This window comes from Polypterus senegalus, chromosome 13 (assembly GCF_016835505.1).
Source record: "Polypterus senegalus isolate Bchr_013 chromosome 13, ASM1683550v1, whole genome shotgun sequence".
Taxonomy (NCBI): Eukaryota; Metazoa; Chordata; class Cladistia; order Polypteriformes; family Polypteridae; genus Polypterus; species Polypterus senegalus.
In genome coordinates, this window is record NC_053166.1 from 18,168,746 (window position 1) to 18,312,924 (window position 144,179).

At 39.8% G+C, this 144,179-nt stretch overlaps 3 protein-coding genes across 7 annotated transcripts; 2 read left to right on the forward strand and 1 right to left on the reverse strand.

Moving 5' to 3' along the window:
• The first annotated feature begins 13,465 nt into the window (after positions 1-13,465).
• Positions 13,466-44,336, forward strand: kiaa1191 (KIAA1191 ortholog). Its single transcript, XM_039774754.1, has 9 exons — positions 13,466-13,623; positions 17,877-18,006; positions 25,482-25,568; positions 25,788-25,981; positions 27,825-27,951; positions 30,438-30,562; positions 36,267-36,370; positions 39,149-39,306; positions 43,571-44,336. The coding sequence occupies exons 3-9, from the start codon at positions 25,541-25,543 to the stop codon at positions 43,777-43,779; spliced, it is 945 nt and encodes a 314-aa protein (XP_039630688.1). The 5' UTR covers positions 13,466-13,623; positions 17,877-18,006; positions 25,482-25,540; the 3' UTR covers positions 43,780-44,336.
• A 4,906-nt stretch (positions 44,337-49,242) lies between these two features.
• On the reverse strand, positions 49,243-95,549 carry simc1 (SUMO interacting motifs containing 1). 4 transcript variants are annotated; one of them, XM_039774751.1, is made up of 11 exons: positions 95,205-95,548; positions 86,992-87,147; positions 75,943-76,998; positions 69,043-69,332; positions 68,869-68,938; positions 66,161-66,315; positions 64,770-64,889; positions 59,288-59,419; positions 53,384-53,540; positions 51,374-51,452; positions 49,243-49,727 (listed from the first exon to the last, which is right to left on the reverse strand). In XM_039774751.1, exons 1-11 carry the CDS (start codon positions 95,343-95,345, stop codon positions 49,513-49,515), a joined length of 2,571 nt encoding a protein of 856 aa, XP_039630685.1. In that variant the 5' UTR covers positions 95,346-95,548; the 3' UTR covers positions 49,243-49,512. The 4 variants fall into 4 exon arrangements, 3 of the variants coding, with proteins under 3 accessions (XP_039630685.1, XP_039630686.1, XP_039630687.1); XM_039774752.1 differs by lacking the exon at positions 95,205-95,548 and adding an exon at positions 78,519-78,728 and having other exon boundaries at positions 86,992-87,080; XR_005636178.1 differs by lacking the exon at positions 49,243-49,727 and adding an exon at positions 51,922-52,034 and having other exon boundaries at positions 95,205-95,549.
• A 28,553-nt stretch (positions 95,550-124,102) lies between these two features.
• LOC120542563 (ecto-ADP-ribosyltransferase 5-like) lies at positions 124,103-137,716 on the forward strand. Of its 2 annotated transcripts, XM_039775098.1 has the most exons (5): positions 124,103-124,460; positions 131,770-131,872; positions 133,095-133,178; positions 133,316-133,958; positions 137,597-137,716. In XM_039775098.1, the coding sequence occupies exons 3-5, from the start codon at positions 133,113-133,115 to the stop codon at positions 137,689-137,691; spliced, it is 804 nt and encodes a 267-aa protein (XP_039631032.1). In that variant the 5' UTR covers positions 124,103-124,460; positions 131,770-131,872; positions 133,095-133,112; the 3' UTR covers positions 137,692-137,716. The 2 variants fall into 2 exon arrangements, with proteins under 2 accessions (XP_039631032.1, XP_039631031.1); XM_039775097.1 differs by lacking the exon at positions 131,770-131,872.
• Positions 137,717-144,179: the final 6,463 nt, after the last annotated feature.

The window sequence follows — 144,179 nt, forward strand, 5'->3', positions numbered from 1 at the left end:
GCAGAGACGTTTTTTTTTTCCTTTGTAATATATGTAAGAATTGTTCATTAAGGTTTTTATATTAATTTTAATTTGTTGATCAGCAAATTATAGTCACAGACAGAATAATTTATGTAAAGTGTTTTAAAATTGTTTATACTTAAAAATAAAGTCTTTAAAACTGTGAACGTTTAATTTTATAAATGAATCTATATGTACAGTACGTAGACCAGCCTTTATGCAGCACGGTAAAATACTGTTGAAATTATAACACGTTTTATATTTCTAAAAAATTGAAATAAAAAAAAAAAAATAGAGAGTTCAATATTAAACGTTCTCTGGAAAAGACCAGCTGGTGTGTAGCAGGTGGTTTTCAGAATTATGAAATCATTTTATTTTTAAGATAAATCATGAACATTTTACCGTCCTTTTGAGAAAAGTATGAGAATTATTTAAACCGTGAATAAATAATACAGCCGAGGAAAACACTAGTGAGAAAAGCGGAACGGAACGCGCGCTGAAATCCGTGAACGTGCTTACGGAACGCGCGGTGAAATCCGTGAACGTGCTTACGGAACGCGCGCTGAAATCCGTGAACGCGCTTCTGTGAACAGCTTGACGTTCAAAGTTCCATTTTGCTTAAGTCTCTTACGAGGAGATTGCTTGTGTGAAAGATAACTTCGAAATATCCAGTCCAGTACGTTCTTTCCGTATGTATCAGAATAAAATCCACAAGCCTGCATTTCGAGAGATCGCGCCCTCCTGCGTGATTCTCAATGGGGCTCATTTCAATGTGTATTTTCCTGTAGTCGTCATATTTGGCTACCGAAACCAGTCAAGTCGTTGTGCTGGAAGACTTGTCAGTATTGGGGGAGGGCGGGGGTTAGAAAATGATCGAAATGTCGATGAATACGTTTTCAGTGTTTATGACAACAAAATGATCTTTTAGAAATTTGACGTGCTCATCTCGTTTTGTTTTGTTTTTTTTTTTTCTGCTTTCAAATGACCGTGCCTTCTTTAAGAAATCGTTGAGCACCAGAGGGCGCACTATCCTAATCGTAACTGACAGTGAAATTGCCACAGACCCACAACCCCCTGCGCTAATGCGAAACGATTAGAAACAGTGACGACGGTGATGCCCCGGGGGCGGTGAGGGTGGGGCACAACATTGTTGTGGGCAGCGACGCTCAGATGTGTGCGGATCTGCCATCGCAAGCCTGTCGTGGATGAGCCTAGTTAGCAATATCTCTTTGCTGGAGTTTGTCTGTAGATGGTGACGCTTTACATTGACTGCTTTTTCTTTTTTTATATAGATGATTGTCTAAGTGAAACGTAGGGCCACGTTTTTTAAATTTTTTTATTTTTTTGTGAATGCTGTATATTTTAGACCTGGGATTGTGTTATGAAGAAAAGCCTGAATTTTTTGATTAACGGAAACCAATGCTGCAAAAAAAAAAACAAAAAAAACCTTTGGACTTAGTGTTCCGTCTGAACGTCAGCTTGTTTTAATGTATTTATTTCTAATCCAAACTAAATTACCTTACGAAAACCCTCTTGAAGCCCCCGACGTCGAGAACTTGCTACAGAGACCCTCTTCTCATTCTGTATTTGCAGCGGGGAGCTGGTGGCATTTCAAACAAAGGAGCTTTATTCCAGAAAATTCCAACATGATCATCACCAAAGCGTTTTGTATTACTAGTCTACTTTAAAGTGCAAAGTAGTAATAAAAATTCATAAAAACTATGAATGAACTAGGCTCTGTTGAGAACATTTTTTGTTACGTCATAGCTGTCATCATTACTATTGCTTAATACTTTCTAAGCGAGAATTGTTTTAGAGTTGTGTGCAGGCCCTTTTGGATGCCTGAAGTATATTGATTAGATCTGTGCTTACCAAAACCTCATCAATGTGTTCTTATTTTTAAACTCATATGGGAAAAGAAACAAAGAAGCTATTTCAGTTTATGTCCACAAGTTGTGACGCATACCATTGTATCTACGAGTACACCACTTAGTGGGCTTCAACAACGGTAGTGCTGCCGTGAGGAAGACGAACAAACCAATATAGCACCATTCCAGCGGCCATTACGCTACATGTCGACCTTTTTGCGTTCTTCTTGTTTTCTTGATGTATGATATTTTCGGTGCATTCAGCGGTCATTCACGTGCTGACGGCACAGTACTGTGTATATAATCTCGAGTCGGTAGACGCCTCTGTGTTACGATGCTAAGCCTTTCGCTTCTCAGACAGCTTTTAGCCGCTGCACCTCTTCACCGTGCAGCCGCCGCAGTTTCATTTACTAGCTCAGTTCCAGTTTAGACTCTTTGTGCGGTTAATTCCATTTATTGTTTACAGTATTGTAACCTTTTGGATTTCAGAAAAAAAAACACGTAAAAGCACTTGTACAATGAACTCTCTTTGTATTTTTTTTATTATTTAATGTATAGTACAGTACTTTAATAAAAAATACAATGCATTACCCTCTTGACGGCTGATCTGTTTCTTCACATCCCTATGCTGTTTTACTCCCTGGCTTAGGCTGACGTTCTGTTTCATCATCATTTATATTTTGGTGTCATTTGTGTGGCAGCACGGTGGCGCAGTGGTAGCGTTGCTGCCTCGCAGTTAGGAGACCCGGGTTTGCATCTTCTCCCCATGTCCCACAGTCCAAAGACATGCAGGTTAGGTGGATTGGCAATTCTAAATTGTGCTTGGTGTGTGTGTGTGTGCCCTGCAGTGGACTGGCACCCTGCCCGGGGTTTGTTTCCTGCCTTATGCCCTGTGTTGGCTGGGATTGGCTCCAGTAGACCCCCGTGACCCAGTAGTTGGATGAGGAATGGATGTCATTTCCGTTATGTTTGTCTATGATTTCTGAATTATGGACTTCCACTTGAAAAGTTTGAGAAGATCCTTCTGGGGAAGAGGACCTCAGCAGGGGTGCATGGAGTTTGTGGAGGTCGGCGTAAGCTTTTGCTCTTTCTTTTCATTGTTCTGGTTTTGTGGATTTTTTTGCATGTGTTGCTGTTTTCTGCTTATTGGGACTTTTAGGCAACTCCTTTCAGTTTTTTTTAATCTTTTTTCTTGTTCTGTTATCAAACATTTTCCTTTTGTGAAGATTACTTTATGGAGAAACGTCTCTCTACAAGTCAGAATTAATGGGCTTCTCTTCCTTGTAAGGTATGCTTAATATATTTTAGATATTCCTAGCAGTGGCACTGGGATTGAGGGGCTTCAGACGCTTTAGCCACTGATTAATTAATTACTTTCATTTTTTACAGTTATATAGCACTTTACACAGTGAGTGGTGAGCCACTTCAGCCACCATTAATGTGTAGCATCCACCTGGGCAGCCATTTTTACGCCATTGGTGAAAGGGTGAGAGGTAATTAGCCAATTACAGACTGGGGATGGTTAGGGGGCCAGAATGACTAGGCCATGGTGGGTAACTTAGCCAAGACGTCGGGATACACCCTACTTTTACTGAGGACACCCAGGGATTTTACATGACCACAGAGAGTCATCTGAAGGACGGCGCCATTTTTACAGCACATGTCCCTGTCACAGCACTGGGGCATTGGGGTCCACACACACACAGCAAGGTAAGCGCCCCCTGCTGGCCTCACCAGCACCTCGTCCAGCAGCAACCCAAGCTTTTCCTAGGTGGCCTCCAATCCAAGGCATAGCTGCAGGTGGATGGCCTGCTCTGAAGTGCAGGTGGTATGGCTGGTATGGTGTGTATTGCGGCAAGCCCCCAATGTTTTTGTCAGTTTTAATTTTAATATTTTTTTATCTATCCAGCAAAATGTTAATCCCAAACAGGACCGCCCACCCACACATTTTGATATTAACAAGCTGGAAACCCCCAGCCCTTCAATGTTAACAACTTGAAACCCCTCCAGGGTGAGCCCTGTAACCCCAATTTGATTTTAGATTTGATAAACTTTATTAATCCCATGCAGAAATTCAATTGCATACAACAGTAGAAACATAAAAAATAAGAATATGGACTCACAGGACAAATTATACAGCCAACCAACAAATCAATAGATAGATAGATAGATAGATAGATGTGAAAGGCACTATATAATGGATAGATAGACAGATAGATAGATGTGAAAGGCACTATATGATAGATAGATAGATAGGAAAGGCACTATATGATAGATAGACAGATAGATGTGAAAGACACTATAAGACAGATAGATAGATAGATAGACAGACAGATAGATGCGAAAGGCACTATATGGATGCGAAAGGCACTATATGATAGATAGATAGATGTGAAAGGCACTATATAATAGATAGATAGATAGATGTGAAAGGCACTATATGATAGATAGACAGATAGATAGATAGATGTGAAAGGCACTATATAATAGATAGATAGATAGATGTGAAAGGCACTATATAATAGATAGATAGATAGACAGATAAATAACAACAAGTACATTGGGTGGATGCATTGAATTGCCTGATAGCAGTGGGCAGAACAGCCCCCCCACCAGCAATTCTTAGCACGCTGTGCTTGACGGAGCCTGAGACTCAAACTGCTCCAAGAGAGAGCGCCACCTGTAGGGGAGTTTTCACGATGGCATCCCATTTTGCCACCATCCTCTTTTTCACAACATCTTCCAGTGTGCCCAGGGTTAGCAGGCTCTCCTTTTATGTTTGTGCTTCTTCTGAGCTCAGGTTTCTTCCCCAGTAGGCCACAGCATTGAACTCCACACTGGCTACTCTGGACTGGTAGGACATTTCCAGCAGCTTACTGCACAAATCTTGGGGCAGAGTGGTGGCTCTGAGGCTAAGGATCTGTGCTGGTATCCAGAAGGTTGCTGGTTCAAATCCCCGTCACTGCCAAAAGAGATCCTACTCTGCTGGGCCCTTGAACAAGACCCTTAACCTGTAATTGCTCCAGGGGCACCGTACAGTGGCTGACCCTGCGCTCTGACCCCAAGGGGTATGCGAAAACTAACAACTAACTAATACAGGAAATTGTATAAGGCGAAATAAAGAACAAAAAAAAACCTAAAGACCTGACAGTCTCCTTAGCCAGTCCAGTCTGCCCTGGTCCTTCTTGTCCAGTGCCACTGTGTTGTCAGACCAGTTCAGTATGTTGTTCATGTTGCTCTTTGTAACTCGGCACCACTTCCATGTCCGCCTCCTGAATGGTGATACACTCATGTCAAAGCCCCAAGGCAGATCTTTGACCCCTTTTTCGATGTTATATATTTGTATCAACAAACTCAAAACTCATGAAAGTATATAAGACCCTATTAAGATCAAATCCTACAAACACCCCTGATTTCCTGTATTTTTATAATCCGAAACTCCTTTTAGGCCAAATTTGGTCAGTATAGTATTAGGATCAGGCTGCCTTAGGTGGCATCTTTTCTGGGCAGGTTAGCCTGACTTTTGGGGCTCATTTTGATGGCCTCACATCCTTTCTGCCATATTGTGGACTCACTGGTCACTCTTACAGACATTCAGAAGGTGGGAGAACCAGTCGGAAGGACGGCCATCTTAGCTGCACTCCATCAATCAAGCGCTTGAGGTAGGCCGGCTGGTGGGACACCACTCTTGAACAAAAGACACAGGACAGTTTAAGAGGCACTGAGCATGTGAGGGAACGACGCTCTGGTCTGATGAGTGGCTGCAGGTTTTCATTCTAACCCTCTTCCGAATCAGTTAGAGTGACCAGTGGGTTCACTTCCCTGATCAAGGCCTTTCTTGCTCAGTTAATCTGTTTCAATAATCTTTATTGTCATTTTAACATCCACATACAACAAAACGAAATTCGGTACTCAGGTTCCAGTAATTAAACAGTGCCCATGATAACCCCATAAAGAAACTTCATAACTAAAAGTATCCCATAAGTAGCCCCTCAACCCCCAAATCTTTGTGATAAAATTATTAGAGATAAACACAATAAAATAGAACGAAATACCATTAGACACATACAAAACAAAGACCTCTGTGTGTGTCTGTGTGTGTGTGGAGCAGTCCGCTCTGCTCACGCTTAACCACAGCCACTAGATGGCGCATGCATGCACTTTTACATTTTATCATCACTTGCATGCTCCTGACTTCTCTCTACGATAGACGACATCACGCAATGATGATGTCAGGCTAATGAGACAGAGGAAGAGACACAACGTCAAAACGAAGCAAAGGCCGCGGCTCAACAACGTGCAAGTGAAACACCTCAGCACCCGAGGGCAAGGCTTGAAGTTTTCACTAAAAACGTTGTCTATCTGCAGGGATTTTCTGGACAATGATTAATAGGACTCATAAGCCACTGATACAGCTAAGATATGGCATCGCCAGGGTCTTCTTATGAAAGTCAGTGGGGCAGCAAGCACAGGCAGGTCCACGTCCTCTGCATGGAGTCATTCTTAAGAGTCAGCTGACGCCTCTTCAAGTTCACAAATAGAGTAAAACTAATAGGGGGTCTCCTCCCTGTGTAGAGTTTTCATGTTCTCCCCGTGTCTGTGTGGGTTTCCTCCGGGTACTCCGGCTTGCTCCCACAGTCCAAAGACATGCAGGTTAGGTGCGTTGGCGATTCTAAATAGTCCCTAGTATGTGCTTGGTGTGTGGATGCCCTGTGGTGGGCTGGTGTCCTGCCCAGGGTTTGTTTCCTGCCTTGTGCCCTGTGTTGGCTGGGATTGACACCAGCAGACCCCCGTGACCCTGTAGTTAGGATATAGCGGGTTGGATAATGGATGGATAATAGGGGGTCTTCGGGGTGTTTTTTGTTCTAAAGGCCACACACAGCTAGTGATTATATAAGTAAAGTAAGCTGATCCTCCACTTAGCTGGGAACCCCCCCAGTCTTACTGAGATTGCACAGGCTGAGGGTAGGGAAGGCTGCAGGGATCTAAGGTATCGGGGTGAACGTCTCCAGGCTGGTGGTAAGGCTGTCCTCCTGGCATTGCAAGTCATCTTGGCTTCCATTTGGGAGACTGGAATCATTCCAACTGACTGGAAAACGGAAATTGTCATCCCTATCTGGTAAGGGAAGGGAGATCACCTACAGGGGGATAACACTGCTCTCAGTGCCGGGTAAGGTCCTTGCTAGGGTCGTCCTCAATAGGCTTCGTGATCACTTTTCACCTACCACCGACCGGAGCAGTCTGGTTTTACACCTAAGAAGTCTACCATCGACCACATCCTGGCACTGAGGGTTCTCATGGAGTGCAAATGCAAATATCGTCAGAGTTTCTTTGCAGCCTTTGTCAATTTACATAAAGCTTTTCATACTGAGACTTTGTGGGATCCCCTAAAGTTGCTGGATATCATGGCTGGGATGTACACTGGTACTGTGAGTCCTGCACAGAGTGGAGGCAGAATGATTGTATTTTTCCCAGTTGATTCTGGGGTTCATCAGCGAGGTGTTTTTGCTCCTACTTTCTTCAATGCTTGTATGGACTGGGTGTCGGGCAGGTCGTAAGGTCCAGCGGCTGTGGGGCATCTGCTGATGAAGAAGACTCACTGATCTTGACTTTGCTGACGATGCTGTGATCTTCGCGGAGTCCATGGAGGCTCTGATCGGGGCGCACGAGAGACTGAGTGAGGAGTCTGAGTGTCTGGGCTTGCGAGGGTCCTGATAAAAACCAACATCCAGGCCATTAATGACCTCTTGGGCACGGCCATCAGCAGTGTGTCTGTCTGCGGAGAGACTGTTGACCTCGTCGAGAGGTTTATTTACCTCGGCAGCAACATTCATGTCTCTGGTGACTCTTCTTATGAAGTCAGTAGACAGATTGGGAGAGCATGGGGGGTCATAAGGTCACTGGAAAGGGGTATGTGGCACTCCCAATATCTCAGCAAAAGGACGAAGATCCAAGTCTTTAGAGTCCTGGTTGGTTGCTATATGGTTGCGAGACATGGCCGCTATCCAGTGACCTGAGATATAGACTGGACTCCTTCATACTGTGTCTCTCGCTGGCTTGACTTTGTGTTGCTCATGGAGTCCCGAATGAGGTACATTACCTGCATTGTGAGGGAGCATCAGTTACGGCACTACGGCCATGTGGTGTGATTCCCCGAGGGTGATCCATCTGACAGGACCTTCATTGTTGAGGACCCGAGTGGCTGGACCAGGCCGAGGGGACATCCACGTAACACCTGACTGCAGCAGATAGAGGGTCATTTCCGGGGGGTAGGACTGGACTCTGTGTCTGCCTGGGGATTGTGGGCTCCTCAACTGTTTTGTCATTTGGTGGGTGTGGTGACGCTCTGTACCAGTGCTGCTCCTCATCCAGACCTGAATGTAACATACAGTAAGTACAGCTAAAAGTAATATTATTGCAGTACGCCCCGTAATTAACAGCAAAGAGTTTAGGACCTCAGACCACTGAAACAAACAGCCAGGTGTAGTCCAAGTCACACAGAGTGTGCGGTCAGATTTAGTGACGTTGTGTCCATTAGTAAGAAGCTGTTCAGTTCACGTGCGAGATGAGTGGTATCTTCCGTAATGGAGGAGCTTTTACTTTTGCACCTACTGGTATCAAAGTCCTCAATGGTGGGCCGGCTGCCACCAATGGTCCGCCATGCAGACTTAAGCACCGACCTGTACTGTAGTGCTCTTCTATCTGTGGCCTTAGTTTTTTTTTGACATTGCTGCTCAGGTTGTTATCCAATAATAACAATAATAATAATTCATTTTATTTATATAGCGCCTTTCCCATCCTTCCACCAAGCCTCCAGTTTAACCACTTCAATCCTGGATGCTGACTCCTCATTATGAGTGACATGTCCTCCCACCACGGTGTCATCTGCAAATTCCACTATGTGATTGTGCAAATTGTGAAATATGCTGTCAGACATCAGCAGGGGGCTTAAAACACCCCTCGGGGGGCCGGTGTTAAGAATGATGGTAGAAGATGACTGAATGAGGACTGTTTGTTAGAAAACCCAAATCCAGTTGCCCCTAGGATTAACCCTGGTGGTTCCAAACGTTTTCCGTTTCACAATTATTGAGACATCTGTGCTCCTGGGAACACTGAAGGCTTTAGAAATGGCTTGAACTCCTAGCCCTGGTCTTCGTCCCCCCCATAGTTTGACTGTGGAGGTGTACAGGGGGCCCCCTGGACTTCACGGCCCGATGTTTGTCCCGACATGCAGTGTGTGTTCTGTGATCTTCGTTACACAAGTGTGTGCCTCTCTCCGTTCAATTCAGTTTGTCACAGGTGGGCTCCAGTCAAGTTCTTGTAGAATTAAAGCAAACAGGGGGCTCCTGGGCACAATTTTGGACAACTCAATAAAGTGTGCAGAAAGTGGAGGGGTCTCAATTCTTTCTGAATCCACTGTACACAGTCATATGTACTGCAGCAGACTCTGAGCCCGGACCTCAGGGGGACACGCTGCTCAGATGGTGGCAGACTGTCGAGGGGGCAGAGATACCCGGAGAAGCTGCTTATAAAGCTGCAGGTAAGGGGGTGGTGGGGGGCAGCACTTAGAAGAACACTTTGATAACTCGCGTCACCCGGCTGCTGAAGCCCATCGGTTTGGAGTTGTCGCTGCTACCAAGCCACAGATAGGACCCTGGACTTTGGTGGGCTCACAGAGAGCCAGGACAAATAGTAAGGCATCTGGGTTACCTCTGACCCCAGGTGAGGTGGAACTGGGTGGCATGCAGAAAGGGACAAGCAGCTGGGAGCGCATGAAGACCTTAGCGGTGGGTTGGAAACACTGATGCCAAGGGTCCTTTTTAGGGCCACTCACCATTGGTCAGCGTGAAGAGGCCAAGTCCATTCCTCCGTCTCCTGCACCCCGAGTCATTACAATGCTTTACCAGAATATTTAAAAAATCTCACAATCGCACAGATGGATTGTCCATGTAATTTCTGACCTGATTTGTTTCCTCCTCTCATCTCTGTATCTCGTTGCTTTCTCTGCATCTATCATGGTATGGCAGTGTGTCAGTGCCCACATCATGGGTAACTGGCACAACCCATGAGGGCACCATTAATGCTGACAGATACCTGCACATTTTGGAGCAACATATGCTGCCCTCCAGACGCCGTCTTTCGCAGGAACGTCCCTTTGTTTTCCAGTAGGACAACGCCACACCAGGTTCAAGTGCATGACAGCGGAATCAGAGTGTGAGTTTGAGACTGGCCTGCCTGGCACATTATGACATGTAGAATACGGCAATGAAAGTACATTTGCACAGTTGAAGACCTGCTTGATTGATGAATGGGGGGTAATTGTGTTTGCTAAGTCTAACCAACGTGGGTCTTCAATGCCCAAACCTTTACAAAGCGTAATTTAAAGAAATGGTGATGTGATACAGTGGGAGCCACTCCACTGCCCATCTTTTTTGGAGCTTCCAATTTGACATGAGTGCATATTTTCAAAACAATTACGTTCACCTGATAAAACATCAAATACTATGTTGTGTTGTTTTCAGTATAGCACAAGAGAAGACATTTTACAAATCACTTTAGTGTTGTATATGCTGTTACACCTTTTCTGGAATTGGGATTGTTTGTTCCGTTGGGTTAACCGATATTTGTGGGACCTGGATTAGCGTTTTTCATCCATGTTAACATCTAGAAGTCCGTTGTTCCAGGATGTCCAGGCTCTGCCGCAGAAGCTCATCGGCTTAAAGCAGGAAGTTGCAGGTTCCCGGTGCAGTACTGGCACTGTGTGACCGTGAGCAAGCCACATCACCGGCCTGTGTACCAAATGGAAAAACAAAAGAAATGTAAACTGTTGCATCTCAACTGCTGTTTAAGTCGCCTTGGAAAAAAACGTCAGCCAAATTAAAAAAATGTTCACTTTTGATGTGCGTAAGCAGTGTCGGGGTTAAAGGGGTCTGCTTCAGCGCTGGTGCTAGATCTCTGATATACAAACTAATAAACAGTGTGGAACGCGTGCTGCTGCACTTTCTCAACATACGACTCTGATGGATAAACTTTGTCTTCTGCTGTCCGTCTTTACAATGCGCTGGTTTTCTGGCAGCGATATGCTCTCCGCCCCTTTCTTAAACACGCCTCCACTACATATTTTCTACCTGCCGTCTCTAAAAGATGGTCACCGCCCCCTTCTTAGACACGCCCCCGTAGCGTATTTTCTCTCGGTCGTCATCAGCATAGACATACAGTGGGTACGGAAAGTATTCAGACCCCCTTAATTTTTCACTCTTTGTTATATTGCAGCCATTTGCTAAAATCATTTAAATTAATTTTTTCCTCATTAATGTACACACAGCACCCCATATTGACAGACAAAAAAAAATAATTTTTGGAATTGTTGCAGATTTATTAAAAAAGAAAATCTTAAATATCACAGGGTCCTAAGTATTCAGACCCTTTGCTCAGTATTTGGTAGAAGCAGCCTTTTGAGCTCATACAGCCATGAGTCTTCTTGGGAAAGATGCAACAAGTTTTTCACACCTGGATTTGGGGATCCTCTGCCATTCCTCCTTGCAGATCCTCTCCAGTTCTCTCAGGTTGGATGGTAAACGTTGGTGGACAGCCATTTTTAGGTCTCTCCAGAGATGCTCAATTGGGTTTAAGTCAGGGCTCTGGCTGGGCCATTCAAGAACAGTCACAGAGTTGTTGTGAAGCCACTCCTTTGTTATTTTAGCTGTGTGCTTAGGGTCATTGTCTTGTTGGAAGGTAAACCAACAGTCTGAGGTCCTTAGCACTCTGGAGAAGGTTTTTGTCCAGGATATCCCTGTACTTGGCCGCATTCATCTTTCCCTCGATTGCAATCAGTCGTCCTGTCCCTGCAGCTGAAAAACACCCCCACAGCATGATGCTGCCACCGCCATGCTTCACTGTGGGGACTGTATTGGACAAGTGATGAGCAGTGCCTGGTTGTCTCCACACACTGAGGAGAAGCAAGACACATGGAGTTTGCTAAAAGACACCTGAAGGACTATGAGATGGTGAGAAATAAGATTCTCTGGTCTGATGAGACCAAGATAGAACTTTTTGGCCTTAATTCTAAGCGGTATGTGTGGAGACAAAAAGGTGCTTCTACCAAATACTGAGCAAAGGGTCTGAATACTTAGAAACATGTGATATTTCAGTTTTTCTTTTTTAATAAATCTGCAACAACTTAAAAAATTCTTTTTTTCATCTGTCAATATGGGGTGCTGTGTGTACATTAATGAGGAAAAAAAAGAATTTAAATGATTTTAGCAAATGGCTGCAATATAACAAAGAGTGAAAAATTGAAGGGGGTCTGAATACTTTCCGTACCCACTGTATATAGGTAGATGCCGCAATCACTGTTTTGCCCAGTCGACACGATACGTCAGCGCGTCCGCCCTATTGTGAGTGGCAAAAGTGCCATTTTAAACTAATACAGGTAAACATGGAAACCTGGTTTTCTGATGAAAAAACAATAACGTGTAAAACAGTATCGTTTACATACAGCAGATTTTGGCGAATCATTTAAATACAATTATTTATATCCATTTATATACTAATAATGGCAATTATTAAATAATAATAATATTATTAAATAATTCCTCCCATATAAGTAACATTTCTCAGACTGCCTTCTTCCATCTCCGAAACATTTCTAGACTTCGTCCTGTTCTTACTCAACACAGTACTGAAGTATTGATTAATGCCCGAGTTCCCTCACGTATAGATTACTGTAATGCTATTCTATCTGTCATCCCACAAAAACGTATCCATCGCTTACAACTTCTTCCAAATTCTGCTGCCAGGATAATAACCTGCTGTTCTAAATCCACTGAACATATCACACCTATTCCCTCTCAACTTCACTGGCTCCCTGTTAACTACAGAATACAATACAAAATACCGCTCTGAACATTTAAAGCTCTCCACAACCCCACTGATCTCCTCCAGACTTGCACTCCTCTCGCTCACTCAGATATTCATCTGCAGCTCGACTTTCTGTACCACACGTCAGAGTCAGTGCTATGGGAGTTCGAGCGTCTCTCCTGGTGCTCCTGAACTCGGGAATTCTCTTCCCTCTCATATACGTCAGCTCGATTCAATAACACATTTTAAAACTGCGCTCAAAACTTATCTTTTCAAACAGGCATACCAATTGTGAATTTTGCACTGTTACTGCCAGCTATCTTTGTTTGTTTGCTAATTATTGCTTTTTGATTTATCATTCTCATGTTTTAGTTTTATTGTAAGGCGACCTTGAGTGCTAAGATTATAAAACAGGATTTTCTAATGACCAAATATAACCAAAACAATTGTTCAGCCTTACCTATGAAATGTAATCCCCCGGGATCTGGTTTGGAGCGTACAGCGGTTTGTACAATCCCAAGCAGCACATGCATGAGGCATCTTTATCCATTACTTCACTCCACATCAGTGCCACTCGCAATATGGCGGCGACGTTGACGTACGATGCTACTGGTCATGCGGCGTCTAGTAATTTTATGTCTATGGTCTTCAGACCTCAAAATGGTCACAGCCACACCTCCTCTGCTTATTTTTCTTTGCAGGCTCGCGACGGCGTCAGCGCTCTCGCGAGAAGTGGCATTGGTTGGGCTTCTGTTTGTTAGCTACTGCTCGCGGAGTCATGGCTGCTGTTAGATTTAATTACTTTTCAGTCTGTCAAGGTTGCCCGCTTATCGGGCCAAGTAGGAGGACAGCGGTGTTAAATTGTTAATGCGTCCGACCTGTTCGTCTTTACGAGGTATGTATCTTTTAAAAGTAAACGTATTCTATACACAGTCCTTATCCGTTAATGAATTAAATCAAAGTCGATGGTCTTTTCAGATTTAGCGGCTTAAATACGTCGTTTCAAATTATCGACTGCATCTTCTGCCGATGTAGTTCATCGTTTTTGGACTCTTATTTACTTACTGTGTTAAGAAGAAAAAGAAGATTAAATTGTACAGGGCTGTACTTTTTATAACGTGTTGTGATTTGTGACAGGTGCCTAGTCTCCAGTTCCGCTATTTATTTACACCATCTACCTTGACGGTAGTGGATATCCCTAAAATTGGGGAAAGGTGGAAGAAAGAAATAAACAGACGTACACCAAAGAGGAGGCAGCGTCTGTTATCGGGAAATTCTGACTAACATGTCCTCCATGGCTTTTTGACGAATCATCTCTGTATTCAGTTACACGGAAATGACCGGTTTGCTGCGCTCACTTTAAAGGCACAGATCCAATTCTAAAGGGCGTGTTATGTAAGGACAGAGACCACTCACCTTCTGAACGACCCACCCACCGCAGCCGAGCGCCACATCAGCCCAGTGCTGTCAGCTCATCTGCAGGGGGGTGGGGGACCGTCAGCCCATCAGAGGCTGCTTCAGGATTGGTGCCCTCACGGGAATGCAGAAAGTTAATTTTTCTAATTTTTTCTCGGCTTAGAAAGTTTAATACTCTAGATACATTTTTACATTTACCATTACATATTTTATGCTAGTTCCGGACTGAAACAGAGAAATTTGTTTTGAACTCCAGTACTACTAGAATTTCATGGCAGTGTTATCCATGTATATATTTTTTGCCTACATTTGATTATTGACACTCAAACAGAGCATTTAATTTGCAAAACCAATATGTAAATACAAAATTCCAGAACCATCCATCTCTTTCATTTCTGCCGTGCCTTGGTGTATTTACTGGTATTTTTAGGGTCTCTGTCATGTTGCAAGGTCCACTTTTGGTTGGGCTTCCACCTTCTGACAGGTGGTCTCACCATATCCTCAAGCACCTTCTGGTAAAATGCAAAATTCATAGCGGATTCTGTGATGGTGAGCTGCTGAGACCCTGATGCAACAAAACCACCCCAAACCAAAACATTTCCGCCACTGATATCGGGTTCTTCCAGTCAAAGGCTGTCTTTGGTTTTTGCCAAACATGTCTTGTGGTTCAGTGGCTAAATCACTCTCTCTAATATTCAATTAGAAGTCTTTGCCTAGGTGTTCATGGGCAAACTTTAGTCTTGTCCTGTTGTTCTATCTGGACAGCAAAGTTTTCCTCCTGGCACACCTCCCGTGTAGATCCTACTTGTGGGGCCTTTTTCTAATGGTCGACTTCTGCAGTTTGACCTCAGCAGTGCCAGGAGGTCCCATGATGAAATTCTGAGGTTTTTTAGAGATTTCTTTCAACATCTTGTGTTCTGTTGTTGAGCTGAACTTGCTGGCTCAGTCTGATCTGAACAAGTGGGCAGTTGCTTTGAAATCTTCCCCACTTGTAGTTGATGTTCTGGTAAATGGTTGATTTACAGTTGGATAGAGATCTCTTTAAATCCCTTCCTAGACTCGCAGACATTTAAAACCTTCTTTCTGAAGGCCTCCGAGAGATCTTTTGATCAAGGCACTGTGATAACACACGAGTCGGCAGCTAAGGGCAAACCAGATTAACGCCTGAAGGTTAAATAAGACCACTTCAGACAAGATCGTCCCTGAGGATCCACCTGATCAAATGGTGAATCACATTCTAATCTGAGGTATCTAAGGTAGTGATAAATGGTAGGGTGGATTTACTTTTCCATATGTGAAATTTGCATTTATAATGATTTAAAATTATGCAATGAGCTGCAAAATGTATATGGTGTTTGTTATATCGCCTTTATCTACAGTTCTCTCCCAAGAAGACCGGTGCTTTCAGATGTATTATCCAAGCTCTTTTACAGAAGCACAAAGAGGAGTTTAGAGGAGAGGGTTAGGAGCACACGCTGATACAGCGCCCACCACATGACAAACCACCTGAGGATCCCAGATTAGGACCCAAGTGCAGCCATGCGACGGGTGACACCTCAGCACCACGCTAGTTCAAATGGAGTGGAACAGTGGAAGGTTTTTTATGGTGGCTGGAGTGCCAGTTGTGCCACAAACCCCCAGGTTTTTCCCTGCAGGTTGGAGGGCCTACATGCAGATTGACATCATACCCAGGACGGAACGATTGCAGGTTAAGGGCCTTGCTCAAGGGCTCAACGAAGTAGAGACACTTTTGGCATTTACGGGATTTGAACTAGCAGATCCCTAGTCTTCAGGCCACCACTCCGCCCCAATACAGTTTAAATGAAGATCAAATCTTGACATGTCCACATATATTTAAAAAGAACAAAAATGTCGGGCGGCAAGGTGGCGCAGTGGTAGGGGTGGCAGTGGGGTGTCTGATTAGTCCCAAGCTAATTCTATAGCATGACAATGACCTCAGACACAACAGGGAGTCCTGCAGCTCCCTGTAAGGTAAGGTCACTGCAGAGTCCTGAGCTCCACATCATCAAGCCATTCTAGGATTACAGCTTTACTTGCCAGGGTGTAGATTTTGCAAAAAAGAAAAATGCTTTATTAGTACTATACACGTAAAATAAAACGGGAAGTTTTTCTTTGTCAGTGTGTTCGTGTTTTAAAGGTAATGCGTTTGTCATTAGACTTGCATGTGAACAGTTGAGAACAAGTGAGCCTACCCTTTAAAGAATATTAGCAGAGTGAGGTGTGGCTTGGCCTGATTGATTAGCTGACCCCCCCAAACTCCACTTTGGATTCAGTGGGCTTGACACTGTATGTATGCTTAAAGGCAACAATCTGAAATGAGAAGTGAGGAAAAGAGAAGCCACGTCTTGCTCTGCGGTGGACAGCATAAGCGAGTCCGTATGAGGCTGCACTGTCGAATACAAGTGAGTGGCAGAGGACTTCAGTGGTAAAAAGGTGCCCCTGTATTCACAATTAATCATGAATACATTTACTGTTTATTTTCAAAAAATACACAATTATCAGAAAAGTTTATACCGATATATTAGTATCTAACAAAACTGTTAGAATCTGTAATTATAACTTGATATGAATTTTTTGGTTGTTGTAGCCGCCGGAGTGTAAGCCGAGATCAAGCACGGGTAAAACGTGTGCCAAAAGAAAACTATCAGTCCAAAAGTTTGTTTTAAAAATATTTAGTGAAAATTAAAAACAAACAATCCACACAAGAATAAAGAAAAAAGTTGTTACACACGTAGAATAAAATGCAAAAAAAAAGAAAAATGTATCTTCTCTAAACTTAGCTTTTCTTGTAAAACTTTAGTTGTTTCTGTACTTAAAAGATTCTTAACTTCTTCTTCCGTATGCTTTAAACGTATGGCGCAGCACTTTCAGTTAACTGCTTTGTCTTGCATGTTTCTTAGTACACAATGCTCAAAAGGCACGGTTTAAAACCATATGCCCGCTACACCTTACACATGGCAAGGCTGAACACTGAGTATAATGTTTAGTCAGAGCAGTTAGAAATAGCTAGAATATACCAATTCTATTCAACTGATGGGGGATATAGGTGCCTCCCATAGATGATGCACTATCATTTAGTAAAACATTTATGATCCTTCTGTCGTTCTTGCCACTCCTCTGCTGTGTGATACAGTTTTGTCATGTTGTTTCCTAACTCACTTAATCCAGACCAGGATCCCAGGGGTGCTGGAGCCCATCCCAGGTAGCACAGGGAGCAAGGCAGGAACAAACCCTGGACAGAGACCACCCTTCCAAAGGGTGTCAGTACGGTTTGTTTGGTCCACACCAGGGTGCGATTAGAATCTTCACAACTACCTAAACGAACTGGCCGATTGTGGAAATAGCATCAGCGTTCTTAACAACTGATCCAAACGAACCAGTTGTAAAAACGCCTATATTCTCAAAGACCCTTGTGGTGCTGCACTCCCAAACAACAATCCACACAAACACACAGGCGATGGATCCCAGGGATGCTGGAGCCCATCCCAGGTAGCACAGGGAGCAAGGCAGGAACAAACCCTGGACAGGGCATGCCTGGGCATCACAGGGTCATGCAGCAAACACACACACACACACACACACACGCGCACACTTGGGCCAATTCAGCCTCGCCAATTCACCTAACCTGCATGGGAGGAAACCGGAGCATATGGTACAGGTTGTGTTATTAAAACAAATTGTTCTGGCAATAATTTGTACTTTGCTCTGCAGGGTAGCAGCAGCATTAACAACTTCTGAGACTGCCTGCTGAAAGCCTCCAGGATGGATTTCACTCGACATGCTCTTTTTGTTGCTGTGTCCAAAATTGAACACCAGGATTAAAAACAACATCTTCAAGTTGGTGAGCATTGAACTTTAAAAAAACTGCATGTTAGGTAAAATATCCTGTTGGGGGAAGAGGTTGATATAATGTGTTCATATTATCATATTCATATTTCATTTTTTATGTTGCATTATCTTTTTATACCTCTTAATTTAGTGTTTCCGTTTTTTTTTTTTTCTTCAGATGAATTTTGATTTATAGGTTATAGGAGATTTTATAGGGTCTCTAGATTTATTTGCCCCAATTCCCTGCTTTTCTTAATAATATCTGTCGACTTCAAAAGCTTTGCATGCATAAGAAGAATATCTTATACATAAACGTCTACACGTGGAAGTGTGAGTGTTTGTCTGTCCAGCCCAGAAGTGAGATGTGGAGTCGGGGTGAGGACTTCACCTCCGAGGAAACAGAAAACTTGGTTAGCCGCTAATAACACAAGTGGGGCGAACACATCAGCAAAACGAAACCTCCGAAGAAAGACAAAGTCGCTTAGCCGCTAACATCTGCAAACTGGTATCCCTTTTACTTTTCCTCCCGCTGCTAATGCACAAGCGAGGTGAGCACGTCGGCAAAATGAATCCTCCTAGGAGGGAGACCCCCAGAGTTGTTCCTTTCCATTACCTGACATCTCTACATTTTTTTTTTCCTGATGATTTCAATAGTTTCTAGGACCCCGGGCTTTTTACAGCATGGGCTTACACAGCTGGTATATGATAATAATAACACATTTTATTTATATAGCACATTTCCCATGCTCAAGGAACTTCACTGCTCATTTCTTTAATAATCTCATCATCACTCCTTCATCTTTTCCCCACAGATGATCATCTTTGAGAGCCCCAAAGTGATGGAAATACATTTTGTAACTGTCTATGCACAGTGTATTCATTTGTAATGATTTCTCTAGCACAAGAAATGAAATAAAAGTCCATTGTTTAAAATGCACATTACTGCAGTATGCCATTTTGAGAAACAGTTGCTTTATCAGACAGAGTCTTCCATGGCACAGAAGTAGCAAACAAGATATTTCAAATTCTGATTGTTCTAATGTTCTAAATTAGTATTTTGAGAAGTTGCAGACATTTCCTGTTAATTTTGACTGAAGATACGTTTCAAATAGCTGAGTGCACAAAAGAAAGTCGGCTCTGCTGAGAGCATATGCTTTAGTTTTGTGACGGTAGGCGTAGCAAATACCTTTTCATTTAAATGTATGATGTTCCATATTTTTACTTTCCAGTAGCCACCATATGAATGGAATCTCAATTTACTTTGTCTCAAAGCACACGTCTACTGTCTTACATCTTGTACACCAGTCTAAAGTTTTAGAACCCTTTAGTTTTTCCAGTTTTTTTCTTAAAGTTTAATCAGTTGAAATGCAATGAATGACCTAAAATGGTGAAAAGGTATGCAGTCAACTGCCAGAGGTTTAAATTTAAGGTTTAGTTTAGCAGAAACTGAAAAAAGGGACATTTCAGAGTATTAAAATGGGTCATCTTCAGGGAACAACTATAAGGTTACAACCTACAGATGTTCTGCAGCAATTTAAGTAAACTAAGCCTCGCAAGTTGAAGCAAACAATTTGTGCAGGTGTCCCAAATTCAGTTGATTATTTAAAAACCCTCTTGTCTTAAAGCAGAATGTGTAAAATTGAAGATTTAAGATTACATTTTAAGAAAAACTGAGGTGTTCTGAAACTTTTGACCAGTAGCGTATATATACTGCTCAAAAAAATTAAAGGAACACTTTTTAATCAGAGTATAGCATAAAGTCAATGAAACTTATGGGATATTAATCTGGTCAGTTAAGTAGCAGAGGGGGTTGTTAATCAGTTTCAGCTGCTGTGGTGTTAATGAAATTAACAACAGATGCACTAGAGGGGCAACAATGAGATGACCCCCAAACCAGGAATGGTTTAACAGGTGGAGGCCACTGACATTTTTCCCTCCTCATCTTTTCTGACTGTTTCTTCACTAGTTTTGCATTTGGCTACAGTCAGTGTCACTACTGGTAGCACGAGGCGATACCTGGACCCTACAGAGGTTGCACAGGTAGTCCAACTTCTCCAGGATGGCACATCAATACGTGTCATTGCCAGAAGGTTTGCTGTGTCTCCCTGCACAGTCTCAAGGGCATGGAGGAGATTCTAGGAGACAAGCAGTTACTCTAGGAGAGCTGGAGAGGGCCATAGAAGGTCCATAACCCATCAGCAGGACCAGTATCTGCTCCTTTGGGCAAGGAGGAACAGGATGAGCACTGCCAGAGCCCTACAAAATGACCTCCAGCAGGCCACTGGTGTGAATGTCTCTGACCAAACAATCAGAAACAGACTTCATGAGGGTTGCCTGAGGGCCCAAATGTCTACTGCCCTGTGCTCACTGCACAGCACCGGGAGCTCAATTGGCATTTGCCATAGAATACCAGAATTGGCAGGTCCACCACTGGCGTCCTGTGCTTTTCACAGATGAGAGCAGGTTCACCCTGAGTATATGTGAAAGACGTGAAAGGGTCAGGAGAAGCCGTGGAGAATATTATGCTGCCTGTAACATCGTTTAGCATGACTGGTTTGGTGGTGGGTCAGTGATGATCTTGGAGGCATATCCATGGAGCGACTCACAGACCTCTACAGGCTAGACAACGGCATCTTGACTGCCATTAGGTATCAGGATGAAATCCTTGGACCCATTGTCAGACCCTACGCTGGTGCAGTAGGTCCTGGTTTCCTGCTAATGCACGACAATGCCCGGCCTCATGTGGCAAGAGTATGCAGGCAGTACCTGGAGGATGAAGGAATTGAAACAATTGAATGGCCTTCACGATCCCCTGACTTAAACCCAATAGAACATCTGTGGGACATTATGTTTCGGTCCATTAGGCGCCGCCAGGTTGCTCCTCAGACTGTACAACAGCTCAGGGATGCCCTCATACAGATCTGGGAGGAAATGCCACAAGACACCATCCGTCGTCTCATTAGGAGCATGCCCGACGTTGTCAAGCATGCATACAAGCTCGTGGGGGCCACACAAGATACTGAAAAGCATTTTGAGTAGCAGAAATTAAGTTTTTGAAAAAATGGACTAGCCTGCCACATCTTCATTTCACTCTGATTTTAGGGTGTCTACACAATTGAGCCCTCTGTAGGCAGAAAACTTTTATTTCCATTAAAAGACTTGGCATCCTTTTGTTCCTAAGACATTGCCCTGTCGTTATTTGTATAGATATCCAACTTCATATTGAGATCTGATGTATCTAATGTGTTTCTTTAAAGTGTTACTTTAATTTTTGTGAGTAGTGTATTTTTAATAGTATTCATTTTGGAATGTCTAAGTAACATTGACTACATATGTCCAAGTTAGTGTGTGCATTGAGAGGACGCCCCATCTACCTGCGTGCATCACTTTCCTAGTGTATGATTAGGGGGTTTGTTCGTCAGTCTCGCAGGGCACTGCTGTTTGTTCCTCGCCACTTCTATATGTGCTTTGATTGACCCGATCACACGTGAATCTGCAACTGCTGTCTGATCTTATATGTGAGAGAAACAGTGACAGGTGATTGGCTTTCTCTGAATGACTAGCAATCGTGTGAGTTGTTTTATATGAATTCTGTTGTATTTGTGCCTTTTTATGTCTTCCTTTTGTATTGCTTTTAGAGCTCCATGTTAACCCTCGACTCATTATACTGTGAATGTGATTCCCTATTACTGAAAGCAGTCATTTAATGCAACTGCCACAACATGCGGCATTTCACCCATAATGCTCAGTATTTCATGCAGTTAGATCGGTCCCATGTCGGATCACATTCATATCTCGAGCGAACCACTCCAGTGTTCACTTGGTACTACTGCACATAGACCACCCTTCCAAAGGGCGTCAGTACAGTTTGTTTGGTCCACACCAGGGTGCGATTAGAATCTTCACAACTACCTAAACGAACTGGCCGATTGTGGAAATAGCATCAGCGTTCTTAACAACTGATCCAAACGAACCAGTGTGTGGTGCTACACTCCCAAACAACAATCCACACAAACACACAGGCGATGGTATCTTATATGGTCAGTGTTTTGAAATGACGATGTGAAATTTTAAAAGACGTCACAAAGCCCCACCTTCAGATCTTTTTTTTAAAATGAAAACATTTAAACGTATTATTGTAGTGGCTATTTAAATAACACTTTATCTAGTACAGGTCAAATTCCGTTATAACGAATATCTTTATAACGAAATTTTCATTACAATGAAGTATTTTTATGGTCCCGACTGTTTTCCCCATATAACGCGAGTATATAGAAATTTCGTTATTACGAAGTACATTCAGCAGATACTTTAATTATAACGAAATGCCCAAAAGACCTTGAAATGCCTGAGTGAATCATCCACAGAGCAGATAGTTCTGCAGTCGCAGCTCAGTTGTGAACAATGATCCCCAAATGGAAACACTGCAAATTTTTTTTTCTTTCTTCGAACTTTCCTCATACTGTTTTTTTTTTTTAAAACCCTTTTTGTTTCTTGCGGTTATCAGTGCTACCTTTTGCTTATTGCTCGTCAACGTTTAAAAAAAACATCCATTGGAATTTAACTCATAGTCACCCTCCTATAGAAACAGCAGACACAAAAAAATGATAACGGTTCGTATTAGGAAAAAACAAACTTTACATTTTTGCAGCTCTCGATTGCGGCAAAAAAAAAAAACCCGTTGCCAGTGAATTCGGAATTTCACCATCGATGCTGTCAACTTTCTTGAAAGGCCGAGCAAAAAAAGTAAAAAAAATCTCAGGTTGCAAACGCATGTGAACTGCTGCATTTGAAGACGTCAAAAAAGCTGCTTTTATGTGGTTCAGAGATGCTCGCTTAAGAAACATTCCTATTAATGCGGCACTCCTTCTAGGTAAATGTGAGATTTATAAACTCTGTTGGGACCTCCCCTAACTGGACGACACCCCGAAGAGCATTACGAAGTCCAATCTCCACGTCTGTGGAGTTGACTGTTTATCTGTTGCCGGGGCAACAGCTGGCTCAAAGATATTCTGCGTATCTCCACCAAAGCAAACAGAAAAGATACTGATGGGTGATGCAGCCTGACTGCTGTGTCTGTGTATAGCAGAGTAGCAGATCACGCTACGATAAATAAGTGTGCCAAGCTGAATAAAGTACTGAGACTCTGCCTCGTGTTTTGGGGTGCAAGACAGGGACTTTCTTTTATGATTTGCTTCTGTGTCACTTCACTGCAGCGCTATGAGCTTGTTTTTGCCTTGCCCCTGCAAACGGACAAACAATCTTCCACAGACACTTCAATCACATTTCGGGAAAGTGCATTATCGCAAGGAAATGCTGAGATAAATTCTCGTCGGCATAACATGTAGACAGGAGGAGATTAAAATGAACACAAAAGAAGCTATTGAAATGATTGCAAATGCCTGGGCGTAAGTTAAAAAAAAAAGCACTATAGTAACAAATACAGAATCTCATTGCAACAAAATTTTTGTTATAACGAAATATTTTTTAGGTCCCTGGGAGTTCGTAACGGAATTTGACCTGTATAGTGAATACCAATATTGTAAAAATGCTACTTGCATCATTTATCCCTTTATTAATAGCTTTACAGAAAATTCTACAGTTTCTACATTTCCGCATTAATATGACCTAAAATATAATCAGATTTTTCTGTTGTCCTAAAACTAGACAAAGGGAATCCAATTGAACAAATTTATACAGCAACATTGATACTTGTTCATGTATTTATTGTGGAAAATGTTAGATATTTCTGTGTGGAATAACATGTGAATCTTTACTTTTGGTAACTGGTGGGACCACCTTGTGCAGCACTAACTTCAGCAAAACATTTCTACTAACAGTCGCTCAGCCGTAAGTTTCAGCTCATTCCTCCTTTGAGAACTTCTTCTAAATGGGGATGTTGGTGGGCTTGCTTGCATGAACTGCTTTCTTCTGGTCGTTCTACAAGAATTGTGTATGGTTAAAGTCAGGACTTCTGAATTGGCCATTCCAAAACATTGAATTTCTTCAACTTTAACCGATTTTTTGGTAGGCATTACCCACGTTCTCTTCATTTCGGTGATTATTCTATCGATTACTTAAAAACCCTCTGTCTGTCTTAAAGCAGAGTTGGAATGGACTCTGTAAAATTAAGATATGTGTAAAATTAAGTTGTATGTAAGATTACATTTTAAGAAAAACTGAGGTGTTCTGAAACTGTTGACCAGTAGTGTATATATTTAATAGTATTCATTTCACTGATGGATACCCTGACATTTCCCTTCAGAACATGCGGATACAATTCTGAATTCATAGTTCCATCAATGATGGCAAGACAGCCTGGTCCAGAGGTAGTCAAACAGGCCCAAGCCATGATACAACCATGTTTCACAGATTCATTGTTTGCTTTTGGCTTAACATAACCCTTCTCGTTCGAGCCAAAAAGTTATATTTTGCAGTCCTCCGTCCACAAAATATTCTTCCTGTAGCCTGGCTTATCCCCATTGTCTTTTGCAAACTATTGTCGGCAGCAGCGTTCTTCTTGGAGAGTAGTGGCGTTCTCCTTGCAACCCTGCCATGCACACCATGTTTTGTTCAAGGTTTTCCTAGTGAAGGACCCCTGCACAATGACATTTAGCCAATGATGAGAGGCCTTAGATATTTAGACTTCACTCTGGGATTCTTTGTGACCTAATGGATTATTGCACACCTTGTTCTTGGAATGATCTTTGTTGGCCAAACGCTTCTGGGGCAGGGCTGTCTTAACGCATGGGCATGCTGGGCAGTTGGCGGGGGGCCACATGCTAGTCTGTGTATGTTATGACTTGCTGAGTGGTTGTGTAGGTAGGGGCCCCAGTGCTCTGCTTTGCCTGTGGGCCAATAATGCTGTTAAGATGGCCCTGTTCTGGGGAGGATAACAATGGTGTTGAATTTCCTTATTTTGTACACAATCTGCATGACAATAGACTGGTGGAGTTCAAACTCTTTAGAAATGGTTTTGTAACATATTCTAGCTTTCCAATGCACCCGAGGTTCTCATAAATTTCCTTTCATCGAGGCATGAGTGTGGTGAAGATCAGACTTTGAGAGTAAAGACCAAGATTGATGTTTTTTAAATATACCGATTTGTCATCCTATTGACTGAAACACCTGACTTCAGATGAACTGATTATCTGGTTCACATACCTTTTCTCACACAAATCTGTAACACTGGATCATTTTCCTCAATAAACAAATGAATTGGTATCATGTATTTGTCATTTGTTTGAGTTCTCTTTTACTACTTTTAGAACTTAATGTAAAAAAAAAAAAATCTGATCATGTTTTAGGTCTTATTTATGCTGAAATAGAGAAAATTCCAAAGGATTCACAAATCACCATGGTATATTTGGGTAGAGTAATTAAGAAAATGAAACATTACAAAATTTTAAACTATTTTTTCTTTCTTAGAGTATCACTCCAGTTCAGGTTTGACTTTATGACCATTTTCTTTCTTTTTCATGAATGAAGACTGAAAGAGGTCCACACAGATTTCCTTATTTATTTGTGTGTATCGGCAAGACATACCCATGTCTGGAAGACCATCTGAATTGCCAGGTAACATTTAAAAGAAAAGACTTGAGGGTAAAGCATTGATTTAAACTTGATTATCAGGTTGTTTGATTTTTTTTCCCTGATACTACAGAGTGGTGAAGCTTTCCTCAAATTTTCTAAATGCATGTCTTTTTAAACTGTTTTTCATAACTGGTTTGACTTTAGATTTTGATTCTAATGTATCAGTTTAGGTTTTTTAAATAATTCTAATGCTATCTCCAGCCCTAGAGTCCAGTGCCTCTGAGGGGCTCTTGGGGCAGATGTCTCTTCCAGTTGGGATAGTGCGTCGTGCGTTTAGCTATGATGATGCCCTTGATGATCTTGCACCAATGACCCCTCCTCCATCTGACATTGGAAGCAACATATTGTGGAAAAATCCTGTTATCCCTGAGAGAAAGTACCAGCACCTCTCTGAGGTAAAAGCGTCTCTTCAGCTTGGCTTGGTTTAACAAATGAAATGCTATAACACCTCATGCTACACTGTATAATCACATGTGCAAAGTTAACACATTTATTTTACCCTCTAATAAATATCATCACTCTTTTGGAAATGTATACTCTGTGGCTGGGTGTGGGAATGATGGCTCAGGACTGCAGCAAGACGTTTTGGGGGTACCCACCTTTTATTGTCTACAGCCAAGGAAAAAATTTTTATATTTGGTCCCAATTACTTCCTTACAATTTAATGCAATGTTTAAAACGCTCCCTCTGATTTATATTTTCAGCTTGCTAGCTTGGATAATTCTTTTTTTCTAATTTTATTGATTTTATTGTAATCATTCCATACAAATACAAATCAATTTTTACATAAAATAGGATTGAAAACAAATCAACCCAACCCCCACCCCTGAGAAAGAGAGCATGGCCAACGGAGTAGAACTTAAAGCTGGTCAAAATACTTAAATTGATGAGTTTAATAGACGGATAAAGAAAAAAAAAAGAAATGTGAAGAGAATTATTTCCTCAGTGCTTTAAAGAGCTTATTCTAAAATATTATTGATTAGATCCTGCCAGGTTTTGAAAAAGTTCTGCACAGATCCTCTGAGAATTAATTTTTTTCCAATTTCAAATAGTATAAAACATCAGTTACCCACTGACTCCAAAGAGGAGAGTTAGGATTCTTCCAGTTTAGCAAAATAAGCCTGCGTGCCAATAGTGTAGTGTGTTTGTTTGTCCTCCTGCGCTTTAAGCCCATCTGAAAGAACACCAAACACAGCTGTTAATGGGTTAGGAGGGATTGGGACACCAAGGCTGTCTGAAAGGCACTTAAAGATTTTTGTCCAGAATGATGTTAATTTGGTGCAGGCCCAAAACATGTGACCCAGTGAGGCTGGGACTTGACTGCAGTGTCCGCAGGTTGGATCTTGCCCTAGAAACATTTTGGACAGTTTTAAGTGCTCAGATATATCATTTTAAGTTGAATAATTGTATGCTTTTTGCAAATGGAGCTTGAGTGAATTCTCTGCATTGCTACCTTCCACTCCTTTTCTGATATGTTGAGTGATGTTGATCTCATCACCGGACCGCCCCCATTTATGTGACTGAAGATCCCTGGCCATGTTAAATTTAACAACAGTGCAACGACTTTCCAGCACAGTTTTGCTCACCCCATTTTCTCACAGTCAGTATTGTGCTGCCTGATGGAGCCAAAAACCCCCACTCCCCCCCATTCTGTTGTTGTACATAAAACGTGAGACAACAGACTGATGAGCTTACCAAAACACCCGCGTTTCTTATTCCTCTTTGCCACATTTTATGCATTGTACTTCTGGAAGAGCGTTTATGTATTGTCCGCTGTCATGCACACAGAGTCTGCCCTTACAACTAAAGACAAAATCTGTCCTGCTTGATTTTTGTTGGCGTGAGTTACTGGGTATGTCAGACTACACAAATGGCCTTCGCAGGAGTGTACTGTTGACTGCCTCTGACTCTCTTAAAATGAAATCTATGAAGATTATGCCTGAAAATTGCTGGAAATGTCATCTAATGCAACATGGCCTTAAGGTCTCCTTTTCAAAATACTTGCAGTTGACAGATTTTCACATTTTAAATATTGACTACAGACATGTTTATTCCTCTGATTTTTGTGGAAATTTCATTTGTATTCAGAAGTCTGTTTGCTTCTGTTGTCTTATTCTAAACACAAAACCGTATTCGGCAGTGAAAGATCAACTTGTCTCCATGCTCATTGTTTCTTGCTTTTTAAAAAAAAAATCTCTTTATTTTTTGGTCTTATTTTCTCACTGCATTGTTCCACAGGTTGATGAAAGTAGTGGGGTCATTGCACCTCCCACATCCTCCTCCTCCATGGAGGTCATCGACAAACCCCCTGTTCCTGTTGTAAAGGCAAAGGCTACATCTATTATTATGAACTCTCTAATCACAAGTAAGTAATGAAATTGCACTCCACATAAATGTAATTGTGAGAAATTTGGCAATAAAATGTTGAATCGATTAATCGCTTTAGACAGGTGGTATGGTGGCACAACAAGCAGTACTGCATCTTCACAGAACCAATCTCTCCGGTGCAGCCAATCATAGTGGAGTTTTCATGTTCTCCCCATGTCTGTGGAAGCTCCAATTTTCCTCTTACAGTACATATCCAAAAGTGTCATTCAAGCAAACCTGCACAATGTCAAATTGACTGTGTATGTGTGTGCAGGCGCATGACTGATTAATGGTGCTGGGGATGGGCTCTGGACCCCTGCAACTGTTCTCAGTTCTGCACCTTCTCCCCAGTCAAACCCTTTTCCTTCAGATCTTTCTGCTTTGTCCTCACTCACTTTCTCTTCCCCTGTACTTCCATTTCCATCACTCTTTTGGCCACATATTCACTGTCACTGCTTATCACATGTTCATACCACCACTTACTTTCCTATACTTATTTTAGATTTTTCTACCTCAGATTGTCTCATTTCTCATTCTGTCCTTTTTTGTAACTCCACACATCCATCTGTATTATTTCTACCACATCCAACTCCTTCTTCTCCTGTGGTTCTTTTACTGTCCAGGTCTCGGTTCCATTGCTGGTGTTAACCAGTGTCTTAATTCTTCAGTCATACAATATTCCTGCTACCTTCTTCAAATTATTCCATCCACACTGCACTCCATGGGTTATCTCCGCATCTGATACTCCATCTTGAGCTACCACTGCTCCTAGATAATTAAAACTTCTCCACCCTTTTCTATAGCTGTCCCTGCAGGCTAATGTTTGAATCCTGATCAGCATTAAACCTCAGATATTCTGTCATCTTCCTATTTATCTTCAATCCTCTGTCTTCCAAAGCTCATCTTCATCCTTCCAACTTTTTCTACACTTCCATTCTAGCGCCACAAAACACAGTGCCATCTGCAAAAATCTTGCATCAGAAGATCAGTCTTTTAAACCCCGAGTTCAATCACATCTATAACTAGTACAAGGAGGTATGGAATTTAAGAAAATCCCTGGTGCAGACCCCCTGTAACTGGGATCTTGTCTTTATCCTACAGGCACTACTTTTAACTCGAATCCTCGCTCCCCTATACAGATCTTGGACAATCCTCACATACTCCTGGACTATTGCAACTCTGAATTGGAGTAGTTGGGTTTAAGAATGTTGTTACATTAAATAAAGTGTATTGACAATCAAAGTACAGTGGAACCTCGGTTTGGGAGCATAATTCGTTTCGGAAATGTGCTCGCAGTCCAAAGCACTCGTATATCAAAGTGAATTTTCCCCATAAGAAATAATGGAAACTCAGATGATTCATTCCACAACCAAAAACTATTCATATAAAAATGATTAATACAAAATATAATGTAAAAATACATAAAACAAATTAACCTGCACTTTACCTTTGAAAAGAATCATGGCTGGTGTGAGTGAGTTTCAAAATTCTTGTGGGATTCCACCCAACGGGACGACATGCGGAAGAACGTCCCAAAGCAATTGCAGTCTCCCAGCGCTGTAGCAGTTCGCTGTAAAAAGCGAATCCAGAAAGATCGCAGACATGCTATAAGCGCCTGCTGTCAGTGGGTGATACAAAGAACATTATAAACGTGCAGGGCCTAGTACTACTTGGCCACGACCCTGCCTGACTGCTATGTCTGTGTATAGGAGACTGGCAGATCCTGCTACAATAAATAACTGCGCTGTTGCTGTTTCAAGCTGAACAAAGCTGGTGGTGCAAGACGGGGACTCTGACGTCACAGCACAAACACACATGCACGCACACATACAGTCACAATGCTGTAGTAAACCGTATACGCTTGTACGGATGTTGACTATATGAGTGAGGCACGCTGACTCGATTGCCCGCAATCCCGCAGCGAGAGAGAGAAGAACCTTCAGCTCAGTTGTAGTTACATGACGCTCAGCAGACAAAGCATATACATACATACTACTCGTATTGCAAGACATCGCTCGTTTATCAAGTCAAAATTAATGACAAATTTTAGCTTGTCTTGCAAAGTACTCGCAAACCAAGTTACTTGCAAACCGAGGTTCCACTGTATAGGCTTTTATGTACCAATTTATTTTATCTAATTTAATTTTAGTAGCATCCATCCCTCCACTTTCAAACCTTTCCATTCATCTGACAAGCTTTATCCAATTTATTTTAACTTGGGGGGGACCTTTCCTGGCAGAGGTACTTGCAGGACAGAAACCATCCCAAGATTGGTCACCAGCTCATTGCATTCTTAAGGAATAAGAAAAATCCAAACCTTATCAGACCCACTGCTTGGTTCGTGAACACATTTCCACTATAATGCTATGTTATATATTAATAAATTAAAAAGTGGATTAATGATAATTTATTATCAAAAAAGCAATGTTGTAAATTGTTGATTTCTTTCATATTGATGTTACTGTTGTGTGTTTATCTTTAAAGAGCAAACCCAGGAGAGCATGCAGAGGTTTGAACGGCAGGCAGGACTCACGGACACTGGCTACACCCCACATAAAGGTCTTACAGCAGAAGACACTCGCTACCATAGAGTGGCCGAGGCAATGCACGTATGTAGAGGCACATCATTTTTTAACCTTGAAATGATCAATGTGATATGGGGACATTACTAACTAGTTAAAAACAACGAAATGGGTTTCAGTTCATATTATCAACTAGGCTCACCCGCCTTTTAAGGTGACCCGACTTTTAAGTTGACCACTTCTTAAGGCAATTCAATATGTAGATCAATTTGATATTTTATACAAACTCATTCATTTGGTTATATTGCATTTGAGCGGTATTACTTTAATACTCGTAGTTTCTGTTATTTTTGTGATGAAATTTTAACTTTTTTTCTATATCGAGGTCGCCCTTTTGAACCCTCCTGATATTTACTATGCGGTGAGGCATTTGTACTCCATCAACATTAATTATTTCCAGAGACATAATTTTGTCTATTTTTCCAGCGCATTGCGCACAAAAGCAAGGGAACGGTGGGAGTACCAGAACTCTGCTAACATCATGTCGCTTCATACCACAAGCTGCAAGTAGTAAGTCTGTGATAAGCGGAATACCGCTACGCTTTCCATTTACGGGACGGAAGGACAATCCCGACCGCTTTTATATAGTAAGAAAGAAGAAGAAGATATCGCAGAGTCTGGAGTAGAAAATCATCTTTTACCTGGAAAAACGAAACTACAAATCCCATCGTGCATTGCAAAATGGACGGGGGCGTGTGTGAAACTCTGCACCTGCGTAGCATTCACGGGACGGAAGGACAATCCCGACTGCTTTTATATAGAAGGATAGCAGTACCTTTTTGTTTTCTACTGTCTTGATAGCATACAATGTGCGAGTCTGAAAAACATTTGAAGTCTCTTTATCCATTTGTGCCCATTGCCACTAGAGGTCATTAATTTAGAATCTAGAATTCATGTAATGTTGTCTTACCCATCCTGACACACTGTATTTCATACACATTTATAACGGAGATGTTTGTAATTTACCTACTTTGGTACGTTGGGCAAAATCTGGATGGGATTTCACTGGGCAGGACTTGCACACACTCCTATTCTCATCCATGCTGGACCCGTAGTGTTCATTTGGTTGGGGTGTCAGGGAAAACCTATGCGGAGGCATGAAGAAGGTACATACTCTACACAGGCAGTGCAATGGCCCTAGAACTGAAAGGTAGGAATTAGTTTTTTTTTTTAATTCTGTTTACCCCCCCCTTTTTTTTTTTTGAGGCAATGTCACATTACAACTTTTCCATTGTTCTTCAGTCATAAACTTCATTTAACTAATCTTAGTAAATTGGGGTCAGCCTGCTACTGAGCGTTCAGTCTTTGATTCACCCTGGCATATTGAAGGAGGTTTGATTTTTGTCGTATTCCTCTCAAAGGGCCAGTACACAAGGAAAAAAGCACAACCTTATGTAAAATTATTATAATGTTAAGCTCAATTAGATCGAAATGAGTGTTGCTGTCATTACAGTCATCATCATTCATTTTCCAACCTGCTATATCCTAACACAGGGTCACGGGGGTCTGCTGGAGCCAATCCCAGCCAACAGGGTGCACACACACTAGGGACAATTTAGGATCGTCAATGCATCTAACCCACATGTCTTTGGACTGTGGCAGGAAACCCACGCAGACACGGGGAGAACATGCAAACTCCACGTAGGTCTCCTTACTGCAAGGCAGCAGCGTTACCACTGCACCACCGTGTTAATACTCTAAACATTATTCTCTTTGAGGTTATGAAAAGGAAATTACCATGTGGAATAGGGAAAGAATATAGGAAATTCCTTTATGGAAAGTAATGAGGACAAGTGGTACACGTTGGTAGAATCATATCTTAAGTGTACTTGTCTCTCTGTGACTCGTGTCCTAATCAAGACAATAATACAGAAGAGTTAATACTTGGCATTCATAATGTGCCCAGCTTTTACTAATAACCACATTAATACAATAATCACCAAAGCCTATAAAATGAGTATTCAAAATGTCTTATTGCAACACATAGTTCTTAGTAGAATACAAGCTCTCTATAATGCATGTTGTGAAGGATTGTATATCGGATGTTTAGATCACCCGCAAAGACGCCTCCATGACACTCCGAAGAAATGCAGCATCTCTCATTGTGCAAACTCGGAACTGGCGGCTTAGTGATTTCTTAATTAGGGGCACCTACTCTGTGTATGTTTACTGAACATTAATGGTTAAATGCATGTTGTTCCTTATTTTTCAGTTTTCTTTTTAAATTATGCAGTACTGTATAAACATTTCTATGCATCACTTGTTTTTTTGTATGGCATTGAGTTAAATATATTTGATTCAGTATCACGTCATGCTTTAATCTAAATGTGAAATATTTCCATATTTTTATGTCCATAACAGTCTGTCTGATGTGCACAGAATTAATTTTTTAACATTACCCACCCTACTGAATTTATTAAACCTGCTCACGAGGTGGTCTAAGTTAGTACATAACTTTGTTCCCCTTCCCCGACTCCCAGAAGCCCAAAGCAACTGCACTTAGTCTGAGTTTCTGTGCATTGCTGGTCTGCAGCTCTTAGGCACACTGCAAAAGCACTAAGCCCCAAAGTTAGTCTTGTTACCCTAAATACATACCAAGATGGGATCATCCTCAGCTCACAGCACATTGTAACTGACCCAGAGTGGTGAGACAGCTGTGCTAAACTCTGTGCTGCACTTTATTGCGCATGTTTTTATATAATATTTTTTTTTCTTTTACAGTTGCCATTTAGACAGAAGAATAAATTTATTGAGTGACCTGAAGGTGGAGATTTGTATAGCAACCCAGTGATTATTATTATTTGAATTCGAATTGTTTTATATTAGGATATATTTTTATATCCCAGATGTTTTAAAATATGTTCAGTAAATTCCATTATTTCATTTTATATAATACAATATGGTAAATGGATAGCTGTAGCGCTCATGACTCTCTGCTATTCTTCCATTCTAGTCTTTCTCTTAAAATCTGTAAGCCGCAGACGATGGTGTAATTATTCAAATTGACCAGTAGATGTCACTCAAACCCCATATACTGAATATTAAACCGCTATACACGAGTGAAACGTTTTCGGATTTAATGTATTCTGTTTGTTATTTGGTTTTTTTATTTTTGTTTATTGTTCTAATTTCGTTAAGTTACCTTTCGTCCAAGGTATGTGATTACGAGACTTCATTTCTCCCTTCTACGTCCGCGTAAGGTGTCACCTCGAGTTACTGCGAGAGTGCGTTTTTCGAAGGTGTGGCGTTCTTTCCTCCAATCGCGACGCAAAATGTGAGCACGTGGCTTCCAGACTGGCGGATGTAAGGTGGAACGTAAACATGGCGGCTGGATGGAGAGCAGTGGTGAAGAAGATGAGACAGAAAGTTGTGAATGCGAGGTATCGACGGGACGGATTTTATGTTCTACTTAAAAAACAAAACAAAAATGCGTCGTATATGTCAGAGATGGAGTAGTACATTTTATATTTATTACAAGTTTAGTAAGCGGAACAGCCTGCCTTTAGTTCGACGCTGGTGTGAAGTCAATGTTTATTAGCTGCGGGCGTTGTAGTCTTTGAGTGTTTTACTGTTTAAGTAGTTTGACGTTGTGTGGGTGTATTGCTGATTTCTAACGCATTTGCTTTAATTCATTTGTAATGCGGTTTTATTTAAAGTTCTGTGTAGGCCATGCAGTTAACGGCAGTCTGGCCGCGAAAAGAACTCGAACTGTGCTGGCAAACGGAACAGCTGCGGTATTGTGCTGCCCCAACAGAAAGTTCACAAACACAAGCAGATGCGTTTTGTTGGCTAGAAGATAAGTAAACAACACATTTGGCTTAGCTATCGGTTAGATAAGGCCCACCAACCGCCCCCATCACCTGTGGATAAAAACTCCTTTTATAATCCTGGTGGTTTTGTCGAAGAGTCAATCTCGAGCCTTTTTGATTGTCTGCTGAAGGTTTTTTTTTTTCTTTTTAAATGTCCGTGTAAAAACAACTGTGGCTTATAGGTTTTTGTTAGAAAGCTCCAGGACCAACTTAATGGGCATCTTTGGCAGTATAGTAAGTTGGCTGGTGGTCTCGCAAAAACCGATTAGCCGTGCGCGTATAGGGAGAACTCTGTAGGGTTCTTAAATGGCTGCGAGATTTTGTTTCTAGATGATTGTTGTCCATCAAAGGCAAGATGAGATCAGAAGTGCAATAAGATATAAATTGGTAAGATATATCAGGAGAAGATTAAAAATAGAAGCAAATTTGCACCGTATTGAAAAGAGATGGAATTGTTAATTAAGACCTTATGATTTTCATTGGTTGATTGATGGTGTTGCCATACATTTTTGGTCGGGGATCTTTTAATCGGGCTTCATATTTAGGAAGTTTTGTTATAAATATTTAGACTTTGAAAATTTGTCTTAGAGGACCCTGTAGTGTAACTTTTTTTTGTTCCAGTCGTTTTCTTTTTAAAAGGACTCCCCTTTATTTAGACATGCTGGCAATCGTTTCTGCTGCAGGCTTTGTCAATCAGGAAATTTCCTGGCAATGATTGTTAGCATTGTTAGTTGTAATTTAAAAAGTATTTTAAGTGGAAATGCTTTCCTGATCTTTTTTAATGTTCTATATACTTAGTGATTTGGTTAATTTTATTTCTTGCTAATGTACATGTAGGTAGAGAGAACTGAAAAAGTCACCTCTCAGTAGAATTATTTTTAGAATTCATACCTTCTATGGATCTTATTTGCATTTTATTAAGGGAGTAAACTACAGGGGGGAAGAAGATTTAACGCTTAAAGCAGTGATAATGAGCACATTCAGTTAGTTCACCACTAATGTAAAATTACATGATGTAGTGTGTGTGATACACACATTAAAATATATAAATATATATATACCTTGCATTGATCGCAGAAAAAAGGCCAACTAATTAAATGAACGTTAATTATTTACGTATGTGTTAAAAAATTTTTCTTTACAACCATTATAGGGAAAAGGCCAAGTAATTAAATCAGCTAAGTTAAAACCACCATGTATTAATTATGTAAAGGAATACTTCACTTAAAAAAAAAAAAAAAAAAAACTTGTCTGGATGCATGCTCAATAATCCAAGTAAGGAAATTCTAGAATGTTTATTCTGTTAATCTGGACATAGTGTTTTTACACTGCCCATGTACTTTGTGTAGTGGCCAAGAGAAAGGTTACAAAAGTTCTTTCCATTCTGCATGAAAACATGAGATTAAAACCTAACACAAGGCATTACTGGCCAGTGATGAACAATGAAAAATGATGTGAAAACATCCACAGGAAAAAAGAAAAAGATGCCTTGCATTACTTGTGCCACATAACCCACATGTCTTGAGCATATGACTAGATAACGGACATGCAAAATGTATGATTTAGTTGCAACAATATTGTTATATAGTTACTTCCTGGAATACTCGAGACACACGCATCCTGAATAGTAAGCTAAAGTCTCATGGGAATCACTTTTTGAATTGAAGACCTCACTTTTGACCATCAAGGAGGGGTGGTGGCAAGTCTTCAGTTAAAAAAATTAATTCAAGAAACAGCTGATGAACTACATTATTTAGAAGCAGTTCTACGGACAGCAGTTTTATGTGTTAGTTAAAAGCATCAGTATGTTCAACTTCTTTCTATGTTTGAGTATCTGTTAACTTTGATTAATTTGTGGTTTGTGCTTTTTATACTTCATTTCATCTGTAATTTTTTAATTTTTTTTTTTTTTTTACAAGTAGAAGCTGAAAATGCAGAGTGCGGATAGCAAAGATGAAAAACAGTCAACATCAACACAGTCTACCCCTAGTGGAACCCCTCAGTCTTCCCCTAAGCAGAAACGCAGGTACAGTTGATCATACTACGTTAGGCTCTCTTTCTGATTGTAAAAGATGTTTTGTTTTAGTATTGGGGGGGGTGGGGGGGTTAGGCTTTTAAAGACCAGAAGTGCTGAAGCATCTTTACATACCTGAAATAAGGAATCAGTTCCTATTTCAGAGTTTTGTATTTGTTTGAAAGCCTTGTTATGGTGCAGTAGAACTAAAACTGAATTTAAAAATAGTTTCAGTGCTAAATTCTCCTTTAACCCCAAAAAATATTTTTACATACTAAAATTTTTAAGTCAACCTTTTAAAGAACCATTAATAGTGTCCATTGTCACAAAACACTTTATAGGATGATACTGTGCCTTGCCATAATATTTAGTTCCCTTCAAAGTCATCACAATTCTCTGGGTTTCAAACGATACCTACCAATATTCTTCCAATATGTATTTTAATGTACAGCTAAGTTGTATCTTTTAATTTGCCTCAAAACAAAAGTCAAATATATAAGAAAAAATTAAATAACTGGATAAACTTTGGTGGTATTGAAAGATTTTGCAAGCCACTGTAATTCAGTACATTGCAGTAAAAATGTAAAATGCCATATACACATTTTAAAAAATCAGCACTAACAGATATCAGGAGGTGAGCTAGAAATATGCCTGACACATTGGTCAAAGCACCTTGAGAACTCTAAATTCATTGTACTGTGAAGAAGTAAAATGTGAATTATAAAAAAAAAATTCAGTTTAGACCTGAGGATGGGAGATGGAACTGCAATAGATAAATAGTAAAAATTAGTTAGAAATACATAAATAAATGCTTGCATACATATATCTGTTCTCAGACCTGCACAGTTCAACTTATGGTTAGGAGAATTTAAACCTGTCAAAGCAGCACAGGGTGCAAGGACAGCAAAACCTCTGGACAGAGTGTCAGAACATCTTTGTGCGCAGACACTCGCAGTGGATTTTAGGAGTATCTAGTACATTTTACAGTGAGCCTTCTCAGCCAGTTACTAATGGCACACATTCTGTAAGAGGGACTGTGGAGACTTCAGAATGAAGATATTGTAGTTTAAAAATCTAATGATAACAGATTGAACTTCGTTCTCAGCTGGAATATCAAAACAGAAGAAGCCTTACATCTAGACCTAGAAAGAAAGATTCAGGATTCTGTACTGAATGAGCTGCTGCTAAGCAGTTTGGAACATTTTAAGAATCAGCTGGATCACATCCCTCATTTGCTGCTAACCTTATTAAAGGTTTAATAAGGTGTGTCTTTGGCAGTTTTTTATTTTTAGAATTGCATAAGTATCCGCCTAAAGAGACTGAAGTCTAAAAGTGTCTTAAAATTCAGACACAGTATCTGTTGCAAATGTTCTGAAAACTTTACTAGTCCTCTTTAATTAAACCCCAGTGTGCGTCCAGGTGTCAGTGTGTGTGTCTTCTAGTGAAGTGAGCATGCGCGGGGCCGCACCGCGTATCGCATAGTGCCCCACCCATGCGCACGGCACCATGGCCACACACACACACTGGAAGCTGGGCACACAGTGAATGCCTAGCCCCAGCCGTGCATGATAAGCAAATAAAGGACATCATTGCTGGGGAGAGTGCTGATTAGGTAGTCTCGACTGCGCACATGAAATCCGTTGCTGGGGAGACGCCACACATACAGTAATCAGCTGCACGCGACCACGGATTAAAGTACTTGCTGGGGAGACGTCACAGGCACGATTATCAACTGCATGCCACCCATTACATCAGTTGCTAGGGACACTCTGCTGATTGCCCACTGTTGTGACAGAAAATTAAAGTCATATTAAGGACATCAAGGCCAGAATTACTGTCACAGAAAATTACAGGCAGTTTATGGAAATACAAACCAGTATTACTGCCAGAGAAAATTAAAGGCACACAATACAGTGACACATATTACAGCCACATACAAGCCAGTATTACTGTAAGAGAAAATATTACGGACGTATCGACTAACAACATGCCACCCAAAAAAAAAGACATGTCAAGTACGACAAAAGACACAGACAATCAAATCCTATGTAAGCAACATCTCCTGGAAGAACTGTCAGCTCAACAAGTAAACATCAACAAAAGAGAGGCTGAAAGACAAAGAAAAATACGAGCAAATAGATCGATTGAAGAAAAAGAAAATGACTGTCAGAAAAACGCTAAGAGAGAGACTCAGAAGAGCGAACCTTACAAAAAGTTGGCATTTACTTGCCAGAACCAGTATTCAGCCATGGTCAGTTATATGTTGCATTATCAAGAGTTAGAAGTTTTCCAGATGTTGTTGTCAAGGTTGTAGAGGGTCCTGAACAAGGCAAACTCTTGCCAAACTCAGACAGAATATTTACAAATGTTGTCTATAATGAAATTTTATAGAAACATTTCAAGAGGTAAAAAAATAGAAAATGTTTCCTAAGTATCTTCTTCAGATATTGTGTATTACAGACTGTTACAAAGGCAATATTAATTATCTTACTGTATTGTCGTACACGTTTCTATTTTATTTTTATTATTTCACTTTAGGCTTCTTGCAAAAATATTTTTGACAAAATAAATTAAGACAACAAATAAAATGAGGTCAAGGTCCCTTGCCATTTAATATAGACTGTTCCAACTAATGTTTATGCACTACTGTTCTAGCGCCCGTTATTGTGACGGGCTTAATGTCTAGTTTTATATAATACAGTATGGTAAATGGATAGCAGTAGCGCTCATGACACCCTGCTATTCTTCCATTCTAGTGTTGTACAAAACGTATATTTTGAATATTTACAGGGGTTGGTTCAGTCAGAGTTCTTCGGCCTCTCTAACAAGCTCGGATTTCAGCAGTAGTAATTCCAGTGTGGACCTGGGGACGGGAGAAGGAACAGCAATGGATAAATGGAGCATCTTTGGTCCTCGCCCGGCATCGCAGAAGTCTTCCTCTGATCCCAGTACGTGAGCAATGTGCTACCATATGACGTTTCCTGTCGTCTCTCCTTATGTGATATTCATTTGAGAGCTTATATGGTCACTTGGACTGCTGCAGGGCTTCAGAGTATTTCTTGAGATTTATAGTTCCATTACAGTCACCCGATGTTATGTTTACCGGTTCTTTTATTTTAGTTGGGCACAATTACTAAGATTGAGTAAAAATGACACACATCACTTCCTGAACTACTGTTGTACTATTGTGGTGGGGAAATGATTGCCCAGAAAGTTTTGCAATGCAATTTAATTGTTTGAACCTAATCCTAGAAAAACATTTATTTGCTGTGCTTTTAATTTTTTTATTAATTAGTGAGAAATGAGCTCACATTCCCTTGCAAATGTCTGAATCCAGTTTCAGTCACATCTTGTTCATTAGACTTGTCTTCACTCACAAATCTTACTTATGGATGGCTTGTTCCACGGCTCCAAAAACGGGGAAATCTAAGGGGAGAATGATCTAGTTGATGTGGTGAATGGGAAAGGAGGTTCTCCTTAACGCCTCTGCTACATTTTAAGAGTATGAATGTGCAGATCTTTGCTAAAGGTTTGTTCATGTGTCTGCCAGAATCATGGCTTCTGTTTCACACAGAACGGTGGCCAAGATTTTCTATGCTTAAGTGGCAACTTAAATTGTTTCTTACTTACCAAGATGCTTGATGCCATACTGAAGAATGTCTTTATTTCTCCAGCCCGAAGTCATGGGTGTATGTTTTATCCCCAGTGGCAATCCTTAGGAAGAAAAAGGCTCTCACTTTCAGCTTTGTAAAGAGATATTCTTTATGTACAGTGTTGTAAGCATCGGCTCAGTGATGTTGAACCCAACTTGCACAGATCTTTAAATATCTTAAGGTATCACTGCACATCTGTTGGGTTATACAAACTCTGCTGCAAGCTTTTTGACCATTATCTGTCAGGCCTGTAAGGTGAGGTCGCCACTGAGGAATATTTCTCAGTAGTACGTACCTTTTGTCATCTCACATGACCTGGTTAAATAAGAACAAACAGATATGTATAAAAAGGCAGTAATGGATGAGCTATTCATAAATAGCCTCTGGTTTGAAATTATATATTTTTCACAATAATATTGCTATTTTCTCACTACGCATAGCACTTAAGTGAGTGGGGAGCCACTAGCATCCACCTTGCTGATGTGACTGCAGCCATTTTTTTTACAGCACAATGCCACCATCACTTAAAGCAGGGTAATTGGCAAAGTGTAATATGGCAGTAGTGTTGGTAAGAAAGTTACAAAGGTATATACTTTTCTGTACAATGCTGCACTGCTAAGTTGTGTGAAACTGCCTTGCGCCCATTGTCGTGCATTTATCCTGTAAGCCATTGTAGTAAGCTGAGTTTTTTTAATTTAGTGATGACTTAGAATAATGTTCATCTGTTTTCTATGAATATATGAGATTAAAGTTTGATAGAAATGCTGGACTACAGCAAACGATGTAAACATCCATTAGAAAAGAAAAAAAAATCTCACAATAGTCATTGCATAATCCACATATCCGTTATCTAGTTGTATGTGCATAATGTGCAAAATATTTATCTATATTACTAAACGAAGGTTGTATATATGCATGGATGCCAGAAGCAAGCCGTGCACAATACAACCGCTACCCAAACGCGAATGCGCACACCGCCGTATATACAACATTCGTTTAGTAATGTAGATCTCCAAGCCGGGATCCGCCGCCATGGTCACTTCAGCAAACGAATCCGCTGCCGTCACCATCGGGGAACTAGGTGGCGCCGAAAAGTAACAGCACCTCCACGCCCCAGAGTCGAGTCAAACCCAGCGGCTTCCCAGAGTCAGTAGGTGGCGCCCAAACAACACAACACAGCCTGTAGGGATTTACCTATCCGAGCCTGTATTTGGACATGGACAAGTTTATATTGCCTTTTCAAGAGTCCGGCGTTCATGTGACGTTAAAGTGAAGGTTTTAACTACTCCATACCAGGCAGAACTGATTCAAGGACAGGAAGCCATCTTTACCAAAAATGTTGTTTATAAGGAAATTTTTGACTAATTATGTCGAATTTACCATTTTATGATTTTTTTTTTTTTTTTTTTTGTTTCTAATTTACTTCATTTAAACCTTTGACTCCGATATTTTTTTTTACTTATGAGTGCAGCAACTCGGACATTTTGGACTTAAATGATATAACAATTAAATTTCAGTTTTACTTTTAATTAACTGGTTAATTTTAGTACAAATATATTTATTTAATTAAATGAAAACTTTCCCAGGACACTCGCACCCTCCATGATTTGTCATCCCTCCAAAGATTGGATGGAACAGAAAGTGATTGCTTCTGGAAAAATCTATGCTGGGATCTAAACAGGAAATGGAATTCACTCTGGATTGGTCTTTTTTAATTGAAGATCTGCCTCTCCTTCCTCATTCACTAGTCAATAGTTTTAGTTGTAACAGTTTAAAGTGGTAAAAACAAAAAGAAAAAAGTCTTCTTCCTGATGCTGCAAAGTTGAGGGTTTGGAAGAAATGCTGGACTGAAATAGACAAATTCAGCACACACATTTACTGTATAATTACAGTTTCAGTATCTCCTCATGACTCGTAAATTAAAACACGAGTTCCCCAACTTTACTTTTGATCCTTTCGATTTTCCTTTTCACTCATTTGTTCACAGTGGTATTGTGATATTAGTGCTGTTGCTGACATCGTCAAAGACCTAATGGAACTGGCCATTAAAGTTGGCTCCGTGTGTGTGAGATTCGGGTTTCTGTGGGCCCTGTGGGTAGGCTGTGCTCCGCTTTGTACCTGCTGCAGAATGTTTTGTGGTATTTTATTAATCAAGTAAGCTCTTTCTCAAAACCAAACTGTTTAATTTGAAAATGTTGCTTTGTGTGTTCTGAATATAATTTCTCAATAACAATTTTTTTTTCCAAGTTTAACTTGCAACACATTTAGTATTTTCATTCACAGAAACAATACATTTTTGTGAAGCTTCATATGCATGTGGTTATATTGGCTGCCATCGATGTACTCTTCTAACAGACACTGTTTTGACGTTTTTTTTTTGTTTTTTTTTTTTTCTTTTTTCTTAGTATATATGTCTGCTGCTTAAACACAATTTTATATGATACCAAAAATAATGAAAAAAAAGAGTCAGTAGCATATTGTCCATTTTATGTAGTTTTTTTTTACTTTTCAGGACATTCCCACATTTCTCACTGTTGTGTTGAATACGAACAGAATTGAGGGATTATGGGCTGAATTGTAAACTGGTTTGAGAAAGTTTTTGAGTTCAGCTCTTAACTTTCAGACTGGGGTTTTCTTTAATGAATTTCACAGAAAGACACATTTTTACAACCTTCTGAGAGACTGTTTAAGGACAGATACTGCAACGGTACGAGACTACAAGTCCAATATCTCTACCACTGCTACTTATGGTGTTTTATTCTTTCCAAGCAGCTTTTAAAATGACATGCTGTTCTTTGTTAGATCACATCTTGTTTTGCTTCCCCCCACAAACCACGCTTCAGCATTAAACTGGTCTGATCTGAGGTTGAGACGTATGTTATTGTTACTTTTTAAATACAATTGCCTAATAAAGGAAAATTTACAGAAATTTTACAAGAGCCAGTGAAGACATAACACTCTGTTCCTCCGCGTATATTTTTCAGTCTCAGTACCAGCTGGTATTTAAAATCCTTTGCAAATTCTTGAGCTCACCTCAAATGTGGATTCCAAAGACCACCCCCTACCCCGCATATTGTGACTCAGCGGCTTGTTCCTAATTCAGGGTCTACACTACTAGCCTTGTCTCCCTTCTAAATGGAAGCAGTCTACCACAGGAAGAGTCTGATAACGTGATATATCCTTTATTGGCTTTGATCTTCAACTTTTCAGCTCCTTTCACTTCCAGCCCAGTTTTTAAAAGTCCGTCTCCATCTCACCTAGACAATGTCTGCCTCACGTCTGGTCAACGAATATGGCCAGTCGCTCATGAAGTGCATCTGTGAAGGTCATCGTGCAGAATGTAAAATGTTTTCAAGTTCAGATAACATTACTGAGTTTACATTCACCGAGTCAAAAGGGCATTTGTGTATACGAGGGCCTGCTGCCTACATTGAAGAGGATTTCAATTTGTGAATGTTTGGCGACATTAAGTGAGCGCACTGTACGGGTACAGCTTAGCTAACGTCCATCTCTGGGTAGAGTCTTGCAGACTTTTAATTCTTTTACTGTCTTCCCACAGGAGGATTTGCACTGCAGTCTTATCGTGGGGCTCAAAAACCTTCCCCAATGGAGATCATGCGAGCACAGGCCACACTTGTTCCGGAAGAACCTGCTAACTTTAAACCACCAAAAATGGACATTCCGGTCATTGAGGAGAAAAAGCACGCGCCCCGATCACACAACCTGAAACCCAGGGACATGAACGTTCTCACTCCTTCGGGGTTTTAGACTCTGCTCATTGTGGGCAGGCTGTTTTTCTGCTTAAAATCCTGTAAAATGTTTTTTTTTTTTCTTTTCATTTTTGCAGTGTATCTGCAGGACTTGAAACTTTTTTTGTTTGTGTAGAATCCAAGATGAGTCTAAACTACCACTTTATCTGTAAACATTAAGACCAGACGTTTTCTTATTAATTGGCAAGTTGTATTGCTCGTCACAAAATAATCCAAGCTTTGTATCTACACTTTTTTTTTTTTTTTTTTTTTTTTTTTGATAGCAATGAAACTTGCATTAATGACGGTAAGTTTTTATATATAATTTACATGACTATTTATTTTTTTTAATGTATGTTTTCCTGTGGTCAACACCACCTATTCTAGGTTCACACACAAAGATTCATTGTGTGTTTGTTTTTTCTTTATGCCAACGTATTCTTACATTATCATTAACAAAGAATAGCGCTGGTAAGAATTTCAGTTTTCTTTTAAAGTGATGTGGTTGTGAATAGCGACAGTTTACATTGACCATTACTGAAACACAATTAAACCAAGTCAGATGTTAAACATTAATGTGTGTTTAATGTTTTTGTGAAGGTAACGTAGGACTGGGTGCTCACATTACTAAGGGACTTTGTTTAACTGAGGATCAAATCGCTGATCACTGCATTGCATTCACGAGTCACAATTTGAAGTGACAAATGTCAGAGCGGGACGTATCGTGTTCTTTTAAAATGTGTTGCTGTTACCAGGCAGGTTACTGGGTTCTGAAAAGTGCCACCTGCCATGTCAGGTCCCCAACCCAACAAAATTTACATTATCTAACCTCCAAAAGGAGAGACGCGTTTAGATTTATTTATTTATAAAGCAAGTGCTGTACAATTTAAAAAGAAAAAGAAAACCCAACATATCAGACACACAAACCAAAGGGTAAATGAAACAAACACATAAAAACTGAAAAGATTATTAATAAAAAATATACAGATAGCCAACATCTCACGCTGGGTTGAAAGTCAGAGTAAAAATGTGTTTTTAAATAGGATTTAAAGACAGCTAGCGAAGGAGCCTGCCTAACGTGCAACGGCAAATCGTTTCAGAGTTTTGGGGCCCCAACTGAAAAAGCTCGATCACCTCTGAGATTTAAAAAAAAAAAAAAAAATTGATGGCAGTATAGCAGAAGTACGCAAACAGAGAGAAGACGTGTAATATCGTTAGTTTTTTAAATGGCCTCCTTGAGATAACAGACTCATTTTATTGCGATCTCAAGAAAACAAAACTTAACCGTTGCTCCTGGCGTCAGGCTCGCTTAGACTGCAACGCCTATACAGGTGAAGCCTTGCTAACCGTCTTCTTAAACGGCGGACACTGGCGTTATTATTTTCGAAACTAAGGCATAAACATTATTCAACCTGCGTCAGCCCATAATTGAACAAAAATGTGACGCGCTGATCAATACAGTTCTGCACATCTGCCATTTCAAACAGGATGTGGCTTTGTAGCTAAACATTAAACTTTAGATAGTTAGTTATTTCATAATTTCGAGAAAACAAGATTTCGTTTTATCGAGATCTTGATCAAATTAGTCCGCTATATCAAGGAAACCATTTTTAAAAAATAACGATATTGCAAGTCCTCTCACGGCTTCTGTACAAAAGACCAGTTCTGTTTTTTTTTTTATTTTATAAAACTTTCATCTGTTCTGGAAAGTGAGGTTGTAGAGGTGGTAGGTTTAGTGTGAATGAGTCGCACACAAACGCCCGTTGTGTTAAAGCTCAGTCACTACACAGTATTGCCCAGTGTTTTTTTTTTTTTTTGGTCAAAGACTTCCTGGATTGTGGGAGGAAACCGGAGCACCCGGGGGAGAACATGCAGACTCCACGCAGGGAGGACCCGGGAAGCGAACCCGGGTCCCCTAACTGTGAGGCAGCAGCGCTACCACTGCGCCACCGTGCCGCCCCAGATTAAGACAACCACATGAAAACATTTCAGAGGGCTTTGGCCAAGTGCCCATTCAAAAGCCCACAGTAGTTTAATATTAGGAGGGCAAACTGTGAGCAGCAAAGCTCAAGTCAGATAAAGTGGGGTGAGCATTTAGTGCCCCCGCACAGCTAAGTGTTGTTCTGCCATTTTAATGCTAAATCACAACACTCCTAACCTGTTTGAAGATGGCGTTTTATATTATTTATGATGAGAGCACTCGCACCTGATTGTGGCTTTCAGGTAAACTCGCTGGTAAAAGAACACCAGTGACGGGCTGGACTAGTCGGCTAACACAGAGGGGCCATAAAAGAAACGTCCGGGCCAGCGAGGTGGGAAGTGACAGCCTGCAGGGACAAGTCTGTGATGGCCACTGAGCTGTGCTGGGCTAGGCTGGTGTCCTCACTTCGGGAGAGGCCCACCGAATCAACAGGTTAATTAAAAGGGTGGGATTAGTTATGGGGCGGCACGGTGGCGCAGTGGTATCGCTGCTGCCTCGCAGTTAGGAGCCCCGGGTTCCCTTCCATGTTTGTATGTTCTCCCCGTGGCTGCGTGGGTTTCCTCCCACAGTACAAAGACATGCAGGTTAGGTGGATTGGCGATCCTAAATTGTCCCTAATGTGTGTGCCCTGTGGTGGGCTGGCACCCTACCCAGGGTTTGTTTCTTGCCTTGTGCTGGCTGGGATTGGCTCCAGCAGACCCCCATGACCCTGCAGGTCATAGATGAGGAGAGGAGTAAAACGAAACGAGTGCCATTATGAACTAAGCTGCACATCCTGTCAGTGACACAACAGCATGGAGGACCTCCAGAGAGCAAAACAGTCCGCAGAAGTGTGTGAAGTAACACGATTGGGGGACATTCATGCCAACGACAACACGCCTGTATAGTGCCTCACTGGGACTGGCACTGCTACGTCAGGAGGTTGTTGTTTTTTTAATTTTCTCTTTTCAGTCATTCTGGTGTGTGTGTACACATATTCACTTATCTGTTTTATGTAGATATTTTTTTAAAGAGCTTCTATGAAAAGCCAAATTTCCCGTAGGGACAAAGAAAGTCAAATATACAAAAGGAAGAACAAATGATTTAATAGGTAGTGTCAAAGTCAGTTGTAGAGATTATATATATCTATATATAATATATATCTATATATGATCCTCCTTTTTTTTTTTTTTTTTTTTCCAAAAAAAAAAAGCTGAAGATTTTCCAGCATTCTTTTTTTTTTCAGGATCTTTTTGGAAGCTCACTTGCCGACTGACTTTGACACTACCTATTAAATCATTTGTTCTTCCTTTTGTATATTTTAGTGTTTCATGCCCCGGTGATGTTTGAATTGACTTCTACTGACTTTGACCCACAACCGCACTGCCCTGCTTCACCACTTGTTACACTGAGGGAGGTTTAGTCGTCTGTGACCTGCCTGATCATATTCAGGACCCCAGACTCCAACCAGCGCACGTTCACGGATTGGCTATGGCTTAACAGTATGTTGTTCTTTTCAATGTACGTCCTAAAACTCACAACATTATGAGAACTGAACTTGGTATAATTGTAGCGGCCATTGGTAGTCAAAAATATCACACAAATGCCCTGTGCCTTACTGTATTATTTATCTTGATTTTCAGAAGGCTTTTGATGAGGTGTCACTGGAGAGGTCAGTAAGAGTTCAGGGCACTGTCTACAGGTGGGTACAAAACTGGTCCAAACACTGAAAGCAAAGGGTTATGGTGATGGGAACCTTTACAGAATTAAGTGCTGTTTTTAATATCCATACAGTAACTGGTCTGACACGAGTATAATCAGCAAGCTGGTGCGGTCTGCTGATGATACCAAACTCGGTGGAAGGGCATATAATGGAGAATCCACTAAATTGTTACAGAGGGATAAGGACAGCACACAGACCTGGACAGATTTGTGGAAAGCAAAATTCAATGTCAGTAAATATAAAGTATTACATTTAAGGAGCAGAAATACTAGGTCTGAACACACAATGGAAGATCTGAAACTTGAAGATACCCCTTCTGAAAAATACCAAGGAGTCATAGTGGACAGCTCACCGTCTCCATCCAGACAGTGTGCAGAGGAAAACTAACAAGATGTCAAGTCATACAGCACAATGCATGCAGTACAAGTCAAGGAAGGCTACTGTATGCTCAAGTTATATAAGAACTCACCTGGGTGTAGTTTACAGAAAATAAACTCTTATAAAATTGATGATTTACATATAGTCAAAGAGAATCAGAAGCATATATGAAAATAAGTATTATATCCTAATGCACAATAGTATAGTAAGGGTTAAACCATAAAAAGCTTATTGTTTTCCTCTTTGCAACTACAATCCTCCACTATCTCGCTGCTATCTTCTGCCCAGGACACTGTGTACTTTGAGAGGGCTAAACAGGCCATTGCGTTAAGAAATGCAGCTACTGAGACTTCAGCCATGAGAGAAAGTCAGATAGGCTGCTTGCTTTCACTTTCAGCAGCTGGGCCTCTGCCTCCTTGTCTGCCTCCCTGGACACTAACATGAGGTGATGGCAAGCCAAGAAAAGTGTCTTTTATAAGAAACAGTGCCATTGTCTTAGAGATGCAGCTGCCTCGACCTCTAGCCTTGAGGAATGTGTGTAAAACAAAGAATTATTCATCGGAGTAGCCCAGTATCTTATGTGTGGGTCTGACGGTCTCAGATGCCTGCACAGGGTAAGGAGTAATGTTGGAAAGTTTCAGTCAGATGGTGGACATTATGTAGTGGTGAAGACCTGCCAAGTGGGTGTGATGAGCAGGACGAAGCACTATTCTAATTAGGCTGGGAAATACTGATGGACCTACTGATTGGCTGCAAGATAACTGGGAGTCACAAGAGGATGAGGAATGGGTTCTAGGAGAAGAATTGTAATAAAAGTATAGTCCGCTGAATTCATCGAAACTGGGACTGCGTGTGCATCACGTAATAAAGTTGATTCTGCTGTCTGTCCCGAGTTTCTGAGTGACTTCTTTGGGACTGAGGGTTCCCCTGCCTGATCTGCTTCAAGAAGTTTTGGTCTCCATATTATAAAAAAAAAACAAGGTAGCAGCACTAGACATGGTCCTGAGAAGAGTGGCTATGCTGATTCAGGAGTGAGAGCTATGAGGAGAGATTAAAGCTTTTCAGTTTAAGCCAGGGATGTCCAACTCCATTCCTGGAGTGTCGCAGTGGCTTCAGGTTTTCGTTCTGCCACTTTTGCCCTTATTAAATCAATTACTAATGAAAATGGAGCATACCAGGGTGCCTTGATTTTAAGTGAGTTGCATTTTAGTTATTTCATGTTCTCTGAAAAAAAAAAAAACTGGTATGCCTAGGAACAGGGGAATCAAAGGTGGCTGCTGAAATAAAACTTCTGTTTCTGTTAGTAAAATGAACAGAAGCCATGAACTGCCCAAACAAGCCTAGCAGCCTTAGCCATTCAAATTATACATAATAATTATAACACAACATTTCGGATCACTCATCTGTATACATCACCACAATTTAACATAAAACATTTTTAGTTTTATTAAAAAAACTGAAAATCTAAAATACATCTTCTGGTTGTCCCATAAAACAATTGTTCTCCATGCAAACATATTTTACAAAATGCTACAGATAACAAATATAAATTAGAAAACCATCTGAAGCTCCATAGGATTACTGCTAAAAAAAAAGTGGTGGTTGGCTATAGTAAAATGAGAAATAGCCATTTTGCATACAGTTGTTTACCCCTTAATAAATATATTCTAATAAAAACAATTCAAATGTGATTATCTTTGTATAAAACCTATGAAAAGCATCTGCAGCAGGTTGCATTTCGTTTCCAACTGCACATTCATCGGCTGACCCAGGTCTTCAGATACTCTCCTCTTAAAAGCTTTAAAATCCGCCTCTATTTCTTGTTCTGTGAGCTTGTCCCCATTTCCCAGGACAGGTGGTTCACCAAAGTGCTTCTCACGGTCCAGAATGGAACGCCTCAAATTCTCTAGAAAAGGAAGGTAACATAAAGAGAGTTTGCTTATTTTGTCAGTTTAAGCTCATTTTTCCTAGGCAATGATCAATTTTACTCTATTAAAGCTTTTTTTTTCTGAATGCTTACGCACAATTTTTCAAAATTCAACACACAATCCCCTAAAACACTCCCACAACATTAAAAATGTTACACATCTTCTGCAAAAGCATACATTTTATTCAAAACTATATGAGCTCTTCTAAAAATGATATTTTTGCATCAAAACTCTACACACAAACCATCAAGTGAACCCGTTTATCCTAATTGCCAACTACACACAGATGAGCTGAATGCAAAACACTGTCTAACCTTTTGCATTTTCAGTGTTCTGTTAAGTCTACCATAAAATGCATTCAAATGTATTTGAACATACCCAAAAATATTTGGTCTGGTTCCAAATATTTTAAAACATTTCTTTAAATGTAGTAAATACAAGTCGACAATCAACTTCATTTGTCTAAAAACAAGACATTTTAACCCATACTTGAGAATGAACATTAGGCTTATAGCAAAACAAATTACAGGAGGAAAAAAAAAAGTAAAAACTAGAAAGGATAAAAATATATATATATATGCTGCCTCCTGTGTCCTGTTTGGGTATGACCACAGCACCCCATCTGTATAACAAGTGATGTTCTCTCTGCCAATACAACAAGAGAAGTGTCTTCTGGAGTAGTACATCCACCCGGTATTCTCCCTTCATCTATAACCCCATAGTCCTCCTCCATTGCCTGGTGAAGGGGGTATGCGTCTGTAGGGTTGGTGGTCACATGACTTTCACCTCCATGATGCCTATTTAAGGTGATCATGCTAGCCAAGTGTAGGCAATTTTCTACCGAGTGCACCATTTTGAATACCAGTGCATTCCAAATTAAAACAAAGGGGTTTTATGAGTTGCAGCTTTAGTTTTAGGATTTAGTAGTCATAGTGGACTCAGCCCTATCAGCTGCCAGACAGTGTTCAGAAGCCATTAAGAAAGCAAACACAGTATTAGGTTATATAGCACGATGTGCAGAGTACAAGTCCAAGGAGGTTCTGCTGTAGCTTTATAACGCACTGGTAAGGCTTCATCTGGAGTACTGGGTGCAGTTTTGGTCTCCAGATTAGAAAAGAGCTGAGCCTTTACAGTTTATGCAAAAGACGATTAAGAGGAGACCTGACTGAAGTGTTTAAAATAATGAATGGAATTAGTCCAGTGGATCGAGATGGTGACTTTAAAATTAGTTCATCAAGAACACAAGACACAGTTGGCAACTTGTTAAGGGTAAATTTCGCACAAACATTAGGAAGTTTTCCTTTACACAGAGAACCACAGACAGTTGGAATAAGTGACCAAGTAGTGTGGTAGACAGGAGGACTTTAGGGACTTTTGAAACTCGACTTGATGTTATTTTAGAAGAATTAAGTGGACAGGACTGGCGAGCTTTGTTGGAATGAATGGCCTCTTCTCCTTTTTTTTGATTGTTCTAATGAAACTTTTCTGTTTTTCTTACAAGAAAAAACTTTGTACAAAGCTGTTATTAAAGTAATACATAATACACATGAACTCACCTTTTAGTTTTGAATCTCATTTAGAAACAAGCAATTGATTGGTTGAATAGGTGACATTCTTTACTTACCATGTACAACTTCCTGATAACTTTGAATCATCAGTTGTAGCAGGAAAAAAAGCTCATCCCACTGCTCTATTTTATTATCCTAAAAAATATGCAAAAAATTAAAAGGAGAGTTGGAAGAAAAACAATTTAGGTATAAAAGTAATCTAACAAAGCAGGTTAAGTTTAAAAAAAAAATGAAAGCAGCCATCACTTTAATGTTTTAGGGGACTAATAATTGCAGATTTCAGTTCAAAGGGACATTTTGCCTTTGCAACCTGAGGAACTGAAATGACTGACACAAGTCAAGATGACAGCCTGTTATACACCATATGCTTCAAGTTCCTCAGATGCCCCATAGCATCACCTACTCTGAACTCTGCCAATTCTGTATCGTCCTCACAAGATTCAGCCCGAAAACCTAAACCAGACAGGAAAGTTAGATTTTCTGAGGTACAGACTTTCTTTTCAGCACCTGCTGTTTTGTGTCATCTGCAGTATGGTACTGCCAAAAGAGATTCTGAAGGCTTCCCAACTATAAAGACATTTAGAAACAAAAGCATGCTACTTACAGTTCAGTTACAGTAAATTGTTCCAACTTCTTGAAATGAGAATCTTGAGGCTCCACAAAAATATTCTAGTGTGTTTGTGCAATGATCCAGCAGGCATTCTGGTCATCATCTTGCTGCACATTGAATTTCCAAATATAAGAAAGGGCACACCACTGCATAACAGATCACCTTGCAATAAACAAGTGCACCCTAATCCTACGTGAGTCAACCACCTGCATACTAAAACATATTGGTCTCTGCACTCTCATTACTTACCTCCGATTTTGACAAACTTGTGGGTCCCAAGACCAAAAAAAATTGAGAACCACTGTTCTACAATTCAGGTTGTGATGAAAATATTGTTTTGAATTCTGTCGATGACTACTTTTTAAACCATTTTACCTTTTTTAAACATATACCTGTACTTAATAGACTTAATAATAGTACTGTCAATCATAGTTATAAAAGTGTAGTGTTTAGTTATAGCTTAGCTTAATCTGCATATTCAGTGTGTGCTAGGTCTATAGCAATGTCTACCATGACAAGAGTTAGTATCTTGATATCCTGCTCTGTGAATCAGTTTGAACAAAGCTATGTTCCGACTCTCCGAAACTGCTAACCAAACACTGAAGCTGTTGATTCCACATAATGCACAGAATGGTAAGCATTTTGAAATAAAGAGATTTGCAGTGATGCTTTTGTCCTAAACAATCATGTAAATGCATCTAGGGTCACGGTAACAACACACCAAACTGGACAATTCTGTCTATCAGTAGTGCATACTTGGTAAACTCTTCTATTAGGGCACCTGTGGTGCATCCTGACTACATGTCCAAAGCACTTTAAAACTCGTTCCCCTAGATCAGGAGAAGATACATATCAATTCCAAAGTCTTCCTGTTTTGCTGAGCTCAGAAGAACCTAATTTCAGCTGCTTTTACTTGTAATCTAATTTTCCTTGTTCACTGTCTAATGTTTACGACTATAGGTGAAAATAAGGATGGGGATGCAGACTGACCCGGAAACTGAAAGCTTTGTGAAGGACTGCTTCACCACCACGTTTTAGTATAATGTCCATTGAACTATTGATGTTGCACCAGTTCCTGTGTCAGTCTCATAAACACCTCTACCTTGACTTGTGAACAAGATAGGGAGCTCCACTACTCTGGGGAGATGTTCACCTCTTACCTTTAGACAAATAATTTAAGGGGTGCCAGCAGTTTGCTTTTTGGAGGAGCCAAGTCCTAGAGGAACTGGTTTTCCCTCTCCTCTGTTGCAAATAAGATTTGAGGATATGCTATACAGTGCTAATTTTTCATGCATCTTGACTCATATTTCCAAATAGATATTGGAGGTCTATTCCTTATTCTTGAGCAATATAATAAAATTCAAAGCATCAACTAAAAATAAAGTAAAAATATGGGATGTCTGAAATGTGCATAATTGCATTATGTAGTCTGAAAAATGTTTATATGGAAACATACCTCACTGTCCAGTGGAAGTCTGGCATGATGAAGAAAGTGCAAAATAAGGTTCAGGGACAGAGGCTGAGTTGTTTTGCAAAGGCAAAGGCTGTTCAAGTACAGTTCAAGAACTTTGCAGCAAAGCAGTGGGCTATCCAAAGATGTCAAAAAAAGTGCTCTGTAATGGACAAAGACAGAAACTATTTTACAGTCAGCAGGGATATAGTATATGAGGTGTGACAATTTAATTTCTGGAATGAACCTGCAGAGAAAATGTGTGCATTAACAGCTACTGTCACCTTCGAAGTGATCTTATGCATGTATGTATTGAGTTAAACAATGTTGTCACTGCTGAAACCATACCTGAAACTCTGTTTCTGGAATATCTTTGAGCTCCTTTGTCATGTTATACGCTGGATTGCAGAAATGTCAGAAACTCTCTCTCCTTTCATGATAGTTTTTATTTTTTGTGAAGAGCCAGAAACCACAAGGGGCTATTCACAAGTCAGGTAAACAGAGTTGATGACCCATGCAGGTAATTGATTTGTTAGCCGAGAAGTCACAAACATAAGTGCATCATGGCTTGTGGCATTGCCATGATGGACAATCCACTTATCGGGACAAGCTCATTGAACAGAATACCATAACATTTCCAGCACTTCTAAATGACATTGTAGGTTGACGGTTTGTTTTTGTTCAATAAATTTATGATGGACTATTCCTTTGTGATCAAAAAAAAAAACAAATTAAAACATGATTTTTACCCACACAGGTGACACTACATGGCTGCTCCACAAACTAAATTGTCACACCTTGTATATTGTATACACAGTTCAATTACCATTAAATAAGAAGTAGTACATGCTATGGTAATTTGATCAAACCTGGTTAAGTTAAATGTCTCGCTCAGGGTCACACAACAAGCCCCTATCTAATGATATCTATCTATCTAGTGATATCTAATTGCATGGCTCGTACATTTTTTTTTCAATTATATCTCCTCTGGTTATGTTAATTATTGAAGAAAAGGAGGTAGAGTATAATTAATCATAGTGAGTGAGAAACTTAAGTTTACAGTAGCACTATGCAGGAGTTAACCTACAGTAAATATGCAGTTTGTGCTGCCACTTTTTAGACTTTCAGGATAAGCTATTAAACATATATTACAATCATGTAAAACAGTAAGTACACCCAATGAAATGTTCTCTCTTTTTACATCTGCCAATATATCAAGATTTGACCTTCATTTAAACAGTATTTATAGATAACTGTGATATAACAAACATCCTGCCACATTTACATTTTGTAGCCCATTGTATGATTTAATTAAACATTAATGCAAATTTCACATTTGATTAAAGTAAGTACACCCCTCTATGTCTCACTACCTCGAATACTTCAAATGAGAATCCGGTGCAAATGATTAAAACATCATTAGAAAGGATCTTGGAAGAAACTTATATAAACCTCAGACATTTAGTCTGGTTTGCTCATTGATGGTCAAGTGTCTGTTATCACCATGTCGAGATCAAAACAGCTCTTCAAGAATCAGAATCTTCAGAAATGAGTCTGGGAACGAGTAATAAAAAGATTTCCAAATAACAGAAAAATCAACCATTTCATTGTCTGGAACATCATCTAAAAGTGGCGAGGATTTCACGCAACTGCCAGCTTATCCAGGCCAGCAGGCACAGCATTTTCAGCAAAAGATAAGGATGCAATATACTGAACGAAGAGTCTAAGAAGCCCAGAATTTCTTCAAGGGAACCGACTGGTAGCTCTTGTTACTGTTTATTTCAAAGTGCACAAGTCTGCTATTAGAAAGATGGTGCACAAATTAGATCTACATGGGAGGTCTGCCAGGAGGAAACTCTGCTGTCCAAAAAGAACATCAGGGCAACACATGTAGGCAAGGATCCGGACTTCTGAAAAAATGTGTTGGGGACAGATGAGGCAGAGAGAGAGAGAGAAAAGGAGCTATTTGGCCGCCACAATACCAGAAGACACTTTTAGCAAAAACCAAAGACAGCATTTGACCAGAAGAACCTGATATCAAATGTAAAGCATGGTGGTGCAGATATTTTGGTCTTGGGGTGAATCAGGGTCTGGACAGCTCAGCATAGAATTCACTATGAATTCTTCATTGTACCAAATGATACTTGAGGATAATGTAAGTCCATCTGAGAGAAGACTGAAGCTCACCCATATGTGGACCTTTCAGAATGACAATGAATCTAAACATACCAATAAATCAATCAAGCAATAGCTGAAAAGAAAGAAATGGAGGGTTCTGGAATGGCCAAGTGCATGACTGGATCTGTATACCATCAAGATGCTAGGTGGGTAGGTGTGTGTGGGGAGGGGGGTGCTGGGGGCTAGGGAGGATTTAAAACAGGCTGTGTACACAAGACAATACCCAAACACTGCACAACAAAAATAATTCTAACATGCAGGAGTAGGAAAAACTTTCTCTCAGTGTCAGGAACTGATAAAACAGTTCGGCATAGGAGACACCTGCTTGAGTGGACAGCACCATCTATTAGAGCCAAGGGTGGACTTACTTTTTCCACAATTGGAGATGGCACATTTGCTAGTTTCTTGTTGGATAAATGATTGCAAAGTCAAGTTTTCGTTTTTTTCTAGTTACATCACTTTTATCTAAAGATACCATTTAAATGAAATGTCTACATTTTGTTAAAAAAGAAACAAACAAAAACATTACATGGAGTGTAATTACTTTTTCTATAATTACTTTTGATGCATGTGTAAAATAGTTAGAACATTTTTAGATAACAACAGACAGGTGGTGCTTGTTGTATAACACAAGCTGACACAAACGGTTTCAAATAAAAAGCATAATTTTTAAAAAAATTCTCAACAAAATACTTCAAGAATATACTACCTGCAATTAATTTTTGGTGTTTTTGTTAAGTGAAAAGATAAAAATATAATTTTAAAGAAAATGTTAAGGATTACCTCAGTATTTGAGAAAAGAAATAAAAGAATAAATATGTGAAGTCTGTCCCAAATCTGTGGTCACATTACACAAAACAAAACAAAAAAAAAACAATACTTACAAGTATACCAATTTTGAATGTAACATAACATAAAATGCCATAAACTGTATCTATTGCTGTTTTGGTGGTACACTGGCATCTGTTCTCAATTATTTTCAGCACCCACATACCTACTACTACTACATTTTTTACAGGTCAAAAAGCTGTTCACTTTAGACAACTACTGTGGTTTTAAAATTGCGGCCCCCAGATTCACTGTTAAATGATCTTGTATGTTAATGGACTGTGTGTAAATGGTTCTTCACTACACTTTGTATTGATTCAAAATAAATGACCATAACAAAATAGCAATGCCCAACAGGTACGAGCTATGAAGAGAGACTGAAAAATGAAAGAGCTGAACACTTTCAGTTTAAGCAAATGGTCATCAAGAGAGGACATGATTAAGTGTTTGAAATTATGAAAAGGAATAAGTACAGTTAGGTCCATAAATATTTGGACAGAGACAACTTTCTTCTAATTTTTGTTCTGTACATGACCACAATGAATTTTAAATGAAACAACTCAGATGCAGTTGAAGTGCAAACTTTCAGCTTTAATTCAGTGGGTTGAACAAAATGATTGCATAAAAATGTGAGGTAACTAAAGTATTTTTTTAACACAATCCCTTTATTTCAGGGGTTCAAAAGTAATTGGACAAATTAAATAACTGGAAATAAAATGTTTATTTCTAATACTTGGTTGAAAACCCTTTGCGGGCGGCACGGTGGCGCAGTGGTAGCGCTGCTGCCTCGCAGTTAGGAGACCCGGGTTCGCTTCCGGGTCCTCCCTGCGTGGAGTTTGCATGTTCTCCCTGTGTCTGCGTGGGTTTCCTCCGGGCGCTCCGGTTTCCTCCCACAATCCAAAGACATGCAGGTTAGGTGGATTGGTGATTCTAAATTGGCCCTAGTGTGTGCTTGGTGTGTTGTGTGTGTGTGTCCTGCGGTGGGTTGGCACCCTGCCCAGGATTGGTTCCTGCCTTGTGCCCTGTGTTGGCTGGGATTGGCTCCAGCAGACCCCCGTGACCCTGTATTCGGATTCAGCGGGTTAGAAAATGGATGGATGGATGGAAACCCTTTGCTGGCAATGCCAGCCTGAAGTCTTGAGCTCATGGACATCACCAGATGCTGGGTTTCCTCCTTTTTAATGCTCTGCCAGGCCTTTACTGCAGCTTTACTCTCAGTTGCTGTTTGTTTGTGGGTCTTTCTGTCTGAAGTTTAGTCTTCAACAAGTGAAATGCCTGCTCAGTTGAGTTAAGATCAGGTGACTGGCTTGGCCATTCAAGAATTTTTCACTTCTTTGCTTTAATAAACTCCTGGTTTGCTTTGGCTCTATGTTTTGGGTCATTGTCCATCTGTATCATGAAACGCCCACCGCCCAATCAATTTGACTCATTTAGCTGGATTTGAGCAGTCTGTCTCTGAACACCTCAGAATTCATTCGGCATCTTCTGTCCTGTGTCACATCATCAATAGACACTAGTGTCCCAGTGCCACTGGCAGCCATCACACTGCCTGACTCCACCGTGTTTTACAGATGATGTAGTATGCTTTGGATGATGAGCTGTTCCACGCCTTCTCCATACTTTTTTCTTGCCATCATTCTGGTAGAGGTTGATCTTGGTTTCATCTGTCCAAAGAATGTTTTTCCAGAACTGTGCTGGCTTTTTTAGATGTTCTTTAGCAAAGTCCAATCCAGCCTTTTTATTCTTGAGGCTTATGAGTGGCTGGCACCTTGCAGTGCACCCTCTGTATTTACTTTAATGCAGTCTTCTCTTTATGGTAGACTTGGATATCGATATGCCGACCCCCTGGAGAGTGTTGTTCACTTGGTTGGCTGTTGTGAAGTGGTTTCTCTTCACCATGGAAATGATTCTGTGATCATCCACCACTGTTGTCTTCCGTGGACGTCCAGGTCTTTTTGTGTTGCCGAGTTCACCAGTGCTGGCTTTCTTTCTCAGGATGTACCAAATTGTAGATTTTGCCACTCGTAATATTGTAGCAATTTCTCGGCTGGGTTTTTTCTGTTTTCACAGCTTAAGGACGGCTTCTTTCACCTGCATGGAGAGCTCCTTTGACCGCATGTTGTCTGTTCACAGCAAAATCTTCCACATGCGAGCACCACACCTCAAATCAACTCCAGGCCATTTATCTGCTTAACTGATAATGACATAACGACGGACTTGAACACACCTACCCATGAAATAGCCTTTGAGTCAAATGTCCAATTACTTTTGAGCCCCTGAAATGAAGGGATTGTGTTACAAAAATGCCTTAGTTGCCTCACATTTTTATGCAATCTTTTTGTTCACCCACTGAATTAAAGCTGAAAGTTTGCACTTCAACTGCATCTGAGTTGTTTCATTTAAAATTCATTGTGGTGATGTACAGAACCAAAATTAGAAAAAAGTTGTCTCTGTCCAAATATTTATGGACCTAACTGTATTGTAAATCCCAGTCATTATTTTAAAATACATTCTGCAACAAGAACATGGGACATGGTGGAAAACTTGTTAAGGACAGCTTTTACACAAAGAAACATAGACACATGGAATAAACTACCAAGCTGTGGTGGAGAACAGGAATAGGAGTTTATGGAACTTCAAATCGCGACTAGATGTTATTTTGGACAATCTAGTTGAATAGGATGGAGAAGCTTGTTGTGCAGAATGGCCTGTTCTTGTCATGGTTTTCCTAATGTTCAAATATACAAGTATATCACAATTACTTTCCAGACTAAGAGCTCATTTTCAAAATTGCTTAACACTACAGAATATGCAAGTAATTAATAATGCTGAAGTTAAACAAATGATATGTTAAACTGAAACATACATGCCAACCACTCCTATGAATTAAGCATATATACCAACCTTTGTTGGCGACTGGTAACAATGTTGGCCATACTCTGAAAAAGTTCCTGTGACAGCTTGCTGGAGCTGCATGTAGGGGAGCGGTCCACTTCCATTGCCAATTTTAACATCTTTTGAAGAAGGCATATCATGCTGTAGGTACAAGACAACCAAAATTGTTCATACTTAAAAAACACTTTCATGAGCAATTATAAACATCTAAGTGTAATATTTAAATACCCAAATACCCGGAGGTCAAAAATAAAATCTTAAAATGAAAATAACATTAAAAGCGATGGATTAGTAAACACTCCTTGTTTATGTTCTTTTCAGGTAAATATAACAGAACATATCATGTAACATTTTTGAAAAATTTCTAGGGAATAAGCTCACATCAAAAATCAAAAACTTTTAACTATATATACAGTACAATCCCTCTTAACTGGCCTCGCATTAACCGGCCGATGGATTAACCAGCCTGTTAAAATAATTTTTTTTTTTTTTTTTTAAATCCTGAGTTCTTCTTTATATTATATGTATGCACTTCCTTCTTTCCTGGAAGGTGAGAGGTATTTTAAAACCAGCAAACAACAAAACAGTGTTCAGATTAAATAAAGTGCAGTGTATCAAAAGTCTTCTTTAAATAAATAATCTATTAAAACAAGTCCTTTAAAAACAATGCAGACGAGGTTAAAACAATGGCTGGAAGCAATCCCTTAAAATCCAAAGCACGATGCCTTCTTCTTTCTACCTGGCGGCTCCCCTGCATCTCCCATCAGGCTTTGCAACAGGGGAGTCCGCCCAACCTGCAGGTGCAGCTGCCTTCCACACTGGTATGGTAGCCCTCCAAGCCCTGGCTACGTGGGGCTCCATCCGGACTGAGACTTGGGTTCTTTCCCCAGCGGCCAGAGCGCTCACAATGGGGCTAAACCAGCCCAAAGCCTCCATGACTGCCGCTGCCTTTCGACAGCCAGTTGTCTTCAATACCGGTCACTCCAGCTCCATGATTGCTCAGCCGGAGTGACCACTTTCTTCAGCCCCACCGAGTATCAGCCAAACACTCCTCTGCAGGGGTTCTCCTCCCAGCTGCCTACCTTTGCTCCATCGAATCTGCTCTCTCTCGCTCTCCTGCACCAACTTTCCTCTACCTGCTTCCTTCTCCATTAACCTCCCGTTCTTTCCTGTTCTCCCACTAGCCACCTCGCGCTTCTATTTATCATGGGGATGTGGATCAGATGTGGCAATTAGCAGTTCCCTGGAACAATTACTGATGCAGACGACTCCTCACCTGTGCACTTAAGCTAGGATCGCCTACATCACAAATTCCCCGAGAACCAATCAGCCATACATACCACACCCCCTCGCTAAGCCACGAGTGATTATTTATTTAAAAAGTGGTCTTTTTGACTTGAGCTGTGGACCCACTACACCACACTGTCCAGTCGTTCTATGAGAAAAAAACCTGTGTGCAAAATCGTGGATGAAGCCTTGTGGATATGGTTTCTTCAGGAAAATCAAAGAGGTACAGTACATACCTTAGAAATATTTTTGTACATGAAAATAGGTATGCGCGGATTAACCGGCCAAGGGTCCAGTCCCGAGGTGGCCGGTTAAGAGAGATTGTACTGTAACTCAAAAATATGGATTTTTAAACAATGGAAATATAACATTTACTTTGGTGTATTCTTCTAGATGCATATGTTACAGCATACATTAACTTTCATGTAAATGGAAGTTTGTTGATAGGGTCAAAATTCACTATTGAGTTAAGTTCAGATTCTATTTCTATAATGTTCAAAACATCGAGAAATGTTGATTTTTAAGCAGGGGGTCAGTGTGTGTGGAAACCTATGTAGAACGATTAACTTCTGAAAAAATGGACTGTCTTTTTCATACACAGTGCATTATGTTTGTCTAATTACAGGCTCCAGACCTATTGTTTTGGGTTTGGTACTTATCTCCATATTCTTCAAAACAAGCTTTAACTATGTCCAACAATAACTGCCATAGAAATGGTTTAACTGGGATTTATGCTCTGTTTTGTCATGAGAATAGGCCAATCGATGAGCAAAATTTTTGCAAGAGTAGTTTTTGAGATATATCATTTATTTAAATATACATATATGCATACACAGAGGCACATGCACATGTACTTACAGACTATAAGAAATTTATTAAATGAAGATTGCTGACATGGGGAACCTGTATCAAAAGTGTGACCAAAATGTATGTAAATACCCTTAAACTAAAGTCTGCACTGTGCATTTTAATCGTGTCTCAAGTGTTTCAATTATAATTTTAAACTGTTGAGCAGAGAGGTAAATCAAGGAAAAAATGTGTCTTTGTCCAAAACATTATGGAAGGCAATGTACTATGAGCATTCACAGGGAGAAGACAAATGAAAATCATTAATAGAATTCAACAAAATGTGAATAACTGATTACATGTGGAGGAGATTTATCCCTTTTAATCTTTAGAATATGAAGGAAATAAGAATCAATACAGTACAGACTGTTTAAAGAGAGGTAGGACCGCTAACATGGAATTACTGTGTGGAAACTAAATTCAATTTATTTATAGATGTGTAGGGTCTTTACTGTCACATGTGCAGGGTACAGTGAAATGTTTACTTTCTGTTCTTAATCAACATGCAACACATCACCACTCAATTAAGAGCCAGTCAGGTCTGAACCTTAATACATTCCTTATAAAGCTATATTTGGATACCATCAGCATACCCATGCTTTGAGTGGGTAAACTCCACAGAAATTTCAGCTTTCATTTAAAAACTTTTATTAGAAGACATGACTGTAATCTTAAAATACATATGAATTTCTTATGTGTGTGTTTATTGTTGGAACTGAAGTGAGTGAATATAATTAAATAGATGAAATTAAATAAAATTTTAAGTTTCATTTTGGAATTTTCTGTTTTCTACTATATTGTGTATTTTTTATTTTATACTCCTAGGTTACTATTATATATTTTTGTCATGAATTTCTTATTTAATTAACAGGTTTAACTTAACTGTCATAACTTAATCTGTGAACCTGACATTTGCCTGGGTTAGGGAGGATGAAAAGATTTGTTTAGATACTGTGTAGAGAAATCAGCACACTCTTGATTGAAATATATTTTATGACAATCTCATTTTAAAGGTAGGCATAGTGGTAAACAATGAAGAATGGCTTAGAAGTAACAGACAGTGAGAAAGACAACAGTCGGTGACAAAACATGAAGAAGAAAGCACACCTTCACATACTTTATTAGGATGCGTTGAACAATGATCTAGCCCTCACAAGTTACCCTGTTTGCTAAACTGTTTATTAAAGTGGTCCCTAGCCAATATATTGAATCTTAAAAATGTGTTGACTTAAGTGGGAGTAGAAATGTATAATACTGTATATAATGTTTTTGAAAATGATATGAATATACTTTTCTACAACCTGAGTGCATTCTCAAGATATGGATCAATACTTGTAAACATTCTTGGCTTCAACATGGATGTATTGGGCAAGTTTTAAAGCTTTTGTCTTTACATTTGGACTAGTGCTCCTAAGGCAACATTTTAAACTACAAAAGCAGCATTTGTTTGGTTAAAAAATACTTCACTTAAGAGCACAATTTCCCAAAGCACATACAAACATTGACAAAAAAGAAAAAAAAAAAACAAGCAAAGACAAGTAAAATGTAAAGCTAGGTAAGCTCAGTACCACGTGTCCCTTTACGTGGAAATTTAAATGAACGTGACTGCAAGATGACCAGTGATGTCATGTAGCAGTACTTAGAAGCACTGCATTGAAAGGTCATACTGAAGCAGGAGCCCTCGAACAGAGCATTTGAATTATCAGTGAATCTATGTTTCCACCTACACCTTTGGTCAAAAGCTTTGTGTAGCAATAAGATGAATGAGGTCATGCATGCAAGCTCCTGAAATGAGATTCCTGAATAGGTTAGGCCCCTCACTCTGTGGCAGGTACAACCCTGAACTGACAAGACCCAGATGAAGGGGTTTGGGCATGCAATGACAGTAGATACAGTGCATGCTAGAGGAAACACAACTTATCCGTTATCTTTGACACTAGCATGTCTTTTAAAACACACATTATAAAACTGCATAAAACATGCTTCTTCTATCTTAAAAATGCTGGAAAATTGAAGATGTTTTCTAAATATGGAGGATACTTTAATTAATTAATCACTTCAGGCATTTACTTTTTGCAGGTTTGACTACTGCAATGCATTATTCACTGCATGTTTAAATCATCCTATATGCAGCTTTCAGGTAATTCAAAATACTACTCCATTACAAAAACTAGAAATTACAAACACATTAACTTTAGTTCTTAAATCTTTACACTGGCTTCAAATTAAGCTTAGTGCGGATTTCAAATTCGTCCTTCTTACATAAAAAACCTTAAATGGCCAAGATTCTGCTTACACATCTGAATTTACCATTACTTACAAACCACAGCACGTCTTAAGATCTCAAGATGTATAAATAATGGCAGGAGTTCGAGCTTTTAGTTACAGTGTTCTGTCTATTATATAAGAGATGCCCCTTTGGGCTCAGTTTTTAAATACAGCTTTAAAGATTCACTACTTTCGTATACTGCTACTAAATCTCCTCCATTCTGTTTTGCTTCTCAGTATTCTGCACTGGGACTTGGTGGCACTACCCTACTTTCCTGCCCTTGGTTGAAGTCTTCAGTACTGTAACTATGACTGACTTTGTTCTAACTGATTGTGAAGCTCCCAGTGGTTTATTTTTGTTTTCTTCTTCTCCATTGTCAACTGGCCATAGTTCAAATTGTTGGCTTCCATTTATGTTAATCTTTCCAACTATTTTGTTTTCCTCTCTATTTAAACAAATGTGTGTCTTAATGTGTACTCGTCATGTAATTGGTAATTAATAAAGTTTCTATGTGTATTTTACCTGGGAACCTATCACCAGGGACGGTGCTGTGCCTACTCTTAGTGAAGAGTGCAATACAAAAATGAACTAAATTGTATTTGTCAGGTATTCTGGAAGCCCCTGGGATTTCTCCAGAAGAAGCTAGAGATAGTTGCTGGGGCTACGGAGGTCTGGTCTGACAAACTTGGTCTGTTTCCAACTAAACACTGCATTAGAAATGTGGATCAAAACTTTGAAGAAAAGGAATGAATAGCAAGACAGAAGGTGTAAATATGACTGGAAAAGACTGTCATCTGGAAAGCCTACACAATTACTTTACACAAATTCAACAAATAAAGCATGCTTTTGTTAAATATATAGTGTTTGTGATTAAATTAAAACCTACTTTATGTAGCAATATAATTGTTACAATTATTTCTAAGAACACAATTATACATTTCAGATGGCCAAAATACATTTTTTTCATTACTATTACTCTGCTCATTTTCAAGTCCTGACATTATATATGCACTGTCACTTTTTATGGTTTTGGTACTTTTAATTTAAATGTTTCAAAAGATGTAATGAAACAAATCCACTGTCACATACCTCAGCCTTTCTTGTGCATCTTTTCTTTTGAACGTCTCATTTTTATTCTCAGTTTGTTTTTTACTTTCTTCACTGCTTGTAGAGCTTATCACAAAAGTAAATAACCAGTCCACCACATTCCTAGTATGAATATATTAAAAAAGTAAGAAGCCAATTAGAAATCCACTTCACAAAACACAACTCAAAAATCCTGCTTTGAAAACTACTGTACATTGAGTAGGCACACATAAAATGTTGACTTCAAAGTTATAATTGCGTACAAAGCACACAAAAAGCATTACCTAAGGTGCAAAAGTATACCACATCTATAGTGCACTGCCTCAGGATAAATACACTAAATATTACTTTTGTGTAACAGATTTCACAGAGGAATACAATTTTGTTTTGTAAAGCACTCTATGATATTGTATCAAAATCAATGTGAACATTAGATAAAGAACAGCTGTACTGAACAGTTCAAAGCAAAATTAATACTTTTAGAATGGCAGATTTATACATTAAGGGTAACACTATAATATGCTGCACTTGCCCTGCAACCCTGCCCTGGATAAGCGGGTTAGGAAAATGGATGAATGATCAGTTAAAATTCTAAAATAGAATACTAAGTTCTATGTTTAGGATTATTAGAATATCCAATTTTCAACATAAAGATCAATTAAAATAATTATTGATTAAACCATAACTTGAAAATACTTAAAGGGCACATAATCTATAGGGAAAGGATCAAAATGCATGAATCAGTACAGCTGTCTCAGAGCCCAAGGAAACTGAAAATTAGTCTCAAGACAGCCCGCTGTCTATTTGGAGTATACATGTCCCTATAAATTTTCCCCATACACTATGGATTCCTCCTGCATCTAAAGACATTTATTTTAGTTAACGGTTCTTTTCTAAAACGCCACGGTGTAAAGGAGAATGTGTGCCCTGTGATCCCCTGGAGTCTTGTACAGGTTGGACTTGGCCAGTCCAAGCCTGTAGAGACGTGAAATTAACACATTCAGAGACAGCAAAGTTTTAACCACATGATCCTGCCCACCATAACTGGCGTGCACATAAATTCTTTGTTTGCAGGTAGTTCACCTCCATACAGAATTCTGTCTAATTTGAAGGAGAGGTGAAATCTCCCCTAAAAAAAAACAATGCTGTTTCATAGACAAATGTGAAACAATCAATTGTATTTTTCCTCATCACAGAAAAAGAAAACAATAGCAAGGACAAGCAACAAATTATGAATACATGAAATGAAAAAACTTTATTGATGATGCAGTTAAATAAAAAGGTTTCTGTAGATTTTGTGCACTGCTTAGAAAGTACTCAGCAGATTCAACTAAACAAGTTAGAAGCCTTTTAGAAGGCGAAAAGTACACAGTGTGTCTCGGCGGTCCTGTTACCTGACATTCACAAACTTCTTATCACAGGAGAGAGTGGACTTGACAATTGAAAGCTGAAGTGACTGGAGAATGACATTCATTTGAAAATCATCACTCAAAGTCTGAACAACATACTGTAGAAACATACGTTGAGTGGCAAGAGACAGCTGACGTTCCTGCATACAAAAAAGAGAAATTATGATTAAGCAAAACAACTGCACACTAAAACTTGCTACAAATAACGCAGTTTATTGACAATGGGATCTTTTTATGCTAATGCCACAAGTCCTATCACACACTCAATTAGGTACAATACTTTCCCATAGCTGTTGCAATCAGTGTATTTGTTTCTCGTAAGTTTTTTGAAAAAACATTTTGATGTTTTTTATTTACAGTGTGATGAAAAAAGACTAATATGGTTAAAGATCTTTTAGACTTGTCAAGGGTTATTTGAACATTATAGCATTAGAAAGTTGATCAATATAACCTTATTGCAGTTCACAAATAAATCCTTAGGTAGTCAAGAAATCAAAAACTTGCATCCTGTTCAGATTTCAAAGGTCCTAATCCTGATAAAGAGGCTTTACAGTTTCATAAGTACTACTACTACACTACTACTACACCACCTTGGCACTGCACCTGTCAAGAAGTACAACTCAAACAGAAAACAGTTATCAGAATTAGTTTTCTTTTCTCAGCTCCCACCAGGTTAACACTGTTGAGCTAATGCCCTTTACAGAAGAATATGTGCAGTATATTCCACCTGCTGCTTTATTACCTGCCAGCAGTGTTGTTGCTACTGTAGTCTAGTGTTAAAAAAGTTCAAAATTAAGTGGATGAAAGTTTTCTGCTGCACTGTACAAAGTAATAAAGGGATTGTGCACTTAAAAATTTTGATGTTTGATCTGATGTGGTTGGATGCCTCAGCACTTACGACTACTGCTAAACAGCACCAGAGTCCTGGTTTCAAATGTCAGCCCCAGCACTATCCATGTGCAATTTGAGTACATAAGTCAATCTGAAGTTGTAAGATGATTTTTTCAGGGCACTGTGGTTTCCTACCCCAATCTGGCCGGTTAGGCCTATTACCAGCTCTAAAATAGGCCCAACACAAATGAGTGCAGAACAAAAAAACAAAAAAAAAAAAACAACAAGAATTATTGCCAAAAATGGACGACAGAAGTAGAGGACAATATTTGGAAGTGAACTGAGAAGAGTGGAGAGTAATGATCTTAGTTTCAAATGAAGAGGACACCTTTCTTGGAAGTCTGGAACCAAGACTCAAGAATTTACTTATTACTCACTGAGAAATACATTACTCTGTATTGTCTCAAGTAAGGAAAGTACATTAAATCTGAGGAATTCAATTTCTTCTGTGACTGGAGGCACATCGCTGCCAAACTAGGTGACAAAATCTAAGACTGGGCATTATGAAAAGTGTCATCTCCTAACATAACAAATTGCCAAACTACACTCGATCGCCATTAAAGTCTACAATTACCTTGTAGCATTTAACCAGAAGACACCAGTATTGGTGCTGTCATTTAAGAAATCCTGTGTTGAAACTGGCCTGCCTGAGATACTCGTAAATCAAGCGGTAATGGTCAGGTAGGAAGAATCAGAGATTATATTATATTGACCAAAAACATAAGGAATACTGGATGAATTATTTAATAACTAGTAAAGACAGATTTTCCCATTGATGTTTTATAATAAATATTTAGAAAAAAAGTATGACCACAGGCTTCTCAAAATGTCAAGAAAGAAACAAGGGCTGGCTTGTCCTTGCTGTATTGTGCCCTGAAATGTACCAAGAAAAGAAAAAAGTGTATCTGGATACATAGATGGTTGAGAAGGTGTGGACAGTATGGTTGGACTAGTTTACAGAGAGAACTGAAGGTACATAACCTATGTAATTTTCAGTTCTGTGTGTTTATTTTTGGTTTCTTACAGTAACTGTTTCTGAAGATACTTTTGTCATTGGCCATTTAGTTATTATGTGTGTTGCTATATGATAGCGTATTATTTTGTTGTTATTATTGTTGCCACACACACACACACACACACACTCACTGTGGTTGCTGCACAATGAATTCCAGGAAATTTGATAGGGACATAAAAAAAATTGGCTCATGAAACTGCTCAGTATAAGACAGCTGATTAAAAGTTTTAATCTAGCAGAATGTCTTCTGATTATATGACAGACCAATCATAAATGCAATCGGGCATTGTAACCGCTCTCATACTGTATGTGGATCACGGCCAATGAAGCTAAAATTTGACTCATAAAATCATTCAGTGTCTGTGAATTTGGCTTAAACTTGGGCTAAAATCATAGTGTATGCCTGACTTAGAAGTTAAATATGATTATGCCAAGTGCAAAAAAAAATCTTAAGCAATACATTGTTTTTTTCCCACACAATTTATTGTGAACTAAGAAAGCAGCAATGGGACAAATGAAGAATCATTTGAATAGCTTGTATCTTTTTAGTTGCTACAGCTTTATATGTATATAATTAAAAACAGCAGTTCAGCTTATAACATTAACATGGAAAGTTATGGGACTGTGTTATTACTGTGAATTTGTTTTTTTATTTTAAATTAAAATATGCAGCTCACTCATCACACACATTTAGAAGAGAACTGCAGAGCTATTTTATCAAATCTAATGTCTCCAGTTGACTTTAAGAGTAGGAGCAAAACTATAAAGTAACAGACTCCTACAATACCTTATCCATCATTATTGTAGACAGAAGCTCCCAGTCCCACTGCACTGTAGACACACCTGCAGGATGAAGCCTAAAAGAGGGAGATATCTTAAATCAGCATGGCAGTGGTTTGAAAGCAAGAATTATAAAACCATTCTTAAAATACAATCTTCTTCAACCTTTAACAGTACTCACTGCTGGATTTTCATGAGGAGACTGTATGCTTCAGTAACCAGCTCTTCTGAATTAGGATCTAACAGAATTCCACGTAGAACATGAGAGATAATTGAATTTGGTGGAAAGTATTCAGGGCTCACAAAATCAAAAAGAAACTCCAATGTCCCCTTGGGATATTTTTCTTCAATTGTGCTTTCAACCAAACGCAGTCTACATGAGCTAATTGGCTCAGGCTTCAAACTTCTATGCCTTGAACTCCAGCAGCGATTTTCCTCATCACCTTCACTTCCATGCACTTCTTCTGGATTCTAAAAATATAATGGAGAAACTTGTCATTTTATTCCTCCCATCAACAATAGATCATTAAACTCCAAAGTTGTTTTTCTTGGTCTTCTCTGCCAAAAATGACTTCTGGTTTGTCATGCTTACTTGCTCTGCTCTTTATCAATGATCAAAACCCCTAACTGCTATATGTAAAACAATAATGACAACAAATACACTCAGTCCTCTGTATCCAGAGGAGAAACTCAAACACAGAAGACTCAACAATACTAACAAAAATGTTAAACAAAATTGGACTTTCTTAAACCATTGATCCCCCAAAAAAGTGAGTCCTTCAGACACTCAGACAGGGCACCAGATTTAAACTTATGTAAGGTTATCTATAAAAAGCTGTGCAGGCTACAAATGGCTGGGACACACACAGACTCCATGTTGGTAATCAGTACACTGTAAATTAAATACTAAAGTTTCAACTGATTAAATTATTATTATTGACACAGTCAAACATGCACAAAGCGGTGAGTACTGCCCGATATTTCTTTAAAGAAAAGCCATTAAGTCGGCAATCCCTAATGTAAGGCATAGTGAAGCTCTTGGCAAAAAACACTGTGTGCACCTTTTGCTTCTGTAAAAAAAAGGCTCCTAAAAATCAAGTAAATGGTCAAAGTGATCCTTCAAAGGTTAAGAGGGGGACAAAAAGTGCTCTCTCTCCATGAGAAAATAAAAATCTTAAAATCTTTTGAAAAGAGGCATGTTGCTTGTCTTAGTCATTATTACCTAAAACACAGTATCAGGACTATTTACAAAGCACTTAAATTTTATTAGGTATTATAAGTAATCTACAGATTATTTAAATGGCACAGAAGGATGTGTGTAGGTTGCTGGATATGCAAATACTATACCATTTTATATTAAGGAACTTGAGTATCTGCAGTGGGCACTGAAGCCAATCACCCGTGGATATGGAGGGCCAAATGTAATACATTTTATTGATATAGCAACTGTTCCCATGTTCAAATTTGATTCACAGAAATTCAAAAAGAACAACAGAGAAAATATAGTACAATACTGAATACAAATCTTTGAATTAGAATAAGCAGCAATAAACCAGAATAAAAATGCAAAAAATACAAAATACTACAAGAAAACGTTGAACAAATAACATAATTTGTGATACAAATGCTAATCATCCTGAGAACCTGGACAGAGAGGGTAAGTTAAATGTCTTCCTGAACAAATGCATTTTTAGTTACCTTTTAAAAGAATGAATGGAGGCAGCTGATCTAATTCATTTAAGAAAGTCGTTCCAAAGTCTGAGCACAATAGAACTGAAGTCTCTGTCACCCACAGAGAACAGGTTAGTCTGAGGCATTAGATTGCCAGAATTGGTAGGTGGATGAACAGGAACATAGTAATGGAGGAGGTTAATGATGTAGACTGACGATTCAAGGGCATTTAAAGCTGTATAGGTTTAGCAATAGAATTTTAAATTGAATCCTACAATGCCTTGGGAGCCAGTGAATGCAGGGCAGAACTGCTGTTATGTGTTTGCTGTTGTGGACCTGTGTAAATTTTGAACTTGTCGGACTTGTGATAAAAGATTAGAAGGAGGACCTGCCAGTAGGAAGTTAAAGGAGTCCATGGAGGATGTCATACACATTTTAAAAACACGGGCAAGTTTGGGCAAATGATAAGGACTACAGGTAAGCCTGTATTTGAAAAAGTTAACAAGCACTGATGTAGACTCCTTAGGTAAGTAGATGTAGACTAATTATTTTAGAACACCTTTTGACGAACAGTTCTATTTTTGTAAACTCCTAAAAGCTTTCCCATCAAAAAAATTGCATCTGTATGTAGCCCAACTTTGAATGAACATTCAGAAGTTAATGAATGGTTTTATTTAAAGACAGAGGAATAGAGCAAGCAGGTGCATGAGACAAAGTGGAGGAATGAATTAGAAAGAGACCGAGCAAGGCTTACCAATTGTTTTCAGAATTGCCCCCCACTAGCTCACATTAACAATTAATCATAAAACAATAGCTAATTAAAAATCAGCCAGCTAAACAGGCTGTAAGAATGAAGGGTGGTCAGTAATGAACCCTGGTGGATGATCTGTTGCATCTATGACTGCCACGGGTATATATACAGTAGTAATGCTAAAATAAATAAATACAATGTAATTTTTTTTATCACTGCAGGAATTGGCTCTTTTGTGTTGTGTCTAAGAGCTGCTAGGTAGTTATGAGCACAGGACCTCCATGTTAAAAAGATGCAGTTCTATCTTAGTGAGTAACAAAGGAAGGACCCCCTATGTTTAGGGGATGGGGCTGCTTCTGAACTGCAACAGCACTTTTTTCTATGCAATGTCAGTCTGACTCCGTTCCAAGTAGATTTACAATATTTGAAAATTTCCTTCAGTAGAACATGAAATAAGAAAATAAGATGAATGTTTATATATATATATATATATATATATATAATATACATACACACACACACACAAACACACACACACACACAGTGCAATATAAAATGTATGTATATACAATGTATGTAATTTTTTCATTTAACGTGGGAGCCGCTGCTTGTGGAACCTGGTTCAGCGGCAACATCTGCAGTTTTGCACCATATGGTCCATGGTAAATTGGGACATGGAACATTTCTGTGGCACCCTCGTTCCCTGGATGCCCTAAGCACCTACTTATTTTACTTAATGATTAATCTAGCCCTGAGTGCAAATTACAAAACAATGCATCTTTCTAAATATATTATAGGTATCATCATTCAAACCTAAAGTGTTAACAGTACACTCGAGCATTAATAAAAAAAAATACATTTGTCAATAAAAATATTAATAGGAAATGACAGTAGTTTATATTATTACAATACATGTTTAACATACTTGATGCTCATGTTAACATCAGCTGGAAGGTAAAATGTACAGTAGCTAAAAACCTAGTTAATAAATTTCCCCTTGGGATTCTATCTATCTAATACTAGGTTTTAGGCCTTGCTAGTGTCATTTTTCTGTTTTCACTTTTTCTTTTAATAATTGCACAGAATATTTTGACAACACTAAATACACCATTCAGAGTGGCGGAAGATTGTACAATAAATAAATAATAAATGACTCTTCTGTAGCTTAGCCTAACACTGCATGCAGCTATGAAAGCCTACTAAAATAACTAGTAAATGACTAACTTATTAGCTTAAAAAGGGAAAATAAAACTTCACAAAGGCTAATATGTGATATTGTAAAGTTAAAACACACAAACTATATACAAAAGCAGATTTTAAGTCATTGAACTCATCATTAGTAGTGATCTGACAAATTTAGGAACTGAATTTCTGAAGCAATCAGTAACAAAATCGCACTGACAATATTAATTCAATTATGTTAAGCACAAGTATTAAAAAAAAACACATGCACACATTATATATATATATATATATATATACACACAACACACATATACATATATATATATATACATATATATATACTTGCCGCTTGGTTTGGGACACACACACACACACATATATATAGGGCTGTCCGAGGAGGGATCGATCCCTCTCCTTCCACGGTTTCAGCAGGTTTACATGATATATTCGCCAGCTGGTCGGCATTGGGCTGTTTCACCAAATAGTCGACCAATCCCTTCCTCTCCTTAATTTCAGAGGGGCCTAGCCAATGTGCGAGCAGTTTAGAGTGTGAAGTAGGAACCAATACCATGACGCGATCCCCGGTTGGAACTCCGGAGAGTCGTACACGGTCATACAGGCGGGCCTGTGCTGATTGTGCCTCCTCGATATGACTTTTAGTATAGGTCTTATTACATCAAATCTATCGCGAACTGGGCGATATACTCCAAAATGTTAGTGGAGGGCTGTGCCTCCCCTTCCCAGCCCTCTTTTAAAATATCTAATAAGCCCCGGGGCTGTCTTCCGTATAGTAATTCAAAGGGAGAGAACCCCGTAGAGGCTTGAGGGACTTCCCGGTAGGCAAAGAGGACAAGGGGGAGGAGTTGGTCCCAATTCCTCCCATCCTTGCTGACTACCTTACGTAGCATTTGCTTGAGAGTTTGATTGAATCTCTCCACTAGCCCATCGGTTTGAGGATGATACACCGAGGTTTTAAATGCTTTATTTTCAGTAACTTGGCAGTCTCCTTGAACGCTTCCGAGGTGAAAGGCGTTCCTTGGTCCGTCAGGACTTCTAGGAATGCCCACGCGTGAAAAGACTCCTACTAGTTCCCGTGCAATATTTTTAGTGGTAGCCGAAAGCAATGGAACGGCTTCAGGGAATCGGGTTGCATAATCCACGAGGACGAGTATATATTTATATCCTCGGCTGAGGGCTCCAGGGTCCTACTATATCCACCCCAATCCTGTCAAAGGGAACGCCAATAAGGGGAAGGGGAATCAGAGGAGCACGGTCCTTCCTAGGAATTTGCCGCAGTTGACACTCCGGCAGGAAATGCAAAAGCGCGAACCTCCTCATTAATCCCCGGCCAAAAAAAACGGAGCTTAATGCGCTCTAATGTTTTATCGGAGCCGAGATGGCCTCCAAGAAGGTGAGAGTGGGCTAACTCGCAAACCTGCCGCCGGTAGGTCCGCTGGACTAGCAACAACTTCGGACCTTCCCCTCATGTTCAGCAACCCGATATACATATATATATATATATATATATATATATATATATATATATATATATATATATATATATATATATATATATATATATATATACATATATATATATATATATATATATATATATATATATATATACATACATACATACACACAAACAGTATATACATGTGTGTGTGTTGAGAATTCAAATTAAAGAGCAAACTTGTCTAGACATTGTGGCCAGGAATCTGCAGCTAATTAAATTACTCCCCACTTCCCTGCCACAACATCTCTCTGTGGCTCCAACTATGCATGAAGTTATGCTTTGCAGTGTTTTAAGTATGAGCGCCCCAACTTATGAGATACAGAAGTCTGTTCAACAAGTCTGTGGCAACTACTTCAAGTAGGATTCAATACAACTATTTGCAGACTAAATGAAAAAAACAATTTTACTGAAGCCTGCTATAATTCCAAATGTATTCCAATTGAGTCACTGCACTGCAACTGAAAGTAAAGCAGTTATGAAAAATAAAACTAGAGTTTTAGAAATGAAAGGGTAGCTCACTAGCAAACTGAAAATCATATAGAGTGACGCCTCTCATTTTGGGCAGCACAGCCGCACAGTAGATAGTCCTGCTGCTCACATATCATGGGTTTGAATCTCAGGCTATCTTTTTGTCTCCGTGGAGTTTGCACATTCTCCCTGTGCTAGGGTAGGTTTTCCTTCCACATCCCCAAAGACACATAGGTAAGATGAATTGTGTATTACATATTAGTGGGAGTGGACATGTGGCTTGTGTGTGTGCTTCTCGTTATTACGTTACAGCTTATTTATTTGTTATTTATTTAACAAATCATGAAAACAATCGCATCATAAGCACTCAGTTCACTTGCAAAATAGCAACAGCCTTCATGAAACAAGCTGGTGCAAAATGTGCTTCCTTTTGAGGGGCTGAATGTTGACAGCCAATGAGGTGATGGACTTTTTAATATGGCAGAAATATCACAAACACACAAAGAACATGGATATGCTGTTTTCCATTACAGTACAGTATGTGCACAATCTTAAGAAAGGCATTTTCGGTTAATTTTAATGCTTTGTTTTCACTTTTGCACTAATGCCACACATACCCCATTATAAACAGCAAGAGCAAGCATGTTTTTTTTTTATTTTACAAAAAAATGCTTTACTTAAGAACATAACTTCTCATGACAATGTAAAGTATACTGCTATAACATAATTATAGCATAATAGCAAGCAGACTCTGCATTAAGGAATCAAACTGGTGTCTAAACATAAGACAGACCACCATTGAGGGCTTTGAACCTTTGCACTCTCACCACCTAATTTTATGACACCAACCTTTTTCCTTTTTATCAAGAGTAGCTTTTTAGGTTTCATAACAAACGAAATTATTTTACCCATAAGATGGAAATGAAAACCCAAACTCTGTTTAAATGGACACACTGCAAAATACAAGTTTTATGTTACTTTGATTAGAGCTGTCTGTTACACAAGAAATACTTACTTTTCTCCAGTTATAAAACACTGTAACCTTTGACAAATTATTTATTTCTGTTCATCTTCTTCCATAAACTGAGTGATTTTATATCACAATTTTAATAGTGAGACATGGTATGAAAAATGAATTCTCCTTCCCCAAGAAACAAATTTAAATTATTCTTGGGAGTTTAACAGACAGCCTCCAGGAACCCTGAAACTATATTGTCAAGGGACTGTATTCCTGTTATGCTCACTCTTGACAAACCTGTGGCCAAACAAACATCATTCCACATTTTGCAATCCTGAAACTTTCAGTATTAAATGCAAAAATCTCACAAACTACATGGATGTCACCTCAAGAGGCAGGTCTAGCTGTAGTGTTGCAGCTCTAACTGTATGTTGTGGAGGTAGACAAGCCTCCAGGCATTTGCTCAAAAACACTCTAAATAATTAATACTCTCTCAGATGGAAGTGTAAAAGAAGAAAAAGACTGCTACCTCATTGTCAGCAGTTAACCTGGGGAAAATGTGCTGTACTGGATTTCCCGTATTGAGCCTGTGCCATTGTAGTTGTTTTTGGTCCACGTACCAAATCCCAGAATCACTGTCCGACTGCTCGATTAGAGGAGAGGAAGAAGAAGACATGTTCTCAAAACAGCTGCTCTTCATGGATGATGAATTTTGTACTTTGAGCCAGGGTGTATTACTCCGGTTTTTGGATTCCAGCAGATGTGTACAGTTGCTATTGAGAGGGTCTGTGGATGGTGCATTACTATGTGCACTTATACAAGAAACACCTGGAGAAATTCCACCAAAAGTTAATTTTTCTTGGTTGAAGGTAGAAGGTTTATCCAAACATTCAGAAGATGCCATATTTGACAAACTACTGTGAAGTAATTTATTAAGGATGAACTCAGTACACAACTGTGCATTAGTACTGGCTGTTAAAACATCAGAAAGACAGTCATTGTCAAAATTGCATTGTACTGAATTGCCATACCTTTCCAACTCTGGCATTTGTGTCTGCTCATTAGACATCTGTATAGAGCAGGCAGTCTGTGAAAAGATTTTTTCACTCTGATTGCAGCCTTCTTTCTGTTTTTCAATTTCTTCATTACAGATGTATGCAGGTGCATACATGTTTTCAGGTGGGCTGCTAATTTCCCCCAAAGCATTTAGGCTAGAACTGTTGCCACCTTCCCCAAGGGCATTCAAATTATAGTTTGTCTCTTTCTTTTTATCATGTTGTTCTAAAAATTCTAATCTGGAGTCATTCAAGTAGTAGGCAGTAGGCAGAAGAAATGAACAATCAGAGTCTGAAGACAAGCTAAGTGAAGAAGTGGAAAACATGTCATCTCCTTGAAACATTTTGCTACCTTTAAAAATTTCCCCAGAAACCCATGGATTGTCTTTAAAACTGAGAAAATGTTTGCTGTCCTCGCTGTGTGTACTGCACAACTCTTCATCCTCAAGTTCTACAACATCCACAGAATGTGAGCTGCTGTGTCTTCTTTGATTTTCGGTGGCAGTATTTTCTGTAAGGTCAATCAAAGTCTAAAAGAGAAAGTGAAAAATAAAAATAAATAGGAAAGTCCAGTAAGACATATCTGCTTGTCAGTACAGTTTCCTCTGTTATTCCAAATTGCCACTTTTGGATCCTTCCTTGCTCTTTCGGTATTTGCAAGTCCCCTTGGTAATTTCCATGAAAACTTGGCATTCCCTCACAAATGATTTGCAAAGGAGAGTTTACTTACCGACATCAGTTTTTCCATGATTATTATCTAAGCAATAAGAGCTAGCATGTTAGTATTAGCAAGGTTATAAAAAATGTTCTTTATTACCCATAAAGATGTTTTATCCAGCTTGAATGAACCTTGCACCAATTTGCACTTTATGGGCCTTAGACACCCAGAGATGATAATATGTGTGTGGTGAAGCGAGTCTGGGTGGGTATTTTACCAAATTCATTTCAGAACAGGTCATCCACCAGAAGCTAAGAATGTTCAGGCCTGGCTAGTACTTGGATGAAAGACCACCAGCTTGGGATGCAGCTGAGAAGAGATGTTGATGAGGCCAGCAAAGGGTGCTTACCCTGTGGTCTGTGTATGGACCCAAATACCCCACTGCAGTGATGTGAACACTATGCTGTAAAAATGGCGCCGTCCTTCAAAAGAGACATAAAATTGAGGTCCTGACTCTCTGTGGTCATAAATGATCCCTGGGCATCCTTCATAAAGAGTAGGGTGTATCCCGATGTCTATGCTGAATTGCCCACCTTGGCTTAGTCATTCTGGCCCCCTAACCGTCCCCTTTCTCTGACTATCCCTCTCTCACTAATTCACCACCTAACAGCTAATGTGTGGTTAGCATACAGACGGAAAAATGGCTGCTGTTGCATCATCCAGGTGAATATTGCACATTAGTGGTGGCTGAAGTGGCTCCCCACTTACTGAACCGCTTCGAGTAGTGTGAGGATTGTGCACTGGAAAGAGATCATTTTTGACAGAGACATTGTTTAGAGAAATCAATGAAAGGACAATAGTGATCGCTTGAGGAAGAGGCTTCTGAGTGAGTGTACGGGATGGGCAGCATTTGCCTTACTAATGAGTTAAAAGAGGACAAGACCGACGGCTAGGAGGAGGTTCTGTGTCATGGGTGTGAGCAGCAGAACAGACTGGATAGAGATAGACCATAGGAACGAAAAGAAGTTGGGAGGATCAAGACACATCGGCATCCGTGAATGGGCAAGGCAGTCTGGGGGCTGTGGATGTCTGATTATGGTGACGGTTCAGTTCTGCATAGTGGACTGGCAATGTGACAGGTTGCGGTCTTGAGATCCCACTGTCCTGACAAGAATAGGGGCAGAATGAAACGGCAAAAACACCTTTACCTCCATCTCTGTGATTTTAACTTATTTATTGGATTATTTTTTTGCACCCCAAGGCACTGTCTGCTTTTAATGGCAGAGAATTTATTGACGTATTTACTTACTGCACTGTTTGCACATTATAGAGCACCTAAATTCTCATTGTTTTAATAAACTGCTATTCTTTTGATGTTAAAGTCTCACTTGCCTGCACACTCGCTTTGCTCCATCTCAGTTTATGACTATCAATGTCCTGGAAAAGAGAAGGAGCCCATGGATGTGGGCACTGGGACATCACAATGTGGAATACAGCGACATCCTCCTTCCATGATTTATTCCACTTTATATGTTTCTCCTGTTCTGTTACTGACTTGATGCGGAGTAGAAAGTTGCGATGATGATGTAAAGTTCATCTAAGCTGGAAAGAAAAATTCTTCACAGATTAGTAAGACAGCTTTTCTAAGCTTCTCTTTATTTGTACAGCACGCTAAAATAACTCAAAGTAGAAAACCATGGCTTGTTGTTACAGACAAGACCATTTTACAAATGTCTGAAATTACATTACTGTTACTGTACGACAATTCCTATGCCATTCACTAAGTTAATCCGAACAGCATCCACAGCCTAGACTTAACATGCACTTGCTCAGTGGCGTAGTTTCTCCTTCAGGATCACTTAAAGATTTATGTAGAGGTGCTGGCAATGGATAAGAATTGTATTCTTGATGACCATAGTTATGTGATTTTACCATTGTAGCATGCCTGTAGGAGGCGGAGGAGGTTAGGAGCATGCAGTGATACAACGCATTGCCGCACCCACCACATGACAAACCAACTCAGGATCCCAGATTAGGACCCAAGTGCAGGCATGCGACAGGTGACACCTCAGCATAACACTAGTTCAGATGGAATGGAACCAGTGTTAAGGTTTTTTTTTATATGGTGGCTGGAATGCCAATTCTGACACCAACCCCCAGGTTTTTCCCTGTAGTTTGGAGGGTATTCAGACTGCATTAAATTTACCAAATATTTATTTATCTTTTATTTAACTCTTGAAGTGGTGAAAACTGTGATGAAAATGCAAGTGTGTAAGGGATGAAAGTGCTTTGTACAATCTTGAGTTTCATTCTGTAAATAACATTGTCTTTGAAGACTGATTTATATTCAGGTTTTAACACTGCAAATGTAGTTGAATTATTCTTTATAAGGGGTAAATTCATCTAAGAAAAGTGTCTGGAGTCTCAAGCTTTCATGGATGCAATTGCCATAGTTCTTGAACTATTTTCTGTAGCAGCCCGATTTGAATTATAAATCTTTATGTTACTGAATGTGTTTCCATGTCAAATCTATCTTTCATGTGATGCAAAAATTACTGATTTGAGTGATCAATAGGTCTTCATTAAAATAGTACATCTGGGATCTGGGTTTGCAGAAAGTACTTATAAATGGCTTGATAAGCACCAGATATTACATTTCCACTTCCAACTGTAGCATCTTTGCGTGGAGAGTTTTGTACATACACAGATAGCACTTCCTAACATTTTTATCTATTTACAAACACTGCCATCACTTTGCAGGGTTGTATAGTATGTTCTCTTTTTCTTGTGAGAAAATAACATTTTTTAAGATTATTTGTATTGGTTATGTTAAGGTCATAACAGTGCTGGAAAAATCCAGAGTAAAGCAACTATGCTGATTCCAGGACAATAGGGGATGAATTATGAGGAAAAATTAAAAGAGCTGAGCCTTTCAGATTAAGACTTTTTGCTGTGGACTAGGTCAAATCTACCGATCACAGTCGCTGAATTATGTTAAATTAGCCGACTGAAAATAACAGCCCATGTCACATTTACTGACCGAGCACCAATCTTCCACCGCAGCTGTGTTCACCCTTTTATGAATGGTTAACAGCCGGAGTGACTTCAGCAGCAATCTCTGCCCTTTAGTTCTTTTTCAAATTCTATTATGGTATGTAAAATACAAAGTATCAGGCAGACACATTTCTCTTCTATTTGCGAGGTTCACAACAGACATGTTCTTTATTCCTTGTTGTTGCATTCTATGAATTGTACTTCCAGATGAACATTCATTGCTTCATTTGGTTGTCAGCCCATAACTACAAAATGAGAAAATTCTAGCAGGTTGAAGACCAGTTGATCTCAGTTGTTGGTTAAGTCAAATTAGGTGGCTAAGCATTTTCAGTTTAAGCAAAAAGAGATTAAGAGGAGACATACTGAAGTGTTTGAAATTATGAATGGAATTAGACCAATGGATCGAGACGGTGACTTTAAAACAAGTTCATCAAGAACATGGGGACACAGTTGGAAACATGTTAAGGGTAAATTTTACACAAACATAGGGACGTTTTTCTTCTCACAGAGAACAACAGACACATGGAATAAGTGACCTAGTAGTGTGGTTGACAACAGGACTTCATGGACTTTCAAAAATAGTCTTTTTATTTTGAAAGTATTAATTAGATAGAACTGGTGAACTTTGTTGAGTTGAATGGCCTTCCTAATCTACAGTAGACTGTTCTACTGCTAATGCCATGTCTGTAAAGTGGGTACCAAATACAAGGTATTTTTACATTTTCCAAATTATAGTCCTATTTTTTTGTGAATGCCATACATGAAATACGTCTTGAAACTGTGATTTGATGACCAGTCATGTGATGGTGGGTACCTTTGTTTTTATTTATACTCATTTCATTATTTAAAAACATGGTAACAAGCTTGTATTTTTTAATATGAAGCTGTGAACTTGTGTCTGAAGATTACTGAAGACATTCTTCACTCTTGCACACTGTTATCTAATCACCTGGTTATTTATTTCACACTGTCAGCCTCCTCCTATCAGAGAGTCATGGGCTCTGCACAGATTTGTAAAACAGGAAAGGATTGGGGTGACACACAATCATGACACTGACTGCCTTTATCTCCTTTAACCTGGAATGGAGGAGAATGCCTCAGAGCATCTCTAATGTTACTTCTGGTCCAGCAAAGGAAGACCTGACTCTTCTGTCACATCTGCTATTTAAATGAACTCCAAACTAGAAGCTGGCAATCAGTTTAGAAACAGCCTTTGATGGAGATGGCACTGTCTTGGCAAGATCCTTTTGTTTGTCTTAGAGAATGAATATTATTTTGGTATACATGGATCTTGTATTTTGTTATTGTTTTTTCTTTCTTTCTTTCTTTGGCACATAGCAATGAAAAACAAGGTAATGATCATGGATCCAAACACTTCATCAGGGTGTCTCTATTCTTGCTACATACAAATGCATTAAGTCAATTCAAACCTGTCAAATTTATATCTAAGCAAGAAAAGAAATCATCAAGTTTATGTTCCACTGAATTCATTCTTATGTTATTATCATTCCAAATACAATGTTTAATCATTTAAATTCTATTTTTTTCTCATGAAAATGCAAAGGTTGTACTGAATCACATAGATTTTTCTGATCTGCCAGTAAGTAACATTAAAACTTAAATCTGTAAGTAAGCTATTTCAACAAGTTAATGAGACAAAATCCCTCTGATCAAATGTCTTAAAAGGAAAGCTGATGCTAAGAATCATCATATCAATGATGACTAGACAGAAAAGTATGTTTTTATAATACCGTCATTCATGGTATTTTATTGGCTTGAGGGAATTTTTATAAAGAATGACCTCATCATCATGAACTACCTTATTTATCTTTCCATATGCATGTTGTGAGAGGTTTCATGCTGGGACTGGTATACCAGCCGGACTTGTGCCAGGACACCAATGTAATAGAAGGAAAGGGGAAGATAAGTTGTTTAGGACATTGTTTTCCCCAGAACGCTGGGTGGCATCTCCCCAGGGTGACAGTACCACTACAGAAACCCAAAGGACAAATTGGGAATTGTAGTTTTTTGGTTCAGTCCTGTTGGGCTCCATGGATGTTGCCAGGGGGTGCAGAGGGGCTAGTGATCACTACTTTGTTGGGCTTCAGCCTCACCAGGAAGTACTCTCAAGCCACAATCTATGGACACTGGAAGTACTCACAGATTTTAGATAAAAAGAGCAGCCTGCCTCAACACTGGGAGCCAGAGAGGGGAGCAGGAAGACAAACCTTGCCTGGAGGAGCAAAGGATAGAAGACAGAGTAACTGAGATCTGAAATTAAAGTGTGTGGTGTGGGAAACACTTGTAAGAGTTTCACACAATTAAACCCTTTGTTCAAACTGGAATGTGTGTCCGTGCCTTTGTGACTGGAGTTTGGGGAGCTGCAGTGCCCCCAGTGGTCAAAATGTATTAAATTTATTTTTTGGCATTTTCTACTCTGTAAATTCAATGCTAATGAATACAATATCTGTGTCACACACACACTGGTGAATACTAGGATTAATCAAGGTATTTTTATTTACATAAATTCTTTAAAGCTGTTTTAGTAATCATGCATTTTTTAAATCAGGTCCATCAGAAAATCATTTTGTCATGATTGTTAAAATTTGCTGCAATAACACGGTAAAGTAAGCAGCCTTAGTCGTGAAGTGAGAAGACCTGGTGGCTTGTGTAATAAACTAGTCTTTGAATGGGATTAACTATACCAGTAGTAATTACAGCATCACATTTTTGTCTGCACCAATCATGTCTGTGTATCACATTTACTTTCACTACTGTTCACTGCATTTTAGCTATTATACAAATAAGCATAACTTGTTTAAAAAATTCAACAAATGACACAAATTTAGCTTCAGACATCTGCAGTACACTGCTTTAACAGCCCCTCTTAATTCTATATTTCTGCCATTATCTGCTTCTGTTAATATGTTCTGAGTGGTCTGCCTCATGCTTCACAGTACAGTACTCTAATATAACTGAAAAATGTGCTGAAGGTGGATGACAAATCTACATATGAACGGCTAATTACCGATTCAGGCTTTATTGTTTATATTTGGTGTCGTTCAATTGTTTATTTGTGGCTCATCAAAAAATACAGGATTTTTCATGTATTTAGTATATTTTTGATACACTGTACTTGTTATACCCAGCAATTCATAAACATTTTTTCCAAGTATAATAAACACATTTCAACTCATAGCATGTATGGTACACAGGTAGTATAAAAGCACAAATCATTTTTCAGAATTCAGCTCCATGTTGCAACATTTTGTACATCATATTTCCCTAATTCACAAATAAAAAATATTACTAATTTTTACCTCTTTAAAGTGGTAAAATTAGTAACACATAATAACTAAAAAGTGTAGATTCCCCATTCCTTTAAATCCACTTCTACCAGTACATAATCAATGGTTAGACACCCTAAGCCAGCAGCAATGAGCTATGAATAGGAACTATTGATATGATAATGCCAATCCACTCAAAGAATAGCCTCATTTGCATATGAATTGAACAATATGGTCTACAAACAAAAGGCACTATAGCTGGGAATCAACCGGGGATTGGTGCTGTAAGGTAGCAACATCACCCTCTGTACCAATGTTCCCTACCCAGATTTAAATTGTAACTTTCTGAAATGTCAAAAATATAGCACTCAGTGCGCTATAAAGATTTACATGGACATTGCAGAAATAGAAACAGATTAACTCTGCTAAATGGATGTCATTAAGAGGGACAAGGGCCAGGATGATAAATACAGACGATTACTCACAAAAATACGTACATAATAAAAAACTATTCTTCATAGGTATTTATATATGTATTGCCAAAACTGATGACACAATGGTGTCTTATTTTGGCAAAAGGGGTTTGTAAACCTGTGGAACCTCACAGAAAATGCAGGTAATGACGGACAAGTCTCTTATGTATTAAAGCTACTATATTTACAATATACTGTACATATTCAGTATATTTACTCATACACTAAACAGGAGCAATGTGGTGATTCAGTGATTGGTGTTTCTGCATCACAGGCCCCAGAGTGTCTATATCCTTGTGACGATATGGGTTCGACTTCATGCTCCCATTGCTGTTCAGGAGCCCTTGAACCCAACACCGTCGATAGTTAAAACCGAGATGAGCTAGACAGTGAGACAACAATTGAGCAAGGGGATGGTTTAAAAAGTACAAAAGTGCTTTTATTAAAATAGTCAAAAACAAAAACAAGTGTTCAATTAAATAGTGCAGTGTTTTCAAAAAGAGTCATTAAATAAATAATCCCATAAAAGAAAAAAGTGGAGGTTAAAAACACTACAAAAAAAAAAATCCTTTTAAATCCAAGTTAAAACATTCTCTAGGAAGCAGTCTTTAAAACAATGCCAAGCTCAGTGTTCTTCTACGCTAGCGTCTCACCTGCTTATCCCGGTTGGGCTTTAGAGCAGGTGAGACGCTCTTTCAGCAGCTGAGCTTCTTTGTTCCTGCTTCTGCCACTACTGCTACTGTCAGTCGCCTTCACCAAACCTTGGCTCCGGTCGGCTTCCCCTGACAGTGACTTGGGAATCTCCTAACGGCCAAGGCTCTCACATTGGGGACACCATGTCCCAAGTCCCGACTCCCGCTACCTTCCACGGAGAGTACTGCACCTTCTGATCACTCCCGCCCTTCAAATCAACCTCTGCGGGAGCGACCACAACCACTACTTCTTCCAGGTGTTGGCCAAACACCCAGGCTGCCTTCAGCTGCCTGCAAGCGATCACTCACCCGCTTCCTGCTACAACCACCATTTACTTCTTTTCTTTTTCTTTTACGATTTGTTCTTTCTCTGATCTTCCTTCTAAACGACTCGCGCTTCTTTACATTGAAAGGGGGCCATAGTAGCTGCAGCACATTAGCCACGGGAACAATCACAGATGTGGGCAGTTCCTCACCTGTGCACTAGGTGAGAAACGCCCACACCGCAGATCGCCCCGTGGCTTGCTATGGGCACCACACCCCCTCACGAAGCCGTGAGAGCGGTGATTATTTATTTAAAAAAAAAAGGCCTTTGCTGTGGACCCATAACACCACATTCTACCCCCATAAGACTCCAGTTGCAAGGGAAGGCTCTACACCACTGCCAACCCAGTGCAACTGGAGCTCAGGTCCACAGCTCGGCCACTCTACACTGCACTAAAACAATAAAAGCACTAAAACAAATCCCACCTTAAAACCAACCCAAGCCCCTTCATAAAAACAGGACATTAAAAGAATAAGAACTTTCTAAAAGACAATTAAAAACCAGAAATAAATAAATGTCCTTAAAAAGCTCAGTCCTTAAAAATGTCCTCCTCCGGCTTGGGTACGTGGGTTCTTCAAAGTCTGGTACCAATCCCGCTTGCTGTTCTGTCTCCTCTTCTAGCCCCACTGCTAGCTCATCCCACCGGTGGTGGATCCCACCGCTGCCACCAAATGGGACGATGTGGGTTCTGCTCCATGCTCCCATCGACTGTTCAGGAGCCCTTAAACCCAACACCGTTGATAGTTATAACCGAGATGAGCTAGACAGTGAGACAACAATTGAGCAAGGGGATGATTTAAAAAGTGCAAAAGTGCTTTTATTAAAATAGTCAAAAACAAAAACAAAGTGTTCAATTAAATAGTAGTGTTTTCAAAAAGAGAGTCATTAAATAAATAATCCCATAAAAGAAAAACGTGGAGGTTAAAAACACTACAAAAAAAAATCCTTTTAAAACGAGGTTAAAACATTCTCTAGGAAGCAGTCTTTAAAACAATGCCAAGCCCGGTGCTCTTCTACGCTAGCATCTCACCAGCTTATCCCGGTTGGGCTTTACAGCAGGCGAGACGCTCTCTCAGCAGCTGACCTTCTTTGTTCCTGCTTCTGCTACTACTGCTACTGTCAGTCGCCTTCTCGATCCTTGGCTCCAGTCGGCTCCCCCTGACAGTGACATGGGAATCTCCTAACGGCCAAGGCTATCACACTGGGGACACCATGTTCCAAGTCCCGACTCCCGCTACCTTCCACGGAGAGTACTGCACCTTCTGATCACTCCCGCCCTTCAAATTAACCTCTGCGGGAGCGACCACAACCACTACTTCTCCTAGATGTTGGCCAAACACCCAGGCTGCCTTCAGCTGCCTGCGAGCGCTCACTCGCTCGCCTGCCTGCTTCCTGCTGCACCGACTTGCTCTCTCTCCTCACTGCTTCCTGCTACAACCTCCGTTTCCTTCTTTTATTTTTCTTTCGCGATTTGTTCTTTCTCTGATCTCCCTTCTAAACGACTCGCGCTTCTTTATATTGAAAGGGGGCCATAGCAGCTGCAGCACATTAGCCATGGGAACAATCACGGATGTGGGCAGTTCTTCACCTGTGCACTAGGTGAGAAACGCCCACACCACAGATCGCCCCGTGGCTTGCTATGGCCACCACGCCCCCTCACAAAGCCGCAAGCGCCGTGATTATTTATTTTAAAAAAAAAACAGCCTTTGCTGAACGAGCTGTGGACCCATAACACCACATTATCTCCCCATGCCTGCAAGTGAAGTATTTCTGGCCCATCCAGAGTTCTTGCGTTGCACCTGATCCTGCTGCATTGACATCTGGCACTTACAACCCTATACTTAAAAGAATATGTTAGTAAAATTAATGGAGAATTACAGTAGCTACATAATTAAACTATACCAAAAAGGCATTAAAACAACTGAAATATATCTATGCACTCTATGGATATAACTTACTATCCATTTTAAGCTGATAGGAAACAGCTATGAGAAATTACTTTCTGTAATATTAGATGATAATAGTATAACTTACTTCAGGCTCTTCTATAAGAATCCAAGGTCTGCCACCCCCAATGACAGATGCACGAGTCACATCATCATCTACTATTTCAGTCACTTCAAATGAGTTTGTCTTATTTCTTCGTCTCTGATAATGTCCATTGTCATTTAGGGTAAGGTCAATAATATCCTAGAGGAAAGAAAAAGAGATAAGTCAAATTTAAAGTTCAAATCTCAAAAAAATTAAAAAACATCAGAAGACAGTGTGGTCTACCCAAGTAGCCAAAGAGCTGGCTGTAAAAAGTAAAGCTTCTGGCTCACTCCATACCAATGATCTAAATGTCTGGCCCAGGCCAACTCATTTAATTCCAACTGCACACAAAGAAATTAACAGGTAAGTGCATATTGTATTAGCAAGCTGCACTTGCAATCTAAATAACTTAATGTAGAAGAGACCAGTTTGTAGAGGTTAGAAATGCATTGCTTTCACATTTTACTACATTTAATCATCAAAAATAATTAACCCATCAAATAATGAGATACTAATAGTCAGAAAAGCAAAAGAATACATGTTTTCAGAATTAAGATAGATTTATTTGTCTCTGGTTGCTTCATTATAGCTTACCTGTAGAGTGATTTCTTATAGCTAAGTTGAAGCAAACAATTTGCACAGATGTCCCAACTTCTGTTGATTACTTAAAAACCCTCTGTCTGTGTTAAAGCAGAGTTGGAACAGACTGTGTAACTACACCATCTGAAGTACTACTTGGACAATAGTCCATTGATAATGGCAGTTAATAAATGAAATGAGACAGAACATTATTACCCTTAGAAGTGTAGGCCTTTCATTTAGGAAAATTGCAAATATATATATATATATATATATATATATATATATATATCTCAGTGTCAATGAGTACAGTGGGGTCCTGCACATTTCAAAGGCAATTGGGAACTGGAAGAATCTCTGATAGGAAGAGATTTAGCAGACGCAAAGTCACAACTCAATCAGAAGACAAGTTTCTAAAGGTCACCAACTTGTGTGACTGGCACCTCACAGAACAATAGCTTGAAGCACATCTTAACAGTGCAGGTTGAAAAAAAGCAAGTCATAGTTTGTTGTGAAGAGAAGACTTTCTCCAGTCCGATATTTCAAGACCCCATTTTGTTCTTTAAGGAATGGCTTTATTACTGCCACTCACCCTGTTAAACCTGCAGTACAACTTCTTAAACCTTCACTTTTTTTGGTCTAAGTACAGTACTACTAAATATGCTCCAGCTCTTGTGAACTTTTTGGTTCAAACAAATGTAAATGGAACAGGCAAGCAGAAGGTTCCCCTATACATCAGTTATTGGGACTTGAATTAGCTAAACCTACTTTGCAGCCACAGAATGCAGTTATTGTGCTTTTTTGCCCCTATAATAGTCCCCCTTTTAAGTTCATATTGCATCTTTGCATTTGTTGGAGGTTATGGTTTTAGATATCGGTACACTGTACATTCTGGGTACCAAGGATGCAAACAAATGCTTCTACCAGCTACACCTTCTTGGTGTTGTCAACCTATTATTAAAGAGTGCAATGGTAGGTAGAAAAATTGTCATTCTTTTATGAAAAATTAGATTCAGTCACAAATTTCAGCTTAAATTTGGAAACATGCTGCTCAAAAACATGTTCTTCAAGAACTGTGTGTATATATACATGATCCAGGCTTTGGAATACACTTACACTTCCTGCCTGATCTACAGAAGCAAAATTATTTTGAATGCCTGGTATTTCTTGGCCACTATTAATAAGAGTTGAAACAGTTCTTGCAAGTGTTTTACTTGTAAAACTACCAGCAGAAACTGCATACAGGACTGGATAATAATGGGTTTTTGCTTAACATATCTTGTGTGAGATCACTAGTGACATCCCTCAGGGAGTTGTTATTCCACTAAAACAAAGCTAATATAAACTGACGAGATATACCACATTCTGGCATGGCAAAAAGGCCCTGCTACAAGTAGAGAAAATGTCACTTTCAACAGTAGGGCCACATTTCCACTACAGAACACAATTTTCCTTTCACGTATTTTGTCATAATATTCTAGGGTCTCATATCATCCCACCAAAGTAAAAGAATGTTTGGCTCCAGTCACTCGGCATGAAAAAAATCAATTTACCTGCAGTCACACCACTAAAGTCAAGACTTTGTTTACCCTGAACAATTAAGACACTGACTTACAAATACAGACCAGCACATGGTGAAGCACTTCTACAGACAACATGTTAGTGTTGTTCATTCAGCAGGCACTGCCACCATTATCATGCAACATTACTTCATCCTTCATTCACTGTCACTACTGTACAGCTACTGTATGGTACAAGCATGGTTTGTTACTAGTACTGCTTGGTGCATATTGTATAAATACCAAAATAATAATTTGACAATTATAAGTAATAATTATAAATAAAATAATATCTATTTCATATGCATTCTTTTTGCAGGGGTTATTCTTAAGTTCACAGGTCTGTATGTTGCAGTATTATTCTATGTTACTACATTAATGGAACTAGAAAGAAAATTGAATTCACTGCATTGAACTCAGACATTATAACAATAAATTAATAGAAAATCCTAATTTGCTTTATTAACAAAGATTTAGATATAGTGAGCAAACTTGAGAAACATTCCAGTTAAACCAGAGGTGGCAAAAAAATTCAGAAATCTTTGGACATCTTCATTAAATTGGAAAAAGGTAATCTATTTTAGACATACACTAAACATTTTAGAACAACGTCATTTTCAAGTCCAGCAATATTTTAAAATGCTGTTAAATAAATAACTCTGGAAAATGAAAGCAATCCACAAACAGGAAGCCCAATTCAGATGGGATCACACTTTTGAATTTAAGAATGGCCTCTTCTGCTCATTCATTGGTCGAGTCTTAATCTTGAGATTGCAATTTTTTTCTCATCCAGCGCGACAAACTACATTGGGCAAGGAACATATAAAAAATAAAATTTTTGGTGAAGTATTCCTTTATGAAAAAAATAATCTAGGTGTGGAGACACACATAGAGGGTACTTTCTTTTTAGCAATAGTAATTTTGCAAATTTCACAACCAGCGGCATAATTAAAATTGGATGTTCCTTTCTTTGAAGTTCGAGGACTATGTCCTCCCACACTTCCAACTCTAAAACAAATTCTTGGCTCAAAAAGCTGCAAATTATAATATCAGCAATTTTCTAGTCATGTTTTTCCCTCGTCTGCTTCTTTAAAACTTCTCCATCAAACTTTTACATATTAAAATCAAACTGCTTGGACACAGTTGTTTTCCTTTAATTTATGTCGTTAGTGTTTTTGACTTTATTGAAAACTCTACAAGTATGTCAAATCGCTGAGATGGGAAAAAAAAATGAAATTTGGTAGGTAAAGGACATTTTTTAAGAAATATTTTTTGGAAGAAATGATAAAATAAGGCATCTCTGACTCTAATAGCTTTGATTTCAGGACAAGAGGCTGCATCAGCAGGCAGATGATATGGCTGGTCACTTAGTGTGAGCACAAAATTTAGGAGCTGAAAACTCTAAAAAAGTCAAATGTATTTTAAAACTAACTTCCCTGATCCAAATCCAAAAAAAATACTGTCAATAATATAATGTAGGTTTGTTAGCATTTCTTGCTACTACCTACAAAGAAAACTTAAAAACAAAGGTTTCCCTATGTCGGGTTAAGAAAGTTTAATATGTTGTAATCCAGGTTTTATTCAATTTTGAGCTGTCATTGAAAGTATCCTCCCATAATGCATCATTTGGACTGGTAATTCATCCGTTCACTGAAAGCATAAAAAAGTGTGTTCTAATGCCACACTTACCAGCATTTCCACTGAACACAAAAACACTCACTATATGAGCAAGCGTATATGATGAAGCTCTGGGCTTTTATGAAATGTACCCCAAAACAAAAGGAAATAATTACTTTGGCATATTGTTTGCCTAATTTGGTTAGAACAAATAACCACAAATCTAAAAATAATATACAATGATGATTAAACCTGCCGATAATGGTATAATTCAAGAAAGACTAGATAAGGATAGGAATCAACCCAAATAAGGTCTGCAGGAGTGGCTAAATCTTATCAGGTCTGAGGTAATAAATAAAATATACAATAAACATAGGAAAATGTAACAGACAGAACTATGCAAAGAAAAGTCAATTATAAGATAATACGCCAGTCTTTTCTCAATCAGAAATGTCAAAATTTAATTTAACTTAAAAATTACAGGTAAAAGAGCAAACTTGGTATATAAATATAATATACATTACATTAAATATATATAAATTTGTATATAAAATTTGTATGTCAGACAGAATTTGAAAAATAATCCTCAAAAACTCAAAAAGAAGTGAAAATCAAGTGTAAATACACAGCAGGGCCAAAAAGGGTACACATAATACTTCAGAAAAATGGAAGGAAAAAAAATTTACATACACAAAATGTACAATGATAAAGAATTTTGAGGACAACAAATATGCTGAAAAAAAAAATGAAACAAAGTAGACAGGATCAGATATACAATTCCAAGGAAAAGTATGGATACACCTGGCCAGGGGCATTGAGATCTAATGCTGGGCTCAGAAGAGATTTTTACCACTTTTTTTGTTTATTTCCCCATGGGGTTTTGCACCAATTGAAGAGGAGCGGTCTCCTTGTAGGTTTTATTAAAATAAAGAACAATATGTTGGGGCCCTCCCCCACCTTGTTGGGCCTGCCCCTGCCCAAATTACATAGTTTATGGACATCTAAAATAAAAAAAATAATAAAAACACACTTAACACCAAACAAACTAAAACAATGGCATTTTTATGAAAATGTTATAGTACCCTACTAAGTAAGTCGATATTTAGTAACACTGCCTTTGGCCAAAAAATCTGTTTGAACTCTTGAATGCTGGGACAGTTTTCTTTAACTCATTCTGTTATGTCTTTGAGAGGGAGTGTGTTGCTTGCCAAAATATAATAATCTTTATTTATTTGTTTGTTAATTGGGCTTCTGTAAAAAGTCGAAATCTCCCTGGTGACAAATAAAGTTCTATCGGTCTATTGACTATCAAAAATACATATAAAAAATGTAACTTTACTTGTGTTTCATAATCCACATGTCAAATCATTCAGGCGTATGCTCACAATGTACAAAATGCATGAATGTTTTCCTAAAATACTTTAAAATAATTAACTCTGGAAAAACAAATTTGACCACAAACAGGAAGTCCATTCACATGAGATCTTGCTTTTGAACTGAGGACAGGACTCTTGATCAATGACTGTGGAGGAGAGAGGCCTTCTCCATGAAAACTTGACAATAACATTTCTTTCTCAGCCTTCCCTACAAACTAAAAGGGGGAAGTAACATAAAAAAAAACATTACTGGGTGAAGTGTTGCTTTAATGTATGTGCGTGTGCGTGTGTGTGTGTGTGTGTGTGTGTGAATGTGGACCCAGCATTGGAAAGGCACCTTGTCCAGGACTGACTTATGTCCTGTGCTCAGTGCTGTAGGAAGATGATCTGGCGATGATGATCTATAGTTCCCTATAACCCTGAATTGGATTAGGTACATTAAACACTTTCATGTTATGCTACATCAATGCAGCCTTTCAAGGAAGAAGAGAGAAAATGTTAGCGGCGCTAGGCTGCTTCTGTCAAATGCCATAACAACATAACAACCAACATCCAGATAGTGGGACATTAAACTGTATGTGTAACAACATAACCACTACTCTACATTAAAGATGATTTTGTGTTAATAAACATTACTCATAAACACTTTAAAATCACTAGTTTTTTTTTTGTCCGGCATCTCCTGATTCACCGGTATGAGAAAACCCCCACATGTGATACACTGTTCAACTTGCCTTGATATCTAGTTATGCCAGACATCAAGCTTTTTGAGTTTCCCCCTATTTTTGGTCCTTTACACCCTCATTTTAGGCCATGCAAAAAATTGCACCTTTATGATAAAAGAGAAAACCAATACATGCCTTTAACAAAAATGATCACAAGGATTTGAAGATGTGCATGCCAAATGAACCGACCTCAGAGACTCACCCCCTAACGCAATACAAGCAAGAACAGATCCCAAGTTAACGAGCCCCTGAGCCTTTCAAGATATCAGGGTCCCCACTCCCCCCTAGTCCCTGCAGTCAGACAGAACCAAACAACAGACAAGTCCAATAAAAATGAGTTATTCAAAAAATACCAATATATGTTTTTATTTGCAAAAAACAACAAATACAATCTAAAAAATGTATTGCATCTACAGTACACACCGATATTTTGCATTAGGATTAAATGAATAGCTGGCACTTGGTGAAAAACTAAACATACACTTCGCTTTCAACAGTCAGTACAGAAAAACCTCAATTTAACACATCATATTTACAAGAAAACGGAAATAACAAAATCATCATTCAGCTGCCTTCCTTCCCCAATAGTGATCATGAAATTCAGTTACTAATATGCTTGAATTGAGGCTGTCGTTGCTAAAGCTGAATGTACAGTGTGGTGCTGCATTTTGTTAAAAACAAATTATAGATAAATTATGAAGATTAGAAGGGCTACTATTGATGCAGGTATATATGCCTCAATTTCAGATAATACATGTAAATGTAATATTTGGCGGCCAGATATTACATTTCTCGTGAGTTTTTCTCCATACGTTTCCATAGCACAACAGCCACAGTATGGGAAATGCATATGTAAAGCCATGTCTTATCTGATTGTGGCAGTGACACTACTTCTAGACTCAGTCCACTTCTCAACCCTCAATGGCAGCATATACAGTGGTGTGAAAAACTATTTGCCCCCTTCCTGATTTCTTATTCTTTTGCATGTTTGTCACACAAAATGTTTCTGATCATCAAACACATTTAACCATTAGTCAAATATAATAAAAGTAAACACAAAATGCAGTTTTTAAATGATGGTTTTTATTATTTAGGGAGAAAAAAATCCACACCACTGTATTTATGTGGAATTAGCTTAGTGGGTACTGATATGTGAACACAGAGACTGTGAAACCTTGTTAGCTTAGGGGAAATCCCCTGAAAGTACTCATAAGCACCCCAAAAACTACTGGAATTGGAATATTACACAGAGAGCCCAAAATCTTTAACACAGAATCTGTGTTCATCTTCAAAGACTCATTTGGTTTAATTTTTATTAGCCCCAATCAACCTTTGGGCTCCTGGGCCTGGTTAGGAATTCATGCCTAGATACAAGGGGTTAAAATTACTCCACTTTCAAAAAACTGGGATTAGCAATATTGGCACATCGAGTGTTGTTTTATGCAATTTCACAAATGTGATATTTTTGATATCTGAGTCTTTACCTAGACTGTTTAAAGGTTAGTGATTACCAATAGGACATTGTTTTTAATTTTTAATCCTTTATCTATAATAATAATAATAATAATATTATTATTATTATTTACTGTATATAGCACTTTTGTCACTACTCAAAGCACTCAGCAATTGCAGGTTAGGGGCCTTGCTCAAAGGCCCAACAGAGCAGTCTCTTTTGGCATTTTACGGGATTCGAACTGCCCCCCTTCCGATTGCCAGCGCAGATCCCTAGCCTCTGAGCCACCACACCATAATCTCTATGGACCTCTATCAGAAGATGACAAATTTCTATTACAATCAAGAATTTTTTGATTTTTAACATTTAAATTGAAGCACACATTTTAAATATTTTTAAATGTTTTTATGCACTTTAAACTTTACATTTCTTATGAACACCCATAATCAGGGCCAGTTACACTAATTCAGACCTTTTAATGGTGATGCTGTAATAACATAATGCTGGCAAAATTAAGGAATTTATTCAAAAGTATTTAAACAGTAAGAATTGTTGCTGCATTAAAAAGCACTAAATGGGTTAGATGAATCCGTTTTTTAGAATTAAACATATCACCTGATGGCACCTGCTCACGGCACAATGCTTACTGAAAGGTATACGAATTTCTTTCTTTCTAATTCTTAAGTAAACTAATTTACCAAGCAAACTGTTCTATCTTAGATGATCGTCTCATACGACATTCTTTTGTTTTTATTCAATCACTGACTTAACCTCTTTTCTCCACCCACTCCTAACCCGCCGCCATGTTTAACGAAGCCCACCTGGGCCGAGCTCGCGCCTTCACGACAGTGGGCTAAAGGTGCTTGCGCGTGCACCCACCACACATGCACGCGGGTCTTCAACTCACCGATGACGAGCTTTCAGAATCTCGGGTTCCCAAACAGCTATCCACTGGCGAGCTGCACCTTTCAGGGTTGTTAAACACGCCAACAAACTCCACATCAGAGTCCTCGTCGTCACTGTCGCTGCCGTCTGCTATTTCAATCATTTCGATATCCGGAAGAAGCTTCTTTCACTTTCTGTTTGACTCCCGCCAAGGAAACGCATAATTTACATTACTATCATTCTAAATATTTACAGCGCGAGCTAGGTGTTAATGCCCATTGGCGGGCACGCCTTCAGTTGACTCAGGAAAGGACGCACACAACTGCCGTTTCCTTCTGCGATCTTCAGTGCGTCGGTGTCGCCAGCACGCCACGGACTCGGCCATTTAACACGAGCGCCATCTGCTGTCCATGACTAAGACTTTTTTTTTCTAATTTTTAATAGCGCTTGCTTGTCCGTCTGGTATGAAACAGATGCAATAGTTTGTCACTGGACACAGACTCCAAATAAGAGCTCAATACACGTCTTTAAAGAAATACAGTACCTTCTTTCAATAGACGTCTTTTAAGGAGTACCTTCTTTCTTATTTTTCTTTTCCAAATTAACGTCTTTCTATCCACTATCTGTACATACTCTGTCCAACATACAGCTGCTACAGATCTGTATGTTTTATTTATATTTAGCAATACAGAATTCATATTTTTAATGATTTAATGTTCCTATTCATCAATCCAGAAATTTTCTGACCCACTTATCACAGAGTTAGAGGGAGGAGTCCGTTTCTATCCTGGCTTCACAGGGTGCTAGACAGGAACCAAACCTAAACAGGACATAGTCATGCACACACCAACATTCACTCAGACAGCATTAACTTAAGAGTATCCAATTAACTTAACATACACACAAGTCTTTGCGAAGTGAGTGGAAACCTTGTTTTGAGAACAAACAAGTTCTACAAATACAGTGCCCAGCTGGATTTAAATCCAATATTTCTGAGCTTTGAGGGAGCATTACTAACCATGTTTCCTTTCACACATTTGTACAATTACGCTCAAAGTTATTACCCCCAAAACAGAAACGTAGCAAAACTGTTAGCTGTATCTAGGAAGTGACCAGTACCGAAAGTATTTACAAGAAGCTGCTTCCAAAAATGACAAAATCCCCAAGAAGTTGTTTGAAGCAAGAGAAAACAAAAATGGCAAGACCAAAATTATTAGTCCTCTGACAATTAATAGTCAATAGTGTACCCTTTCTGACAGCAGTCTCCTACTGTAGGATCTAACATGATTGGCACGCCTCTAGAGAGATTGTAGCCTATTCCTCTATGGCAAATAAGATGGTTTTTGGGCATGGACCTTAGTGAAGGTTAATCCAGGACCTTGATTTTGTTGTCCTTTAAAAAGTTCTGGACCAATGTGTGTTTCAGGTCATTACTTTGCTGTAAGACCCAACGGCGACCTAAAGCCAGACTGGCAGCAGATTTTTTTCACATTAATCTTCAAAATGTCAAAAAAATCTTCCTTTTTTTATTATCCCCTGTACCCGAACAAGGTTCCCTGTGCCTGAAGCAGCAAAACATCCCCACGGCATTATGCTCCCACTTCCATGTTTAACTGCGGGAGTTTATTACAGTGGAAGGCCATCCCTTCCTTTGACAAACAAAAGCAACACCTATGTGCCCAAAGACCTTTAGTTTTGTCTCATTAGACCAAAAGACAGACTTCTAAAATTCATCCCCCTGTTTCAAATGGCCCAAGGTAAACTTCTATCTGGCTTTGATGTGCCAGAGTTATCCTTGGGCAATGACCTCAAAGCCAAACATAATGAGAAGCCCTCACAACAGTCCTTTTTGAGACTTCAACTTCCAGAAAAGGCCAGTTCAGTGACAATTATCTTTGCAGAGATCTGGTGGTTCTTGTTGACATCTCTGATGGTTTTCCTCTCTAAACTCTTTGATATCTTGCACTTGTGACCAGCCTTAGGTTTGTTTTGAACAGGATGTGTCTCCTTATACTTTGCAGTGAGGCCAAGTACATCTGTTCTGGAAATTCTGAAATGGCAGTATGGCAAATGGCTGTCCCTTTTTTATGGGGATTCCACTACCTTCTTTCCAAGGTACAGACATATGTATTTAGTTTTTGGCATGATGAAATTACTAGTTGTAAAGAATGCTAAAGTGATACCTCTTTATCAAGCCTTCAGGTGCCACTAGCACTGCTCATCTGAATCAATTTAGTAGACCGCAGTGCTCAGTGATTGGGCCAATCAAGTCACATGGGGTTGAGGTGTTTTTTGAATCCTCAACACTTCAGTTTTCAACTTTTTTCCTGAAAAAATTCACATGGGGGCTGTTCATTTTGACTGCCTCAATTTTCAATATATTTTCTATGTAGTGATCTAAGATATTTTTACAAAGTCTAAAATGTATCAGCTGGGGGCCTTAACATTTATGAATGAAATGCTTCATTAAATTAGATTAGATAAACATTATTAATTTCATAGTGGAATTCAAATGCATACAAGAGCAGAAACATAAAAAACAAGAATACAGACTCAAATGACAGATAATACAGCCAATCAATCGATAAATAAATATATAAAAATAAACTTATGCATTAAGCATTGAATTGCCTGATAGCAGTGGGCATAAAAAGATGTTAATGTTAAATGTTAAAATATTAATATTAATGTTGTTAACACTGGACAGGATTTTAGAAAAATGTTGCATTTCTGTTGGGGGCTAATAATTTTCTCCTTAACTATATGTACAGCTCACACACAGATAACACTTTAGTTTTCACAAATTACCATCTCCCGCATACATTCTCAAGCAGCAAATAATACAAAGCTATACACAAACAAAAATAAATGTAGTGAATATGTACTGTAGATAATAATAAGCACACACCAGAAACTCCAAATCGGGACAACCAACATACAGAATACAAATTTTAAGGTGATGTAGATGTGTGTGTTTATAACTGTAATAACTGCATTAATTTTCTCACATTTCATAGTGCAAGCACATGTTACACTTCCTTCATCTCCAAATGCTTGCCAAACCTTAAAGGTTTTTGGTGTTTATGTATCATTGTCAGTTTTTACACAAGGCCAAGCATATGTCACTTGGTCTATAGCAACCTCAAGAGGTAAAGATAAAGTAAAAGTTCTTAATTCCTAATAAAGACAGAGTAGTTCCTCAAAATATATTGTGTATAAGGAAGAATTGTATGCTTAAATGTGTTATTTAATTCAATAAAGAGTTAATGTAAGAATACAAGAACACTACCACCCAAAAGTCTGGACACACCCAGTCATTTTTTTATTTTTGATAGAATATCATACCGTTGTCTATCAAGATACCATTAAATTAATTGAAACACAAGAAATTACTGTTCCTAATGGGTATTGCTGCTTGAAATGACTGATTTTTAATTGACCGCAAAATCCCCATTTTCAGTTTTCTAATGGCCAATGCTCTTAGCTTATCCTTAAATACACATGTATCAGTGTAGTTGGTTATTAGATAAAACTTTGTAATTGCATTAGCACAGCTGAAACCTGTTATTCTGTTCACTTGGGTTGCAAGACATTGGCATTCTGCATTTGCTTCAGCCAGACATGTTAATAGAACCAACGTCTTGGAGTGGTTGTCCTCTTATTTTCAAGCCACATAAGATGCATCAATATTACCTGAAACCATGGCAGAATGCCTCAAAACTGTGTAGCCTGCAAGTACAACGACAGGAGAAACCTCTAGACTAGATAGATAGATAGATAGATAGATAGATAGATAGATAGATAGATAGATAGATAGATAGATAGATAGATAGAGTGGTGTGAAAAACTATTTGCCCCCTTCCTGATTTCTTATTATTTTGCATGTTTGTCACACAAAATGTTTCTGATCATCAAACACATTTAACCATTAGTCAAATATAACACAAGTAAACACAAAATGCAGTTTTTAAATGATGGTTTTTATTATTTAGGGAGAAAAAAAATCCAAACCTGCTTGGCCTTGTGTGAAAAAGTAATTGCCCCCTGAACCTAATAACTGGTTGGGCCACCCTTAGCAGCAATAACTGCAATCAAGCGTTTGCGATAACTTGCAATGAGTCTTTTACAGCGCTCTGGAGGAATTTTGGCCCACTCACCTTTGCAGAATTGTTGTAATTCAGCTTTATTTGAGGGTTTTCTAGCATGAACCGCCTTTTTAAGGTCATGCCATAGCATCTCAATTGGATTCAGGTCAGGACTTTGACTAGGCCACTCCAAAGTCTTCATTTTGTTATTCTTCAGCCATTCAGAGGTGGATTTGCTGGTGTGTTTTGGGTCATTGTCCTGTTGCAGCACCCAAGATCGCTTCAGCTTGAGTTGACGAACAGATGGCCGGACATTCTCCTTCAGGATTTTTGGTAGACAGTAGAATTCATGGTTCCATCTATCACAGCAAGCCTTCCAGGTCCTGAAGCAGCAAAACAACCCCAGACCATCACACTACCACCACCATATTTTACTGTTGGTATGATGTTCTTTTTCTGAAATGCTGTGTTCCTTTTATGCCAGATGTAACGGGACATTTGCCTTCCAAAAAGTTCAACTTTTGTCTCATCAGTCCACAAGTTATTTTCCCAAAAGTCTTGGCAATCATTGAGATGTTTCTGAAATTGAGACGAGCCCTAATGTTCTTTTTGCTTAACAGTGGTTTGCGTCTTGGAAATCTGCCATGCAGGTCGTTTTTGCCCAGTCTCTTTCTTATGGTGGAGTCGTGAACACTGACCTTAATTGAGGCAAGTGAGGCCTGCAGTTCTTTAGACGTTGTCCTGGGGTCTTTTGTGACCTCTCGGATGAGTCGTCTCTGTGCTCTTGGGGTAATTTTGGTTGGCGCCACTCTTGGGAAGGTTCACCACTGTTCCATATTTTGCCATTTGTGGATAATGGCTCTCACTGTGGTTCACTGGAGTCCCAAAGCTTTAGAAATGGCTTTATAACCTTTACCAGACTAATAGATCTCAATTACTTCTGTTCTCATTTGTTCCTGAATTTCTTTGGATCTTGGCATGATGTCTAGCTTTTGAGGTGCTTTTGGTCTACTTCTCTGTGTCAGGCAGCTCCTATTTAAGTGATTTCTTGATTGAAACAGTTGTGGCAGTAATCAGGCCTGGGGGTGGCTACGGAAATTGAACTCAGGTGTGATACACCACAGTTAGGTTACTTTTTAACAAGGGGGCAATTACTTTTTCACACAGGGCCATGTAGGTTTGGATTTTTTTTTTCTCCCTAAATAATAAAAACCATCATTTAAAAACTGCATTTTGTGTTTACTTGTGTTATATTTGACTAATGGTTAAATGTGTTTGATGATCAGAAACATTTTGTGTGACAAACATGCAAAAGAATAAGAAATCAGGAAGGGGGCAAATAGTTTTTCACACCACTATAGATAGATAGATAGATAGATAGATACTTTATTAATTCCAAGGGGAAATTTACATACTCCAGCAGCAGCATACTGATAAAAAACAATATTAAATGAAAGAGTGATAAAAATGCAGGTATAATAGACAGTAACTTTGTATGTTAATGTTTACTCCCCCGAGTGGAACTGAAGAGTCGCATAGTGTGGGGTCTGAACGATCTCCTCAGTCTGTCAGTGGAGCACGACAGTGACAGCAGTCTGTCACTGAAGCTGCTCCTCAGTCTGGAGATGATCCTGTTCAGTGGATGCAGTGGATTCTCCATGATTGACAGGAGTCTGCTCAGCGCCCGTTGCTCTGCCACGAATGTCAAACTGTCCAGCTCTGTGCCTACAATAGAGCCTGCCTTCCTCACCAGTTTGTCCAGATGTGAGGCGTCCCTCTTCTCTATGCTGCCTCCCCAGCACACCACCGCGTAAAAGAGGGCGCTCGCCACAACCATCTGACAGAACATCTGCAGCATCTTATTGCAAATGTTGATAGACGCCAGCCTTCTAAGGAAGTATAGTCAGCTCTGTCCTCTCTTGCACAGAGCATCAGTGTTGGCAGTCCAGTCCAATTTATCATCCAGCTGCACTCCCAGGTATTTATAGGTCTGCACACAGTCACCTCTGATGATCACGGGGTCCATGAGGGACCTGGTCCTCCTAAAATCCATGACTAGCTGCTTGGTTTTGCTGGTGTTCAACTGTAGGTGGTTTGAGTCGCACCATTTAACAAAGTCCTTGATTAGGTTCCTATACTCCTCCTCCTGCCCACTCCTGATGCAGCCCATGACAGCAGTGTCGTCAGCGAACTTTTACATGTGGCAGGACTCCGAGTTGTATTGGAAGTCCGATGTATATAGGCTGAACAGGACCGGAGAAAGCACAGTCCTCTGTGGCGCTCCTGTGTTGCTGACCACAATGTCAGACCTGCAGTTCCCGAGTCACACATACTGAGGTCTGTCTGTAAGATAGTCCATGATCCATCCCACCAGGTATGAATCTATTCCCATCTCTGGCAGCTTGTCCCTAAGGAGCAGAGGTTGGGTGGCGTTGAAGGAGCTCGAGAAGTCCAGAAACATAATTCTTACAGCACCACTGCCTCTGTCCAAGTGGGAGAGGGAACGGTGTAGCATATAGATGATGGCATCCTCCGCTCCCACCTTCTCCTGGTATGCGAACTGCAGAGGGTGGAGGGCGTGGTGGACCAGCAGCAGCCGCTCCATGGTCTTCATCACATGTGACGTCAAAGCGACAGGCCAGAAGTCATTCAGCTCACTAGGACTTGATACCTTTGGGACCGGGGTGATGCAAGATGTTTTCCAAAGCATCGTGACTCTCCCCTGTTCCAGGCTCAGGTTGAAGATGCGCTGTAGAGGACTCCCCAGCTCCAACGCACAGGCCTTCAGCAGTCGTGGCAATACTCCATCTGGACCCACTGCTTTGCTGGCACGAAGTCCCCTCAGCTCTCTGCTTACCTGGGCTGCTGTAATTGTGGGTGGGGAGAAACTCTCTCCTATGCTGGTATCAGTAGAAGGATGGATGGAGGGTGCGGTACTCTGAGGTGAGAGTGGGTTAGGGTGGTCAAACCTGTTAAAGAAGTTGTTTATCTGGTTTGCTAGCTCCACATCTCTCTCGATGGTGGCACCCCGCTTCAAGCTGCAGCCAGTGATGATCTTCATCCCATTCCACACTTCTTTCATGCTGTTATTCTGCAACTTCTGCTCCAGCTTTCTCCTGTACTGCTCCTTCACCGCCCTGAGCTGGACTCAGAGTTCCTTCTACACGTGCTTGATCTCATGCTGATCACCGCCTTTAAAAGCCCTTTTCTTCTGGTTCAAAAGGCCCTTGATGTCACTTGTAACCCATGGCTTGTTGTTAGCATAGCAGCGTACTGTTCTTACTGGAACTACATTCATACAGAAGTTGATGTAGTTAGTAGTGCAGTCAACAACCTCCTCAATGTTCTCACTATGTGACCCCTGCAGGATATCCCAGTCTGTAGTTCCAAAGCAGTCTCTAAGAGCCTGATCTGCCTCAGGGGACCACTTCCTGAATGAGCTTGTGGTTGTAGGTAGCTCCCTCACTCTTGGTTTGTAGTGAGGCTGAAGCAGAACCAGGTTACAATCTGCTTTCCCAAGCACAGGCAGCGGGATGGCGCTGTATGCGTCCTTAACGTTTGCATGCACTAGGTCAATAGTCCTATTTCCCCAGGTGTTACAATCCACATACTGGGAGAAGGCAGGTAATGTTTTATCCAGCATCACATGGTTAAAGTCTCCAGCGATTAGTACAAGCGCCTGGGGGTGCCGAGTTTGTAGTGTAGCAACAGCGGAATACCGCCCAAGGAGGTATGTAAACAATAACAATAAACAATAACAACAATGACATGCCCAAACTCTCTGGGCATGTAATAGGGATGCAGACTTACGGCCAACAGTTCGATGCACAACAGAGAGAGCTTTTATGTGTGTTTTAATTTTATTACTAGTTTGTATTTTCTGTTTCTACTATTACTTAGTTAGGCTATGTCAGATTACAAATATTGGCAAAAGCAGCAATATATTGATATTTTGATGTTGTGTAAATTTTTTATGCCTAAGTGTTTATTAAAGATTCACTGTTTGTTGCGTTGACATTAATAATAACATTTTATTTGCAAGTCCTGATATACTGCAGCTGTGTTCTCCATTTTATGGCTATCATGTACATTTCCATATTATCATTAATATGTGCAAAATTACCTTGTTTCAAGGACATGAATACTTAAGACACTGAACTTAAACTACTTACCCAAAGTTTGGAATCAATGTCATGTTGGTCATTGTTATGTGATTAATAAATATACCGTATATATCAATAATTATAATAATAATAAAAATCATGATAATAATAATAGCTGTTATAGTGTACCTCTAAATCAAACAGATAAGACCCCAACAAGTGCTAAACATATTATATTTAATGTTTGAATTATTTTAAGAATAACAGTTAGTTCATGAGATTTTCATCACTGCTTTGCAAATACAAGACAATCTGGATATTAACTGTGTTATTACTGTCAAATCTTTCCCTGTCAGTCTACTATATCTGTGTTCCTCCTAAAGCATTAGAAGGTGGGCAGCAGGTCCACATGTCCTGACTTCCCTCTTCTATGCAAGCTAAACCATGAAGGTTCTCCTCTTACAACTTGCCTTGTATCCCTTGGAGAGACTCGGACCCTTGACCAGCCTGTTCTCCTTTCACCTTCCACTCTCTGTCTTGGAAAAAAGAGGTTGTCAGTGGCACTGTGCAATCAGGAGGTATGACAATTATACCTAGGTATCTAAACACTATGTGCACCTTCAAAAAAAAGCTGTATGCTATTTATTATAAGGGTACAAATATTGCAGTTATTTCAGTGGTACAGTTGTCATACTCCCTAAAGGTACGGAAACAACTCTCACCTTTATTTATAAAGGTGTGTCACAGTCATACTAATGTTATACTCAAGTTTCCAATAAAAGTAAAACAATTAAGTTCTTAATTTGTAAGAAGGTCTTTTAGAATATTGTGACATTTGAAAACTTAGGTACACACTGCATTTGTATTTACTTATTGGACATAAAGAATGTACAGGATGTATCCTGTTTACTTGTTACTGTTTCATGGAGTTTGACTTTAGGCTTATCTAACCATCCTAAATGAATAAACAGCAGTACATAAACAATTAGTGTATATCAAGCACAGCATGAATAATGAAATCACTTCAAAAATCAGGCAAACTAGAAGAAAATAAGGTACTCATGTACCTTCCACAGGCACTGTTAAACAGGAGGTAAACGGGAAACCGAGTAATAGAGAAGTGCAATCTGGGTTGAGTGGCGGGGTTATAACACACAAGTGCTGAAAATAATAATAATAATTAGACTAGATAAACTCTTTTAATCTCAATGGAAAATTTAGATGCATACAGCAGCAGAAACATAAAGAAATACACAGACTCACAGGCTAAATAATGTAATCAATCAATATATAGATAGCCAAACAAACAAACAAATAAATAAATAAATAAATAAATAACCTTATATCAATTAGAATTTGCAAAATTAATTTAAAGGCATCTGCAGTGGGCTGGCGCCTTGCCCAGGATTTGTTTCCTGCCTTATGCCCTGTGTTGGCTGGGATTGGCTCCAGCAGACCCCCGTGACCCTGTAGTTAGGATATAGTGGGTTGGATAATGGATGGATGGATGAATTTAAGAGTATAAGCATTTGCTATAAATGGATGAAAGCATTAAATTGCATGGTAGTGGGCAGCAAAGATCCCCAGAGATGTTTCTTAATACACTGTAGAAGAATGAGACCGTGACTAAAATTCCTCCATAGATCACCTCCTGGAGGGTTTTTTTTCATGATGGCATCCTATTTTGCCATCATTCTCTTTTCCACAACTACTTTCTGTGTGTCCTGGGTTAGGGTTAGGGTGGTAGCCTTAGGTAGCCTGTGATGAAATAGGCTTTCCGGATAAGTTATTTCAGGCACTGAGTGTTTTTTGAACTCAAGTTGCTTCCCCAGGAGACCACAGCGAGGAATAATACACTGACTATTATGGACGGGTAACACTTCCAGCAGCTTGCTGCATAATCCTCTTTAATAAAACCCCTGTGTGCGTCCAGGTGTCTGTGTGTGTGTCTTCTGGTGAAGTGCGCATGCGCGGTGCTCAGTGCGATGCGCACGGCAACCTGGACGCACACACGCTGGAAGCTGGACACACAGTGAATGGCGTAGCCACTGCCGCGCATTATAAGCAAATAAAGGACAGCATTGCTGGGGAGAGTGCTGATTGGGTAGTCGCGGCCGCGCACATAAAATCCGTTGCTAGGGAGACGCCACACATACTGCCCCGCGCATGTTTACTAACTATCTACTAACAACATGCTACCCAAAAAAAGGACATGTCAAGTAGTACAAAAGACACACTCAAATCGTATATAAGCAACATCTGGAAGAACGGTCAGCTCAGCAAGTAAACATCAACAAACGAAAGGCTGAAAGACAAAGAAAAATACGAGCAAATAGATCAACTGAAGAAAAAGAAAATGAGTGTCAGAATATTCCCCGTATTGATTTGACTCCATCCTCTACTAATTTACCCTTTACCTTAAGAAGGCGACAATTTCTGGTTACATTAGCCTTTGCCATAACAATTAATAAAGCTCAAGGGCAAACCTTAGAAAAAGTTGACATTTACTTGCCAGAACCAGTATTCAGCCACGGTCAGTTATATGTTGCATTATCAAGAGTTAGAAGTTTTACAGATGTTGTTGTCAACGTTGTAGATGGTCCTGAACAAGGCAAACAGTTGTCAAACTCAGACAAAGTATTTACAAAAAATGTTGTCTATAATGAAATTTTATTGAAAAAATAAAATCTTTTTCCTAAATATCTTCTTCAGATATTGTGTATTACAGATTGTTACAAAGTTTTACACTAAGGCAATATTAATTATACTTACTGTATTGTCATATACGTTTCTATTTTATTTTGAATATTATTTTACTTTAGGCTTCTTGCAAAAATATTTTTAACAAAAAAAAAATTAAAACAAACACAATGAGGTCAAGGTCCCTTGCCATTTAATATAGACTGTTTCTACTAATGTTTATGCACTACTGTTCTAGCACCCGTTATTGTAACGGGCTTAATGTCTAGTAATAATAATAATAAGCTAATGACTGAATGAATAAATAAATAATAAATCTCTAATCTCATAAAAAGTGTTTCATATGACAACAGCACAATTCATTGAAAAACTGAGAATTTTCATGGTACAATACTGTGTTGTTGCATTAGAATTAAGATTATTTTCCACATGGAAAAATCAAAACATTATTTTAAGCAAAGTTTAATTAACGTATGTATTTCGTGACCTGCTAGATAATAATAATAATAATAATTATTATTATTATTATGTGTACTATGTATTATACTTCACTGTTCTGTATGTTGATGAGGTGTCAGGTTATTATTTATACGTTATTTCGGAGAAAACTGAACATATTAGATGTTAGTTTATTGTTTATTTGTTGAGGCTCACTTCGTCACCGCTTATATCAAGCTATTCATTAAACTTATTTACAAATAACACGCCACGTAATTTGAAAAATTGACTAAACGTATGCTGACATGCCTGGCAATTATAACAGCACAAAGTTTGTGAAAATCAGTTGAGCAACCACAGTAGCAGTCAAAGCTCATTTGGAGGACCAGGCGGTGAGAAGGATGAAGCGGCGCTCCTCAGTGTACAGAGCGGGTGGTCAGCATTAGACTTTAACTATACCGGCTGATCTGGGGGGTGGGAGGGTCAATGCTCCCCCTCGCTGTCTGAAACGCACGCCCCTTCGGTTACATAACTAGCATCCTTCCGTGTATATAAAGAGGAATGTACAGAGCGCACAACCCTTACCTTTCATAACGGCGCCTCGAACGGAATGACCGGCTCAGATTGAAATCGCCAGTCCGATCTTTTTTTTAGTGCGATGGCCCCTTGTCGCCTCCTGCAAGATGCTGCCCTGGGCGACAGTTTAGTGCAGTGATTCTTAACCTGTTTTGACCCCTTTACGAATCTGATGAAAGCTATGGACCCCCTTTTTTAGAAATATTCACATAAACACAACTTTGCAAGCAATTAATATAATTTACTTTATCGAGATTTGGTTGCCTCGTTCATATATGACATATACAATGTATTATTCAACTTTAAACAATCTAAAAAAACACTCCTATTTTTGCAGCAAGTAATGGCCGCTCATTATAATTATGAAATACAATACTCTTGTGCAAATTAAAACAGATCTACTACTACTTCATTTTCTACTACCATTACTACTACTACTACATCTACTCTAAATTAACCGTACCGGGCTGTATGGTGAATATAAATGTTAATTTTAATCTGACCCTCACGGACCCCCTGAAACTAATCCATGGACCCCCTAGGGGTTCACGGACCTCTGGTTAAGAATCCCTGGTTTAGAAGTAATAAAAGGTACAACTAATTTTAGCATATGAATTCAGCATAACTTCAAACATACCCATGAGCTGACACGCGAATCCGAAGGTCGACAGTATGGCGGGCGCACAGGCATTTCAGAAAAGGCGCTAAATGCGGCATCTACGCGCGTGTTTCTCGATTATTAGCATACCAGTGGGGCGCGCCCCGCGTAAAAACTCAGTTTTTACCGCACGTACCGTGTTTCGCCTTTGTTTTTATATCTGTATCTGTAAATCGGTGTAAAATTCCTTCTTTTTGTATTTTATTTGAAGAAAATAATATTGCATTCAATCAAAAAATTACTTTTAAATAGCAGATCAAAGGCGCCCAGAAAAAAAGCGCGCACTTCCGGATCGATCGTCTTGGTCGCTCGCCATTGTAACCAGTGGGAGGGTGGGCAGGGGCCCTGTGAAGGGGGTCCCTGTGAAGGGGGTCAAACGCCCAACCTTTACTTATTGTGCCTTTTTAGGTTAACACGTCAGCGTTGACCCATCGGCTAAAAAATATAACTTTAAGCTGACGTCGATGTCACAAAACGTCCCCATTTGAGTATTCTTTAGCGTACTGCACGTCGAAGACTTCCCGTCACCCGAGACCCCACCCCACCAGCCAAGTCTTCGCGTCACGGGGAAACCCGAGGCACCTTGTCTTGCAGTTTAAACCTTTCACATCCACTACAAGTAAATAAAAGTGTATTTAACGATTATTTTAGGAAATAAACATTGAATATGTCCGTGGTAAACACCCATGGATTATGAAATGATACCGATTCTTGACATTTATGTCCCGGGAGCCTCGCTGGAAAGCTTCGAAGAAACCTACGCTATAAAAACACCCGAAGAAGATAAATATACATTTAATTAGAACAATACCTGTGAAGATGCTATCGGTTTATATGCAGAGATGAGCCGCGGAGCGAACCAACCGTCTCAGTCAGCCTTATGGTGCCACTGGGGGTTTCCCAGGCTTAAACCAAAGGGCATAGGGCCTGCGAGAAAACCATTAAACTATTTAAAATAAGAAAGTAGTCAGTAATGGAAAAGTTAAAAATCACTATTTAAAATCGTGAAACATTTTATATTTTATAGTGAAATAAATAATAATTCAAACTTAAAGTAGCAAAGTCTAGGCAAGCTTCAGAGTGCTACTAATGTGCAAATGGAACATGACTAATAAGACAAGATGGGAGACACTGACCTTCTGCAAGAGATCCTTGAAAAGCAGTCTAAGCAGTATGCACAAACAAGAGGCTAATACTGAGACATTTTAATTGTCTAAGAAGCGTGCAGAAACAATTATAAGGGGAGATAAAAGTGATCATTAATATCATAATAGATACTGTTGAATATGAATCAAAGGGTGTTACTGTATGTTTGGATTATATGCACTAGTGATACCACATGAGTCCTGGTCACCATGCTACTAGAAAGGAATAGTAGCACATGAAGCGGTGCAAGCAGGGCCATCTTAACAGCATTATAGGCCCTGGAACAAAGCAGTGCATTGAGGCCCCTAACTACACAACCACTCAGCAAGTTACAACATACATAGATTAGCATTGGGCCGCTATGCTTGTGGGCCCCCCGGGCAACTGCCCAGCATGCCCATGCGTTAAGATGACCCTGAGTACAAGGCAGAGTAACCAAGTGCCCCAGAGGACTTGAGGACATGTCCTACTCTGATAGACTCACAGATTTAAACCTGTTTAGTCTCGAGCGGAGGAGCTAATCCAGGTCTTCACAATCTTCAAAGGCACTGATAAAGTAGATCTAGCAGAATTCTTTCATCTTAATGGTGAATCGCATACTCGAGGATATCAGTGGAAATGAAGGCAAAGTGTATTTAGAATTGAAGCCAGGAAGCACTTCTTTACTCAAAGAGTTGGTAATATAGAAGCCTTTGCTATTGTCACACATGCGAGTCAGTGAGCCACCCTCCGAGTTCCTCCCAGGTACAGTATTTACCTGGGATAATAATGGTTCTTTAATGGCACTGTATGGTTCTCTTCTGGGTTGTGTGGGTCATCGTAGAACCATAGGTTGACAAAGCCCTGCTTCATTCTGGGAAGGGTACTTTGCATATGAAAATGGTTCTTTGTGCTTTGAAGAACTTCCTCTTATGTGGAAAAAACCTGAAATCTTTAGTGTACTAGTGTGGTACTGAGGTGTCACCCATTGCACGGCTGCACTCGGGTCCTAATTTGGGATCCTGAGGTGGTTTGCCATGTGGTGGGTGCGGCGACGTGTTATATCAGTGTATGCTCCTAACATCTCTTCTCCTCACCTTTATTTGATATATGGTAGGCTACCTAGCAGGGCACACAAGATTAAGAAAATCTTGTTTTAACCTGTGCTATTGTATGCCGCAATAGTCCTGTTGAAATCATGAGCCATTGGTATTTCACAAATCCAGGCTGAAAAGGGGCTTTGCCGCTAACTGTGTTGTCTTCTTTTTCCTCCACAGTACCAAGAAACTGCTCATTCAGGGTAAATGACTCTACTCCTTCCAGTACCTTTGCTATAAAAGTAAGACTGCCTGGCAGGAGGCATCACTTCACGATCGAGCTACCAAAGAGAATGAGCTTAACTTGAAGAAAAACCTTTAAATTATTTGGCCCTGCATTAATTGAAGGCTGTTGTTTTCTTCCATTTTGACGCCATCAAGCATTTTGTTTTTCATTTGAAGTAAAGAGGGACAGCTGGGTTGGTGCCCCAACAATTATTTTGTTGAGACTGTAATTTCCTCAGATGACCACACAACCTTTAAGAATTAACTGGAAGAGATAGTGGAACAGCTTAGCTTTTAATTAAACAAGCAACACTTATGGACTAAATGGCCTCCTCTCGTTAATCAGATTTCTTATGTTCTTAACTTGTGTTAAAAGTAAATGCAATAATACAGCATATTAAGTAGTGGCGTTTCAGCACATGTACGTCAGTAAAGTCCCTCTTTGGGGTGTATTTTGTACTAAGTATTCACACAAGTTTCCTCTTATGGTCCAAAGCAGAGGCAGAGAAAGGGTTTCGAATTGGGAAGGGCAAGCTCATTAGTGGACCACCTGCCATATTAATGCACAACACAAACACATTCTAAGGATTTTTCTCATGATCAATGAGAGCTGTCTATACTGTCTAGTCTGTTATGAGACATCACAGGGGAGCTCATTTTTGTCACCTTTCTGTGTCCAGGTAGGGGATTTCTTTTCATTTTTTTTGTCACGTTAGTGGGCCCCTCATTTGGTCCAAAGGTATGCTAGTATGCTGTGACAGGTGTGAGTATAAACTGTATCTTGCCTTGTATTCAGTGCTGCCAGGATGATCTTCACCTCTCTATGACCCTGTGTCTCATGCTGGGAGCGAGATGGCACATTCTTATCACCAACCATATTCCCGTATTCCCAAATACAGAAGGCAGTTGCCTAACTGTGGAATGGAGAAATGCAAGCTATTATAGCTAAATGATCTAAAAGGAGATGACCCTACTCTAAATGAACATTAGGACTTTTATTGTGAAGATCTGATTAAACTTGTAGACTCGCACATTTAATCTACTGAAGAAAACAAGTTTATAGAATAAAAGGATGGATATAAAAAAATAATAATAGCCTTTTATGCTAAGGTCGTGCAAATGTCATTTTTTACAAAAAAGTCACATTTCAAATATGCTCAGTCCATTTGTAGCTGATTTTCATAAATGTGAGTGTTTTTCTTGAATCTTTAAAAAGGTGGTGTCATGGGGATGTAGGGGATCGCAGGTGGGTATAGGAGTGGGGAGTATATCCTGATCACAATGACGTACTGTATGGGTGCATCTCAATAAAATCATCAAAAAGTTAATGTATTTCAGTAACTCAATTCAAAAAGTGAAGCTCATATTTTATATACAGGGTGGGCCATTTATATGGATACACCTTAATAAAATGGGAATGGTTGGTGATATTAACTTCCTGTTTGTGGCACATTAGTATATGTGAGGGGGAAAACTTTTCAAGATGGGTGGTGACCATGGTGGCCATTTTGAAGTCGGCCATTTGGGATCCAACTTTTGTTTTTTCAATAGGAAGAGGGTCATGTGACACATCCAACTTATTGGGAATTTCACAAGAAAAAGACTTAGACTTTTATATTTGGGGTCATCTGAAGGCAATTGTCTATGCTGTGAAGATACGAGATGTGCAGCACCTGAAACTACGGATACTGGAAGCCTGTGCTAGCATTTCTCCTGCGGTGTTGCTATCAGTGTGTGAAGAGTGGGAGAAGAGGGTTGCATTGACAATCCAACACAATGGGCAGCACATTAAACACATTTTATAAGTGGTCAGAAACTTGTAAATAACTCATGAAAGAATAAAGTTACGTTAAAACCAAGCACACCATTGTTTTTCTTGTGAAATTCACAATAAGTTTGATGTGTCACATGACCCTCTTCCTATTGAAAAAAAACCAAACACCATTGTTGGATCCCAAATGGCCAACTTCCTAAATGGCCACCATGGTCACCACCCATCTTGAAAAATTTCCCCCCTCACATATACTAATGTGCCACAAACAGGAAGTTAATATCACCAAGCATTCCCATTTTATTAAGGTGTATCCATATAAATGGCCCACCCTGTAGATTCATTACACTCAGAGTGATATGTTTCAAGCTTTCATTTCTTTTCATTTTGCTGATGATGGCTTATAGCTAATGAAAACCCAAAATTCAACATCTCAGAAAATTGGAATATTGTAAAAAAGGTCAATATTGTAGACTCCTGGTGTCCAACTTCACTCAGCTAATTAACCCAAAACACCTGCAAAGGGGTCCTGAGCCTTTAAATGGTCTCTCAGTCTCGTTCAGTAGGCCATATAATCATGGGGAAGACTGCTGACTTGACCGCTGTCCAGAAGACCATCATTGACTCTCTCCACAAGGAGGGGAAGCCACAAAAGGTCATTGCTAAAGAAGCTGGCTGTTCACAGAGTGCCGTATCCAAGCATATTAATGGACAGTTGAGTGGATAGAAAAAATTGGCCAGAAAAAGGTGCACAAGCAACAGGGATAAGCACAGTCCCTTCAAGAATTTGGGGGAGATTCCCAAGGAGTGGACTGGAGTCAGTGCTTCAAGAGCCACCACACTCAGACGTATCTGGAACCAGAGACAACGTCAGAAGTGTCTTACCTGGGCTAAGGAGAAAGCGGATTGGACTGTCGCTCAGTGGTCCAAAGTCCTCTTTTCAGATGAAAGTAAATTTTGCATTTCATGTGGAAATCAAGGTCCCAGAGTCTGGAGGAACACTGGAGAGGCACAGAATCCAAGTTGCTTGAGGTCCAGTGTGAAGTTTCCACAGTCAGTGATGATTTGGGGAGCAATGTCATCTGCTGGTGTTGGTCCTCTGTGTTTTATCAAGTCCATAGTCAGCGCAGGAGTCTACCAGGAAATTTTAGAGCACTTCATGTTTCCCTCGGCTGACAAACTTTATGAAGATGTTGATTTCATTTTCCAGCAGGACTTGGCACCTGTCCACACTGCCAAAAGTACCAATACCTGGTTTAATGACCATGATATCAATGTGCTTGATTGGCCAGTAAACTCGCCTGACCTAAACCACATAGAGAATCTCTCAAGAGGAAGATGAGAGACACCAGAGCCAACAATGTAGACGAGCTGAAGGCTGCGATCAAAGCATCTTGGGCTTCAACAACACCTCAGCAGTGCCACAGGCTGATTGCCTCCATGCCACGCCGCACTGATGCAGTAATTCATGCAAAAGGAGCCCTGACCATGTATTCAGTGTGTACATGGACATACTTTTCAGTAGACCAACATTTCTGCATTAAAAATCTTTTTTTATTGGTCTTATGCAATATTCTAACTTTCTGATATACTGAATTTTGAGTTTTCATTACCTGTAGGCCATAATTAGCAAAATGAAGAGAAATAAACGCTTGAAATATGACACTATATGTGTCTAATGAATCTATATAAAATATGAGTTTCACTTTTTTGAATTGTATTACTGAAATAAATTAACTTTTTGATGATATTCTAATTTATTGAGATGCACCTGTATGTCATTATTCCAATCAAGGCCAAATTAAGACCTCCACAGACCACAGGGTATCAAAACTCAAAAGGCCCCCCCACACCTCACCACCTAACCCCACTAGGAACACATATACTGTATACTCACACACTATGAACATCATGCACTGTATGGAAATAATAAATCAGGTAGTGGGACTGAAGAAGAAAAAAATCCAAAAGTTTACTCAGAGTCCATTTCACTTTCCTCTTCTTGTTCATGTGTGCATTACAAGGAATGTTACAAATGAACTGATGAGTGCAACGTCACATCTACGGCGAACTTGTTTATTTCTGATAGCAAACATCAATTAAACATTTTTAAAAGAACGCTGCCATCTTGTGGCAAAAAATAAGATGTCACTGAGCATTTTGGGGTTGCATATTTGCTTAAAAAAAAGACTGTAAAGGAGAACTTTCATTCAGATTTGACGTTTTTTGGTGAATCTTAACACCTGAAGCAGTCTTCCGCATTGTTGTTTAAGTCTGTGTCGGAGTTGTGGGGCTGAGGTTACTAGAACCAGCCATATTAACTGTTTCCTTACTATCTGTAAGGTCAGTCTCATTAGTATTTACAGTTTGGTCAAATCCTAATTTGGGATTTTTGTTGTTTCTTTTTTTACGTTACAGAGGTCGGGTATAGTTTTCAACAAAACAAAGTCTTTTCTCTTTAATTTTTCATTTTGCTTTTAATAAAGCATCCCATTTTGTCTTTGTCTCCTTTGCAGCACACACATCAAATATATGACGTATAGGCACCTCCTCTGATTATTCCCGTACCCACACCTATCTTTATTTTAAAACCTTTTGGTTTAGGTTTGATTTATTATTCCCGTACCCACAAATAATTTTCCTTTAAAGAAAAATTATTTAGGTTTCATTGGACAGGTCTATAATTGTGAAGATCGAAGTTAGGTAGGGATGGATGCTGCATAGCAGGGTGACTGTTGGTTAAAATTTGGACAATTTTCCTCTTTTAAGCATTTTTTTACTTGCACATGCCCCTTTGTGAGCAGTTCCCCTGTGGGCACACGCATGTCACCCTGCCATGTTTCCAGTACAAAATGAAGGACAATAACAACATTTACTTAGTGTATATAGCTCATTTTCATTCATGCAAGTAACTCAACGTGCTTTCATTAATAAGGACTGCACAGAGCTACAAAAGAAAGTAAAAACGGAAGAAGTTATTTATAGTACTGTATAAAACTGCAACAAATCAAAAAGTCCAGCTTAATAACAAAAACTATGGTCAGCTAGACAGGGAAAAAAGAAAAAAAAAACACTTGGGATGCAGAACAAAATAAACCTTTATGGGTTTTAAAAAAAGAAAAAGCACACAAGTAACGGTTTGCGGAAGCTCTACGACAGCACTGAAGTTTAAAAACAGTTTAAAAACAATTATGGGATAGCCCTTATCTCGACGTGCGGAATACTTTCGCGTACGTATGGGATACATTTACGTATTTACGAGATGTTTTCAGGTGCGTACGAGATAAAGCTAAGATTAAAAAATTACAAAGTGCGCTTCGGGTCTACCAAATTACGCTTTTACCAAGGGTACGGCGCTTCAATTTGACGTCACTCCTATCTCTTGTAGCGCGGTGATATAAATAAGCAGACGGGTGGTCGTTTATTTATTAAAGGAGTGTTCCCGAGATGGGTCTAACTGCAGCCCATCAGAGTGTAATTGCAGACCGCGTTAACACTGAGGTCAGACATGTTATGCCCCAACATCACGAAACGCCCCCAAAATCAGTCACGAAACACCCATCGTATTAGACTACTCTTAACCCCTTTACACTATTGTGTAGGGTTATCGGACTCAAGGGGTTTAGGTACGTGCTTCATGTTTACAGGTACACTCGTACGGAGCCCCTGAAGGGGTATGGAGTATATTTGTTTTCTTCTAGGGAAGCAACTTACTGTCTCGTGCCCTCCATTTATATATCTCGTGCCCACCACTTACCACTGCCTGTGCAACAGGTATTTAAAGGTTACACCAGCTACGTGTGCATCGCATTCAGATGAGCACCAAATACCATCGCGTGCTACTGTACATCATTTCTGGAAACAGGACATATCACTAAATTGTTTGATGTTTTCCTCACAGTTACATTCCACAGAAATGGATATTGGCAAATTTCATTCAAGTCCAGATCGTCGGATACGCGAAGCAGCAGCGCTAACCACTGCACTAATTTATAGTAAAGGGAAATGACGTTTATTAGCTAACTACTTGCTAGCTCACAGACAGCCTCCTAGGCGCACAAATTACGAAAGGAATTCATATTTCACATATTGATAGGATGTGCAGTTTTCCCAGTGCAATGCGGGTACACTAATTTAATTCTCAAGTAAACTTGGCACACTCGATCGATCGCTTATCTACACCGAAGGACTGTGTGATTTAACACGCATCTAAAGAATTCAATCCAAATCGAGCCACTTTAATTCGACCGTGTTCAGACAAGACATATACCCTTGTTAAAAAGCCGAAATTGAATATCCTATACTCAAATCCAATGGCAAACTGGGTCATCCGCAAGTATCACCCGCAATTTAACTTTGGGATCCATCTTGCCAAAATCGTGATATTAAAAACGGCCGCAACACGATTTAGCTCTCTGCTGTGCCCTTTAAATATCACATTTCCTTTTGTAAAATGCAACAGATGACCTAATGTGGGGTTATATAGCGCCTTGACGTGTGGAGTACAAGTCACAGGAGGTTCTGCTCGAGCTTTATAACACACTGGTGAGGCCTCATCTGGAGTACTGGGGGCAGTTTGGGTCTCCAGGCCACAAAAAAGACAGAAGTGATAGAAAAGGTCCAGAGAAGAGCGACTAGGCTGATTGAGGGCTACAGGGGATGAGTTATGAGGAAAGATTAAAAGAGCTGAGCCTTTACAGTTTAAGGAAAAGAAGATTAAGAGGTGACATGACTGAAGTGTTTAAAATTATGAAAGGAATTAGTGCAGTGGATCGACTGTTAACTTTAAAATGAGCTCATTAAAAACACAGAGACACAATTGGAAACTTGTTATGGGAAAATTTCACAAAAATATTAGGATTTGTTCTTTATACTTTTATACTGGGAACCATAGATAGACAGATAGATATGAAAGGCACTATATAATCATTCACCTGGATAGCTCAGAGCTTTTCTCTTAATAGGGATGCCTGGATGGTACTGAATGAATAATAAAAACACCACATTGTCCTCACACTGCCACCCACTTTGTCCAGCCTTATGGCGCAGATCGATCACCACTCCACTCTTCCACTCCGGCCTTTTTCTGATCAGTAAACTGCAGTGAGAAACACATACAGAAAAATGAGAAAAGAAGGATTGGAAAAGGAGGTTAGAGATTTATACACATTTTAAAAATGACAATTGACAAGATCAATGTTAAAAAATCCTGGCCTTCAGATATTCACATCCTCAATTTTGGCATTATTCACCATATTATATATTTATGAATGAACTCATATTTGTGCAGTATGTATACATTTACTGTTTGTGTGTGAGTGAATGTGCAAATGAAAGTATGTTTGTGAGTTCTTATATTATGTATGAACAAATAAATGTATTATGTGTAAATGAATTAGTTTGTGTGAGTGAATGAATGAATTAATAATGTCTGTGTGAATGTATATATGAGTTTATGTGTTATGAAACAAATGAATGAGTGTACACTGTGTGTATGAATTGATTAGTGTGTGAATGCACTGTAAAGGAATGCTGTAAATTTACAGCGAGTTTCCTACAGTATTTTCCTGTATTTTGTTTAGTAACATGCTGTAATATTTTAAAGAATGGCTGTACATCTACAGCAAGGAGCTGTTACAGTAATATATCAAAAATACAGTAACATACTGTACAAGCAAGGCATTCTGGGATTGGTTTGAACGAGGAAGTAAGAGCGGTGCAAGCTGAGCAGAGGTTTTGGTTCAGAAAACCACATTAGAACTTTTAGAACTTCTCTTACGTCCTGTTAATTATGTTATAGCTTATAATTATTTATCTTTTTATCACTCTGCCTATTCAGTTCATTTATTTTTAATATTATTCGTTTTGCACTTTCCATTGTTGAGTGAGACGGGGAACACCGTGTGAGGCGGGAGAATTGAAAGTTCCAGAAACAATTCATTACTGTTTTGACTTGGTGAGCCTCTGTCTCTTTTATTTTTTGTACATTTTTTTTTTTAAAGTTTTTTTTTGTCTATGTGAGTGAGTTCATTAGTTATTCATTTGACAGTCGTTTCACACCCTCGGCATTTGTGTTTGTATGTGTGTTGTAATAAGTAGAGACTTGAGGTGTGGAAAGGTTTGGGGCAGCCACCCGTTTAATGCGGTATCCTGGCTGCAAAAGTATTTGAGGCATTGTATAACAGTTTACACAACAGAGTCCAAAACAGAACTGCCTGCCAGAGCAAAGGCAGTGGGCTTTATAGTACAGAGGGCGGAAGTGATGTCGTCCTCTGGGCCGGAACCGGAAGTGACATCATCCTTGGGCCCGGAACCGGAAGTGACCTCATCCTTGGGGGCCCGGAAGTGATGTGTCATGTGGCTCCTGGTGGGATTTCCCGGGTAAGACCTGCAGAGAACTCAGAAAGAGCGTCAGCGTACCCCGCTACCCCCTGGGCAGATGTATAATCAGTATTTTCTAAGCCTTTCAGCTGCCCCCCCATGCACACGTGTGTGACAGTGTATAATTGCATAACTTTATTAGTTAGTTTGTACTTAAAGTATCAAATAGCCTGTATAGCCCACACAACTATTATGCCTTGCTTGTAGTGGAAAGCCATTTCGTCCAGTTAATGTTTAAACAATATCTTTATTTTTAAATTATCACAAAGTACTCTGCATATACGTTTTTGCTCAGTGTGTCATTAGACCACATACATTCATTCTAAAGTTCAATCATGAAGAATCCACTGCATCCACTTAACAGTGTCATCTCCAGGCAGAGGAGTAGCTTCAGTGACAGACTTTTGTCACCGTCCTGCTCCACTGACAGACTGAGGAGATCGTTCAGACCCCACACTATGCGACTCTTCAATTCCACCCGGGGGAGTAAATGCGAACATTAATTTTATTTTAATTTTTTTTCATTTTTATTACTATTTAATTTAATATTGTTTCTTTGTATCAGTATACTGCTGCTGGATTATGTGAATTTCCCCTTGGGATTAATAAAGTATCTATCTATCTATCTATCTATCTATCTATCTATCTATCTATCTATCTATCTATTATATGGTACCTTTCATATCTATCTATCTATCTATCTATCTATCTATCTATCTATCTATCTATCTATTATATAGTGCCTTTCATATCTATCTATCTATCTATCTATCTATCTATTATATAGTGCCTTTCACATCTATCTATCTATCTATCTATTATATAGTGCCTTTCATATCTATCTATCTATCTATCTATCTATCTATCTATCTATCTATCTATCTATCTGTCTATCTATCTATCTATCTATCTATTATATAGTGCCTTTCATATCTATCTATCTATCTATCTATCTATCTATCTATCTATCTATCTATCTATCTATCTATCTATCTATCTATTATATAGTGCCTTTCATATCTATCTATCTATCTATCTATCTATCTATCTATCTATCTATCTAAAGTAAAATGTCAGTCAGACATCCTGGCATTATAAAATAACAGATGTTACCGTGTGCTATCATTTTACATATACAGACAAAGTGATTTTGCACAAAGTACACAAGTTCCAAACTCTTTTAACTCAGTAAACTTTAAAGTTAGTCAAAGCAGTTGTGGCAGCTTAGCTATTTGTTACCAGTTAGTGTCAGCTAAGGAAGCTGCTTAAAGCAATGAGGTTTTGCATATTTTTCTGACTTAAATAGATTAACCAACTGACCTAAAATGCTGCAGCGTCAATTTTGTGATCATGATTTTGAAACAATATTGCCGTTTTGTCAGCACATTAAAATTTATAGTTATGTTCCTGTTATTTTATAGATCATGTATCCATCTACCTTAGAAAAAATGAATCACGCAAGGAAAACTTTTCTCAGTACATTCCTATTAAACAAACTTTAGAAGCACTGTTTTATTATTCAGGAAACAATATAAGGAAACAAAAGCTGAAATCAGAACAAAATATATTCTCTGATTTTTCCAATGGCAGATACATTTATGAGAACAGTGCGTTAATACTGATTCAGAATCGTTAGGTTTAATCTTATATCAAGTTGCCTTTGAAGTTGCCAATTGACTTGGATCAAAAAAGAAAAAAAACCTGAGATTCTTGTTGTTTGTGTCATGCGTGCAATCCCGTTACTTTTCTGTAGGTCAAGCATTGACCACATGCCGTTAGTTTAGTTGTGCAGGATTTGAAATACTTGGGTCAAGTGCCAGAGCAGGAGACAGTCTCAGCTCACACTACATTGGAGGATCTGTTGCAAATTTTAGTAGGAGTAGCAACTTGTGCAGATATTGTGACTGTCAGACATTCCAGTCAGGAAACACTTTACAGAAAGAACATGCATGTTGTTCTGGACAGAAATGACGAAGGTGTTGTATCTGGGAAAATTCAGTCGATTCTCATTCACAGCAATTCCAATGTACAGTACATGTTGTCACAAAGAAATAACTTTCTTGTAGACCAGGGAGTTCACTGATTGACATCACAAAATTTGGGTCACTTATGCATTAATCAAAATAATCTGCCTGCCTTGTGTAGTCTGACTGTAATGGTTCTTCGTCATTCTTTTCCATTACTAGAATGATGTCTGATTTACAAAAAGAGATTAAGCAAACCTTACTGTGAGTAATACCCAGCCTACCTGACGAGCCACTCAATCAGTCAGTTGAGAAATGTGCAGGCTGAGGAGTCGAAGATTTAATGTACGTGAAAGAAGAGGACTTGTTAAGAGTTCATACAACCCGTCCAGTGCCAAACTGTTCACATGGTAAGTCAGACAATAAGCTAATTATGTTGTGCGCTTTGTGTGTTGTGACACTCTTGAACTGATATTTCATTACATTTTTCTGCACAAAGAAGCAGCATTTTGGTTCAGTAATTAGTTTGGCCGAGGTCTCCTCAAAATTCACCACAAATGAGCTCCTCAGTAAGAAAATGGATGGACTCACGCTTCAAGCAGATATGAGTTAAATATCCATCCATTTTCTAACCAGCTGAATCCGAACACAGGGTCACGGGGGTCTGCCCGAGCCAATCCCAGCCAACACAGGGCACAAGGCAGGAACTAATCCTGGGCAGGGTGCCAACCCACCACAGGACACACACACCCACACACTAGGGCCAATCTAGAATCACCAATCCACCTAACCTGCATGTCTTTGGGAGGAAACCGGAGCAAACCCACGCAGACACGGGGAGAACATGCAAACTCCACGCAGGGAGGACCCGGGAAGCGAACCCGGGTCTCCTAACTGCGAGGCAGCAGCGCTACCACTGCGCCACTGTGCCACCATGAGTTAAATATTTTTTGAAAATCATATGTATGATTGCATGCGTGACTTATATGTTGTAATGTCTGCTTGAATGTTGTGTCAATTTTTTTTTCTTTTACTTCAGGCCTTTGCCACTTCAGCAGATGTTCAAGGCCCGACAGTCCTTGAATTATAATTCTTGGTATGTAGACATAATAGTGCAGATATCTAATTGTACCTGATAAAAGTTTCTCATGTTTCAGAGTACTCTTTAATGAACGTAATTTTATCATTTTTATTTTCAGGTCAACCTCTAAGCAACCAGCAGTGGATGGTGAGCATTGAAGGTCACGTTGTATGGGAGGGAACACAACTCAGCTTTGTCTGTGGCCGTACTGCTGTGTTTGCTTCATGTGTGGACACTTTTTCTTTGGTGTCGTTTCTTGTGACTGAAGACAGAGAAAGCAAAATTAAAGTTACAAATATTCTTTATTCATACACGCCAGGCAAAGGTTAAATGACAGAGAAACACAGCCCTAGGACACTGCCCTTCATCTGCACCGAGGGGCCCGTGTCCCCCATTCGTATAGGGCTTTAAGACTTTAGTTACATAAGCATTATCAAATAATCTAAGGGTGGAGTACATCTGTTGGGGCCTGATGAGTCCACACACGATAGACGCCCAAGAAGTAGCACTTGTCTCGTACACTGTAAGCATGCAGGGCCTGCATGACTCCTACCACACACCCGTAGAACATGCTTTCTGTCACTTACATCAGATTTGTCAAGCACAAGTTATTGACCTGTATTTTTCATTTCTCCACACATGTTATAATTTCAACCTCCAATATAGGAAGAGACTGCAAGCACCCTTGATATTGTTCAAAGGTTAAACATTGGCTTATTTTCCATACATACATTTTCATTAAAACTGACTTCCACTTCCACCAGACTTTATTACACGCAGCCTGTAAAACGTTTGCACACTCCTCTTAGACACACAGTAAGCTTATTCTCCTTCTCATACCCTATTACATTTTTGTGACACACTATTAACCACCCTGACACACACCATGATATTTTTTCTATAAATTAAATCGTTTAAAAGTAAATATTGGCAAATTCTGTTATCTACTTGAATCTTTTTAAGAGAATGCAAATTGTTGAGAGTGCAGGAACTAAGGAACTGTTTTGAAGATGTGTTATGGGTTCACTTTCCCACATGAACCTGAAGAGGGACCATTGTAGTCATGACAAAGTGAATGCTTTTTTTTATTTTATAAATAATTAAGTACATGTGTTTTTCTTTCTTTTTGTCATTTAGATGATATATTGACATCAACCCTGAACAAATGTTCAAGGCCAATCAAGGAAAAGCTACATCCAAGAAGACTAGCCAAGTAGTCCATAACAAGAAGAACGCAGTAAACTCTCATTTTTCCTATCCACTTTGTAAGATAATGGACTTTGAACGGAATTCAGCCAAGACCACTTTGTTCACTTTTAATTTTGACAGTTTAGGCAATTTTTGTCTAACATGGTGTTCTTATTCTATTTTAATGTGAAAGTCAACACTGGTATTATACTTTTAAATTTAGTATTGAATGCTGCACTATGTTTATTGCCAGTGTTTCCCACCTCTGTTGCAACCATTTGTGTTTATCTGAATAATGAAAGACTGCTAACAATTAAAAAAACTGGTAATGTAAAAAGCTAATCAAGACCATAAAAATAAATGTTTATTGGAATGTTTCAAATGAAAGAAGCATTATTTGTTTAAATTAATCTGTCAGTAAATATTGCAATATAACCCAGAGGGGTCTGGGCGGTCTCATGGTCTGGAATCCCTACAGATTTTATTTTTTCTCCAGCCGTCTGGAGTTTTTTTGTTTTTTCTGTCCCCCCTGGCCATTGAACCTTACTCTTATTCGATGTTAATTAATGTTGATTTATTTTGTTTTTTTGTGTCTTTTATTTTTCTATTCTTTATTATGTAAAGCACTTTGAGCTACTGTTTGTATGAAAATGTGCTATATAAATAAATGTTGTTGTTTTTGTTGTTGATAATGTCCTTATCAATGCTGTAGTGACACTATAAAATGGTATTCACAGCATGACCAATGTAAAAATACAATACATAACTATAGAAAATACAGTTCTAACATTTTCTCATGTAATTTTACAGTAAAAATTTCCTTGCAATTTTACAGTAAAATACTTGCCAGCCACTTACTGTATGTTTACAGAGAAGCTGCTGTAATTAACATTTACAGTGTAATTTCATAATACAGTATTGTACAATTATATTACAGTATCATACTAAAATGTAATACATAATACAGTATTGTACAATTATATTACAGTATCATACTAAAATGTAATACATAATACAGTATTGTACAATTATATTACAGTATCATACTAAAATGTAATACATAATACAGTATTGTACAATTATATTACAGTATCATACTAAAATGTAATACATAATACAGTATTGTACAATTATATTACAGTATCATACTAAAATGTAATACTGTAAATGTTAACTACGGCAGCTTCTCTGTAAACATACAGTAAGTGGCTGGCAAATCAGCTGCCAGTATTTTACTGTAAAATTACAACGAAAAATTTTACAGAAGGTCTGTATGGCTTGATGTATTATGTATGTGTGTCTTTGACGTGTATGTATATCTGTCTGTGCGTTGACTGATTCCTGTTATCCTCAGTAAGTAAATGCTGCCCGACATGTGCTGTTCATTTGTAACCCGAATTGATCACCATCATCATCTTCAGTCTCACACAGACTCTCACAGCGGGATGCCCTTTTTAAAATTTATTTTACTGTTTTTTTATTTTCCGTGAACTGTTGAAAGGAGTGTTGTGTGGGTTTTTTTTCCGCACAGAGGCCCCATGGTTTCTCTCCGTCGTTCGTCGCCTTCACGTTTCTTTTTCTACTTTTTAGGTTTCGGTTTGACTTTGCCTTGTGCTGCCCGTTCAGATCAACTTCTGCGTAGTCGGCATGAAACTGGAAATGTGTTTCGCTTCCTGTTCAGACTCGTAAAATCCGTGATTTCACAATCGATATATCTTCAGCATTTAAGCCATTCAGGAGACACACATTGTTTTTTATACGATAAGTGAAAATGTCAGACAAGAGCGTTTTCTGGTTAGTACTCGTCCTCTAACTGAACTGACAGCGCAGAAGAAGCCATTCGCGCCGGCGGAATCCCCAAGGAGGACACCGGAGACGCTGGCCAGGTAAGTCCACGCCGTCCTGCGCCCGTTTCTGCACTCCTAACATTTTCATTGATTTGTTTAGCGGACCGTTTTATCCAAGGCGAGAGAGTCAGTCGGTTACGCTTATTTTGTTTGCTTTCCAGTTGGAGTGCAGGCAGGTCACACAGCGTGGAACCGACAGCATGGAGTCCAAAACCTTAAGCACCACATCCCAGTCGCAGCGTGCGCTGTGCGTGCATCGACTTGACTTCAGGCGCAGATGCCAAAAGAGCGAGATGGTGGCGGCAGGTTGGCACCCTGACTGATTTGTTCATCGGGAGCGAACTGTTGCTATTCAACTAAAGCCCCATATACACTTAGCCTACTTTTTCGTGGCGTGAACAATTGTGCGAAGGCCATACCAGAATTTTCCTGTATATCTGTGTGCAGACTTCTCAAACTTTAACATGAACTCACAGTATGCTGCGTTTCATTTGACTTGGGAAGCCATGCTGAATTTATAAGTTCATAGGCGGAATTTTCAACTCGGACGCTCCAGCAAGTCGGATGTCTTACTCGGAAACGCGGGGCTAGTCTGTCCCACTAGTAGACCACTAGACTCCCTTGACGAGGTTGTAGCTTTATATTATACATCAGTGACGTGCTGTGCGCTTCATGGCTGGTGACTTCTTCAGAGTGAGATTTACATGATGCCAAAAGAGGAACTTGTTCACTATTCGTCTGGCAGCCTGCACATTGAGTACTGGTTATGTTTCATATCCCATCAGTATTCTTTACACACTCATAGGGTAAGTAAAGTTAATATTCAGTGGCGTAGCGTAGTGGGGGCGGCCCGCCCCGGGCGGCACTTTTAGGGGGCGACAAAATTTCACAATAAATGATAATAATATCTTGTAAAAATCTGAACCATTTCATTTCAGATTTTTGTCGCTCCTACGATTCGGACCGATTGAAATGAGCACGGAATTTTTCATTACTTATTCTGTGACGAAACAATCCCCTTTCTTTAAATGAATGTATAATAATGACATCTTGCTCATTGTAGCGACTGGCAACACCGTCTGTACTCAGTACAGTAAAACATACACTCACCTAAAGGATTATTAGAAACACCTGTTCAATTTCTCATTAATGCAATTATCTAATCAACCAATCACATGGCAGTTGCTTCAATGCATTTAGGGGTGTGGTCCTGGTCAAGACAATCTCCTGAACTCCAAACTGAATGTCAGAATGGCAAAGAAAGGTGATTTAAGCAATTTTGAGCGTGGCATGGTTGTTGGTGCCAGACGGGCCGGTCTGAGTATTTCACAATCTGCTCACTTACTGGGATTTTCACGCACAACCATTTCTAGGGTTTCCAAAGAATGGTGTGAAAAGGGAAAAACATCCAGTATGCGGCAGTCCTGTGGGCAAAAATGCCTTGTTGATGCTAGAGGTCAGAGGAGAATGGGCCAACTGATTCAAGATGATAGAAGAGCAACTTTGACTGAAATAACCACTCGTTACAACCGAGGTATGCAGCAAAGCATTTGTGAAGCCACAACACGCACAACCTTGAGGCAGATGGGCTACAACAGCAGAAGACCCCACCGGGTACCACTCATCTCCACTACAAATAGGAAAAAGAGGCTACAATTTGCACGAGCTCACCAAAATTGGACAGTTGAAGACTGGAAAAATGTTGCCTGGTCTGATGAGTCTCGATTTCTGTTGAGACATTCAAATGGTAGAGTCAGAATTTGGCGTAAACAGAATGAGAACATGGATCCATCATGCCTTGTTACCACTGTGCAGGCTGGTGGTGGTGGTGTAAAGGTGTGGGGGATGTTTTCTTGGAACACTTTAGGCCCCTTAGTGCCAATTGGGCATCATTTAAATGCCACGGGCTACCTGAGCATTGTTTCTGACCATGTCCATCCCTTCTTGACCACCATGTACCCATCCTCTGATGACTACTTCCAGCAGGATAATGCACCATGTCACAAAGCTCGAATCATTTCAAATTGGTTTCTTGAACATGACAATGAGTTCACTCTACTAAAATGGCCCCCACAGTCACCAGATCTCAACCCAATAGAGCATCTTTGGGATGTGGTGGAACGGGAGCTTCGTGCCCTGGATGTGCATCCCACAAATCTCCATCAACTGCAAGATGCTATCCTATCAATATGGGCCAACATTTCTAAAGAATGCTTTCAGCACCTTGTTGAATCAATGCCACGTAGAATTAAGGCAGTTCTGAAGGCGAAAGGGGGTCAAACATCGTATTAGTATGGTGTTCCTAATAATCCTTTAGGTGAGTGTATATATATATGACTTTTTTATTTGTAACCTGTACAATACACAATAATGATGATTGTTCTTGTCGAAAAATTCTTTAGAATTACTGTACATTTTAGTCTTTTAAATTGAAATACCTAAATAAGGGGGCGACAAAATTTTCCCGGGCGGCTGACACCCACGCTACGCCACTGTGCATATTTGTCTAAGTAAGAGCGTTACATTTATAGCAGCGAGAGAGAGCGCATTTGCTCCTCACCCTCCATGTGTTCTAAATTTGCCGTCGCAATTCCACAATTCCTACTCATTCAATACAAATGAAAGTACAGAGTGGTGTACAAAAAACGGAGTTCAATTCTGACCTTAATTGAAATATTTAGTTGTTTTTAAAAGCTTTTAATTCTGATGCCTTAATCAATTTTAATACAGACTGTTCCACAAAAGGATAACAAGAAAAAGAAAAGAATATTTTATTTAAAGTCAAAATTTAGTTTTTAAATATTTGATGTTTTTCTTGCATTTTTCATTTTTTATAAAATTGAAAACCGTTTATGGTCTTACCTTTATATGTAAATGAAGCCCATGTGCCTATAGGCCTACTTGTACATGAAAATCTCCGTCAATTTCTTGTAAAAGTCCTCCTTATTTTCCTATAGTTTTAAAAATCTTAATGTTCCATTTTGGCAGTCAGTCGGAACAAAAACTAAAACTAAAAATAAACGGCCCCCTGCAGTGCGCTTGACTTTCTGATATCGCTGACTTATCGGCGCCTCTGCGTAGAACTGCAGCAACGAGCACTTGTTGGGCTCACATGCGCCCCCTTCAGGACAGCACGGTACTGTCTGCTTCACTTTGTGTCTTTTGCGATTTTATGTCCGATCAGCAAGACTAAATATGTCACAAACATTCATTAAAGATGCCAGACTGTGGAAAGTCAGGGTGTATAATAAAGGTGTCTGCATGCACTTTATATTGGTGACATACAGAGAGACAGCAACAGGCACGCGCCAATGCATCAACTCAGAGTGTGAGGGAGAGCAAAGTCCGAGGTGAGGTGAGGCTGATTGTTGCCACACCTCGCATTTCTCCCCTTTATTTGAACAGGAAATTCAGCAATTTTGACTATAAAAATTATCAAAATTATTGGAATCATACAGAAAACAAATTCACGTCACAAAAAAGTCAAACAGTGGGATGCTGGTGTGTCCCGACTGACTTCAGGTTACTGAGATGCCCCCTGGCACATGATGGGGAGGACTTTGGGGTTCTGGTCCAAAAAACAGATGCACTGTGTTGCTAGCGTTTTTCTCAGGTGAATACACACTAAAACTAAAGCAACTTGTGAGATATCCATGACTGTCAACTCTCTTCTCAACATTTGCCAGAGCTATACACCATATACTTGTGTTTTCACCCATGGAGCACGTCAGCTGCACAGTTTCATCAGAACTTTACACACACACAGATCCAGTTCTTGTTCTTCATCAGAACTCCCCACCATTCCAAATAATGAAGTCAAGTCATCACAACGCAAGCTCAACTAACAGCGAGGGGCAAAATGGGTCATCCAGCACTCAGAACTGCATGATGAATGAAAGAAAACCCACAGGTGTGTTCACTGCAACTCATTCTAAAATGGACGGCATCAATGCCAGATGACAAAAGAAAGCTCAAATGGGAAGGGGAGGAAGAAGAGGATGGAGCAGAAGAAGAGCAGCTGTATTGGATGAATTCTGTCAGACGGTCAGAGTTTTCATCCATTACAGCTGCTCTACTGCTTCTTCCTTTCACAGCTTTACCTGTTGTTCCCTTCAGAGGACCACACGGCATCTGCTAGAATCTTTGCTTGTCACACTGAAACTGCAACTTGGATGAAGAACACCTCTATCTAATAAATAATTCTTTGCATTTATATAGTGCTTTTCTCACTACTCAAAGTGCTCAGCAATTGCAGGTTAAGGGCCTTGCTCAACAGAGCAGAGTCCCTATTGGCATTTACAGGATTTGAACCGGCAACCTTCTGATTGCCAGTGCAGCTCCCTAACCTCAGAGCCACCACTCCTATCTATCTATCTATCTATCTATCTATCTATCTATCTATCTATCTATCATATAGTGCTTCACATCTATCTATCTATCTATCTATCTATCTATCTATCTATCTATCTATCATATGGTGCTTCACATTATCTATCTATCTATCTATCTATCTATCTATCTATCTATCTATCTATCTATCTATCTATCTATCTATCTATCTATCTATCATATAGTGCCTTTCACATTATCTATCTATCTATCTCTATCTATCTATCTATCTATCTATCTGTAAAGCACTGGCTACACACTGAGTAGATCAATGCAGAACGCTGCGTTCCCTTTTGCATTTCATTGTGCACACCACTCAGCCATAAATGTTTCCAGATGTACACTGAGCAGTGTGGAGGTTTTCACGCAGATCCTGGAGAACTATAACTGTCATTTCAGAATCGGTCTGAAGCAACTGAGAAAATCTGTAAAGCCCAGGAAGGTTTCAGTGTTGGTAATGGTGCATAACAGCACACTCTTTTCTGCTTGGCCATGCAGTTGAGCTTTGCACAGGGCCCGGTACGTGTGTTTGCTGCCAGTGCTCCGGTAATAATAACATATACTGTAGATGTGTTTACTCCATTAAAGTAAGTTTTGCGTTAGGTTTCTTGTTATTTTGAAAATGTAGTGCACGTTACTTTTAATGCGTTACCCTCCTGCTCTCAAGATTGTGTTGCTGAGTTTAGCATCGTACATTCAGTTCTTAAATAAGGCAGCACAGTGGTGCAGTGGGTAGCGCTGCTGCCTCGCAGTAAGGAGACCCGGGTTCGCTTGCCGGGTCCTCCCTGTGTGGAGTTTGCATGTTCTCCCCATGTCTGTGTGGGTTTCCTCCCACAGTCCAAAGACATGCAGGTTAGGTGTATTGGTGGAATCAGAATTAGGGGTGGAGTGGTGGCCCTGAGGCTAGGGATCTGCACTGGCAATTGAAAGGTTGCCGGTTCAAATCCTGTAAACTCTGCTCTGTTGAGCAAGGCCCTTAACCTGCAATTGCTGAGTGCTTTGAGTAGTGAGAAAAGCGATATATAAATGCAAAGAATTATTGCTATTATTGGCAATCTTACATTGTCCCTGGTGTGTGGGTGTGTCTTGCAGCGGACTGGTGCCCTACCCGGGGTTTATTCCTGCCTGGCGACTTGTGTTGGCTGGGATTGGCTCCAGTGGACCCCCATGACCCTGTGTTAGGATATAGCGGGTTGGACGATGACTGACTGACTGATGATTTGCCTATTGTGTGGATGCTTCCTCCCGTGACTGCTGAAAGCGATTGATGTGCAGACTATGAACTGCTTAACTGTAACCCGGTTAAGGTCTGACACGGTGACATAAACGGGTCATTGACAGAGAAATCTACCTGTGTTAATCTGGTTTCTCCGAGGCCAGTATCCCAGCTCCTGTAATCAGAATTAGGGTTTCTGCAAATAACCGGGTTAATGAGGTGCATGTCAACGTGCTGAGTGATTGTGCTTCAAGTTCCAGTTTTTGTGTGTTCACAATCAGAAAACACTATAAATGTAACTTTTTATTTGTTTATGTACTTTCCAGTGGTGTATTAGGCATGACGATTTGGTAGGCAGACTCCAGCAGACCCGCGTGACGCTGTAGTTAGGATATAGCAGGTTGGATAATGGATGGATGGACTTCTCTAATATGAATGTGTGACGCTCTGGGTGATATTCTGTTGGGTACTGTCCTTCATGAGGATGTTACTTTGACACGTCCCCCCTACCTGAAGATGGCTACAGCCCAGGTCCAGCCCTTCATCGCTCAGTTTTCTTGTGTGTTTATGAAGTTCACATTGACATGGCTGCCAGGCGACACCACGGCTTGTGAACAAAGCAGCTCCTTGACCTTAAAATCAGATGCAGAAAATGTTAGGATCGACTCAGTGAATATCAAGGTGCATGTCACAAGTGAGGACAAGTCGGCTTTAATTTGTGTCACAGGAAAGCAGAGCAACTGGTTTTGTGCTTCTGCTAACCGTCTGATCAAAAGCAGGTTGTAATAAAGCTTGGAAAAGTGGCAGGTAACGCCTGAGGGAGAAATGCCTCCCACCCAGAAGAAAAACGAACAGCCACGTTAAAGGTGCTCTGCATCAAGGCACAAACTCTCAACTTCCTTCTGCATCCTTCCACAGTCTGAAAACATGTGCTTGTTATGGTAAATCGGCCCAGCATGGGGTGTGTGCCCTGACCTGGCACCCCATCCAGGATGGGTTCCAACAACCCTTAAATAGTTTGATAAGCGTCTTCTATAAATTTATTCAAACCATGGGGCGCTAGTCCATGAAAGGGCACGCTGATGCACATATCTAGACTGGGACAATTTAGGGACCCCCGTTACCCTGGAATACCACCTTTGGTGTTCATATGTTGATATCCCAAGAGCACAGAGACATTGCCTTCCTTCTTCTTGTCCACTGCGATTCAAGCGCTCGTTCCAACAGCTTCTCAATGCCGACTCTCCATTGTCACTCAGCTTCCACCATAGACAAGTCCTTCACTTGACAGTCTTCTCTGATGTTGTCCAGCCCTAACCCTAACCCATGAAGTCTTGGGGGTTCCTGCAGCTTTTCTGCCATGAATCTGACCGTATTGCAGAATATGAGAAATTCCGTCTGTTGTCATATGTGCTACAAGTCCAAAGTACGACAGCCTTCTCTTCTGAATCTTAAATACGAGGGACGTTCAAAAAGTTTCCGCACTCTATTTATTAAGAGTTTCACAAACAAATGACATCACTTGTCTACACGGTCACCTTCCTCTCAGACACATGACCCTCTCAGACATGACCAATTACGACTCTCCTCTGGCCTTCACTGTTTCCAACGAAAATATAAAAGTGCCTCGTATCCCAAGGGATCCCGAGTGAGCGCAATTCCACAGACAGTCTCTTCTACATACGCCTAGGATTTGTCCAAGTATTGTCATTTCAGAAATCTTCTCTTGTCTTCTCGTTTTAGGGTCCGTGTTTCTGCATTGTAGAGAAAAATGGAAAGAGCAAGAGTGTCGTAAAGTGAGATCTTTGTTTGCTGGCTAATATACCCTCGCCGGCCACTTTATTAGGTACACCTATTCATCTTCTTGTTAACACAAATATCTAGTCAGCCAATCACATGGCAGCATTTCAACATATAGACCTTACCAAGGCCACCTGCTGAAATTCAAACTGAGCATCAGAATGGGGAAGAAGGTGACTTTGAATGTGGCATGGCTGTTGGTGCCAGACAGGCTGGTCTGGGTATTTCAGAAACTGCTGATCTGCTGGGGTTTTCATGCACAACCATATTTAGGGTTTACAGAGAATGGTCTGAAAAAGGGAAAATATCCAGTGAGTGGCAGTTCTGTGGGTGAAAATGCCTTGTTGATGCCAGAGTTCAGAAGGGAATGGTCAGACTGGTCTGACTTGATAGAAAGGCAACAGTAACTCAAATAAGCACTCGTTACAATTGAGGTATGAGGAAGAGCATCTCTGAACACACAACATATTAAACCTTGAAGCAGATGGGGGGGCTACAGTAGGAGGAGACATCATCGAGTGCCACTCCTGTCAGCTAAGAACAGGCAACTCTCCATACCAACTAAGCATTGTTTAAATGCCACAGCCTACATGACTATTCCTGCTGACCATGTCCATCCCTTCATGACTGCATTGTACCCATCTTCTGATGGCTCCTCCTAACAGGATAACCCACCATGTCCTAAACCTCATATCATCTCCAGCTGGTTTCTTGAACGTGACAATGAGTTCACTGGACTCAAATGGTCTCCACACTCAGCAGATCTCAGTCCATTATAGCAGCTTTAGGATGTGCTGGAAGGGGAGATTCACATTATGGATGTGCAGCCAACAAATCTGCAACAACTGCGTGACTCTATCATGTCAATATGGAGCAAAATCCCAGAGGATTGTTTCTAGCACCTTGTTGAATCTGAGCCATGAAGAATTACAGCAGTTCTGAAGGCAAAAGGAGGTCCAACGTGGTACTAGCAAGGTGTTACCTGAAAAAGTGGCTGGTGATTTGGATGCCTCCCTCCAGAGGTGTTTCAGGCATCTCCAGCCACAGGAGACCTCAGGGTAGACCCAGGACACACTGGAGAGATGATGTCTCTCAGCAGGCCTACGAACACCTCAGTATCCCTCTGAAGAAGTTGGAGGGGGTGACGGGGAAAAGGGACATCTGGGCACCTTTGCAACCTACATAAGTGGCAGTAAATGGGTGGATGGATGGATGGAAGTTTTAATAGTGGTGAATGATTACAAGATCCCTTTGTGTGTTATTTCCAGAACGGACCTTCAGAAGACATGCCTCTACACTTCTGGCTGCTCCTCCTTCTGTCTCATCAAGTTCTCTGGACCAAAGTCAAGTCGGTAAGCAGCTCTTGCTCTCAGATGTTTCCGATGTTCCTTCTGGCTCCTGTTGGTCTTAATAAGCAGCAGAGCACTTTTTCTGGTGTGGCTTTGGTCACGCAGAATAATCACTGACACTCATTTCTGTTTCCTTTCAGTCCTCCTACATGCATGAAAGCTCCTATGATGACGATTATAAGGGGTGCCAGCTAGAAAGAAAGAAAGAAGTCAAAGAGAGCTTCCTGACCTATGAACTTAACAACAACACAGCCTTCAGATGTGCCTGGAATAAAGCAGAGGAATACTGGAAAAGCAAGACATTCCCTTCTGGTGTGGACAAGGAGGTACTCCTGGCTATCACGGCCTACACAAGTAATTCATGCTACGCTAAGTTTAATGAAGCTGTGGAATCTGGCGTGTTTACAGTGATGAACGGCCATTACAGGTCCTTGCATTTTCTGCTCACCATGGCCATGGAAAACTTCAAAGTTAACGCATGTGTTACATCTTATAGAGGAGTAATGGTAGAAATTAGGCCAAAGATAGGAGAGGCCTTTCGCTTTGGAAGATTTGCGTCATCTTCCAGGAGTCGTGCTGCCACTGAGGTATTTGGAAAAAAAACAGTATTCATCATCACCACGTGTTACGGGATGGACATTGCCCGATATTCTCTTTTCCCATTGGAAAATGAGGTGCTGATTCACCCCTACGAAGAGTTTGAAGTGACAGCAGTCAATAACAGTGAAGTCACACTGCTCTCCAGGAAGACCACCGTCAACTACAGATGTGCTCCTCTGAGCGGTAAGTTGTGTAGCTGTGCTTGACGTCTGCGGTCAGACATTAGAGACCACAGACCGTGGAGCCAGGTGGGCACTTTTAGCCTATCATTGGGGTTGAGCTCGCCTCGCAGGGACAGACGTGAATCTTGGAATGAAAATACATATCTGCTACATCCATAGCGGGTCCTTTGTAACGATTTACGTGCCGTTCCCTCCCATCGCTAAACCGTAAACATCTGGGGTACAACAGAAAGCACAAACAAAGCACCGCAATGGTTAGCAAAACGTATTTGATGTGTTATGGCAATATCAATGGTAATGTTTCAAAATTGATGATTTAAGAATAATGTGCAATTTAGTATTGTGGGGTAAATATGTTATGGTATGGCCATGACCTCCTTGGACTTGTACCCACATATCAAGGTGCTATATAACCGGACATTCTGTTAGCCTTCTTAATGGCTTCTGAGCACTGTCTGGCAGTTGATAGTGTCGAGTCCACTAAGACTCCTAAATCCTTCTCATAAGGTGGACTTCTTAATTCTCAGACCTCCCATTGTGTATTCAAACCTCACATTTTTACATCCCACATGTTAGTGCTGGGCGATATGGAAAAATCATATATCACGATATGGATTATTTTATATCACAATAACGATATATATCACGATATACCACCCACAATAAAGTACGTTTCCAGTTATTCTCTGAAAAGTTTGACAAAAATATCATTGCATACTTTTTTTTGCAACTTTATTTTGAAGTGACATTTAACTGAACTGTGACAAAACCACAAGATGGAGTTTCTTTGCGAAAAAGTTCATTTTTATTCTTGATTATCACTTATATAAAGGGTAGAGTATGCATTGCATAGCGACAAGATATTATCATTCATTTGTCATAGCCTATTTAATGCAATATTTTCTTTAGTAATTGATAAAATTAGGTTAGAAACGATAGAAACGATAGAAGAGAAATAGGACGATAGACACTTTTCTATCGTCCCCACGATATATATCGTCATATCGCCCAGCACCACCACATGTAATTCTTTACATTTCCCAACATTAAATTTCATCTGCCACAAATCCGCCCAAGCCTGCCTGCTGTCCAAATCCCTCTGTGAGGATTCAACAGATTCCAGATTGTTTTCTAATCCACCTCACTTAGGATCATCTGCAAACTTAACTAGCATTTTATTTCTATTAATATCCAAATCATTTATATAAATAAATTAAAAATAGCAGCAGCCCCAGCACTGACCCCTGCTGGACACCCCTCTTAACATCAGCCAATTCTGATGAGGTTCCTTGCACTGTCACCCTCTACTTCTTCGTTTTTGCTAATTCTGCATCCATCTACCATCACACCACACCTTGAACTCCCACTTCTTTTAGTCTGATGCCCAACCTCTCCTGTGGCACCTTATCAAATGATTTCTAAAAGTCCAGATAAATAATATCATTTGCTCCACTCTGATCAGATCCTTTTGTTGCTTCCTCATAGAATTCCAGCATGTTGGTAAAACACGACCTCCCTCTTCTGAACTCATGCTGACTGTTCAGTAAAACTCCTGTTCTTGCCACGTGCTGCTCAGTCTTGTCCTTAATAATTCCTTCCATTATTTTTCACTTTCTGAACACTGTTTTGCTGTAGATTTAATTTTGAATGGATTGATTTTTCATTTTTGCCACTCAATATATGCACAATAACCCATAATGACAAATGTTTTCAGAAAGATTTACATATTTATTAAAATCTCACTTTTATATAAGCATTGAGACCCTTACTTCAGTACTTTGTAGAAGCTTCTTTGCCAGAAATCCTAGCTTAGGGTCTTGTTGAGTACGTCTCTACAGGCTTTGCACACCTGGATTTGGCCAGTTTTTCCCATTGTCACTAGCTTATCCTCTCAAGGTTCATTAGATTTGATGGGAAGTGTCGTTGAACTGCCATGTTCAGGTCTCTTCACAGATGTTCTATGGGGTTCAAGCCTGGCCACTCAAGGACAGACTGGTCACTGAGCCACTCCAGTGAGGTCTTGGATGTATGCTTTGGGTTTTCTTCAAGATCCTCTCCATATTTTGCTGCTTTCGTCCTTTCCTCAGTTCTGACCAGTCTCCCTGTCCCTGCACCCCCATTGCATGATGTTGCTACCACAATGTTTCACCATAGCGTCAGTATTAGGTAGGTGGTGAGCAGTGCCTGGTATTTTTCAGACACAGTGCCTTGAAGTTCTGCTCAGAGAGTTCAGTTTTTGTCTCATCAGACCAGAGAATCTTTTTTCTGATGTGCTCAGAGTCTTTTAAATGTTGTATGGCAAATTCCAAGTGGGCTGTCTTATGTCTTTTACTCAAGAATGGCTTCTGTCCAGCTACTCTGCCATAAACACCCAAGTACATCTTAGATGTTTGTTCTTCCTCTGATGGGTTCTTACATCTCAGCAGAGGACTTCTGAAGCTCTGTTAGAGTGACCACTGGGTTTTCGGTCACCTCCCTGACCAAAGCTCTCTTTGCCTGTTGCTCACTTTGGCTGGATGGCCAATTCTAGGAAGAGCCCAAACTCCTTCCAGAATTCTTGAGGCCACTGAGCTCCTGGTAGCACCCAAAGCTTTAGAAGTGGGTTTGATCACCTTGCCCCGTTCAATTTGATCACAAAGGTCAACAGAGAGTTCCTTGGGCTTCATGACATGCCTTGTGAACTGCAGGACCTTCTACTGTCCACACAGGTTGATGTGCTGTGCTTTTGTAAATGACATTCAATGAAATCAATTGGTCTCCAAACAAGTCCTGGGCACATCTCAAGGTGAATTAAAGTAAACAGGATGCACTTGACCATTGTTTGGAGGGGGCAGAGTAAGGGGTCTGAATACTTACAGAAATGAGAGGTTTCAGTTTTGGATTTTAAAAATTTTGTAAACCATCCTGAACACGTTTTCAGTTTGTCATTACGGTGTAGGGGTGCTACTGGGGTTTGAAACTTCAACTCCCAGCAGTCCCTGCAGTGACTGTGATTGGTCGTCTGCTCAGGGTGCAGGGGCTGCTGGGTACAAGGAGGCTGGCGCAACATTTCAAAGAGGGAAAAGAAGAAAAGTCTTTGATGTTTCGTGTCTGGAGTTTCCTGTCTTCCTGCACATGAGGACTGTCTGAGGATTTGTTGTCATTCTGTGAAGAAAGGACACCAGACAGACAATAGCCCAAAACAAGAGACGATCCAGGACAAAACAAGAATCTACAGGTATCAGAATGGAAGGCAACATACAGGAAACTCCACACATGAAACATCAAATGTTGTGCCGGCCTCCTTGTACCCAGCAGCCCCTGCACCCTCAGCAGATGACCAAGCAGAGCCACTGCAGGGACTGCTGGGAGTTTCAATCCCCAGTAGCACCGCTACACTGGGATACTGGCAATTGTATCCATTTAAAATGAAATCTACAGCACCATAGAGCATGCAGAAAGTAAAAGGGGTCCTGAATACTTCAACTGTGAGCCCACTGTACGTCTGGCCCTGTGAGGCTGGTGATGAGCCAACGATTACAGCGAAACTGAAAATGTGGAAAAACTTTGCAAAGAGAATCTTGAAATTGTTTTCCCACCTTCTCTTATGCTTTCATAAATGAAGCGGATGGTCTAATTGTGCGTTTGTCTTTCTTTCAGGTTCACCCAGGATTGGCATCACCACGCTGGAAGTGGGCCTGTGCACTTCTTTCATTGTAGCTTTTCAGATATTCTTCAGTCCTTCTATATTGTAATAAAGTTTATACCATTTTCTTATGAGTTGCTGTGCCTTGTTTTTGTTAATATTTTTATTTTTGTACATTTAGCTGACACTTTTTTTCAAGGTAACATGGGTATTCCACAGCTAAATCCAGATTAGAGGTACAATGGAAGCGTAGGTGTGCGTTCCTTTTATGCCATAATGGGGTATTCTCACCGGTTCAGAGCTGAATCCTGTCCCAGAAGCCATTGTGCCGCCTCCCCCGGGTGTATGGTGTTAAAGGGTCCCTCGCTAAAAAGCAGAAGATGCAAGCTTCAATCGTAAGAAAGGCAGTGGCGCCCACACAGATGTCCTCTGATGTTTCGCCAGCACTTGTAATTGTGTATGCAGAAACCAATCCATCAACATCGGCCTTCTAGAACCTTTTTTGAGCCCCCCAATAAAATCCACCTGCTAAAGCCAGAGCACCATACGTAACCGCAGTTCTAGGATGGAAGTCAAGGTCAGGGGTCAGTATAGTTAGCGTGTAGGATAAACGGTTAGGGTTAGGGGTTAGTTATGTTAAGGTTAGGGCTTGGTGTGGTTAGCAGGGCAATCAATTTGGTTTGTGACGATGAATAAACGTTTATTACCAAACATCCTGCGGTGATGTCACGTCTGCTCTGAAATGGCAGGCGTCGACCTACAGTGACGTGTGGTGCTGTGACTCTGCAGGTCGTTACGTCTGCTTTGAACTCCTCCTCCTCTCCTCCTTCCCCAAAAAGCGTGCCTCCTTTTTTGAAGAATGACTATTCGCTTACATTACGAGACAACGCAAGGACCCACAGGCACAGATTAACCCCCTTGTCCCCTTTAAAGTGACATCCTATAGTTACTTCATTCTCAGGACATTTTTAAGGAGCACAAGGCGGAAGAAACAGATAAATTGAATATAATATGTAGAGTGCCTGCTACAATAGGGCAATGGCATAGGCATTATCATGTTAAATATATTATTAATTATATACTTTTATATTATTAGTAATATATGTATAGTCAATGAACTACCGTATATACTCGCGTTTAAGTTCTCCCGCGTATAAGTCAGGGCTTCATTTTACCATATAATTTCCAGTATTTTATAATGTCGGTCATATAAGTCGAATGCAGAAAACTCACGCTATTGGTCCAAGAGATTACGATATGCTAACACCCGCCTGAGAGAGTAACCACGGAGCACACAGCCTTTTTTTTCCTATGTATTGTGCCTACATGACCACCGGTAATACCCGAACTATTACGAAGTGGTGTTTGCACTGTTTTGTGTTTTTTGTATCTCACACCCTCATACACCTTAATTGTAACAGCATCCCTTATCTACGATGGAGCGTTCGATCAGAAGAAAATATGAAGCTGGTTTTAAATTAAACATCGTTGAAGTAGCGAAAGAAATTGGTAACCGCGCTGCTACAACAAAATTCGATGTGTCTGAGAAACTGATGTGAGATTGGAGGAGGTAGGAAGATGTAAAAAAAAAATGTAAGTGTCACATTTTTGAAAGGGCTTATAAGTCGAGGTCTGATATTATGATTGATTTTTCGGGTTTCAAGACCTGACTTATACGTAAGTATATATGGTAAATATAAATTAACAAACAATTATATACATATGCATACATGCAAACATATATATGAAACTAGCTAGGAATTATTAAATTATATATTTGTGATGCAATCAGAGGAGCACTCCTGACCTCCCTGAAAGTACAGCATAAGATATCCCTAAAATTGAATCAAATGAATAAAAGAAAACTGATTCACTTAAATGGGTCGTTTGAAAGAATCAGCTGAGTACAGTGAATCACTAATGGCTGATGTGATGGAAAGGGCGCCGTCAGCGAGCCCCAAATCCCCACCACGAATACATGAAGAGTCCTGGGTTCAAATACAGATGTGCTTATTCAATACAAGACACAATACCTCCACCAAGTAACACCAAAGCACAGGTCTCTCTCTGCACAATCCAACTCTTTTCTTAATATTCTCTCACCGCTGCACTCCCTCATCCAGTTGAGTCCACCCATCTCCGACTCGCTTGGACAAGGGAGTGCAGCCCCATTTATTAAGGACCCAGGAGTACTTCCGGTGCCGGGGCAATAGCCTGATGGAAGTACTTCCGGGTCCTGTGAAACTCCATTATAACAGGGAGCTTGTCTCCCATCCCGGCTGAGGATGAAGAATGGGTCAGACCCGGAAGGAAAGACCAAAAGGGATGGATGGACAGCTCACTGAAAAAAAATGTCGCTGGGGGGTTTTTACTCCGAGAGCACGCTAGATGGCAGCGGCCCTGGATATCAGTGGCCATTGGGAAGCCAAGAGGACATGCTGGGAGATGTAGTCCAGAAGAGCAGCCCTGCTGGGGTCACTCGGTGCTGCAAGAGGGCGCTGCAGGAAGACAAGCCCCCTGTTATAATGGACTTTTACAGGACCCGGAAATACTTCCATCAGGTAAGGAACTATGCCCTCTTTTGGCCGGGATGCCCATCCAGTGGCATCTACACCGAGTACTAAGCTGCTTCTTCTAATCTTAAGGAACATATAAAGGCTGCTGAGTTATGTTACAGAGTTCAGAGCCGAGTCACAGTTTTAACTTGGTACCTCCAGAAGTACAGTATGTGGCTGGCGTGATGGAGTGAGCGCTGTACATACTGTAGCTGTGCTGTCTTGGGTACGGGGGGGATACAGCAGTAGACTAAGGTGACATTCATCTATTTAGAGTGAGGGTGTTTGAAATGATGCTGCCCAACGTCACCACCCAAGGTCTCCAGGAGCCAGTGGCAGAGGGAAGTGCCAATTTCCAGGTCATGGAGCTGAGCCATTAGTACAAAGGGCAGTATGGTGTCACAGTCTCACAGAATTCCCATATCTGCCATTAAATGTGTAACCTCTGCACTGGTATCACAGGGTGGATCGATCTGAGTGATAAGCAAAGTGCAAATAACTTCAAACACCGGGTAGTGATGTACAGATGCTGTACAGTCGTTAACAACCCCCTTGAAGCACTTCAGACTCACAGGATGATAGCCATTGAGACAGGAGGTGGGTTACTGGATTTGGGTCCAGTGATTTTTAAGAAACAAGTCAGGAGAGTTCACTACGCTAAGGAATCCCTGAACACAGAAATCAGTAATGGTGCCCGCTGGGCTCTCCTCCTGGTCCTGCTGCTTTCCTGTCCTTCACTCTCCTCAGAGTCCTCCTAACATCAAGTCAGAGAGACAAAGCATCCAACACCACAATGGTGGAAGGGGTGGGAGAGCACAGGACAGGCTGATTACAGCTGATGTGAGTGCCAATCCAGTCATCCACAAAGCCCGGACCAGCCGAGGGCTGCTGTGTTCGATTTACATCTACTGTCCTTTGTGTTCTGCAGCCCCGGCCACTAACAGTGAGGATGACACAGGATGACCATCTCCCTGGTGAAGATATCTTCACAGTGTAACACACAAAAGACCGAGTGTGCATTATGGCGTATCCAGAGCTGACGTTACTTCTGTGTAGCTTTTTAAGATTACACGAGGATGAAGGCTTATTGTTTGGCCTCTTTCAGATTACTGTCACCTTTCGTATTCCTGTTATACAATAAATTAGTGCCATTCCAAACTCTTACTTATTTACGAAGGGGAGTCAAGCTAAAGTTAGAAGATGGGATTTATTAGACAATGGAACGAACCTTCACTAACCTGATGCTGTCATTGCTCCTTGTCGTCTCCACCCTTCTAAATGCACTTGTATCACCTGCCTGAAAGTGCCAGCAGATTAAAAGGTTTTGTCTTGTCCTCGCCACCACTCATGCCCCCGTGTTATTGTGGAACACTTCATGCCGAGGGGTACTACAGTCACTAGTGTGAGTTACTCTGACTGATGTGAAGGCAGCTATTTGATCCAAGCGGCGGAGACTGCTGTCTCAACAAAAAAAGTAGAACGGAAACAATTTTCAGCTAACGGCAAATGCTTTATAAGTTCTTGCTACTGAACTATAGCCATTAGCAAATGAAGCTGAAAACGGAGTACCAAATGATTATGTTCAAATTTGCTGCAAGACAATGACACCCACACTGCTAAGAACACCGAGGCTTGTCTGGAGAAACTGAAGTCTGAGCTATTGCCACATCCTCCTCACCAGATTTGGCACCGTGTGATTTCTACGTTTTTGGACCGCTCAAAAAAAAAAAAACATCTGGGTGGCCGTCGATTCAAGACAGATGACAGCGTGAAGAAAGCGGTACACAAGTGGTGGTGAGGACAAGATAAAACCTTTTATTCTGCTGGAATCCAGGCAGGTGGCTCAAGTGTATTGAGAAGGGTGGAGACTCCATGGAGAAATGACATGATCAGTTTTGTGAAGCTTCATTCCACTGTCTAATAAATCCCATTTTCTAACTTTAGCTTGACTCCCCCTTGTATATCATTTTAACAAATTACTGTGTTTTAACTAATTATTAAGAGCAAAATGGAGAATGTATTTCAGTTCCTTTTCTCCTTTTCATATGATGATACTGATATTGATTTGTTGTTAGTATTGGTCCTCTCGTATTAATAGATATTTTTCAGTTGCTAATCTATTGGGTAGACTTCCAAAAATGCTGTTTTTAAGAATTCCAAACACCAGTTCGTCACAGACCCTCCACCACTAACACACACCAGTCGATGCCCTTTTCACGTCACTTGAATTGTTTCTCACAACTCTGCTGTGTATGAAAACCACTGAGCCGCCACAAGCCTCTTTGTGCCCCGTTTGTAACTTCATTGTAAAGGCGTAATGTGAAGTGAACAAATGAACTGGTCCTTTTGTACTTGTCTTGGTCTCTGAGTGAACAAACTGGTTCAATGACATTAAAGAACAAATCTTTATGAGGCATGTGTAGTGTGTGCTACGTTTTATACAGCAGTCCATGACAGTCCTGAGCTATCATCTTAACTTCACTTAAATGGCTGCTGTCTTTGGGAAAAGGCCAATAAATGAACTGTTTCAGCAAAACGCTCATGACAACAACTAGCCAATGACTGACCTGCTAGACAACACCAGGCACCTCCCACTGATCACTTCCCTCTGACTGAGTGACTGTGACTGTCTCAGTCCACCCAGTCTGCCCCCTGCTGGTCTGGAGAACCACTGCAAGTTCATGTACTGAACTCCAGGCAAGAGACTCACAGCACATTGAATCGCAGCTCACTTCACTGATGATACGTGTGTGGGAGACAGCATAAGAAAGGACAGATATTAGAGAAGGAAGCTGCAGGAGGTTGATCTAGAACTGAAAATAATTTTATTTAGTCGTATTTCAGTGTTCTCACAGATTTATCGTGATGTGTGCACTGTTCTAAGGTTCTGTTTGTATGATTATTTTTTATTTATTGTTAAAATTTGATTTATTGTCAAAATTCAATAGAGTATTATTATTATTATTATGTGTGAATTATTTTGTTGCTTGCTTTTTATATTGATTGTGTTGTTTGGTGGTTAAAGTTTCTACACTGCTATGATGCTATTCTAGATTTTAAATTAAAATATAGCTTGTTGTTTTTTGAATCGAATGAATCAGTGATTCCCACATTCAAATCATTTTGGTGAACTGAATGAAAATGAATCGAATCACTGAAAAGAATCATTTTGCACCTCATTAATATAAAGTGCTCTTAAAAAGCGTGGATTTAATGGAGTTTGCTCACACATGGAATTGCATTCCCTTATCCCTGTTACTTTTGAATAACACTCATTATTCGACAACTATTTAATAAACCAAATTGTCATAACTGACTCCTGGATGAAGTAGATAGAAAGGTGAAATGTCCCCTCTTTCCTATCTGAACGCACTTGAGTGTTAACGCCGGGCCGACTTCGTCCAACTTGCTCTTTGAGGACCTGCTAGAGAAAACACCTCACTGTACTTTATACTGCCGTAAGATTCTGTATGTGACAAATAAAACTTGTCTGGGCTTTCCCTTAAAGACAGGGTGAGAAGCTCAGTCATCCGGGAGGGGCTCAGAGTAGAGCCGCTGCTCCTCCGCATCGAGAGGAGTCAGATGAGGTGGCTCGGGCATCTGATCAGGATGCCTCCTGGACGCCTCCCTGGTGAGGTGTTCCGGGCACGTCCAACCGGGAGGAGGCCCGGGAAGGCCCAGGACACGCTGGAGGGACTATGTCTCCCGGCTGGCCTGGGAACGCCTTGGGATTCTCCCGGAAGAGCTGGAAGAAGTGGCCGGGGAGAGGGAAGTCTGGGCCTCTCTGCTTAAGCTGCTGCCCCCGCGACCCGACCTCGGATAAGCGGAAGAGGATGGATGGATGGATGGAATTGAATTTTATGTATGAACTACTGAATGTTTGTACTGTATAAGTGAAAATACTGTACAAATGACATGTCTATGTGTGAGTGTAAGTGTGTTTTAACGCATGTGTGAATGGAGGTGTTACGTATGAACACACGTATGTACATATGAATGAATGTGTGTTGTTGGGAGTTGATGTATTATGAATGAACAAATG

Excerpts from the sequence above, each read along its gene's own strand:
- kiaa1191 (XM_039774754.1), top strand. The coding sequence starts at position 25,541 with ATGTCTGGAAGACCATCTGAATTGCCAG. Across the intron at positions 25,569-25,787 it reads AAGACCATCTGAATTGCCAG|CCCTAGAGTCCAGTGCCTCT; the intron begins GTAACATTTAAA and ends TGCTATCTCCAG. Across the intron at positions 25,982-27,824 it reads AGTACCAGCACCTCTCTGAG|GTTGATGAAAGTAGTGGGGT; the intron begins GTAAAAGCGTCT and ends ATTGTTCCACAG.
- simc1 (XM_039774751.1), bottom strand. The coding sequence starts at position 95,345 with ATGATTGAAATAGCAGACGGCAGCGACAGTGACGACGAGGACTCTGAT. Across the intron at positions 66,316-68,868 it reads CTACAATAATGATGGATAAG|GAACGTCAGCTGTCTCTTGC; the intron begins GTATTGTAGGAG and ends TTTTGTATGCAG. Across the intron at positions 53,541-59,287 it reads GTTACCAGTCGCCAACAAAG|AGCACTTTTTTTGACATCTT; the intron begins GTTGGTATATAT and ends TGTCCATTACAG.
- LOC120542563 (XM_039775098.1), top strand. The coding sequence starts at position 133,113 with ATGCCTCTACACTTCTGGCTGCTCCTCCTTCTGTCTCATCAAGTTCTC. Across the intron at positions 133,179-133,315 it reads TCTGGACCAAAGTCAAGTCG|TCCTCCTACATGCATGAAAG; the intron begins GTAAGCAGCTCT and ends GTTTCCTTTCAG. Across the intron at positions 133,959-137,596 it reads CAGATGTGCTCCTCTGAGCG|GTTCACCCAGGATTGGCATC; the intron begins GTAAGTTGTGTA and ends TCTTTCTTTCAG.